Genomic DNA, 143053 nt, shown 5'->3' on the forward strand with positions numbered 1-143053 from the left:
TTCATGTTTAGTTTGTATTTGTTGAAAAAAAGTAAGAATGGTAGAAAAAAGAAACCAAACACCACTGTTGTGCCTCTATTTGCATTGCCAAGGATGCTGTGGGCTCTGGCTTTTTCACCCGGTCCAGAGGGACCCAGATCCAATTTATCCCACCCACACCCTCATGGAAGATTCATGTCTGCCCAGGTTTTCCTCACACCCTGTCCTCACAGGAAAAGGCTGGTGGAGGCTGCTGGGTGGCCTTGATCACACACACAGACAAAACCTGTGCTGGATCTCACCCATCAAGGGGCACTGGTGTCTTGTTCTCACATCCCTCCTTCCTAGTTCTGCTGTTTCTCCTTCTAAAAAAAAAACAGGACTTGAACACATTAAAAAAAAAAGTTTTGGGTTGCATGGGTAGCTCAGTCTGTTAAGCATCAACTTCAGCTCACTTCACGATCTCATGGTTTGTGAATTCAAGCCCCGCATCCGGCTCTGTGCTGACGACTCAGAGCCTGGAGCCTCCTTCAGATTCTGTGTCTCCCTCTCTCTCCGCCCCTCCCCCACTCAAGCTCTGTCTCTCTGTTTCTCTCTCTCTCTCTCCCTCTCTCTCTCTCTTGAAAAAACAAACATTAATTTTTTTAATTTAAATAAAGTTTTAAGAAACTTAAACATGTAGAAATTTTACGCAGTTACAGAATTTATAGAGATTTCTCACTAAAATAGATTTGAGTCTCTCTTAATTTACCTTCAACTTAATATTTATCCAATTTTGTTGTGAAGCTGAGTCTTGAAAGCTAGAATGTTTTTGAAGAGAAATGCATCTCACCTAAACATTTCAAGACATATTGAGATTCTTGATGAAAGCCATAATAAGGAATATGAAATTTGTTACCTGAGGCTTGGCTGTTGAGCTGAATTTTGTGCTGGTATTTTTTTAAGTCATAAGTAAGTGGTAAGTTTTCCATTTTTTTTATTATCCTCTTCCCTGTAGTAGTGGGCATGCACGTGAAGTTTGTGTTTCTTAGAATGGCTGGTTAAAAAAAAAAAGATTTCTGGATATAAATTGACTAAGTCAGTAACTAAGTGTTATAGACTATGTTTTATAGCACATAACACACCGTATCCTCTCTAATATGAGATGACTGTGTGACAAGGTCTATGTGAGGTGAGTGGAGATTTTATTTATGCATTTGGGAAGCAAACCTTCATGTACTATCTTGTCATTACTAATTGAAGTGCAGTCTTGTCATATCTAACTTGTTAATAGCTTCATATGTTCATTCTGTTTCTCCTTATTCATACTGTTTATCTTTAAGACTGGTGTTCAAGACTAGAGAAGTCATGGGGTGTTTGTTTTGTTTTAGTGAACAATTCTGGATTTACTAAAAGAGGAAGTCTGAAAGTGCTGATTAAGCAGTTTGATATTATTATGTTTATAAGCCAGAGTCTAAAAAATTTGCTGTGGATCTTTTTCCTGCAGAAAATTATGTAACCAAGTCACAAAGTTGTTGTTGTTGTTGTTGTTGTTGTTGTTGTGTGTGCATGTGCACACACCTGGTAAGTCTACCACGTGGTAACTACTTCATTTGCCCAGACTAAGAATTTAAAATATATTTGAGTTCTAGAATTTATTTTAAGCTTGTGGCAGAATAGAAAAAAAAATGTTAGCCTGACTGATACTTTTGAAAAAAATTAAATTATAGAAAACTTTGGCTATAACTTGTGAATAACCTAGAAATCGTTATCTATAAGTGGATAATAAACAGATGCATCAAAAAACAAATTAGTTCTTCCTCTGAGGTTTAGGTTTTCAGCTGGGGGTGATTTGCTTCCAGAGAACATTTGGAAATATGTGGAGGAGGTTTTTGATTGTCATAATGACTGGGACAGCCCCAGGCATTTAGTGAGTACAAGGCCAGAGATGCCAAATAATCCTCAATGCATACAAGACATTCTGACTCAATGAAGAACTCTCACATCATAATGCCAACAGCACCCCTGATGGTGTCCCTATTCTTAATAGGTTTGACATATGGAAAATATTAGAAACTGGACTGGATAATCTTCTTCTTCTTCTTCTTCTTCTTCTTCTTCTTCTTCTTCTTCTTCTTCTTTTGTGTGTGTGTGTGTGTGTGTGTGTGTTTGTGTGTGTGTGTGTGTGTGCCAATATAGACTCAGGCCAATGAAATGGACTAATTAGTAAACAGAAATTTCTTTTTCCTAAAATTGTAGCTAACACCCACTGTAAGCAATTAGTAATTTAGATTCTCAATGTTTGTGCCAAGGGGTTTGATGGTTTTATGTAAGGTGGTAACATACTGGAAACAGTTTAAATTTTACTGTAGCAAAATAGTGCTAGTATCTCAGAAAGCAAAAGATTTCTTGTAATTTCAAGTGCTCAAAATTGGGACAGCTGGAGATTTAATAGCTTTGGACTTGAAAATAGGATTTAAAACTAAAGTTGAACCTGTTAACAGCCTAGACATCATTGTTTACACTGATGATGGAATAAACATAAGAAACTCTGGAAATCTATATAAATACCAAGGAACAGGATAAAATAAGCTAGGTATTTAGTTCAGCCTTGGACAATTAAACCTTTTTATCCTTTGTTTTTTTCCATCAAGAAGAGCTATGGTGGGATTCATATCTTTTTTTAAAATTTCATCAAATGTTTAACTTAATAATTTTTAAGTTGAGGAAGTTAATTTTTTCAAGTCCATTAGAGCAATATCCCCTAAAGGCAACACCAACTTATTACATTCTTTTTTTCAAGTTTTTAGGATGTAATTTCTCAGCTGTGATAATGACCCAGAGTCCAGTTCTTTATTACAGAACTAAAACCCATGAACATCTTGGTTAATCTCCTTGTATGTGTGTAGATGTGGTTACTTTCATGCAACAAGTCTCTAGCTTTAAAACCTGTTTAATATGAAAAGATCCCTTGTGAGCTTTCCAAAAATTTGTATAATCTTCTGTGATATGGCTGGGTTTTAGTTGTGTATTTCTCTGTTTTCAACTTTTTGAGTTATTGCTGGAAATCAAAGTAGATAATAGTTTTTAAAAATTACAGTTTACCCTTGAACAACATGGAGTTAGATGCCAAACCCCCACGCAGTCAAAAATCTGTATATAACTTTTGATTCCCCAAAAACTTAACGACTCATGGCCTACTGTTGACCTTTGACCGGAAGCCCTACTAATAACATCAATAGTCAATTAACATGTATGTTGCATGTTATATATATGTTATATTCTTGCAACAAAGTAAACTAGAGAAAAGAAAATTATATTAAGAAAATTGTAAGAGAAAAATCTCCGAAAAACTTGACAATATATTTATTGAAAAAAATGTGTGTATAAGTGGCCCATGCAGTTCAAACCCATGTTGTTCAAGGTCAACTGCATTTGAGTTTTGACTAACTTCAGGCTATTACATTACAGTTGGTTGAACTGCACTTTAGTTCTGTTAGGAAACTCTTTGACATTATCTTAAATAATTTTCACAAAAACCATCTAGGCTCAGTGCTATTATTCCCAAACTACAGCAACAGGCATTTAAATAATTGGGTCCCAAGGTCTAACGTTTGGAAAAGAGCCTTGTAGTCTGAAGCTCTTTCTGTGATAGTATATAAGCTTGCTATTTTCATTTAAATGTGACTGACTCATGTTTTAGCTAATAAACACATTAAATAAAACCATGAAACTACTGGGGCACCTGGGTGGGTCAATTGATTGAGCATCCAGCTTGGGCTCAGGTCATGATCTTGAGTTCAAGCCCCGTGACAAGACTGTGCTGACAACTCGAAGCCTGGAGCCTGCTTCAGATTCTGTGTCTTCCCCTCTCTCTGCACCTCTCTCTCTCTCTCTGTCTCTCTCAAAAATAAATAAACATACAAAAAACCTAAAAGACAAACAAACAAAAAATCACGAAAGTACTACAATGCTGAAATTTGAATCTAAAAAAAAAATTTGAATAAGGGTTAGAATCCTTTCTCATTCCATATAGAATAAATAAATTTATAAAATTTGACTTTATGGTTCTCCTTTGGGTCCTGAGGCTCTGCAAGACAATGTAAAAATAATCGTTTTCAAATTTGTTTTCTTTCTTTTCATCCTTCTTTCATTTCTTTTCATAATACATTAATAAGAATTTAAATCAAGATTTGAATGATACTACAAATATGTTATAAAGTGATCAGGAGAATTAAAGTAATTTAATTTTTTGCTTGTGAGAATCATCCCTGGTGTTGTTCTTCACTTTTTAGAAGTCATATCAAGTTTTGTGATTTGGTAGAAACACAGTGATTTACAGAAAAAATATGTTAACATCTATGGTAAAATATTTTCAGTTTTAAATCTGGTGAAAAAGTTTCTAGACTTTTTTTAGACACAGTTTTTGTGCTTGTTTATTTTTTTTAAGTCATTGTATCTGTCAAAAACCAGAAAAGATTAAATGATAAAAAAAAAAAAAAGAAAAACTGGCATAAAAATAGGGGACTTTCAGTTTTGCTGAAAAAATAAGCAGAGTAATGCAGGGTAGTTGGAGGTTGAAATGAGGGTAATTGTTTTATTTTGGTTTGTTTTTGAAATTGGAGAAATGGGAGCATGGATATATGTCTATGGGAACCATTAACAAAATGAAGGGAGATCTGTCAGAGGAAAATTCCTGATTCAGTCAGGAGCAGACAGGATCTGGGACACTTAATTCCACTACAGAGTTCGAAGAGACAATATGGAATACATCTCAGACTTATTCCATCTGAGGAGAGAGAACGTGTGAAAGTGTGGGCATCTTTCTACCAAATCCCCAACTGTCCAAGGCTGAGGGCTACTCCAGCAGCATTAACTCCCTGGCATTTCTGGCTTGACTTTTGCATAGGCTGAAACTTCCCAGGGTCATTAACGAGCCTCAGGTAGGGAGTAGCGGAGATTTCATTAAGCAGGCTTCAGTGTGTAGGGGTGAGCTAAGGGGATATGGCAGGTCACCCATTGCTATTGCTACCCCCACACTCTAGACAGCAGACACACTAAATACTAACAGTCATGTCTAGTTCAGTAACCAGTTGCATTGTTCCCAGAAGAGCTTTATAAATCAGGAACTTAAAACACATCAGCCAAATTCAAGACCTTCTATTTTAAAAGCCTAAAGCGTTATTATGAAGCCCTCTACAAGCTTACAAAGGCCAAGAACAAAAAATTTCTTTAACATAAGTGAATAGTTATTTGTAATATCTGTAATGTCACAAACTAAGAGAAAAACAAGGCACCCGTAAATCATAAGATGGGAGTGTCAACATGAAAATTATTCAACCCATTTATTTTTGCAAATGACACTAAGTTTGGTTAATTGTTTGCCTGAAGACTGACCCATTTCCTGCTCCATTACTCTTTGATACATTATAGTCAAAGATCCATCCTTATGTTGGTGAAATAAGTTGCACTTGAAACAAGCCCAGTTGTGGCCTTAACACTTTCTTTATCTGTTGTCCTTAATAAAACCAGGCTCTCTTTTAATCTTTCACCAGTGGTAGCTGCTGCTTACCAAGTGTACCAGAAGGTCAAGAAATAGAAGTTGGTGTTCTTTCCTGCACTCCCACCCCGTCTCTTCTTCTAGACCGTAAGTCTTGCCTTTCTTCTAAAATTCTATCTTCTTCTGTGGATTAGTTCAACCTCCAATCCCACTCTCTTTCTCACCTCCCAAGGGAAACCTTCCTGATTCCAGACTCTGCCCCTGCACTGCCAACCTGTATCTTGCCTTCATTACACTGTTAATATTTGTGATTATAATAAAATTACAAATTTATCTATACATACTTACTATTAGTACTTTAGATGGCCCTCTAAATTCTAGTAATTTACATTAAGTTTTTAAATTTGATTCTTGTGGTGACTACATTTATTCCACGTTTACAAATGAAGACAGTGAGTCTTGGTAAGGTTAAGAAATTTGTCAATATCACACAGTTAGAAGGCTGTGAGCCCATCCATGGTCCACTCAAGCCGACCAACTTCAGAACTTGCTCTTCTACCCACACTGCTTCACTGCCTCCATAGTATTTTAACTTGTTTTTTCATTATTGTTTATTGTTTATCTTCTTAAAAGACTCTAAGCTTTTGAAAGAAGGGGTCATATGTACATTGTCACCTACCTAGGTCCTAGACTCATGCCTAACACAAAACAAGTGTCTGATTCACATTTGCCAAATAAATGAATAAATAAACCAGTTACTACCCAATCCTGCATTGCTAAATAACTAAAGGGATGGTTGATAGGTTGGTGATGGGTCAGTGGTTTTATTTTTCTATGATAAAATCAAGTATATTGACTAAAACAGACTCGCAAAAAATTAACTACTTCATACTAATCCATAGCACATACATGTAGATTATGTTTAAAAATTGCCATAGGCAAGTAAACATCTCGGTTTAGATGGATTGGAAAAAGGCTAGTTTCAATTAATGAAGTATCCTTAAAGGAATGGAATTTTATTCCCCAAATGTATATTGCAATAAACCAAGGAAATAAGATTTGCTTAATGGATATAAATAAATAAATGGCTTTTCAAAAAAAAATTTTTTTTAAGTACCAACACACAAGCCCAATATTATGCTAAGTGTTATGAAGAATATACAAGGAGAAGATCTAAACTGTTCTTAAGTACTTTACAATCTGGTTTGATACATGAGACATAATGAGCAGACCAAGAAAATGTCTAATCAATGGCATTTTCTGTGACGCAGATTATAGCCTTATAGATACTCTAATCTGGAACTTGGCCTATGGGCTGGAGAGGTGAGGAAAGTTTAGAGTACGAGATGGGATTTGGCTGAGAGCATATAGGTTTTTCATGAGTGGGTTGAAGAGATTTTAGGACAAGGGCAGGGGAGGATGGAGAAATGAGCAGACAAGTGGAAAGTTGACGAGTATAACAGAAAGGCAAGTTGCTTGCCATGAGAACAGTTTGTGGTAGGAAAGAATTACAACACTCTGTTAAAAACCAGCTGGCTGATGGAAAAGGGTGATTATCAAGCTGAGCATTTAGACTCAACATAAGAGAGTTATTGTGGATTAAGAGCAAGAGTGTGGATATGATAAACAGAGGGTACTAGGAAACAACGCCAACATAACTTTTAGAAGGGGCTGAAAGTAGAGAGATCAGCTAGGAGACTATCATAGTTACTTAAACATGAGGTGGAAGGAGCCTGGATTCTAGATAAGACAGGAGGAATCAGAAGGAATAAAGAGATATAAGAAAGCCCATGAAGGCAGAGTTGAAAGGGCCTGTTCTGTTGACTGGGCATATAGGTCTGGGGAAAGGAAGAAATAAATGGTGACCTCAAGGCTGTAAATCAGGAGAACTGAAAGCTCAGATTTAGAAACACTGCTCTGGGAATGCCTGAAACCATAAACATGAGATTTCTGAAGGCTTTTGTAAACACGAGAAAGAAACTTAATGTAAAAACCTTAGCTAGAAATGTATTTGGGAGTGAAACACAATTTAGAAGTTATTTTAAGAAATAGATTACGGAAAGATTTTTAAGATAATAGAGAGGTTTTTGAAAATTTTCTTAAAATAAGAAACGGTCTCCTTACAAGGGTGTACTGACTATAGTGGAATTGGTATTTTTACCTGGTAGAACTCAGATGTACCTCAAAAATGTAACTTTGTTTTCTGTGAGTTCTTCTTGCCTTCCTGACCCTAACTCAATGACTGAAGACAAATATTTTGAACTTTCAAATTAATATTATTATTCAAGGTAAATATTCAGTCAGCTCAAAATTTAAATTCCTATCAGTTTTATCTTTTGGTCTGTCATAGGGTTTCTTTTCTACCTTCTCTGTTTTCAGATTCATCCAAACACTCATAGAGGTGGTGGGATGGGGCCTCGAATCCACAGACTGTCATTTCACGCCACGTTGGCTGCCACGGTAATGGGCTTTGTCCTAATGACTTGCTCAGCATCTACAACTGGCATTCATTTTGAACGAGTCTTTCTATTTGGTCTTTAGAGGCTTTATGCTGACACCCACCATGAAACATGTGTTCCTTGCCATAGCATCTAATCAAGGCCTTTCCTGTTCTATCAGAGTTTTCTCAATAGGCACACAAGAGCTGAGGATATGACAAATAGGCTTCCCACAATTAGGAAAATTATCCCTGGTCCATTTACTTCCTGCAATATTCCTGCTTTCTTGTTGGCCTGCCATATTGTTTGTGACACCATTCTGAATTCAGGGCTTCTCTGAAAGCTTTATAATCGTTTCCATCTATGTCCAAGGTATCATAGTTCAAAGTCCAATACTTATTTGGACTCACAATTTGGTTGGATATATTTTGCTGCACCCTAGGTTTCAACTCTGGGAGACAGAGTGTGTTACCAAGATGTAATGGTATACTAGAGCCAACTTATATATACCAGCTCATGAAAGTTTAGGAATGCTGCCAGCTAGTTGTTAAAACAAGACTTTATTTTAAATTAAATTATATGAATTTAGGTTTAAATTAATTAAAAACAAAAGCAATAAATACTCCAAATCATCACATCCTTATCATCTTAATACATTTTTACTAACTTTATCAGCATTTTAGTAGTAAAATAGACTTTAATAATACTTATGCCCTTGAGGTTATTTATGTATATTTTCTCTTTCTACCTCTGTACTCAATAATATCCGATTGGTAGCTTGAAATTGTCCATAACATGAGTATTTACACCACAGAAATTGGAAGATGCTACAATTATTAAACATTTACCAGCACACCACTCATGAGCGTAGCTCATGACTCATCTCTTGCCCATTATTTCCTTAAATTTTTCATCTCCTCTTCTTCTTTTCAGTGGTCTACAGGCTTTATTGCTATGGTTTCATGTGTGACAAAACTTGTCTTTGCATCCTCCTCTTTTACTAGGTCAAAAAATGCAACAATGGCATTTATTATTTATTAATAAAGAAGGGCAGCAGAGAGACTGGACTTTAAAAAATATATATTGTCCTTATTGCTTGAGTACTAACTTGCTTTCCAAATGTCTTTCTAATAAATAAAAGGACAGATCTCAGCCAAGACTCCAAATCATCCCAAACTCCTAATTAATAGGGTTCCATTAGTGAGGATTTATTATAGCAACAAGTAGTAATAAATTGTCTGTCTTGAGTTCTGAATAATTCACAGTTGCAAATGTACTTCCATATTTTACTACCTTGACATTTCTCATAACTTTCTTAGTTTCTGATGGTAGTAAAGCTGATTTAACTAGTAATTAATGAACAGGAGTAATTGTGTGCCCTTGGCATCTTTAACAAATGGAGTCACCTTAGCATGGCAGTATAAAAGCAGAGGATTTTCTGTGCTTCTGTTTCCACAAATGGTACAGAGGAGGTAGAGGATTGCTTCATTAGTCACCAATAATCATTTATAAAATTGGAGAAACCACAGACTAATGAATGTTTCAGCTTCTTCTAGCTCCTACATTCAGCTAGAAGGAGCTAGAAGAAGCTGAAACATTCATTAGTTGCTAGCCCAATTAAGCTATAGATTAAATCTCTATTTTTCTCACTCTGTTGATTAAATGGCCACTTTGCCAGATAGAATTTAAACGAACAAGCATTTGGGAAGTATATTTATTTCTAAATTCTCTGATGAAGTGATTCTAGTTCCCGAGTAATGCAACATTTTCCAAACAAAAGAAACTTAGAATAACAAAGTTTCACTTATTGGGAGAATGCTAGAATTTTCCCTGAACATTAAGGGAAAGTGCCATTTCTATTATTGAGACAAGGAATCTATGTACTCTGGGGGTGTTTCTATATTGATGCCTTGCAATTATATAGTGCTTTTTACTTTTATTCTTCAAAAGAAATAATGCAAAGTTCATCTGGGAAGATCATTCTTGAGATAGAGCATTACGTAGGTAGTACTGTTCACCTCGTTTTGCAAACTCTGAGTTCTAAAACCTTCACTCAAATGGTTAGCAGGGTCTACCCATCCAGGTATCACATATAGCAATACTTGAAGGTATTAATTTAATCTCAAGAATTTATCAAGAAAGCAAATATTTGTGGAAATGATTGAAGCAATATTCAGTAGTGATAATGTTGCCATATGTATATTATACCAAAAAGAGAAAAACAAATAAATTTAATGAAAGAATTAACTAACCTGGAAAAACATACATTGATAAGATTCTCATAACGCCTGCTGATAACCCAGGATAGTTAGAAAAAATGATCTCATGTCATCTGGGTTTGTCTCATGGTGATTTTCTTTCCAATCTTCTAAGATGGGAGAGATTGTTTTCTTCTCATCCCTTATTAATAACTGCAATTATTTCTTTTTGCTCATGCACTTACTTAGAAGCAACTGAGTGTTTATTACATTTCTGCAGATGTTTGCCACCCGCTAAAGTGCTCTACAAAAAGCTAATTGCCTACTTTTCTGTAATGGAAATAGCTGCATCTTGTTTTAGCTCTATGTTGTTTTCTTACCTAATTGCTCTATGATACTTATCCCTCTGCCATGATGTAAACATTCTATGTGTGAAGAGCTTCTCCATTTATGTGGTCAATAGAAAGTGTTACATCTTCCCTAGAGATATGAGGTAAACATGGCTCTTTCATATCACTTATGGTCCCAATGGTCTTTTTGTAGACAATCCATCAAGCAACAATGGTAGCAACAGTTTAATGCATCCTTGTTTAACTATTTCATGTTCTGTATCTTTTATGCCACAATTTCCTTGCATATCAGTGGGGCTCATTTTCTTTTGACAATTCTCCAAATGAGTAGTTAAGGCGATTATCATTTCCTTATTTTACAGATGAGGAAACTGAGCCCTATAAATATTAACTGATATGTCCAAGGTCAAATAGTTGGTGACTGAGCTAGTATTAGAAGACAGTCTTCCTATGGAGAAATGTATATGATATGTCATCAAACGAATTTTTAAAATACAGAAAATGGGAAAATACACATAGAGATTACATGCAGAATAGAATATTAATTGAAAGCATACACATATATGCACACAAAAAAGAAATACTGCTCAAAAAGCATATTTCATACATATCAAATAGTCCATAATAGATAACATGTTTACAGAGAGAAGTAGACGTGGTCCTTGCAACACTAGAACTAATAATCTAGTGAAAGAGACAAGTGCCAATCAAATAAATACAGAAATAAATCTATACTAACACATTGTGAAAAGTGTAAACAACAACAACAACAAAAAATACAAGGTGCTATGAATAGCATCTAATTTAATATAAATATAAATTTAATATAAATGGTTAATATAAATGGGTTTAATATAACTGAAAAAGTTAAATGAGGTAGAAAACAGAAAGATGACTAGGAATTAGCCAGGTGAAGATGGTGGAAGATTTTTTAATTTTTTTTTTTTACTTTTCTGACTTTCCAAATTTCTACAAAACAGAGGTATTACTTTACCAATCAGAAACTATGCATATGTGAGCTTTGATTCTCTCTCTTTGGCAGAGTATTTCCTATCAAAACAAACCTCCTAGAAAAGCAACTCTAAATGTTGAAATTAAAAAGAGAATAGGGGCACCTGGGTGGCTCAGTCTGTCAAGCGTCAGACTCTTGACTTTGGCTCAGGTCAAGATCTCATGGTTCATGAGTTTGAGCCCCACATCAGGCTCTACGTTGGCAGAGGGAAGTCTGCTTGGGATTCTGTATCCCTCTCTCTCTGCCCCTCCCTCGATTGCTCTCTCTCTGTCAAAACTAAGCAAACCTTAATTTTAAAAGAAAAAAAAAAGAATAATCAGGGCAAGAAATACTTTAACAATGAAGAAACCTGAGAAAAGGAAAATCCGCTGCAGTAAGAGAAATTCTCTACTACTTTTCCTTCTAAGGAATTTTCTGATATATAAGTGCTGCAGGCCAGAGTCCTAATGAAAAGCAGCAGATCAGAGCTTTTTTCTACTTCACAGTGCTCGGGAGACAAAAGTTAGTAGGATGTTGAAGAGAGCCAGAACTCAAGAGATGGGTAAAGCTGTTGGGAGGTTTTAAAGCACTTCTCAATAGTAACCAATAGAACAGGCAACTCAGTAAAGATATCGAAGATTTGAAGGTTGCTTTTAATAAATTTGATCTAATTAAAATAGATAAAAGATTACAAAACTTCTTTATACACACTTTTCAAGTACATGTGAAACATTTACCATATATTGGTAAATGATCATATGTTGAGTCATAATGCAAGTCTCAATGGTTTAAAGGGATGGAGATATATAAATATAATCCCAAACAGTAGTGGAATTTAGCTATGCATATGTATTCTGAAATATTTGGAAGCAGTGTGCCTGGGTGGCTCAATTGGTTAGGTGAGTGACTCTTGATTTTGGCTGTGTTGTGAACCCAGGGTCGTGGGATCAAGGTCTGCCTCTCTCTCCCACTCCCCCACCTTCTTTTTCTCTAAAATTAAAACATATATATGTTTTTTTAAACTATATATATATATATATATATATATATATATATATATCACAGTTACATAGTTATGTATAACTATACACATACACACACACACACACACACACACACACACACACACATATGTATCTCACAGTAAAATCTTGGATTGCAAGTAATTTGTTCTGCGAGTATTCCACAAGACAAGCGAACATTTCTAATAAATGTTAATAAACAAGTGATGTCTTGCAATACGAGTAGCATGTGATGCCAAATGTCACATGATCACACCTGAGCCAATGGTTCTTCTCTCTCTCTCTCTCTCTCTCTCCCTGAGGGATTGTGGGTGACTGTCTCCTATGCTCAGATGCTGGGCCTCAGGCCGTGGTGTTTGACAGAAATCAGTGATATTTCAGAACATTGGAAGGTGCCCACAACTGGCATTAGTGTATTTTTTGTCACTTGAAAGCACCTATGAACAGTCCTTTGCTTTTCCATACAAGAGTAAGCTTAGGAATGCTTTGCTTCATTCTAGGTCAAGCTGCCTGCAGACACAGACCCTTTCCTCTGCTGCTTTATTGCCAGGTACATTAAATACACTATATAGAAAGATTTTATTAATTCTGCACTGTAGTCAACATGCATGCGAGCATATACAATAGCCGCCATGCAGGAAAATATTGAAGAAGAAAGGTGGTAAGAAGGAGATGATTACTGTGGAAGTTAAGAAAGAAATCATCGAGAAGTACGAACAAGGTATGCGAGTGGCCAAAATTGCAAGATTTTATAAGAAGTCTATGTCTTCATCTCATCTGCAGAGGAGGAGGAGAAAAAGGCAGGGGAATACCTCACTTCAAATGAGATTAGGGAGATATGTAATATGGGAAACGGTGCAAAATGTTGTAGAAAAGCACCACCCAAATAAGGCTATAACAATGCAAGCAATGAATCTGGTAAATAATAATGCAATGTCTCATTTCCATGAAATCCTCAAAAGGAGGCAAAAGTAAGTGTCATTGGATAGGTTTCTTGTTTAAAGTTGTACAAAAAGAAAAAGATTCTATTGAACCAATAGATAGCAGTGATTCCATTAGTGAAGTCGTCCTACAAAATGACCCTCCTCTCTCTTGTCTCCCCCACACTGGTTGTGAAGGGTTTCAAACGTAAGTGCAGGTTAATTTGTTTATTTTTCTCTATATTTTGTATTTTTTTATGATTTTGTATTATATTACAGTATTGTAAATCATTTTTATATGAATATTTTTGGGTTGTAAAACGACTCATCTGAGTTTTCCATTATTTCTTATGGGGAAATTTACTTTGACATACAAGTGCTTTGGATTACAAGCATGTTTCTGGAACAAATTATGATGGCAAACCAAGGTTTTATTGTATATATATTTGGAAGCAGAGGGCATGCATAGGCAATGGTTGGGGAGGAGCAAGAACTTGGCAGCAAGCTGGGAGACTAGGAGCCAGGGACCCGGGAACCCCTGGGGCACCTGATGTGAGCACCATGGGGAGAAACCTGGCACCAGGGTCTCCAAGAAGTTGAGCCCTAACTGCAAGCTCAGCATGTACTTAGGCAAGTGGGACTTTGCAGACCACCCTGGACAAAGTGATGATGTGGTGCTTATGGACCCTGACTACTTGAAGGACCAAAAAATGTTTGTGACCCTCACCGATGCCTTCCGCTATGACTGTGAGGACCTGGATATAATACCCCAGAATCTTCCCTGCTTTGTCACACTGTAGCCAGACCCAGAGGACACAAGGAAGGCTTGTGGGGAAGACTTTGAGATTCGAGCCTCTGTGCTAAGTCACTAGAAAAGGAAAAGCCACAGAAGGAACTTGGTGTGTCTGGTGATCCAAAAGGTGCAATTTCCACCAAAGAAACCAGGCACTCAGATTTCAGTAGAAACCACACTTCACTTTATGTCTGACTGCTCCCTGCACCTGAGGCTTCCCTGGATGAAGAGCTATACAACCAAGGGGAGCCCCTCAACATCAACGTCCCTGTCACCAATTCCACCAAGACTGTCAAGAAGACCAAAGTCTCTGTAAGACAGCACGCCAACATCTGCCTCTCAGCACTGCCCAGTACAAGTGTCCTGTGGCTCAGATTGAGCAAGATGACCAGGTGTCACCCGGTTCCACCTTCGGAAGGTGTATATCACACCACTGCTCAGCAACAACTGGAAGAAGCGCGGTCTTGGCCTGGATGGGAAGCTCAAGCACAAGGACACCAAACTGGATTCCAGCACCATCGTGAAGGAGGGTGCCAAAGAGGAGGTGCTGGGAATCCTGGGGTTCTACAGGGTCAGGGTGAAGCTAGTGGTGTCTCGTGGTGGGGATGTCTCCATTGATGTGTCTTTTGTTCTTATGCACCCTAAGCCCCATGAGCACATCACCCTCCCTGGGCCCCAGACAGCCGCGCCTGAAGCTGATGCCCCTGTGGACACCAACCTCATTGAATTTGAAACCAACTATGCCACAGACGATGACATCGTGTTTGAGGACTTTGCCCAGCAGCCACGGAAGGGGATGAAAGACGAGGACCAGTTCTGCTAGAAGGGAGCTGCAAGGAGGGGGTGGCTGGTGCAGGGAGAAGGAGGGTCCCAGGCTCTCTGCCCTCCCTCCACTCAGCAGCTTCCTCAGCTATCCTTCTCCCCACCTCCCTCCCTTACCAGTTTCAGCCAGACACTCTTTGAACCCATTTTTTGTTGAGAATGGATATTACTTTTTTGACTCTGGCTATGTTTCTCCAACCCCACCATGGGTGGCAAGTCATGTTGAAATCTGTATTTTTTGGAGGGGGATGCTGAAAAGGGGAGTGACCGTAGGCAAAGTGGGGAGAAAGAACTCTCACATTCAACACCCCCCCAACACCCCTGCCATCACTCTTCCTCCCTTTTCCTTCAACAGGAAAGGCTGAGGTGGGATGTAGGGGGAGAGGGTGAGGTCAGTTCTTTGTTTCTAAGCATAAAGAAGAAAATAAACCCTTTAATAGGGAAAAAATTATAAAATATTTGGAACAAGTAATACACTTCTAGATTACCTATGGTTCAAAGACATAATATTAATGGAAGTTAGAAAAGGGGAGGAGCCAAGATGGCGGAAGAGCATGGAAGCTTTTTGTGTGTCTCGTGTCCATGAAGTGCAGCCAGACCAACACTAAACCATCCTACACACCTAGAAAACCGATTGGAAGATTAACACAACAATCTGCACAACCTGAACCACAGAATTCAGCAGGTACACGACACGAAGAGCTGAACTTGGGGAGCAAGAAGCCCCGAAAGGTAGGGAACACCTTTTGCGGGCAGTGAGAGGACAGAGACTGGGGAGGGGGGAGCATACGGGAAAAGCACCCCTCCCCCAAAGGAGCTGGAGAGAAAGTGGAAAATTCGAAACAGCTGCAGGGACTAAACTAAAAAGGGAAAAAGGAGAAAGGAGAGGGTTTAAATTCCATTAAGACTGTAAACAAGGGGAGCGCAAAGGCTGCAACTCCGCAGCTCCATACCTGGTGGTGCTCTGGTGGGAAAGGTGAATCCCCAGGAGCTGAGTGGGGTCCAGGAGGTTCTCAGGCCACACGGGGAAAAGCGGTTCCACTGCTGGAAGGACATTTGGTAGAGACTGTTGAAGCCACCTGGTCCCAGCAGAGCCTGGAAGGCAGCCACATTCGCTGGTGCTGGGGCAAGGTTGTTGAGGGTGAAGTCTGGTGCCAGATGTGTGTTGCAATTTTCCATGGTCCCTGAAATGCTGAGGCTACACTGTCTCACGATTTTTTTGGGGGGTGGGCTGGCATCTGGCCACAGTCTCGGGGCACTGGGAACAGCAGGGTCCAGCAGGCGTCCTGGGTGCAGCCGACATTCGGCCATTGCTCATTCGGCCATTGTTCGGTGAGACCCTCCCGCAGAGGGGCAGAGTGGGTCAAAGCTGCAGTCCTTCGGAAGTAAGGGGCCAGGGAAAACAGCTGCATCTGAGACAAAACTTGGGAGAGAGGTACTGCCTGGGGCCTGGTCACGGAGAGTGGAAAAGCGGAGAGTGGAAGAGAGCTGAAGACGGAGGACCGGTGCACAATTGCTGATCTGGAAGAACAGACTGGGTGGCTGGGTGGTGCCATTTTTCACTGCTCCCGCGCATGCGCATGTGCACCGATGAGCACCGCAGCAATCCACCCCAGTAGGCTAGCAGCGCCATCTAGTGGAGAGTGGAGCTGTTACAACGAGCCCCGCCCAATTGGGCCAACTTCGCTCTTCAAGAACACAAACCTCACCGCCGGCTTAATGTATGGACTATAAAGAGTTACATGGACTGACCTCTAGGAGAAAACGAAGCAATTTCAGTCCTACTTCAATCAGTTAGCAGGTTCATTATTCAATTTTTTTTCTCTCTCTCTTTATCCTTTTTCTCTTTTACAATTCTTTTCTTTTTCTTGAATACAGAAAGAAAAAACTCATTTTTATTTTCAATTTTTATTAAAAATATCTGTCTTTAATTTTTATTACTATATTTTTTACTTTGTGTAAATTTTTTCAAATTCTACTTTATTTGAAAAAAATACTTTATATGATCTACTTCCATCATTTTATTTTAGTCTACTTCAGTGTACTCACTTTTCCAAATTTTCTTTTTTATTTCTTTTTCTTTTTTCTCTTTTTCATTTCTTTTCTTTTTCTTGAATGCAGAAAGAGAAAACTTCGTTTTTACTTTAATTTTCTTTTAAAAATATTTTATTTAATTTTTATTACTATATTTTTTGCTTTTATGTAAATTTTTTCAAATTCTATGTTACTCCCATCATTTTATTTCAGTCTACTACAGTGTATTCACTTTTTCAAATTTTCAAACAATTTCTTTTTTGTCTTTTCTTTATTCTTTTTTTATCTTTTTTCTTTTTCGTTTCTTTTCTTTTTTCTTAAATACAGAAAACAAAAAAATCATATTTCTTTCTAATTTTTATTAAAAATATTTTTCTATAATTTTTTCTACTATGTTCTCTACTTTTGTGTATTTTAGTCTACTTTAGTGTGTGTATTTTTTCAAAATCTCAAACGATTTCCTTTTTGTTTTCTCTCCCCCCCCTTTTTTTTTTGTTCATTTGTTTCTCTAATCTGTCAAACCACTTTCTACACCCAGAGCAAAACACACCTAGGATCTAGCATCATCTATTCTATTTTTCTGTGTGTGTTTTTAATTTTTAATTTTGATATTTTTTAATTTTAATTTTTTTAATTTCAATTTTTCTACCTCATTAATTCCTTTTCTCCCTTCAAAATGACAGAACAAAGGTATTCACACCAAAAGAAAGAGGATGAAGAAATGACAGCCAGGGATTTAACCAACACACAGACACAAGCAAGATGTCGGAACCAGAATTTAGAATCATGATAATAAGAATACTAGCTGGAGTTGAAAATAGATTAGAATCCCTTCCTGCAGAGATGAAAGAAGTAAAAAATAGCGAGAATGAAATTAAAAATGCTACAACTGAGCTGCAATCACGGATGGATGCAGTGGCGGCAAGGATGGACAAGGCAGAACAGAGAATCAGCGATATAGAGGACAAACTTATAGAGAATAACGAAGCAGAAAAAAAGAGGGAGATTAAGGCAAAAGAGCACGATTTAAGAATTAGAGAAATCAGTGACTCATTAAAAAGGAACAACATCAGAATCATAGGGGTCCCAGAGGAGGAAGAGAGAAATAGGGGTAGAAGGGTTATGTGAGAAAATCATAGGGGAAAACTTTCCTAACCTGGGGAAAAAGACAGACATCAAAATCCAGGAAGCACAGAGGACCCCCATTAGATTCAACAAAAACCGACCATCAACAAGGCATATCATAGTCAAATTCACAAATACTCAAGCAAGGAGAAAATCAGGAAAGCAGCAAGGGAAAAAAAGTCCCTAACCTACAAGGGAAGACAGATCAGGTTTGCAGCAGACCTATCCACAGAAACTTGGCTGGCCAGAAAGGAGTGGCAGGATGTATTCAGTGTGCTGAATCAGAAAAATATTCAGCCAAGAATTCTTTATCCAGCAAGGCTGCCATTCAAAATAGAAGGAAAGATAAAAAGTTTCCCAAACAAAAATTAAAGGAGTTTGTGACTACTAAAGAAATTTTAAGGGGGACTCTCTGAGGAGAGAAAAGAGGAAAATATATATACATATATATATTTGTATGTATATGTATATATGTATATATATGTATATATTTGTATATGTATGTCTATATGTATATATGTGTATATATATGTACATATATGTATCAAAAGCAACAAAATATTAGAAAGGACCAGAGATCACCACCAGAAACTACCTCTACAAGCATCATAATGGCAATAAATTCATATCTTTCAGTACTCACTCTAAACATCAATGGACTCAATGCTCCAATCAAAAGACATAGGGTAACAGAATGGATAAGAAAACAAGACCCATCTATATGCTGTTTACAAGAGGCCCACTTTAGACCTAAAGAAACCTACAGATTGAAAATAGGGGGATGGAGAACCAGCTATCATGCTAATGGTCAACAAAAGAAAGCCAGAGTAGCCATACTTATATCAGACAATCCAGACTTTAAAATAAAGACTGTATCAAGAGATGCAGAAGGGCATTATATGATAATCAAGGGGTCTATAGACCAAGAAGACCTAACAATTGTAAACATTTATGCGCCAAATGTGGCGGCACCCAAATGTATAAATCAATTAATCACAAACATAAAGTAACTCATCAATAGTAATACCATAATAGTAGGAGACTTCAACACCCCACTTAGAGCAATGGACAGATCATCTAATCAAAAAATCAATAAGGAAACAATGGCTTTGAATGACACACTGGACTAGATGGACTTAACAAATACATTCAGAACATTTCATCCTAAAGCAGCAGAATATACATTCTTCTCCAGTGCACATGGAACCTTCTCCAGAATAGACCATATACTGGGACACAAATCAGCCCTAAGTAAATACAAAAAGATCGACATCATACTGTGCATATTTTCAGACCACAACGCTATGAAACTCGAAATCAACCACAAGAAAAAATTTGGAAAGGTAACAAATACTTGGAGACTGAAGAACATCCTACTAAAGAATGAATGGGCTAACCAAGCAGTTAAAGAAGAAATTAAAAAGTATATGGAAGTCAATGAAAATGATAACACCACAACCCAAAACCTCTGGGATACAGCAAAGCCGGTCATAAGAGGAAAGTATATAGAAATCCAGGCCTTCCTAAAGAAGGAAGAAAGATCCCAGATATACAACCTAACCTTACACCTTAAGGAGCTGGAAAACGAACAGCAAATAAAACCCAAAACCAGCAGAAGACAGGAAATAATAAAGATTAGAGCAGAAATTAATGCTATAAAAACCAAAAAAACAGTGGAACAGATCAATGAAACCAGAAGCTTGTTATTTGAAAGAATTAACAAAATTGATAAACCACTAGCCAGTTTGATCAAAAAGAAAAAGGAAAGGACCCAAATAAGTAAAATCAAGAATGAAAGAGGAGAAATCACAACCAACACAACAGAAATAAGAATAATAACAAGAGAATATTATGAGCAATTATATGCCAATTAAATGGGCAATCTGGAAGAAATGGACAAATCCCTAGAAACACATACACTACCAAAACTGAAACAGGAAGAAATAGAAAATTTGAACAGACCCAGAACCAGTAAGGATATCGAATTAGTAATAAAAAATCTGCCAAAAAACCAAAAAGCCAGGGCTAGATGGCTTTCCAGGGGAATTCTACCAAACATTTAAGGAAGAGTTAACACCTATTCTCTTGAAGCTGTTCCAAAAAATATAAATGGAAGGAAAACTTCCAAACTCTTTCTATGAAGCCAGCATTACCCTGATTCCAAAACCAGACAGAGACCCCACTAAAAAGGAGAACTATAAACCAATTTCCCTGATGAACATGGATGCAAAAATCCTCAGCAAGATATTAGCCAACCGGATCCAACAATACATTAAAAAAATTATTCACCACGACCAAGTGGGATTTATTCCTGGGATGCAGGGCTGGTTCAATATACGAATAACAATTAAAATGATTCATCACATCAATAAAAGAAAGGACAAGAACCATACAATCCTCTCAATAGATGCAGAGAAAGCATTTGACAAAACAGCATCTTTTCTTGTAAAAAAACCCTCAAGAAAGTAGGGATAGAAGGATCATACCTCAAGATGATAGAAGCCATATATGAGTGACCCAACGCTAATATCATCCTCAGTGGGGAAAAACTGAGAGCTTTCCCCCTAAGGTCAGGAACAAGACAGGGATGTCCACTCTCGCCACTGTTATTTAACTTAGTATTGGAAGTCTTAGCCTCTGCAATCAGACAACACAAAGAAATAAAAGGCAACCGAATTGGCCAGGAGGAGGTCAAACTTTCACTCTTCGCAGATGACATGATACTCTATATGGAAAACCCAAAAGATTCCACCAAAAAACTGCTAGAATTGATCCATGAATTCAGCAAAGTTGCAGGATATAAAATCAATGCACAGAAATCGGTTGCATTCCTATACACCAACAATGAAGCGACAGAAAGAGAAATCAAGGAATCAATCCCATTTACAGTTGCACAAAAAACCATAAAATATCTAGGAATAAATCTAACCAAAGAGGTGAAAAATCTATGCACTGAAAACTATAGAAAGCTTATGAAAGAAATGGAAAAAACACAAAGAAATGGAAAAAGAATCCATGCTCCTGGATAGGAAGAACAAATATTGTTAAAACGTTGATACTACCCAAAGCAAACTACATATTCAATGCAATCCCTATCAAAGTAACACCAGCATTCTTCACAGAGCTAGAACAAATAATCCTAAAATTTGTATGGAACCAGTTAAGACCCCGAATAGTCAAAGCAATCTTGAAAAAGAAAACCAAAGTAGGAGGCATCACAACCCCAGACTTCAAGCTATACTACAAAGCTGTAATCATCAAGACAGTATGGTACTGACACAAGAACAGACACTCAGATAAATGGAACAGAATAGAGAACCCAGAAATGGACCCACAAACGTATGGCCAACTCATCTTTGACAAAGCAGGAATGAATATCCAATGGAATAAAGACTGTCTCTTCAGCAAGTGGTGCTGGGAAAACTGGACAGCAACATGCAGAAGAATGAACCTGGACCACTTTCTTACACCATACATAAAAATAAACTCAAAACGGATGAAAGACCTCAATGTAAGACAGGAAGCCATCAAAATCCTCAAGGAGAAAGCAGGCAAAAACCTCTTTGCCACAGCAACTTCTTACTTTGATCTTGGCCACAGCAACTTCTTACTTAACACATCTCTGGAGGCAAGGGAAACAAAAGCAAAAATGAACTACTGGGAACTCATCAAAATAAAAAGCTTCTGCACAGCGAAGGAAACAGTTAGCAAAACTAAAAGGCAACTGACAGAATGGGAGAAGATATTTGCAAATGACGTGTCACCTAAGGGGTTAGTATCCAAAATCTATAAAGAACTTATCAAACTCAACACCCAAAAACCAAATAATCCAGTGAAGAAACAGGCAAAAGACATGAATAGACATTTCTCCAAGGAAGATATCCAGATTGGCCAACTGACACATGAAAAATGCTCAACATCACTCATGATCAGGGAAATACAAATGAAAACCACAATGAGATACCACCTTACACCTGTCAGAATGGCTAACATTAACAACTCAGGCAACAACAGATGTTGGCGAGGATGCAGAGAAAGAGGATCTCTTTTGCATTGTTGGTGGCCGTGCAAGCTGGTGCAGCCACTCTGGAAAACAGTATGGAGGTTTCTCAAAAAACTAAAAATAGAACTATCCTACAGACCCAGCAATTGCACTATTAGGCATTTATCCAAAGGATACAGGTGTGCTGTTTTGAAGGGACACATGCACCCCCATGTTTATAGCAGCACTATCAACAATAGCCGAACTATGGAAAGAGCCCAAATGTCCATCAATGGATCAATGGATAAAGAAAATGTGGTATATGTATACAATGGAGTATTACTTGGCAATCAAAAAGAATGAAATCTTGCCATTTGCAACTGCATGGATGGAACTGGAGGGTATGATGCTAAGTGAAATTAGTCAGAGAAAGACAAAAATCATATGACTTCATTCATATGAGGACTTTAAGCGACAAAACAGATGAACATAAGGGAAGGGAAACAAAAATAATGTAAAAACAGGGAGGGGAACAAAACAAAACAGTCTCATAAATATGGAGAACAAACTTACAGTTGCTGGAGGGGTTGTGGGAGGGGGCATGGGCTAAATGGGTAAGGGGCATTAAGGAATCTACTGAAATTATTGCTTCACTATATAGTAACCAATTTGGATGTAAATTTTGAAAAATAAAAAATAAAGTTAAAAAAAGGAATTAGAAAATATTTAATTTGAAAATGAAATGCAACACACAAATCTTATAGAATAAAGTGAAATCAGTTTTCAAAGGGAAATTTAAAAACCTTAAAATGTGTGTTAAGAGGGAAAAGGCTGAAGACAAATGACATGTTTACTAAATATTTAAAAAACTAAACCTACATGAAAAGAAAGTGATAAAGTTAGGAGTAGAAATTAATAAAACAGAAAACAAACATGACTAAAGAGAAAATCAATAGACCAAAAATTAGATCTTTGAAAAGACTAATAAAATTGAGAAACCTTAAGGCACAGAGAGAATAATTATTAGTAATAACAATTTTAATATGAAGAATAATAAAGAAGACATCACTAAAGAGGCTACAGAATCTAAAAATACCTTAGAAGCATACTTTGAGAAACGTTATGCCCCAAAAAAAGAAGAAAAAAAAGAAATGGACAAATTCCTAGAGAAAGAAGCTTAGCAAAAATGACATAATTAAAGACATAGATAACCTATAAGTCTTATTTCTGTTAGATTCATTGTACACGGTATTAAATCCTTTACTCCTCAAACACTCAGAACCATATTGGACTTACCGGTAAATATTTTAAAATCATATCAATCTTAAACAAACTCTTCCACAATATAGGAAAAGAGCTAACAACTTGTTTAATCTGGCCAATCCAATCTTAACACTAAACTTTGACAAATATGTTTCAAGAATATTAGTACAGGCTAATATTTCTCATGAAAATAGAGACAAAAACCCTAAATATATACCAGCCAATCAAATCCAGGTATTCCCCAAATGCACCAATTCTCAAAATGCAATGGTGACTTGAGATTCAAAAATCAATTGATGTTATCTCCAGATGTGATCCTGTCAGACAAACCCCAAATGATGAATATTCTAAAAGTAGGTGGTCTTTATTCTTCAAAATTGTCAATGCCACTAATGACAACGAAAATTTAGGAATCTGTCCTTGTATTAAGAGAGACAGTTGAGGGTGCCTGGTTGGCTCAGTTGGCTAAGCATCTGACTCTTGGTTTCAGCTCAGATCATGATCTCTCAGTTTGTGGGATCAAGCCCTGTGTCTGGCTCCATGCTGACAGTGTGGAGCCTTCCCAGGATTCTCTGTCACTCCCTCTTTCTCTGTCCCTCCCCCACTCTCTCTCTCTCTCTCAAAATAAGCTTAAAAAAAAAACAGAAAGAAAGAGAGACAATGATGGCTAAAGGAAACATGGGATCCTGGGCTGGACTCTGTAATAGAGAGGAAAATAAAAAAATCATGCTTCAAAACTTGGTTTAGAGAAAGAGCAGATTGGATAAACTGTGAAATTCTTCTACTGGGATTTATCTTTGTTTTCTTTCGTATATCTAAGCCTGAAACAACACTGTTTTTATTCAAACAGACTGCTTTACACTCTCCTATGAGAAACGATAGGGCCAATGGAATCACTCAGGAAGTCAATTAGGCATATTCCATGGTGTCAGTAAAAGGTATTTCGAGATCTCTTTTCCTATGATACCTATCATTTTCCTATGATACCTATAAAGGTATCATGTCCACAGCATTTTGAGGGTCTTGCTTAGTGATCTACCCCTGGGATTGCTCACCCACCAGCCTATTTTGTAATTGTTGCCCCCCACCGATTTCCTCTATTATTGCTGGAAAGCAGAGCAGAAACAGTACTTTTATTCAAGCAGTTTCATTCAACCATCTAGCCCTTGTAGAATAATGAAATCATCACAGTTTTGTAACTAATTCTCTGCTCCTCTCTTTGTTTTCCTGCCTCCTCTGACATATATCTCCCCAGTGCCCAGTTGGGTAACAACACCTATTCATCCCTAAATGTCAGCTATAGGAGAAACCATAAAACCAAAGCATTTGTGTATTATAATAGTACCCGAGGTAATTTCAGCTTCAGGCTGAATACAAATCTTTTCCTCACATCCTCTTGAATTGTATTCTTTATATCTGTGATCAAAACAGATTGGGAAGCTTAATTGACAGTAGAAATTCAAATGGATTGATGGATGTTAAAAAATTTTACGATGGGGGAGGAGGATAGGGAAAGTGTTTGGTTAAATGAATATGGCTAAAAGATTCTATTTATTCCCATCTAGGAAGCTCCAAGAATTTCTATTGAACATAGCAATTGGCCATATAAACTTATTTCATCAATCTCCTGTTATGACAGGAAAGAAATAAAATGTTGTAAATCCAAAAGGACAAGAAGAACAGAGGAGATGTCAGCAGACGTAATATTTCAATAATTTTTGGAAACAAAGCAAATGGAAGAATGGTAGGTGACTCAGAATGGAGCAAGCTTACGTGCTAAAAGGCACACAGAGTGAGTACCAAAAAGGAGTCCCTTTTTAACCTGCAGAGCCCTGTGGAGGCAAAGGACTTGGAGGCATCAGGTTACCTCGCTCAAGACAAGCAAGTACCTCCCCATCTTCTTCCAGCAGAAGACACTAGGCTTGGAAAATCAAACCTTACACAAAGATCAAGGATAAGAAATGACAAAATTGTCGATGGACATAAACAAGCAATTATTTTCCTTGTAATTTATTTACAATACATGTTGGTTTAAATCAGTTTCACCACTTTTTTTTTCATTATCATTCCCTAAGAAACTTCTTCCACTTCTTTTTCCCTAATTGCTCATCCCCCAATGAGATTTTGACACCCATGATATATTGTATACCTGCTTATATATTGTATGCATATATGTACTTTAAACATAAAAACAAAAAATACAAAGTTTACTTTTTGCTCAATGCAGATTTTAGAATGACTACTTTTAAAAGTTAAAAGTTGAAATATTAAAAAGCTATTGTCATGTAACAGCTTCATGATTATTGCTCAGTAAATTTTAATGTAACTTATTTAGTTCTATAAATTGTAATCTATAAAATGAATATGCAAATTGGAAACATAATACACAGTTATAAGAGATTTTTAAACTATTCTTGTTTTTTTTTTTTGGTAATTTACAGTTGACCCTTGAACAATGCAAGGGTTAAGAGTGTCGATTCCCTGCACTGTAAAAAATCGACATGTAACTTTTGATTCCCTTAAAATTAACTAATAGCCTACCATTGACCAGAAACTCTACCAACAACATAAACATTTGATTAACAGATATTTTGTATATGTATCATATGCTATATTCTTACAGTAAAGTAAGCTAGAGAAAGGAAAATGTTATTAAGATCATAAGGAAGAGAAAATACATGTATAGTATTGTACTATACTTGTCAAAAGAAAATTTGCGTGTAAGTGGACTCAGGTAGTTCAAACCTATGTTGTTCAAGAGTTAGCTGTAATTTAAAAATTAAATTGCTTAAGGGGCGCTTGGGTAGCTCAGTTGGTTGAGTGTCTGACTTTGGTTCAGGTCATGATCTTACAGTTTGTGAGCTCGAGCCCCACCTCAAGCTCACTGCTGTCAGCGCAGAGCCCGCTTTGAATCCTCTGTCACCCCTCCCCTCTTGTGTTCTCTCAAAAATAAACATTTTTTAAATTAAATTACTTAAAAATTATACTAGTGGACCAAACTCTTAATTTTTGCTTGATATGGGTAAATAACTTTTAAATAGCTGCCAGATATTCATTTGGATATTGTCAACATTTTCTTTCTTTTCAGCACTTGATGTGACATTGAATAACTTGTAGAATTCAATAATAAAATATAAATTATTTTTATTTCATTCTCAAAGCCTAATTCACACATAAAAACGCTGAGGTCAAACATAAATAACATCTAACGAATATGCCTTCTCTTGCAATATGCATCAAGACAGACGAAGCAATCGAAGAAAAGAAGTCATCTGCTCATCATGGATTTAGCACTAATCTTGTAAACATTCTGTGTATCTTCCATAAACTTAATGTCAGTGGTGCTTGCAAGATACCCAAGAGACCCAATAAAAGAAGTTAAATTCTAAGGAATAATGTTCTATTGGTAAGGCTAACCTTTACAAGGCCACAGACAATTGTAATATCTAAGAATTTTTCACCACCCCCCAACAATCAATTTTCATCCTCTTGAGGGCAATGTTACCCCTCTTGTGAATGCATAGTTTACAGCACAAACTATAACAGCAGTGTATTATGGAGTTTACATGAAAGCCATAGCAAAGAGATCTGGAAGGGGGATAAATGGAGTTATACGGGTACCAGTAGTAAGAAATACAAAGATAAAAAACAAAGCACACAAAACAAAAAAGAGAAGAAAGAAAAGAAAAACAATCCAGCTCTAATTTGAAAGTGACTGGTCCTGGAGAGAAGATGAGAGAGTAGGAAAGGGTAAAGTAGTGATGATGTTTTGTTGCCTTAAAACTTTGAGTTCTGTTTTTTTAAACAATATAAATAGATGTCCTTAATAAAATAAAGGAAATACTTTAATTAAATGTTAAATTAAACTGCCAAGATTATTTATTAGATCCTTGCTCTTGCTTTTAGATCTAGTTTATAAAAAGGTTTTTCTGATTACATTCAAAATATTACAAGTCTATTAAAGGAAAATAAGCATAACAGAATGGTTTGGGGGTGGATATGGGAATGCTAATAGCTAATTGCTAATGTACCCAGAGACTGAGATTCTTCTTATTAATAATAGTCTGCCTGCATTAAAAATGAGGGCTGTACAGATCAGACACATGAAAATGTGCTCAGCATCACCCATCATCAGGGAAATGCAAATCAAAACCACAATGAGATATCAACTCACACCTGTCAGAATGGCTAAAATCAACAACACAAGAAACAAAGGTGCTGGTGAGGAGGTGGAGAAAGGGGAACACTCTTGCACTGTCAGTGGGAATGCAAAACTGGTGCAGCCGCTCTGGAAAACAGTATGGAGGCTCTTCAAAAAATTGAAAAGAGAACTACCCTATGATCCAGCAATTCCACTACTGGTTATAAATCTAAAGGAAGCAAAAACAGAATCTTGAAGAGACATTTCCCCCACGTTCTTTGCAGCATCATTCACAATAACCAACCTATGGAAACAACCAGTGTCCATCAACAGATAAGTGGATAAAGAAGTGGTGTGTGTGTGTGTGTGTGTGTGTGTGTAATGAAATATTAGCCACTAGAGAAAAGGAAATCCTGTCATTTGTGATAATGTGGATGAGACTTGCTGGCATTATGCTAAATGAAATAAGCCAAATAAAGACAAATATGGTATAATATCACTTATATGTGGAGTAGGAAAAAAAAAAATCAACCCCTTAGAGAGTAGAAAAATGCTTGCCAGGTGTTATTGAAAGGGAACAGGTGTACCTTATGGAATGCAAGGGCAGAAAATATAGCTGAGCCTCATGACAGACAACATTTATACTCTGTAGGCATATTTCTTCAACTCCCCACTTCATTCTTCTTTGTCTCTGCAGAGGTATTTTCTGCCTCTCTTTGCATATGGCTTAAATAAGGTTCACATTATGTCTAACTGCAGTTCCAATTCCTAACCTTGGCACATAAAATCCAATTGACTCATGCCTCATGCTGGCCCATCAACCCTGCCCAAGAGGCAGACTCATGAGACCTACAGCAGGATTAGATTTTCCTGCTGACAAGGAAAATCTTTCCTGAGACAAGGCTGTACAGATTTTCTCTAATAAAGCATAGGGACAAGAGAAAATAGAAGCAGAGAGAATGACCCACAATTTTTTTTAGAAGAAACGGTATTTTACAAATATTAAAGAAATGCTGCTAAAAAGCTATATAATTTGCTCATTTGGTTTGTTTTCTCTCTCTCTTCTGCCCAATAGATGATGAACTCCATGAAAGCAGGATTTTTTTTTTCCTTGTCTTAGTCACTGTCCAATGCCTAGAACAGTGCCTTACGGTAAATTTTTCGTGAATGAGTGAACAAAAGGCTTTAAATAATGATAACAGCGATGATTATAATAAATGTGAACTGAAGAAAAGAGTGCATGCACAAGAGAGGCTATAATTTCTGAGATAAATTTCTTATAATTTTCAGTATTTTTCAGAATTCATTTTTTCCAGCCAACTATTTGTATCTTTTAACTAAAGTTCTTGAAATTAACAAACTTATTCATTTTTTGCTCTTTAAGTCTCAACATAATGTTTGGTGTATAACAGGTGCTCAGTGAATATGTATTGATCAGAATGGGTGAGTAGATACTGTTGCTCTTATGGCACTAAGAAAAGTGCTTTGCAAGCCATGAGATGCCACCCAAATATCAAATTGTTATTGTCAGCATAGTGGACCTTTAGGCTGAATGTTTACATGACCCTGAATTCATATTTGAAACCTAATCCCCAATGTGATGCTATTTGGAGGTGGGGATTTGGGAGGTGATGAGGTTGTAAGAGTGGAGCCCAATGAATGGGATGAGTGCCTTAAAAAGATAAAAAAGATTCTAGACAGTTCTTTTGCACCTTCTACCATATGAAACTGTAACATGAAACAGCCAGGAAGTGGGTCCTCACCAGATACCGAATCTGCCGGCACCTTGATCTTGGACTTCCAAGCCTCCAGAACTGTGAGGAATAAATCTCTGTTGTTGATAAGCCACTCAGTCCATGGCATTTTGTTTCAGCAGCCAGAACGGATTAAGACAAGAAAATTCGGTAATAGTGTTCAAGATGCATGGGATAGCTGTATGTCATGGAACCAACTAGGAAACTGATTCAACAGTTTGGACAAGACCTATTTGACCTCAGTCAAATCTTGAGAAAAATATGTAAATATCTATTGTAAGATGTACCAGAAGCCAACAGTAAATTGAAAGACGGTCATTCAGTTTGACAATAGTTCTTGTAGGCCCATTGTATTTGTAACTCATGTTGCAAAGAGTGACATTAATGAAGAATAGCACTTAAGTAATTAAATATAGTCCTTTTAGACTACCCCGGAAATAATTTTAGTAGGAAAGGAAAAGAAAAGAGCATGGTAGCCTGAGGTCCAAGGCACACTTCTACTTCCTCCACTTGAGAGTTTTGATCTTTGATTCTCCGGGTGAAATAATTCAATTTGTAATTTTACTTTACTCACACACTGACTGACAAAGTACACTCTGAAGGGCCTGTGAAATAGATGGGGTCATTAGCCTTAACTCTAATAAGAAATTATAGTATTTTTCCTGTAATGATAAGTTGGCATGTGAATGCTTAGCATATGAAAAAGCCTTCAGATAGTCAGCAGCCTCCACTGTTCATTATCTTATGTTTGGGGTTATTTTCTTGGCAGAAAACACCATTTGGCTGTGAATCCGTCATCATTAAGAGAGGAATAAAGATTTTTAAAAGAATACATATTCTCCTTCTGGAAAAATTATAATTGCTCCATTTTAACATTCCACGTCCTGGCTCTAATTTCCTTCAACACCCTTCTGTTCCTTTACAAGTAAAGGCGTTCTCTCCTGGTCAGTCTACACATTTAAGCTCACCAGCAACTTTCTGCATTATACAGATACAGAGCATTTTATTGAAAAATGTATTCCATGTCACCAGCCAACACTTTAGAAGGCCTGCAGTTGCTGAAACAGTTCGGCTGGCGGATTTCACAGCATGCTTTGTTTCTCAGCAGCATGTGTCCAGATACTGTTTAGAGAGCACTCGTATTCGTGCCAGAGGCGTACCTGAGCGTAATTGCACACATTCAATTCCTAGCTCTGGGACAATCACCTGTTCGTCTTACATAGAAGACTATTTCTACTTCTACTTCTCAAAGCCAACTGGACACTGTGGTTCTATTGATCAGACCAGAAATCTCTCCCTCTGGGTTTCAGGGTTCAGAACACTTTTTCTGTAAAGGGACAGACTCATTTCTCTGCCCTTCTCGTAGCCCATATTACTTAACAACCCTACTTCGGCTGGTCCTTTTGGCTTCTGACTTTCTAGGTTGTGACTGCTAGCATTTGCCCTTTGCTCCAAATACCGTGACCATGGGAAAAACATATTTCATTTTAGGGCCTCATAGAACCAACTAGAGAAAGAAGTGTACATAAATGGTGTATTATTACCATATATTTTTTTCTCCTATTTATCTTATCAGATACTCAAGGGTGAAACTCCTACCACCCCCAAAGTGCCTTCAATGCTGGTCTATTGTTTTCCTTCTTAGCCTGAAATTTCAATCTTTAAAGTCTCAAAATGGTACAAGAGAAAGACAACAGACTGTGAATCTGAGACCTGTACTCTGGTTCTGACTTACTCTGGTCTTGGGTAAGTTACTACCATGCATGTTAAAACATGTTACTTTGGAGCAGTTGTCTCCTGCTTTACTTCAAAGAGTCTTTAGACCTGCTCAGATAATCATTTCCCACTACATGGTGAAAATATAAGTTGTTTGAGGAGTATTTGTTTTAGCTGTTTTCCATATTTGGGATATAATTAATATTTTTTAAAGTTTTCCACTGTTTTGAAAAAGTTTGAAAAATACTTAGTTTCAAAAGAAGAAAGAATTTCAATGAAGTCCTGTGATTTGCTCAAGATCACATAGTTGTTGCAGAATCAAGAGCGAAACGTAAGTCTCCACATTCTCAATCCCCACAGTTTTCTTTTTCCATTGCACTACTTTGCTGTGCTTCACCTTAGCATAATATTCCTATTAGCCAATCTCAAGCTATATTGTGAACCTCTCTGGAAGCATAATCATCATTAGATGGAAAGAGCACACTTGCCATTGCTATTTTAAATCTTCCCAGATTAAATTTGTATTTGCTTTTGCTGGTTGACGGAGATGCTTTTTCTATCATAAACATTTCTATAATAAACTGTATCCAGCAATCTCACTAAATTCATTTATTAATTTTAATGTGTCTGTAGATTCTTTGGGATTTTTCTATCTACACAAGTAATACCAGAGGATCTCCAGTACAGTATTGAGAAGTGGTGATAGCAGGCATCCTTCTCTCTTTTCTGAACAAAGGAAGAAACTCTGCAATATTTTTCCATTAACTATGATGTTAGCTACAAGTTTTTTGTAGACTCCTTTGTCAGAATAAGAAATTTATTTTCTGTTTCTAATTTGATGAAAGTTTTAATCGAGCATAATTGTTGAGTTTTTTTTAACTTTGAATTGTAGTGTAGTTGACATATAAGATGTTAATTTCAGATGTACAACATAGCAGTTCAACAATTACACGCATGAAATCCTCACCACGATAAGTTTAGTTATCATCTGTCACCATACAAAGTCGTTAAGTTTTAATAAATTCTTTTCTTCATTTATCAAATGGTTATAAGATTCTCGGGTTCTGTTTTGTTTACTTTATTCTGTCTCACACCATTTATAAAAATACAGTATAACTACAGAGGATTAAAAGACTACTCACAAAATCTAAAACTGCAAGAGTGACGAAAATTTAGGAATGTACCTGTGACTTCAGATTTCTTAAACCAAATAATTTCTGTAGCAAAAGAAAAATTATCCAAAACAAAAGCTATGAGGACAGAATCACCAAATTAGATTACCTTAAAATTAAGATTTTTTTTCTCTTCAAACACACGATCAATAAAACTAACACATACGTGACAAACTGAGAAGAGATCCTTAAAATTTTTTACATCATCAGTATATAGGAAATCAAGCAACAAAAGAAAAGAAGCACAATAGAAAAATAATCAGGGAATATTAATTGTTAATTCACAGATAGGAAACCAGAAGGTCCAGTGAGAACACAGGGATGCTGAAATTCACTATTGAAATTCACTGCTTAACCAACCACAAGACATCACATTACACATGTCAGATGTAACATCAAATGCTAGGGAGACCCTGCTAGTGAGAAACCCTCCTAAGCTGCTGCTAAGAGTGTAAATGTGTAGAGTTTTTCCAAAGAGCAACCTGGGTGCTTTTAGGAATTTTCTCACTAATTCACAATGAAAATTACCTTGTGCTTATAGTTGAAGGGAGTCAAAGTGAACAAAAGTAGGCGCTGAGAGAATGGATAAGTAAAATGTGGTTGATACAATGAATGTCAAAGTGAACAAAACTAGGCACTGAGAGAGTGTATAAGAAAAATGTGGTTGATATAATGAATGTCTATGCTCCAACAGATTTACCTTGAATAAGGCTCAGAAGCATAATGGTGAATGAAGAAAGTAAGAAACCAAATAAAACATTTAGCAAAGCACCATTTCTGTAAATTACAAAAATATACGTGGAAAAATGAGACTGTATTTTTGAAGGATACACATATATCTAAATAATCCTATGTAAGAACAGGCATCAAATACATTAACACATGTAACTAATCTAGGAAAAGAAATGAAACAAGATCCTTGGGAGAAAATACTGAAATAAATAAAAGAAGATCTTGCACAGACCAGTAATGATATGGCTCTATAAACTGTGGAATGTGATCTATTCTGTGTATTTGAATCTTTAAAAAATATGTGATGTCACTTACAAAATTACAAAGTTATATATGTACACATATTCCTGTGCATGTGTATACTTACAAAGAGAGAGGCACACACACATATACATATAATATGACTGGGAGTATTTACTCCAAGTATTGGAGTAAATACTGGTTATTAAAAATGATTTTGTCTGGTTATTAAAAATGATTTTAATTTTCCTCTTCACATTTTTCCATATTTTCTAAATCTTCCTCAATAAATATTCTATAATCAGAAAAAAATAAGAATCAATACATATTTTAATTAACTGGACACATTCCTAAAGGGAAGACAATTTTAAGCAATGTATTCTAAAGGGGTTTTCAAAAGTGGAGTCAGAGATTTTTTTTCTGTTACAATATCCCTTGAGTGGGAAAATCATTGAAAATTCAGGACCCTGTGTAATATCTCACACAGAGTTTCAGTATTACTGCTGAAGTAATCATTTGCAAAGTCCAGAGTTTCCACAGTGTGTTTATTTTAACAACATGTTGGATCTCTGGGTTAGGACCTTATGTTAGCTAGCAATAGGAGGGAGGAAGCTTGTTTGGATTATCATATAAACCCTTTTTGTTTTGAGAAAGTCCCTATTATTTTTTCAGCCATTTGCAAATAAGCTCTCTGGACACCACAGACTCTGTTTACAGGTGAGTGATATAATGATTTCATTTGTAATCTTAATATTTCAGAGTTATGGATCATGTTTCCAACAAATGTACCCTTTCATGCGTGAAAATACATAACTCAGATTATAGCCACTTATTTGCCTTTCTACCTAGTTTAAATCTCAAAAGAACTAAAACATCATGTCTCTTAAAGAACTTCCAGAGAACTACCTTGTTGAGATCAAGTTTTTTCTATGAGTTACACTAGAGTTAAAAGTAAAGCAAACATACCCTTTAGTCAAAAGATGAGTCATACTCCTGGACACCCAGCCTATCCTAGCAATGGTACATATCATTTTTTGAGCCTCTGGGGAATGACAGAAGAACGAAATATGAAATAAAGAGATTCAAGAAATTTACAAGGAGATGGAAAGGAAGAACCTGCAGCTGGGGGCAAACTAGAACATCCTTTGAACTGTCAGGTAAGATATGCTGAACTGCCTTACAGATAGATCGTTCATGTGAGGCGTGTACATCAGAAGGTGACAGGTCAGAATAAGATGGACTTCACTCTACACTAGAATTCTCTAAATGCTCACAAAGCTGTCTTCAATGGTTCAGTGGGATCACTGACTTTTAGAGTACAAGGGAGGTGGCAATTATAAGAAACTAGAGACTTGGTACTCTCCCACCATGGCACCACAGAAGATTTTTTCTATTTTCCTCTATTCGCTGAACATTCTTTTGTTCCATGTCTCTATGAAAATGGTATGGTAATGGGTAAAATGCCCACATATAATTTTAGATGTTTCAAAATGCCCAGAGATGTTGGAAATTCATAAATAAGGAAACATTTGATATTTTATGCTGGGTCATGGTAATAACAAAATTAGAGAAATAATTATCTTTATTTGAATGAAAATTAATCCTTTTAACATGAAAAAATTTTTCCTCATAACAATAAAATGTTATCAAATGAGAAGATACCAGTTAGTTCTTTTATTAGCATCTCCTCAAATCAGATGCTTTGACATTACCATCTTAATTTATAGCATTTTCCAAATTGCCTCAGAACAGTTATACCCAGAGAAGAGATCAGAATAATTTTATAAGGATTCTGTTCTTGCGATTTTTGATATTAGTTGGAATAAAGTCCATCTTTGCTTTTCAAGTTTTTGGAAGTTGAAACAGATACTTTCTGCTGAGAACTGAGAACTGGTAGTCTCTTGTAATTCAACTTCCCCCAATCATCTACATGTTAATTCAACAAAATGCTTTAAAATTTTGTTTTCTCTGCAATTGAAGGAACTATTCTGGAAGAAAACCATTTCTTCAAAATGTATGAGAGAAGTAAATAAATAAACAACAACAATAAAACCCTCTTCTGTTTAGGCTTCCTTGTTGATCCAGTTCCTATATGAGAAGATCCCAGTTTGGCTATGAGAGGGTAGAGTGGTGGTCAGTCTAGTGGTTGGTTAACAGGGAAACCTCACATTCTTTAGGAGTCTAAGCTCTCAAGGATCCTGAAGCCAGTGAAAAAATACCCAATCTGGAGTTTGGGTCTGATGTTTAAGACTCATTCTATTCCGTCTAATCATAAGCTAAATTCTGTCTGGACACTCTTTGTCCCAATGTCCTATGGTTCCGGGCTGCCCAGGAAAATTAAGAAAGATAGGTTACTAACCAGGGAACCAAAATCAGCAGGCAAGTGTAGCAATCTTTAATTTTTGCAATTCAAATAGCCTAGGGAAGTAGTAGCTTATAGATAAGTAGCAGCTTATCTATGAGTTACATTTAAAAAGCTTGGATGAAAAGCATAGGAAGAATGTTCAGTTTCTGTCTACCTTCCCCAGACAGTGATAATGTATTCTGTTCTTTGTGTCTCACTCAATGCTGAGCAGTACACAATGGATACTCAAATGTATGTCAATTCCATTTTAAATTGAAGGACATTCTGTCACGTGTCAATAGTTTTGGTTGCTTTTATGGTAGCTTTTTTCTCTGAGCTTGTAGGAGAGTTCAAAAATCTCACTGGTTTATTAAGAAGAAGTGCTCTAATATTTGAGCATATTGAAGAAATAATTATTACATCTGATCCCAAACTCTTAGTTTGAATGAAGATTTACAAAATGATGAACCCATTTTTTTTTGGCCGAAGTATCCTCTTATCACAACTAAGAAATGTAAGATATTAAAATACATTAAAAAATACATTAAAAATACATTAAAAATACATTAAAAAATACATTAAAATATAATCAGAAACTTACCCTCTGAAACATTTGAGGTGGCCATATTTCAGTAGGGCAATTTGGCAATACTTATTAATATTTTAAGTTTCACATGATTTGACTAAGTCACCTACTGCTAGGAACACACCCATTGGTCCCATGCATATACTACAAAAGTATATATACTAAGATACAATATGAAGGTGTTTATGGCAGTGTAGGTGTAAACTAAATGCCTAAAATTAGGATAATAGTTAAATCCAATGTAATACACCCATATTGGTATAAAACTATGCAACCATTAAAAAGATGAAGTAGATATGCATCTATCAATATAGAAAGATAGTCAAAGTGTATTATGAAGTGAAAACAGCAAAGTACAGAGTAATATACATCACATGTCCTATTTATGTGCATATATTTAAAGAACATGCATATGTATATGTGTAAGGTAATGTACAGAAGAATTTTTCTTCCATTGGATACCTATAAAAAGATAAAACAATGATTATGTGTGGGGACTGATTCTGGCTACAGGTAAAAGAGAAATCTGGCCTTGTATTTTTATTTCTTGCCTGTTTAAAAATTTCAAATATAAGCATGTGTTTTTTTTATTTTTTGAAAGTCAGCAGAAATTTTCTGGTTGATTATATTATAAACCATCTTAATTTTCTTCTTCATACATTTTGATACAATTTAAATTTTTTTTAATGTTTCTTTATATCAGAGACAGAGAGAGAGAGAGAGAGAGAGAGAGAGAGAGAGAATGAGTGGGGGAGGAGCAGAGAGAGGGAGACACAGAATCTGAAGCAGGCTTCAGGCTCCGAGCTGTCAGCATAGAGCCCGACATGGGGCTTGAACTCGCAAACTGAGAGATCATGACCTGAGCTGAAGTCAGACGCTCAACCGACTGAGCCACCCAGGTGCCCCACATTTTGATACAATTCAGAACTTAATAAATGTTATCAGATAAATAAGAGGTGGACTAACCAAATAAATTACAAGTTCTTTAAAAGAAATCCAAATCTCAAAAGGTGTAATTTTTTATTTCAGTGAACTGTTATAACAAACTAGAGGTAAAGCAGTTATGCTACAAACCATCACTCGTGAAAACAATGGAAGACAATTAGACAAGCTCATTTCTAAAATCTATGAAATATCCTTAATTTGACAGAAAATTTAAGGACAGTTATTACAAAATGGCTGTAATTATGGACTCACATTATTATATTCCTATTTCATAAAAACCAATTTCTAAACTGTTTCCCAGACTCCATTCAAAAATATTTACTCATTAAATGCTATGCTTGCTCTCATTCTTCTTAATGCTGAAATGAATAAAACAGACAAAAGAGATCAACCACCATGCTGTTTGCACTCTAAGGAGGAAGGAAAGGGGCACCTGGGTGGCTCAGTTGGTTAAGCAGCCAACTGTTGATTTTGCCTCAGGTCATGATCTCACAGTTCATGAGTTCGAGCCCTACATAGGGCACTGACAGAACTGAGCCTGCTTGGGATTCTCTCTCCCTCTCTTTCAGCCCCTCCTCTATTCACTCACCCTCTTTTTCTCTCAAAATAAACAAATAAACATTTTAAAAAAGAAGAAGGAAAAGGGGAAGAGGAGATATTTATTTAAACTTCAGTAATTTATGTATCAGGAGGGGATGTATAACAAAGAAAAACAAAGCAGTGAAGGAGGGTAGGAAACACTGGTGGAAAATTGCAATTTCAAATAAAATGTTCAGAGATCTGGTTTTATTTGTAGGATGAAAAGTAACTAAAGTCATATTTTTAATTTTTTTTAATATGAATAGCCTTATTTAATATCAAAACATATTTTTGGTCTTCACATGATCCTCGCTTCTACTTAAGAGCCCCTAATTTTGAAAAATGCATAAACAATAGCTATAATTAAATTTGTTGCACTCTTAAATGTTATTACTAACTTGAAAAGCTAATTTTTATTGAGTGATGATTCCATGCCAAGGATTGTCCTAAGCACTTTACATAAATTTTCTTACTGAATTCTAGCAAAAACCTTATGAACAAGGGAGAGTATTATTGCTATTTTACAGATAACGAAACTGAGACACAGAGAAATTAGATGAATGCCATTTTACCTCTTTAAATGAAAGTTACAGCAGCATTTTCTATATATACTTAATCATGTTGCATGTTTTGTGAGAGATACTAAGATCAACATAGCTAGGGGCGCCTGGGTGATTCAGTCAGTTGGACGTCCAACTTCAGCTCAGGTCATGATCTCCCAGTTCACGGGTTCGAGCCCCGCATCAGGCTCTGTGCCAAGAGCTCAGAGCCTGGAGCCTGCTTGGGATTCTGTGTCTCCCTCTCTCTGCCCCTCCCTCGCTTGTGCTCTCTCTCTCTCAAAAATAAATAAACATTTTTTTTCAAAAGAAAAAAAGATCAAAATAACAACACTGGGAGCAGAAGTGAGTGATTTTGCAAATTCCTTTCAATAGCTCACAGATCGTCAAGGCTCCACAGCACACAGAGGGGAACCACTGGTCAAAGTTTTCTCTGGCATTCAGTTACATCTGGAAAAACCCTCTTGTGGCCGGGGTGGTAGAGTTCAAAGCAACTAGATGTTCCAGTTACACAATCATTAATGTGATTAGAAGTTCAGTGAAAGGGTGCACCTTATCCAAGAATGAGGAGTCTTCGGCTCTTAGTTGCCATGTAGTCTCAACATTATTGTACCTCCTTAAGCCCCAGTTCATTATCCAGAAAATGAGGGGGTTTAACCTGGAGATTTCAAAGATCCATTTCAGCTCTAACTTCTGTGACTCCATAGGTAGAGACAGTTAAACATTGAACTCTCTTTAGCAGGTTTCTAGGATACCAAGAAATTAGAGCTTCCAGAAAAATGCTCCAAACTCCTCCCCCAGTCCAGAAAAGTATGAAAACTTGCCACGTAATTGAGGGTACTGCCCACACAAAATTCCATTTGGGAATGAAGTGTAATACAAATGTATATACTGCAACACTTTGTCTTATAGCCTGTCACTAACAGCTCAGAGAAACTTACTAGTACTGGGAGTTGTAACTATGGGAATATCCACTCTAAAAATATAAGTAGGATCTTAAAAAAGAAAGTAGGATTCGTAGTCATGAGCATGGGAATTTATAGGTGTAAACTTGCGTTAAGGGGGGCGGGGAGGTGCAAATAATTTCTAAGATCATAGCTGAGTCTGTAACTGAGAGTGACTTGTAAAGTTTTACCCCCAACAACTGTTTGATATGTATTTTATCATTCCCCTTCAGGGCTTAGAGGTTTCAAGGCATGGCCAGACACTCCATCTTGTATTTCATCCTCCTGAGTGCTCTGATTGACAAGTGCCAACCCTGTTTCTGTGATCATTACCCATGGAGTCAGTGGTCCAGCTGCTCAAAAACCTGCAATTCTGGAACCCAGAGCAGACAGAGGTGGGTGCGAGCTATGACGATTGACTTTGTGCCATGGGAAACCTCACAGACAGACTTAGCAATATCAAAAGTGCCACACCAAGCAATGAGGAAGAAAAAAGCATATCTCAAAGTAAGAAATCATGGGATTCGATTTGGATGGAATTTGAGGTCTTTTCCACATACGGTTGAAAGGAAGTCTACATTTGTTCTCTCCATAAAATCAAGGAGCTTCGAAGAAATTTAATTAAGAATGTGTGCAATATTTTCTGTTGACTATTTAACTTGCTAAGAATCTCTACTGAAGCCTTTTTTCAATCAGTGTATAGCTCCACTTGCCTACAGTTAGTGAGTTAATTATAGAGAATTTTCTACTCATTAAACTGAGTCTAACAGGACCTCAATTGAGCAGCGCTATTAGCTATTAGCTTGATTGTCAGCAAGTAGAAGAAGGCAGGAAAACCGTGTTTAATTGAAAACATTTAATAATTCAGTGTTCTCACCGATTCAGACTACTTAGCCCCCACAGTTTCTTTAAAACTGTTCAATGCTTCTGTTCCATGAAGATGCTCACATGACTAGGGAAGAAAGGTATATATTTAATGTGCTTTAATCATTATAGGTTTTTAGAGACCTATTTTACAAAACTATTTTTGCATGCGCAGTATGAGTCTCATTAAAATCACCAACTGACTCCCCCAATAAACCATCCACTAAGTAGGTTAAAGCTTTAATAGTCCTTCACTCAAGAGTCCCTCAGTAGCTCTCCACTAGCTACCAAATAAGCACAACAATACACCCGGCTCTTCTCTACCAGCACCACCCGGGCCCATCCACTGACTCCTCCATGGATGCTTCCTGTTCTTCCACCTGTAATCTTGGCATGTGCCTTTCCCCCCGCATACCCTGCCCTTTGATGCCTGGAGGCATCACATGAATTTTTCAAGATTTATCTCTCCTATTATTTTTCTCTTTGGGTCTTTGGCCTCACAGCACTCTGACTCTGTCTCAATCATTATACTTATTACACTGTGTTGTCATAATGTAAGGAATTTGCAGCAACTTTCTTCTTTCTTTTCTTTCCTATCCAGTCCCTTCAGAGACTTCCATGACAGCCAGCTTCATGGATGTGTTTCCTATGCAGTCACACAGGACCACACTTAGAAGGGCTCCATGCTTGGCTTAATGCGCTGCCGTTGCTATCTCAAAATTCCTAATAATGTTTTAACAAGAGGCCCCTCATTTTCATTTTGCACTGGGCCCCAAAAATTATGTATCCAGTCCTGAATGCCGTTAAGTGGTAAGAACTGCATGGATGCCAACCTGCCTGACTTTCCAAAACAATTTCTTTCCTTTTATTCATCGTGGTCAATGCTCAGTGGTATTTTTCTTATGGGGATGGAACCACAGTGAATATACTCATTCTAAGCAGATCTTTTCTCACTATTACAGAAAAATCGTAGTTGATCAGTACTATCTGGATAACTTTTGTGACCAGGTTTGCACTAAGCTGGAGACTAGAGAATGTAACCTGCAACGTTGTCCCATCAACTGCCTCCTGGGAGATTATGGACCATGGTCAGCCTGTGACCCTTGTGTCGAAAAACAGGTAGGTGACCCATGGGCACCTTCAGGAAATCTGAATCACAATAAAAGATTTGGATGACCTGACAGGATCAACAATCACAGAAATACTCAATTTCCTCAGTTTCTGAAAATACACCATTCCAGCTTCCATTGAGGGAAAATTCCATTTAGCAATCTTTCAAAGGAAATTCTGCCCCCAGTATTGATATTGTTCTTATTGAGCTCTGGATTCCACTGCCTGTTCCCTCTGAGAGCTCAGAAAGCAAAAGCAGGTGCTAGAAAATGGGGATTTCAGTCCAAAATTTAAAATCAGACAAATGAGGGACATTAGATACACCCACGTGGCTCCATCGGTTAAGCATCTGACTCTTGATTTCAGTTCAGGTCATGATCCCAGGGTCATGGGATCAAGCCCCAAGTCAGGCTCTATGCTGAGCATGAAGACTGGAGCCTACTTAAGATTCTCTCTCTCCCTCTCTCTCTCTCTCTCTCTCTCTCTCTCTCCCCCTGTCTTGCACATGAATTCTCTCTCTCTCTCTTAAAAAAAAATGAGAGACATTAATCAAAAGACTGACTCGTGGCCCCGCTTCTAATTTCCCTCTCCCCATGGGAAAGTCCCTCAATTTGTTTATTGTTTCCAGCTGCAGTATTTACTCACTTCAGCTCATTCATGTAAGGGCATTGGCCCACAGAAACCCCAATCAGAGTGGGTGCTCAGTAGTCACACATTTGGGAAGAAAAAGGAACTCATTTGTGGAGCACCCACTGTCTGAGGGAAACTGTTCTAGGCCCTTGTTCACACATGAGACTGTACTTTCCTACCCATTTTACAGATGAGGAAGTTAGAGCTCATTAGGAAATAAGTAATTTTCCCAAGAATATGCCTCTGATGAGTAGAGACACTATATTTTGGAGCTGAATTTTTCTGACTTCAAAGTCAGTACTTTTTGATCTTGTCATGTGTCTATTCTTCCCTGACTCCCTGTTTTATTACTCACCATTTAAAATCCTTTAAAATGTGGAGAATATGTCAACCTTGTTTTCCATGTTGACTTCCTTATGCAAAAAACAAAAACAAAGACAAAAACCCCAAATCCCTTCACATTGATCACTTCACACTACCTTTGAGATATAAAAATGCTATTGTTACTCCCTGGAAGATTTACTGCGTGTGAGACACTCAGTAAATATCTGTGCATTTGATTTTGATATAATTTATTCTCATATGATTTCAGAGTTAGAAGTCTTAGAAATCTTTGGTCCTGCTTTCCCATTTTACAGTTTGGAAAACTGAGGCCCAGAGAGGTGATGACTTTCCTAAGGGCATGCAATAATGGAACTGGAAAATTCATTACTTAATTTAGGAAACATCACTAGAGGAAGAATATATATAGGCTTTGACCCTGACTCAGAGTTCCTCACCTTTCTCTCCTTTCCTTTCAGTTTAGGGTTAGATCCATCTTGCGCCCCAGTCAGTTTGGAGGACAACCATGTACTGAGCCCCTGGTGACTTTCCAACCATGCATTCCATCTAAGCTCTGCAAAATTGAAGAGGTTGACTGCAAGAATAAATTCCGCTGTGACAGTGGTAATGTACTATAAAAAAGGTTCAGGGGCGCCTGGGTGGCGCAGTCGGTTAAGTGTCCGACTTCAGCCAGGTCACGATCTCGCGGTCCGTGAGTTCGAGCCCCGCGTCAGGCTCTGGGCTGATGGCTCGGAGCCTGGAGCCTGTTTCGGATTCTGTGTCTCCCTCTCTCTCTGCCCCTCCCCTGTTCATGCTCTGTCTCTCTCTGTCCCAAAAATAAATAAAAAACGTTGAAAAAGAAATTTTACAAAAAAAAAGGTTCAGTCTCCACTAAAAATGACTTGACTAAATAGTCATTCCAATTGACTACCAGTAAAAGCCATGATAGAGAAGTCTAACCATATTTTAAGTATGGCAAGACAGGGGAGTTATGGTACCAATTGCCAAGCTATTCATGTATGAAATTATAGCTTTCAAGTTATAATCACTTTGACCATGTACATGATCCATTTACTCTTCAAGTACTGATGCCCAGGTCCCTACACTGTGATAAAGCAGGATGAAGAGAGGAGGAGGAAAAGGAAGAGAAAGTAGATACTTGTAAAACTCAGCTATTAATAAGCACAAATCCATAATCAGAATAAGCAGCTGAAAAGAATTACAGATATAAAAGATCTTCAATATAGTTTATTAAGAGAAGAATATTAAGATATATCAGGGGGATGACTACAGATGATGTGACAGATTTTCTTGGGTGGTCCATTGAAAGGCTCCAAAGGTAATTCCAAAAGGAAGATTGAAAATGATTTATTTATTTATTTTTTTATTATATATTGAAAATGATTTAAATGGTGGCAACACTCCCATCAAGTCCATTACTCATTCAGATATTTCAGTTTCATTAGATTAGATTTCAAATCTTGAATATATTACTTAATCATATGTATCCTCAATAATTAACAGCTCTTCAACACCACCATTTTGAACACTTTAAATCTGATTTCTGTGAACTTTTTCAGTTAAGGTCCAGACAGTAAATATTTTAGGCTTTTTGGCCATACATTTTTTGTTGCAACTACTCAACTCTGACATTGTAGCATAAAGCTGCCATAGACCATATATAAACAAATGGTCATGGCTGTGTTCCAATCAAATTTTATTTACAAAAACAGGCAGCAGGTGAGTTTTAGCCCATCAGCCATAATTCACTCACCTCTTATCTAAATAGTCAATTTGACATAAAAATTGGAATTCAGATGAATAAAACCCATATAATTTTTGTGTACTCTGGTACACAATGACAAGTAAAGTATTTATAACTTAAAGAGCAGATTTCAAATTCCATACAAAATTGACCCAGACCTTAGATCTAACATTTTCCTCCTCTTGCTCCTTGCTTACTGCCTTCAGCTTTGCTGGCCTCTTCAAAAGTTGGACAAGAATGCTGGCATCAGGATTTTTCTTCTGTGCCATCCCCCCACCCCCGACACCCGCCAAAACCTGGGATATGAGGATGGCACATGGGTAGGAAGACACACTTCACGGCTACATGCATAAGGTCATGTCACTAGTTGACAAAAGAGGGAATATGGAAAAAATCTTGATGGCAATGACTGAGCAGAATACGGACTTAGGTATTAAATCCAGAATATTAAGGTAAAGATTTAGAACTGAGGTGCAACTATTCGAAGCTTGAAGGGTAGTTTTGGAACAAATTACCGGAAAGAACTCCTTTCTTCCATGGATGTTAAATCTATGAAATTTACTACAAAAGGGCTTTGTTTAGGTCAAAATATTCACAAGTTTGAGAAGGCTTTAGATACATCCATGAGCCACCTATTCATAATAAGTGATTTCAGGAAAGCTAGTGGGGTAAGGACAGGTGATCAACAGTACACCCACAGCAAATGATAAAAATGTACTATTAACATGCACGTGCCATGTTTGGTAAGCTGCTCCAACCCTGAGCTCTCTTAGTAACCCCTGAGCTGCTGTCCAGATGCCTTCACCAGGAATCCCTAGATCTTCCCATGATCCAGCCACTAAGTGGCTAATCCCTGGCACAGATGTGGTTGGCATCCATTTTGATTGGGTGGTACCATGGCCTATTGGTTGTTAAATATTCCACCGAAGATTATATACTACTTTGCTCTTCTAAAACCATATGCTAATGCCACTCTCAAAGAGAATAAAAGATTAGATGGACCATTATTTGACTCAATAGGATGTTTGGCTTCAATTAACAAAGAACTGTTTATTCTAAAGAGAGTTTCCCCATAAGAGGCTCCTAAAAACTGAGAACAAACTGAGGGTTTATGGGGGGAGGGAGGGAGGGGTGGGTGGGTGATGGATACTGAGGAGGGCACCTGTTGGGATGAGCACTGGGTGTTGTATGGAAACCAATTTGACAATAAATCTCATAATAAAAAAATGAAAATAAAAAAGAATAGCCAAATTAAAAAAATAATAAAAAATAAAAAATACTTTTAATAAAAAAATAAACATTTAAATAAAAATAAATTAATTTAAAAAAATAGAGTTTCCCTCTTCCCTTTCTTCTCTCATGATTGCTGTTCAGAGTTCTCCAAGACTAAATATATGATTTCAATGCATACATGGATCTTTGAGAATTACCCATGAGGCTAATAATCCCCATGCACTATGCCAACTCCTCTGTCAAAATCCTAATTTTAAGCATAAACACTAGAGAGTTTATAGCTCATTATGCACATAACATACCACTGCAGTAACACAAATCAGTTCAAGTAAATAAGAAAAATATGTACGGTTTCTAAATGATGCACAGCTCTAGGTGCAAGTTTATATACGCATGCATTGGCTAAAGCACGCTGACTTCTGCAAATCCTGCACTATATCAAACTGCCCTTCGCCGTTCCCATTCCTTTCCTGGTATGAGACATATTTATGGCTCACAGTATCTCTCCCATTGTGCTTCCTATCCCATTGAGTCTCTGTGGCCTGGAACCATTCTCAGCTGTGTACTATCAGATCTATATCGCTCGCACCACCCACCCCTAAATATCGCTCAAAAGATGTCCTCTTGCTTTCATCCCTACCCTTGCTAATAGCTCCTCTTCAGTATCCCCAGAAGAACCAAATGGCTAGGTTTTCTTATATTCAAACAGATCTAGTACCCTACTCACAAAGCTAGGCTAATGAGAACTATATCCTGCAGGTATATCCCTACCTCTACCTGATAAAATGGGATTTCCTTCTCCTTTTACTGTAACCAAATCGAAAATTAGCTTTTGCTCAATTTCACTCAATTACAAGTGCGAAGCTCAAAACTTTTAAAAAATGTAATATTTGGGTTTTGTTTCCTTTGGACAAAGCATCTCTATTTCAAACTAAATTATACATTCTGTTCTGCCCTGAAAAAAGCAAACAAACAAAACACCAGAGATGTGCTATTTTAAAAACGGAGTATCTTTCGGGTTATATCTTGGGATTCACAGAAATTCAATTTTCTCAAAGTATTCAGTCTTGTGTGACTATGGTGCTCATAACAATAATTGTTTCTAATCATAGTCCAGATACAATGTAAAATGTTGAATAATCAAAGAACGAGACTTAATTACTTTCATTTTTCTCTACCTTCTTAGTGAAGATTATTTACCGAAAGAGTTGAAACTGAGTGCTTTCTGGGTAACTCTCTAGTAATAAAAAAATTAAATTCAACAGAATATCCAATTTCCCCAAAGCATTTCAGTTAGTCAAAATAGTCATGCATAGCTGCAGGAAGATGCTCATCACAACTTAAAGTAATTAACCAGATCATCTTGAGTAAAACATTTAATTTAATCTTGTTATCAGTGAGACCTGTACATAATTGTACAGACGCCAGAATCCCCGATTCTATGCCAAAGGCTAAGGGACAGGAGAGGGGCTGTCATTGTACATAAGGCATTTCAATTTCTGTAATATATACATATACATGGAGTCCAAGGATCCTTATGATATTCGGCAAATTTTAAAAGGAAGATAACTATCTAAGTACATGGGGTTTGTACTATTTTGTAAATTCACTCACTTAATCTGCTACCTAACACTGTAGTACCTAAGCATTTAACTTATTCAAAAACTGAGATATAATAAATTTTATGTTCTTGAACATAAGATTTTAAAAAAATCACGCAGCATGACTCTAATGTGTCTGGCTTCTCTCACTCAACGTAAAAATGTAGAGATACAGTGATATTATCGTGTGTATATATTAAATTATAGGGTTTTTTAAAAATAAAAACAGTGACCTTGATTTTGTTCTGAATCAAAACAGAAGTCTGAACTTACTGTTGATTTTCTCCTACAGAACATGATCTCTACAGCAAGTTCACTGTAATGAGAATGGGATCCAGCACTACCTCCCTTATTTAAGACAATTAGCCCAATGGTGACTAAGTAATTCTAGGGTGACCCTGTAACCCTAAAAAAAAATAAGGGAAAATAGCAGCTTAGCATCTATTTCCATATTTCCTAAATCTGTATCAAAAATAATGAAAACTTTCCCTCACAACTCTCCCTTGAAACTTAAAGCACTCACTCATTTAAGATCAATGGATATTTTCTCAAATAATCGTTTGTTGTTAATGTTGTTTGCTTTTCCTGACTAGGCCGCTGCATTGCCAACAGGTTACAGTGCAATGGAGAAAATGACTGTGGAGACAATTCGGATGAAAGGGATTGTGGAAGAGTAAAATCACGGTGCCCACACAAGCAACCCATCCCCAGCGTACAGTTGATGGGCACTGGGTATGTAATGTCTTTTTATCATTTAAGGGAGTAAAGTCATCTCTGAATGAATGCTCTGGAAGTAGCAATGAAAACAATGAGAAACGAGAAACATGATTGTCCACCTTCTTCATCAACCTCTCATGACTCCTACCAGCCCTGTCTCCAATGCTTGGCTTCTGGCTCAGGCAGTATGTGGACATGGTCCTCACTCCCAGGGAGCAAAAGAATTTAGCATTTTCACAATTAGTCTGTACCAGGCAATGCCACAGGCTCTTCATCAACATTGTTTCCATTCTCATATATCCTTCAGACAGGTCTGGAGTGAATCAGGCAAACTGGTAGGATGCCAGCCATTCTGGAAAATACTAAGGTAGATTCCTGGGGCTAGGTCTTGAATGGGTGAGTAACCAATCAGAAATGCACAGTTTCCTCATCTGTATGTTGGATGACTACAAGCTGATTTGAAGTTCTGTCCTAAGAAGTACTAATTAGATGGGACACCTGGGTGGCTCAGTCAAGCGTCCAACTTCGGCTCAGGTCATGATCTCACATGTGAGTTCAAGACCCAAATCACATGTGAGTTCAAGACCCAAATCAGGCTCTGTGCTAACAGCTCAGAGTCTGGAGCCTGCTTCAGATTCTGTGTCTCATTCTCTCTCTGCCCCTCCCCTACTTGTGCTCTGTCTCTCTCTGTCTCTCAAAAATAAATAAAACAAAAGAACAAAAAAAAAGAAGAAGTCCTAATTAGAGTTGATTTAAGTGAGAGTGTGTCAATACCATCTTATCGATGTGCAGAAATGGTTTTCTTCTTTTCCTATCCTTGGAAGAAAACCTTAGCCAAAAACTCCCACTGATAATGGAGAAAGAGGGTATCAGAAAAGTATGCTTGTGACTGTCTTGAAACTCAAAACACTCAGGAAGGAAAACCAGTCCGCAAGCATGAGAGGCAAGCCCCGAGCCAATAATGGGAGACAAAGTCAGAAGGAAAGGAGTGAGGCAAACATAAAAAAAGAAAGGTGATTTATAAACACAAACAAACAAACAAACAATGGTAAGAAAAGAGGGTAAGAGGTGAACCGAACATGGCTAAGGCACCCAAACTTCCTCTCACATGAACTATGTGATGCACTGATAGGTCAGGACAGTTTAAAGGTGGAATCAAACCTGCATAGTCACCTGTCCTACTTGCTCACCTTATAAACTAGGAAACTGAGACTCAGGAAGGTGAGATAAAATGCCCAAGTCTACCAGCTAGTAAATGCTGACACAAGAATTAAAATCCAGATTTCAAAACCCAGGTTATTCCCACCATTACATTCTGATTTAGGACAATATCCACCTTAGAAATGAGAACATACTGGAAGAAATGTCAGTAGACCGGGCAAACCTCCTTCCAGTCTTTGAATAGTACTCAGCAATTCTAACATTCCTATTTTAGGTCATGAGGACATTGGAGGCTTGGCAAGGAATTCTAAATCCATTGGACCGAGCCAATGTCTCAGAATACTTTGGGAAATATAAGACAATGAAAACAGAACTAAACCTTAGTTGGAAGTATAAGGAAAATCAGTAAAGATAATCTCCTGTACTCTCTTTTTCCCATCAATTTTGGGCCAGAAAGCAAATAGTTTGCTATAGGCTTTTATTGCTTTGTATTAGACTCTTAAGTCTTCAGTTATGCAGCCAGACTTGTATAATATGAAACCTGGAGGCACCAAAGACAAACAGCAGTAGTTGCAAATACAACCTTATTTGAGTAGAATGAAAACCAGAAGCCAAATTCAAGGATAGAAGTAAAATGGGGAGCAACTACTAGCCTGGAAGTAAAGGGATCCAGGTTCTAGAACTAGTTCTGCATTAACTCATTACATTGTAATGAAGTTATTGAATATTTCTGGGTTGTTGTGTGCATTGGATGACTACAAACTGGTTTGAGGTTCTGTCCTTAGAATTCCTAATTAGAGTTAATTTCAGTGAGAGTGTTTCAATAGCATTTTCTTATCAATGTATAAAAATGGTTTCCTTCTTTTCCTTTCCCTGGAAGAAAGCCTCAGCCAAAAACTCCCACTGATAATCACATTTTTTAATGTTCTGATTGATGAGGGGTGACATTACAAATTCACCTCTTGCTCAGTTGGTCTAGACTCTAGAGTTACAGATAGGGAGGACCACATGCTATGTGTACTTTGGCAAAAGGACCATGCGGCCCTCTGCCAACCAGAGCTGTTGTCCCAAGGTTTCTCAGAAATGAGCAAAACCTGCTGCTCGGGGACAGCCAGTCCTCTCCTTGCCTCTCCAGGGACTGAGAATTTTGAGAGCTGCTTACTGGAATCTCTTTCTAATCTGCTGGCCTTAGAATCTCTGCCCCCTCTCTAACACATTCCCACCCCAAAACAGTAGCCTCCTAGGTAGCCATACCTCTTCTTTTTATGTTTGTTTGTTTGTTTGTTTGTTTGTTTATTTGAGAGAGAGACAGACAGATAGAGTGTGAGTGGGGGAGGGGCAGAGAGAGAGGAGGACACAGAATTCAAGCTCTGAGCTGTCAACACAGAGTCTGATGTGGGGCTCAAACCCATGAACCACAAGATCATGACCTGAACCAAAATTGAACGCTTAACTGACTGAGCCACCCAGGCACCCCAGCCATACTTCTTTTGAAGTAGCATCTCCCCAAGAAAGAATTTAACAAGACATATCAACATTCCTACATTGCCAGCAGCAGTTACCAGGTATTAAACCTGAAGCAAGAATCAGGCAATAACAGCATACTATTTGTTTTTTCTTAGCCTCAGTCTAGGTACAAATACATACACACACACACACACACACACACACACACACACAGGTACACACATGCATATTTACATTATGTGTGTATATATAATTTTTAATTAAATTTTAAAAGTTACAAAATATGACACATAACGCCAAACTAGATAAAAACACTTTAAAAACTTAAAATATGAAAGAGTATGGTGTATTTGAAACACCAAAATATTTAAAGCCAAGTCAAATACCGCAGAAGGAGGAGAATGAATGAAAGTGAAAATTGCTACATAGTTGAATTAACTCCTAAAAGATTCCTCAGGATGGCCCTCATAGAACCAACCTTCATCAAACTATCTTTGGGCTCTCTGCTGCCTTTATAGATTCCTCATGACCTGGAGCCATTTTTCTCAAGCCCTTCCTTGTTTGTGACAAATTCTTAAGTACATTGTATGAAACAGTATAAGGTCTGATACCATCTGCCTAAAGATAGTGTCAAATCCCACAGGTTAATGGCTTGGTCCCACAAGACCACCCCCCTCAGATGCTAATCATAAGTTCTAATTGTCACCTATGATTCTGACACCTAGGAGGTTTTCGGGACTCCCTCCTCTTTGATTAATTTGCTAGAATGGCTCATGGAACTCAGTAAAACAATTTACTTACTATTGTTAAAAAACAAAATTCAACTGAGTAAGTGAAGATCTAATTGGCTTCATTCAATGATTCATGAATCAGGCAGCATCCCATCCAGCAGATAGAAAGGAGCTCTGAGGAGCTATACAAAATGGAAGACTTTTGTGGGCAGAAGGAGATGGAGCAAGGAAGTTTTTGCAAAGAGGGGATCATTTCAGGCAAGGTCACTTTCCTATGAGGGAAGGCAGGGGTCCATCAGGCAGATTAGTTCACTAGTGCTGACCAGGTAATTCCACATTGCTGGTTTAAGGCCACATTCCTAGGAAGGTAATTGAGAACTGCAATAAGATTAGGCATTCGGTCTTGGTTTGCTGACATGAAGCTTAGCCCAAGTGACTCCGTTTTGTTGTTTCTTTTTTTTTTTAACACTGTTTACAAGTTTATGATAAAAACGATATGAAAAACAATACAGATGAACCTCCAGTTGGAAGAGATGAGTAAGGCAAGGTATATGGGAAGAGGCATGGAGCTTCCATGCCCCCACCAGGGAGGCCACTCTCACAGCACTTCCATGTGTACCAACTGAGAAGCAATCTGAACCCCATACTTGTGAGATTTTTATGTAGGCATGATCCATCATTGACTCCATTTCCAGCCCCTCTCCCCTCTCAAGAGCTGGGAGATAAGGCTGGATATTCCAAGCTTCTAAAATGGCTTGGTCTTTCTGGTGACCAGCCCCTACTCAGGAGCCTACCAAAAGTCACCTCATTACAACAAAGACACTCTTATCATCCAGGAAATTCTAGGGGATTTAGGAGCCCTGTGTCAGAAACTAGGATCAAAGACCAAATATTAGGGGGTGCCTGGGTGGCTCAGTTGGTTAAGCGTCCAACTTTGGCTCAAGTCATGATCTCACGGTCTAGGAGTTCAAGCCCTGCACCGGCTCTGTGCTGACAGCCCAGAGCCCGGGGCCTGCTTCAGATTCTGCATCTCTCTCTCTCTCTCTCTGTCCTTCCTCTGCTTGCACTCTGTCTCTCTCTCAAAAATAAATAAACGTTTAAAAAAAAAACCCAAAAACCAAATATTAGAACAAAAGATGCTCTCACTGCTCTTATCACTTAGGAAGCCCCAGGAGCTAGGGGCACAGATCATTACATATATTTTTCTATTATCTCATCATATGTAATCCAGCATTATCAAACTTTTTGACACAAAACTTATTTTCACAGAATACACATTAATATCTATAAGAATTTATAAATATATTAGCATCTTCTTTTGGTAGTTCTATTTAATTTTTTTTTTAACTCAAGTTAATTAACATACAGTGTGGCATTGGTTTCAGGAGTAGAACCCAGTGATGCATCTTTTACATATGACACCCAGTGCTCATCCCAACAGGTGCCCTAATTAATGCCCATCACCCATTCCCCCCGCCCCATAAACCCTCAGTTTATTCTCTGTATTTAAGAGTCTCTTCTGGTTTGCCTCCTCTGTTTTTATCTTATTTTTCCTTCCCTTCTTCTATGTTCATCTGTTTTGTTTCTTAAATTCCACGTATGAGTGAAATAATACATTTGTCTTTCTCTGACTGACTTATATTGATTAGCATAATACACTCTAGTTCCATCCACATTGTTGCAAATGGCAGGATTTCATTCTTTTTGATCGCCAACTAACACTCCATTGTATATATATATATACCACATCTGCTTTATCCATTCATTAGTCGATGGACATTTCGGCTCTTTCCATAATTTGGCCATTGTTGATAGTGCTGCTAGAAATATTAGAGTGCATGTGCCCCTTTGAATCAGCATTTTTGTATCCTTTGGGTAAACACCTAGTAGTGCAATTGCTGGGTTGTAGGGAAGTTCTATTTTTAGTGTTTTGAGGACACTCCATACTGTTTTCCACAGTGCCTACATGCATTTGTATTCTCACTAACAGTGCAAAAGGGTTCTCCTTTCTCCCCATCCTCACCAACATCTGTTGTTTCCTGAGTTGTTAATTTTAGCCACTCTGACAGGTGTGAAGTGTTATCTCATTGTGGTTTTGATTTGTATTTCTCTGATAATAAGTGATGTTGAGCATCTTTTCATGTGTCTATTAACCATCTGGATGTCTTCTTTGGCAAAGTGTCTATTCATGTCTTCTACCCATTTCTTCACCAAATTATTTGCTTTTTTAATGTTGAGTTTGAAAAGTTCTTTATAGATTTTGGATACTAACACTTTATCTGATATATCATTTGCAAATATCTTCTCCCATTCTGTCGGTTGCCTTTAGTTTTATTGATTGTTTCCTTCACTGTGCAGAACTTTTTTATCTTGATGAGGTCTGAATAGTTAATTTTTGTTTTTAGGAAATCCAGTGGCATCTTAGGGAAGTTTTTCATCTACCACAAAACAATTTCTTAAATTTTTATAATTTACTAAATACTTGATTTGTGCTAATATCCTTGAGTTCCCTCATTTGTAAAATAGGGGAAATAATTATATCTACATCACATGATTATCACAACTATTAAATAAATATAATAGTGACATTAAATATAGATCAAATAGTGCATGACATGTCTACTATATACATACAGATATACATACATACATATAATAAATACATATGTATATTTACATATACTATATATTTACATATACTATATATATGTATATATATGTAAGTATACATATATAGTAAATACATGTGTAAAATATACATATAGTAAATACATACATGGGAATAAATAAATGTAAGCATTTGTTGAATAAATTTTAAATATTATTACAGGTATTAAAAAACAATATTACAATTTTATTAAAATATTGTCATTAATGTTTAATTACTAGCTCTCTGTAAGAATTCCTTTACTGTATCATACTGAAGGAAGTGAACTGAGAATGGCATTAGTTATGTAATAATTTATTTTATAATCTGCTTCCAAAGTTTGCACCGGTTTTATAAGTCATAAAATAAAATAAACCTAATTTTTTTTTCATGCTAAAAGCCCAGAATAATTAAGTGAGTGGAATAGGGAGGAATCTAACTGAGCCAGAGGGGCTGAGTTTTGGCTTCCAGCAATTTCTGGATGCCTCACCATAAACGAAAAAAAAAAAAAAAAAAAAAAAAAAAAAAGACCGGGGGGGGTGCTTTTCTTCAAGTCATTTGTCATGAGTCAAAAATGTCTAAGAAAGGAATTTCTTTCATATAAGCACAGTAAATTTTAAAGATTGCTCTACATGTATGGAATTCTTGAAAATTACTTTGTTTCCAGGTTTCATTTTCTAGCAGGAGAGCCCAGAGGAGAAGTCCTTGATAACTCTTTCACTGGAGGAATATGTAAAGCTGTCAAAAGCAGTAGAGCAAGTAATCCATACCGTGTTCCAGCCAATTTGGAAAATGTCAACTTTGAGGTATGACAGCCTATCATGGCGGCACCCCGGTGCCGATGGTGATGATAAGCAAAATTTCCAATGAAAAATTACTGATGAATGAAGGGACAGAATACAAAGGTAATGAACATTTTAAATCACCTATTCCGGTTGATGTTTAATCCTTCCACAACTCAGTGAGGTCAGTGTTATTATCATCAATTTACAGATGAGAAAACTAATGTAACTAATTTGCCCATAGGAAACAGCCGGTAAGTAGTGGATTAGAGATTCAAGCCCAGGCTTCCCAAACTGCAGAGTCCACGCTTTCTCTGGTAAACATTTAGATGTACCATATCCCACACAGATAAATGATTTGCTTTATTCAGAATTTCCTCCCACCAAAGCTACTTCTCTCAGGTAACCACAACACTCAGACATGTAAGAGTGCCTGTCTTCTTAAAATATCAAGATGAAGCTAAGTGTAACAGGGGTAGTTCGTATCTTTCTTCCTATTTTACTAGTTGATTTGTTTTTCTGTTTTCCTAAGTGTAATGAGTGATATGCTACATACTCGCAGAATCTAGCCCAGTGCCTTATACATAGGCCCTCTACATTTGTTGAACTAAACAGTCTATTTCTTAAAAAAAGAAAAAAGTGTAGGGGTGCCTGGGTGGTTCAGTTGGTTAAGTGTCCGACTCTTGGTTTTGGCTCAGGTAATGATCTCATGGCTTCATGAGTTCCAGCCCCACATTGGACTCTGTGCTGGCAGTGTGCAGCCTGCTTAGGATTCTCTCTCTCTCTCTCTCTCTCTCTCTCTCTCTGCCCCTCCCCTACTTGTGCTCTCTCTGTCTCTCTCAAAATAAATAAATAAATAAATAAACTTTTAAAAAAGGACAAAAATTTTTTCAATTCATTTATTTTGAGAGAGAGAGCAAGCATGCACATGTGTGTGAGAGCAGAAGGGGGGGAGAGAGAGAGGGAGATTGGGAGTCTCAAGCAGGCTCCACACTGTCAGTACAGAACCCAATCAGGGGCTGGATCTCACAAACCATGAGATTATGACCTGAGCCGAAATCAACAGCCAGATGCTTAACCAACTGAACCATCCAGGTACCCCATCAATAACCTATTTCTTTTAATTTATAATAAGAGCAGAGGAAAGATGTGATTTTAATGGTAACATCCATGCATACAAATTTGACATGTTTGAGAGAATTTCAGGGAGTCTAATGATTTCTGAGACTACTTTATGGATAGTGTGATTTCAGCAAAAGTCATTCAATTCTTCCTTTAGAAAACCTTTTACATATAACAAATACCAGTAGTTTTCCAATTTGATCAGCTTAATTTAAAGCCATCTAATATATATTAGTGGGCATAGGAAATGTCCTTGGGGACTAACTGCCAAATTCAAATACCTTTTGGGAGACTGACCCCAAAAAGTCCAATCTCTGCCTGCAGATAGAAGTGACATGGGTAACAAGTGACATGTGACCAGGTAAAGAAACTCCCCATTATCTCCCCACATACCCAGAAGATGCTAATTCCAGGGGGTCCACCACCACCAAGGGAGGTGGAAAAGGTCTTGCTGGTATGATAAATAGGAAGTCAGACTAGATACCATTCCAAAGAAATAGTAATTCGGTCAATAATAACATTATTCTTAAGATGTATTGTATTGAGGGATGCTTGGGTGGCTCAGTCGGTTAAACATCTGACTCTTGGATTTGGCTCAGGTCATGATCTCACAGTTTTGTGAGTTCAAGCCCTGCGTCAGGCTCTGTACCTCTGTCCCTCTCCTCTCTGCACCTACCCTACTTGCGCTGTCTCTATCTCTCCTCAAAATAAATAAACTTTAAAAAAATGTATTGTATTGAATAAGCTTTAGAGACAGAGCTAAAACCCAAACGTTTACATATAATACTGTTACACTGAACCTAAACAATCAATCCATATGGTTACTTTTAAATACAGTGATCCCTCCCACCCAAAACTTAGGTATTCTCAGCAAGCATCTATTTCATGCACTTTTACAAGTAACATGTTAAACTCAGCTCATGAGATGAGGGCAAATTTGTTATCTAAACTTTTCATACTTGATAGTTTTGAAGGTGTTTGCTTGTACTGTCTTACTCAATTCCCGTAACAACCTTCCCAGAAAAGTAAAAGATTGTTTATATCTATCTTACTAATAGGAGATCAAAGTTAGATAACTTTCTCAGAATTATGCAACAAGTAAATGGCACGGCTCTTAGTGCAGTGCTGCTGAAGCTAGATGAGCCCTTGACCATAACAGCAAGAAAGACATTAACAACTGTGCAATGCATGCCAGGTTTGAGTACCTTTCAAAACTACCATTTAAAAGGTATCACCTGTGAGGTTCATGAATGATGTATCAGAGCCAGCTCTTCCAGCTTAAAAGAGCCAATCCTTAAATTGTTGGGAACTTCGGAAGCCAATTGGTAAACGTAGCCATGACTGAATATTAGATATATAATCTTACAATTAAATAAAAGTATTAAAAACATAGGTGATAATTACCCAAAATTTATCAATTCTCCATTATTTTGTTACATTTTACCATCGATGCTCTTGAGGTTACTTACATCTATTGAATCTATGTTACAAAAATGCTATATAATAATTTGCTGCTGTGCATCTCTTTCTGAGTTTGAGTTAAGGGGCATCACACAGGCAGCTGGGATCAGCTATGATAGGAAAACAAAAGGCAAGTGCTGTAGTAAATCACAGGTTTTCCCCTTGCCAGAGAGCTGGTTTTTAAACATTCACCAGCAGACCACTGGATCCACCCACATAACTTGGTAACCCAAGTCTGGATGGCTAGTTACATCGGGTAATACAGCCTGAAAATCCTCATCCAGAATAAAATAGATTCATTTCATTGTCAATGTAGATCTAAAACTTGTCGAACTTCAAGAAGCTACCTGAGTTGATCTCTAACTATATGTTGTTGAGTCTTAGGTACTATTCAACTGCTGACGAAGGTCATGGTGATATTTCTTCAAACAAAAGTTTGGGAATAACCAGAGTCAAGGTCACAAGAGAGTGGTGGACTTTTTACTGGTCCCTGTATTACTTCGTTCATGCTGTTAGCAGATAGCTGTGCAAATGTAAGCTGTATCTTATTGAGAACAACAGAGGAGGAGAAATTCAGCAGGCATCTGACTTCCCTTCTCCCATAGTATTGGAGTTCATGAAGACAGGTGAAACAACAGGTTGGCTGGTACACAAAGAGGCTCGTGAAAGGAAGGGAAGGGAAAGCTTTGGCTAGGAAGTCAGAATAGGAGTCCATAGGAAGAATTCTTCCCCTCAGGATCTCCCAGCTGCCAAGTGAAGGGCTCTGTCACCATAACATCCCTGCATCAGTCCGCAGAGTTGCACCACTTACTCAGGAATCCTCCTTTTTCTAGGCGGTGCTGTGTGCTAAGCATTTGCTGTCAACAGCAAACTGCAGAGTATGGTTACCGCTAGACTTTGATTCTTAACAATACACTGGCCTACCTAGACAGGCCCCTTGCTGCATCCCAAAGCCTAAAAATTTTCATAGCTCTGCAGTCCCTCAAATCCTCCCCAAATCCCATGTGAAATTCACAACTTCAGGTTCTGTCTCTGACCCTCATAGCACAGGAAGTCAGTTGCCACTGGTCTCCATTCCTCCAGTCCCTCTTATCCCCTTCTGCTCCTCCTTACAAACCCATCTCCTTTCTTCAAACACAAAAGTAAGTGTCAACACACATAAATTCCTAGGTCATCAGCCCACTGGACCCACAGTGAGGATGGATGGGCTCAGCAATGTATGTAATTATATGTAAATGAGGGGGTACCTGGGTGGCTCAGACGGTTAAGCATTCGACTTCAGCTCAGGTCACGACCTCACGGTTCGTGAGTTTGAGCCCCGCATCAGGCTTTCTGCTATCAGCACAGAGCTTTCGATCCTCTGTCTCCCTCTCTCTCTGCCCCTCCTTCACTTGTTCTCTCTCTCTCTCTTTCTCTCAAAAATAAATAAATAAACTTTAAAAAATATCTTTAAAAAATAATAATGTGTAAATGAAGATTAAAACCTTGTTGACAGAATTTGGTTAACATCTCTTCCTGGGAAAATCTATCCTTTCAAAAGTTGCCTTGGCTTTGCAAGTTCCCTTTCATGGAAGAGCATCCCCATCCTCTCTCCCTCTCTCCCCCTGTCACCCCCACATCTACTTGGTCAACAATTTCTGTGAACTTACTTCCTAAATATCTTTCAAATGCCCTACTTTCTTTCCACCCAGCCACCACCCCATGGACCTGGCCATTATCCTGTCTCACTTGACTTCCTCTAACAGTTATTTACAACTGCTCTCCTTGCCTCCACTTTAGTTAACTATAGTTAACCTGATCTCTGCAAAAACACAGATGTCACAGTAACACTCCCAATTTTTCATTCATTCCATTAATAGTTTTAAAGAACCTATTATATGCAAAATCTTGCCTTTACAAGTCAATTCAAATACTTTCTCAGGGCATTCAAGGCCCAGCCCCAGGTTTCCAGTTCAGTCTAATTTTTCAGCCCTGCTCACCCATGGGTAGATTTTCTCTGAGCTGCTGCCCAGGATATCTGAGCCCCCTTCCTTACATGCAAATATCTTTTCCTTTAAGCAGATACATCTTTTTGTGTATAAGAGCTAATTCATTTGACAATAAATTTCATATTTTAAAAAAAAAGAGCTAATTCATAAAACAAAATATTTGTAGTCTGAGTTTTTTTAGAGAAATGGTAAAGAAATGTCAGCAGCTATATTTAAATAGAATTGTATCGCTTCATTGCTAACTGAAGGGCTTCATTTTGGGGCCCTTTAAAGGCTAACTTGCATGCCCTGTAGTATCTGAAAGTCACATTGAACTTTTGTGTGTATCTTACTATTGAGCAAGATTCTTTTGCAACTGGGTTATTTTGTCTTTCCTCCACTAATTGTACAAGCTCTTTGATTGTGACATGTGGTTTGCCTCACAGTGCATTTTAATTTTGAATATTTTAAAACAAGAAATTTTTCCATTGCAAACCAGACAGGCATCTTTAACATAAAGTACTCTTCAATCAATTTATTTTGCAACTTCTTTTTTTTTTTTTAATTCATCCATCGTCCCTTTTTGCCAGCATAATCATAACAGGGATTTAACTTGTACTGGGAAAATACCCTGCTCCACTCCTACTTTAAGTCAAGTCCCACTGGCTTTTTTTTCCCTCCTCTTTCCAGACCCAGTCAGTGAAGGATTATAACCCTCCACCATGCAGAACCAATCAAGTATTTGTCCTCTGTCCCATAGACATAGCCAGTAGAGTGCTGATGCCCAACATCTAAATAAGTCTAAGTGGGTGGGGATGCAACCAGAGCAAGGAAGGACAGGATCTGTGCTCCCATCTGCTAGGCCTCAGTTTTCTGGAAGATACCTTCAGTTAGATTGCAAAGAGGCTGAAAGTCACAGGCAGACCAGAAATAGCCCTCTTTTTTTTTATCATGCTGCTAAATATCATTTTAGGAGTTGTTTCCTTGACAAAGACTTTCCTGGTGTGGCCCCTCTGGGTTCAATGATTATTTAGGACAACCTCTTTTGGAGCACATCACTTCCCACACTGGATTAAGTGTCTGTGCTTGTTTGTCTTTCTAACTAAACTATTGACTCATGGAGGGCAGGAACTAATTTTTCTTTTATTTCTAGCAAAATGGGTTCTCAACAAATATTTATTGAATGCATAAAGGAATGAAGCATCATTGCCTGAGATCTTAACAAGTAGTTCTAATATTTCCTAAGTTTCATCCCATTTCATATGGATTTTTCTCCAGGTGCAAACTGAAGAAGATGATTTAGAAACCGATTTCTACAAGGACTTAGTTCCTCTTACAAAAAATGAAAATAAACAAGCTGCATTCCAGGGCGAAGAGAAAAAAAGCTTTCATGTACCAATTTTTTATTCCTCAAAGAAAACTCAAAGCACCACCCATAATTCTGCCTTCAAACAAGCCATTCAAGCCTCCCACAAAAAGGTAATAAAAATGGTTCCCAATCTTTTTATTCTTTTCTGAAAGTTAACACTAAGTCCAGCAATCATGCAATGAGAAGGGGAGAGTTTTTGATATCAAATTGGCAAGATTTCGAACACAAATTTAAATAGATTTAGTTTGTTGATAAATCCCATTTCAAAAGTTATAGAAGTGATATGTATAATGTTGCATACATTTGGCTGTGTTTATGGTTGTGTTCTGTTTAAGTTTTCTTTGTCTTACTGTTTTAGGTGTATTTTTTGTAAGCTACATGTAACAGAACTTTAGTTTTTTAACATAATCTGACAATTAGAACTTTGCTAGGGAAATTCTGCCTTCTTTGATTTAACAAACTCACTGAAATACTTGATCATGTTTCTTCCATCTTTAATTTTTCATACTCATTTTACTTTGTTGCTGTTTCCTATTTCTCTACTATGGCTGTCTTTGTCACATTTCTGGTTACCCCTTTTGGTCATTTTGGAAGTTCTACTAGAACATTTGGAAGTTCTCTCTTTTTTAGAGAGAGTGCAAATGAGGAGGGACATAGAGAGGGGAACAGAGGATCCAAGGTGGGCTCTCCGCTAACAGCAGAGAGCCCGATGCAGGGCTCAAACCCACGAACTGTGAGATCATGACCTGAACTGAAGTTGGATGCTTAACCAACTGAGCCACCCAGGTGCCCCTAAACTTTTTAAATTCTGCTTGTGATGACCTTTGTCTAGTTAACAAGCATAATTAAGCCTATGTTTTTTCTTTCATCACATGAAGTAATATCTACAGCCCCCAAAAGGTATTTTACTTCCCCACACCCCTTTCCCACTATCTCCTTCAGAATGGGTCTATGTTCTGCTCCCTACCAATATCATTACAGGCCTCCAAAACCTCAATTTTACTGAGGTAGTTCAAAACCTTTGTGTTCCAAGCTATTTGCTAGGATTGTTTTGTGTTCAGTTTTATATTACATATGTTCATTTGTATTTTATCCTGACTCTTGTTTAGTCTATTTTAAAGATTCCTCACATAACACGTATAAATTCCAAGTTCATAGTCTGTATTTTATATCTGTGTAATATTTTATATACGTACGTGTGTGTGTGTGTGTGTGTGTGTGTGTGTCTGTACATTTACTCCCTAAGTCCTTATATATCTAAAAAGCCTACATTTTCCCTGAGCAATAAAGATAAGGAATATCTTGGCCAAATATAGGAATCTTGAATCATAGTCTTCTTTTCTTGGTAGTTAGTGGATGTTATTCCACTATCTTCTACTTTTTGTTGTTGCATAGGAAAAATCACATGCATAACTGGTTGTCTTTCTTTTATTTTCTCTGTCTGGAAATTTATAATTTTTATTGTTGTTGTTTATAATTTAGGTTGTATCTGAGTATTAGACTTCTTCCATTAATCTTTCCAGGAACTAACAAAGTTCTTTCAATATGTAAAGGTATATCTTCATCCAGTAATCTTTCTTTCTCCCTTCCTTTTTCTTTTATTATTTGTATATTAAAACTCCTGGACTTGTTTTCCAGCTCTTAAGCGATTTAGGAGATAGATTTCTATTAGACATTTTTAAACATTTACAAAGTTCTTTTAAAATAGTATCTGTTCCTGGGGTGCCTGGGGTGGCCAAGTTGGTTAAATGTCTGACTCTTGATTTCAGCTTAGGCTGTGATCTCACAGTTCTTGAGTTCAAGCCCTGTGTCTGACTCTGCACTGACAATGCTGAGCCTGTTTGGGATTCTCTCTGCCCCTCCCCAACATGCTTGCTCTCTCTCTCTCTCTCTCTCTCAAAATAAATAAATGAACTTAAAAAAAAATAAAATAGTCTCTGTTCCTCCCCAAACCACCACTCAGTGGTATTTGCTCCTTCCAAAGAGATGAATGGAAAGACTGAGCCCTGAATCATAGAGTGTGAAGGGGCAGTGAAAAGAGGAACCATAACTGGAACAAAGGGGAACAGCAGCTGGAGGGCATCATTTTATGGCTCCTCCTGCCCTTACCATAGTGCCTCTCACACATTTATTTATTCATCCATATATATATATATATATATATATATATATATATATATATATAATAACCCCATTTATAGATAATTTTCCTAGGCTAATTTCATTTATCTTGAAAAGAACCCTAAGGGGGGATCAGAGTAGATATTTTCAAGAACATTTTACAGATGAGTACATGAAGTCCATATATTTATTCTGAAGTCAAGAAATATTTATCAAATATCTACCATGTGCCAAGTACTACACTAAAACTCAAGAAGCTGAGTGGCTCCTGTGATGTCACAGTGAGTAAATGCCAGAGTCGGGCATTGAAATCAGCTTGTCTGATTTTTGCCCACTGTTCATATCCACTACATTATACCTCAAGCTATCTGCTTATTCATTCATTCTGTTATTCATAATTTCAACAAACTATGAAAAGAGTAGAGTTCTGGTGATATGAACACATAAAAGAAAAAAAGAGGGAATAAAATGATTCCTTTTATAACATATCGTTAGTTCACTTTATTTTTTTTTTAATTTTTTTTAACGTTTATTTATTTTTGAGACAGAGAGAGACAGAGCATGAATGGGGGAGGGTCAGAGAGAGAGGGAGACACAGCATCGGAAGCAGGCTCCAGGCTCTGAGCTGTCAGCACAGAGCCTGATGCAGGGCTCGAACTCATGGACTGCAAGATAATGACCTGAGCCGAAGTCGGACGCTTAACCGACTGAGCCACCCAGGTGCCCCTCGTTAGTTCACTTTAGAATGGGCTATAGGTAGCATAGTGTCTCTCAAACTTACCAAATTATATTCTTTTTTCTTTTGAATTTTTATTTTAATTCCAGTTAACACAGTGTTATATTAGTTTTAGGTGTACAATATAGAGATTGAACAATTCCATACAATACCCGGTGCTCATCAGACAAGTGCACTCCTTAATCCCCATCCCTTTTAACCCATCCCCCCACTCACTTCCCCTCTGGTACCATCAGTTTGTTCTGTATAACTAAACGTCTGTTTTTTTTATTTGTCTCTCTCTTTTTCCCCCCTAGTTCATTTGTTTCGTTTCTTAAATTCCACATATGAGTGAAATCATCTGGTATTTGTCTTTCTCTGACTTACTTCACTTAGCATAATACTCTGGCTGTATCCGTGTGATTGTAAATGGCAAGATTTCATTCTTTCTTATGGCTGACTAATGCAAATTATATTCTTAAGACAAGTTAGTATTGGGGCGCCTGGGTGGCTCAGTCAGTTGAGCGTCCGACTTCGGCTCAGGTCATGATCTCACTGTTCGTGAGTTCAGGCCCTGCATCGGCCTCTGTGCTGACAGCTAGGAGCCTGGAGCCTGCTTCCGATTCTGTGTCTCCCTCTCTCTCTGCCTCTCCCCCACTTGTGTTCTGTCTCTCTCTGCCTCTCAAAAATAAAGAAAACTAATTTAAAAAATTTACAAAAAAGACAAGTTAGTATCAGAATTATTAGGAAGTAAAAATATATATCCCATGGCCCTTCTCTTAATATACTGATTCAGAATATCTGGGATTGGGCATGTGATTCTGGTTTTCTTTTTTTAAGCCCCCAGCTCATTCTGATATAGCCAAGATTGGAAACAACTGCTTAAAAATATAGTCCAAAATGAGAAGGAAAATGGACATGTAGAAAGAGACATAGATATATACATCAGTCTCAACATTAAGATTTGCTTGACAGAATTGGTTTATAAATGTTTCAGCCATGCTAGAGAAAACTTGTAAAACCCTTATCTGTGGATAAACAGATGTTATTTGATCCTCTAAGAGTCTGCCCCAAATTGGGAACATTTTAGGCTATTCACAGTAGCAGCTGGAACTTTTGAAACTGCTAATATTCACCCATTTTTGACCTACAAAATTGTCAACTTCATCGGGTTCTACCCAGTATCTTTGATTAGATCGCAACAGAATAAGGAAATCCTGGGTTAAGTAGAAAACGCTACTGATGGGGCGCCTGGGTGGCTCAGTCGGTTAAACGTCCGACTTCGGCTCAGGTCATGGTCTCACGGTCCGTGAGTTCGAGCCCCGCGTCGGGCTCTGTGCTGACAGCTCAGAGCCTGGAGCCTGTTTCGGATTCTGTGTCTCTCTCTCTCTGACCCTCCCCCACTCATGCTCTGTCTCTCTCTGTCTCAAAAATAAATAAACGTTAAAAAAGAAAAAAAAAAAAGAAAACACTACTGCAACGTCTCTTAGTCTTCAAATAGTGAAAACAAGGTACCACAAACTTGAAAAATCAATCCACTCCCTCCAGTGGAGCTTAATGCTTTATTTATTCATTTCATCAATCACAGATCTAACTAAACATTTGTTAGGCAGGTAATCTGTTTCAAAGTCAAAATACCAGGTGTCTCAGTAAGATTCAGTGCTTTTCTGAATTACTTTATGAAGTTGAACCCACAAAAAGATGGTAAAAATAAAGCAAGATCTCACAGAATGTTGAGACAGATCATACATTTTTTATTTTTTAAATATTTTTTAGAGTTTATTTATTTATTTTGAGAGAGATAGAAAGAGAGGCAGCGAGAGAGAGGGAGAAAGAGAATCCTAAACAGGCTCCATGTTGTCAGCACAGAGCCCGACACAGGGCTCGAACCCACGATCTGTGAGATCATGACCTGAGCCAAAACCAAGGGTTGGGACACTTAATGACTGAGCCATCCAGGCATCCAGATCATACATAGTTAATAACCTACTGTCATGTAATGGGTTAGCCTAAAATAGCCCCATTTTAACCATGCTGCATTTGATAAATGCTTGGCTTGTGCTGAGTTGAGTTACCAAAGTTTCACTTGTATGTTTATAATTTAGTTGGTAGAGCAACCTGGAAATTTTGAACCACCCATACCAATGTCCATGTCTGAATAGGTATTTCAGATACTCTGGAAGTGAGTGTGCTTCTTACTAAAAGCATAAGTTCCCTCCAACTTTCTAAAGGCATGGTTCTGTGACAAAATTCAAGTATTAAACTTAAAAATAGAATTGATGGACAATGAAAATGTAAGCCCCTCAAAGGGATGCACTTTGTCTACCTTGCCCATTTCTGTGTCCACAGCATCTGAGGTAGCTGAGCAATAAATGTGTTAAAAGGCAAAAAGGGAGGGCGAGGGGTGGAAAGGGGTAGGAGAGAAGCAAAGGGAAAGACAGAGGGAGGGGAGTGAATGGTGACTCTTCTTCAATACTTGTGATTATTTCTTTTCTTTTGTGTTAGCAGACATTTTATGCCATAATTATAGCACACAGGAAAACAGCGATTTAATAATTTACAGCTACGATAAAGTTCTTTTGCTGAAATATGCTCCTCTCTCTGCTCCTATTACTCAAATACTACAATTTGCTAAAATTGAGAAATAGATAAATTATATAATTTTTTTAAGAACAGCATACATGGGTACACTCATAAAACCCAGGGGATATGTAGAACAATAATTTAATAGAATGAGATTTGGGTATAATACCAACCACCAAATCATAAATTAACCCAACATAAAAAGAAATGAATAAAAAAACTCTCAAACAAATATTTCTGTTGATGGGTGGAAGAGAGAGAATATAAATAATTTTGTTTAATCTTAACCCTGAGTAATTTTGAATCACAGCGTCTTAGAGTTGAAAGGGGTGTGCTATGTCATCTGGTGGATAACTGTCATTTATATACCAGGTGACATTTCACAGACAACCGGGGCCTAGAAAATGCAAATGCCAGTTAGTGACAAAGTTGTGACTTGAATCTCAATTGCGTAACTTCCAATTAAAAATATATGCAATCCTTTTTCGACGTGTTGCATCAGCAAGTCTTTCTAAATAAAAACTCAGTAGGGACACAGCTACGATTGACAAGCAAGAGTGAAAGATTTACTTTTCTGATAATTGATTGATCTCTTTTTGGTATGCCTTTGGTATGCCTATTGATCTCTTTTGATAAGCCTACCAAACCTATGCCTCAGTCACAGTTTACATGACTGAGATCATCTTACCTGTTCAGCGCTTTGGACGTCGCAGGAAAAAGTTGTGGAAAATAAAATGAAAATTATGTTTTTGTGTGTGAGATCATGCCATAGAGAGTTAAAGTTATCATGTTATGGTTGGAAGGCAGCTAGTGATAAATAGATGACATTTAAAGGCTTGACACTTCAAGCTTTTATTACGTTTAATCATCTTGTTTTCTTTCTTGTTTTTCCTCTTTTCTCCTCTTCCTTTTAGGATTCTAGTTTTACTAGGGTCCATAAGGTGATAAAAGTCTCAAACTTCACAATGAAAACTAAAGATCTGCAGCTTTCTGATGTCTTTTTGAAAGCACTTAACCACCTGCCTCTAGAATACAACTTTGCTTTGTATAGTCGGATATTTGATGACTTCGGGACTCACTATTTCACCTCTGGCTCCCTGGGCGGCGTGTATGACCTCCTCTACCAGTTTAGCGTCGAGGAACTGAAGAACTCAGGTAGACCTTCTGCCGGCCTCCCTTTTTTTTAAACCTGATTCGAATGCGTGCAATTCATTTTCCTCTTATTCTATTAATTCTTCTTTATTAACTTTTAGACTCCACTGTACTTCCAAAATGATAGGAAGAACAACCAAAAGGTACACACTCAAATAAATAAAAATATAAAATTAGGACCCCCCCCAAAAAAAGAAAAAATATACTTAACCTCTCTCATTGGGCATTAGATTTGTCTCTGAGTTTCCTGACATGTGGGAACATCATAAGCTACACAGTAGTGGTAACCTAAAAGAGAGATACATGCTATTACCTCAAGAAAAATGAGATTTGTCCTGAAACTAAGCTCCAAAAGATAATTTACTTACAGCAATTTTATAGGAGATAATAATTTTATAGAATAATAATTATAGCAAATTTTCTAACAGTCTTTTTCTTTTAATAATGTTTTAAGTAAAAGCCAAGGGCATTAAGATAAAAGAACAATTAAGAACTTGACAAGGGACTAAATTAATGTGGGCTAGATATGCACCTACCAGTGATAAAATTGAAACCAGATGAGAAGCACTTATTTTGAAGAAAGTTGGCAAATTTTTATTTTGGGATATAATCAGGGATATTTTTCTGCTTATATGTAAAATAACAATAAAAACCTTGGTTTATAGATAAGCCTTGGTTTCTTAAGTGTTAGCTTAAATTGCCACTATTAATTATTATTATAGCTTAAACACCATTGGATAAATTCATTTTCAGACTCCTTCATGAAATGACACAGGGCCTTTGTGATGATTCTATCATGTGTCTCTTGAGAACATGGTTAGGAAACTGTAACCAGAACTCAACTGACCAATTACCCCATGTAAATAAGAATTCTATGATCATGTAACTTTTATATAGAAGAAATCAGGAATTCATTTAAAGAGACATCAGGCCAACTCTGGGGCCAACAGAGTGTCAATCCCTTTGTTCTTACATCTCATGATGGCAAATACTAATGTTTAATGTGGCTGCCCTGAGTTATTCCAAACTTTGAGTGACCAGATATCCCTCATGATCTGCTTCCTAAGAGAGAAGAGGGCATAAATGTCTTTGAGAAGGACTTTCAGTAAGAGGATCTAAAAAAATTACTATCTGACAGAGTTACTGAAATCCAAAAGATTTATGCTGTGATGGGCTTTTCACATTGCCTGACCCTTATGTTTCATTTCAGTTATCCTTTCCACAGGAGTGATGTTTGTATGATGAATTTGATATCTTCTCCCATGAGAACACCAGCAACATTAATGCTGAGCAAAAGTGCTTGGGGAAAATCTCTGGCCCTTGATTGGTTTCATCTCACCCCTGGGATGAAATTATTCTGGTCACTTGCTGCTATAGCCCAGAAAATAATTTCTCATTTGATCAGCTGTACTTATCATGCATTCAAAGCAAAGCCTCTAAGGGCTCAGAGATCAGGTCAATTAAATAACTATGTGAATCTTTAATCAACCATCCAGCATTTTAATAGTTGAAGACCCCTGACCAAAATGAAGTGATGAGCTACACTTTCCTACTGAAACATTCTCACCTTCTGTGTCTTTCTCTATAAATAGAGGTAGAGGCTAACAAACAGGAACACATAATAAGGGAAAGAAAGGAAGTTTGAGATGTAATAGGAAACTGGAGATATATGACCGTAAATACCTATGTACTCATATACAAACTATATATATATATATATATATATATATATATATATATATATATACATATATATATGTATACACACACACGCATATATATATACACACACGCACACACATATATATGACATATATAGTACTTAAAGGGTATATATATGTATATTTGATTAAACATATTTCTATATTCTTATATGTAATATATATTCTTATATTCAATGAGTATATATTTCTCTGAGTCACAAAAATAATACCGATGCACAGTTTTAATTATGGCTAAAATGAAGCACGCCCAGACAGAAACAAATCTCAATAAAATGGAATTCCTTGGTGGGTATGCTCACCTGTTTTTGCCTGCTCTCTAAATGAATATATATTCTGGCCTCCTCCTCTCTTTTTCCATTTCTTTTCCCTTTGCGTAGCCATAACATGAAACTAGAGTATAGGCTTGGTTTTTATTTGCTTTATTCAGTAAGAATTGTATCCCTTGTCATTAATTTCAAAAGTATGACCTGAATATTTCATAGTACCTTCTCTCCCTCAAGAGGAGTAAAGCAAAATTAAATTGCTTTTTATTTGCATCCTTCATATATTCCTCTATTGTTCAATGTCCCATAGTCAATTTAAAACCTGAAGAAAAGTTGACATTGCTTCAGTGTGCTAGGTGAAAAAAAAATTCAGAAATACAGTAAGAACATTAAAGAATTAAAATATCATAATATGCAAGATGGTAATTTAAACTCCTTTTGTTGAGAAGTCATTTCCTACTCTGAACTGGGAAGAAAACAATTACTGGCCCCACCATTTACCCGTATGACATTTTCAAGTAACACTGTTGACCTTTGCCCAGAATAGCTGAGGACATTTCTGAAATGCTTGTCCCTACGCAACATCAGAGGGACGCTTGGGTTTGAGAGGTCAAGTGCTACAACATCCAGCAATTGGATAGAGGTCAGGCAGCAAGCTACAGGTTATACAGCAGAAGACAGGCTTATCCAGAAATTCACTGATAAAGCCTTCATATTTTAATCGCTGCATGACCAACGAATGCCATGGCTCATAAGAAGGATTCACCATTCAAATCTTCGAAGATTCTCCATTAGCCCTCAGAAAATGAAATTAACTAAGTTGATAGTTAATTAATTATGTTATAGTTAATGAATTGGACACAGAAAATTTAATTTTCATTTATAAATAATAAAAACTTAATGAAAAAATTCAAAAAGGGTAGGAGCTCTACAACATAAATGCATTAAATTCCTAACATGGTCTAACCATTATACTGATCTACTTGTTAGAACAATACTACCAGGAGAAAATGACTCATATTTATTCAGCTTGACCAAAAAAGAAAAACGGACTTTTTGTTTGTTTGTTTGTTTGTTTGTTTATTAGAGTTAAAGATGCAAGGTAAACATCAAGACTTCAAACTAAGAATTTTTCACTGCCAACTTATAACGCATCCCTTCAAATGTGTCAAACTATTGAAAAAACTATGAAGTAGACAGACCCCATCCACTTCCACCCCATCCCCGTCTACCTGGCCTCATTTCTCAGTCATCTGTGCCTTTAGGATTCAATTTCAGAATCGCACCTAAACTGTGCCTCAAGCTCTAAAAATATTCCTCTGCCGATTATGATCTACAACCCTGAACATCAGTATTTGATGAACTACTTTGCTTTAAGGTGCTTAAGAGCTGATCCTAACAGTTGTATCTCTTGTGTGTTCATGTTTTGTGAGGCAATTTTTAACTAAATATCAAAAACCTGAATTCTTGTGTCAGCTATACTTTAGTTGAAATAAATTATGTTAAAAACAAAAACCAAAATCTGGAATCTAATTTTGGTATTTCAGGTAGCAGGTCAGGAGGCTTAGGAAGCTCTTCAGAAAGAGGAGATGTTGATTCTTTTCAAATTACCCCAGATGGGCAGCACCAACTCAGTCTACAAATAGCCAGACCTATTTCCCTGCACTGTGTCCCACTTGATCCCTGACACAGCATAGATTTTGAAGCCATTGAGAACATAGACAGGGATTGTGGTGGGAAAGTGTGACTCAGATGCCAAAATCTTCAACAAATGATGCTTGCAAGTTTGGTAAAAGACAAGAACAAAGAGGACTGAAGGTATGAGCACTGAACAGCCTGAGCTTCCAGGCATCAGGGTTTTGACAAGACTTTTAAACCTGGAGACTCATCCTATGGAGGCGCTGGGAAGCTAGGAAGATATCAACCCCCACTTCCCAAGGCTGGGGATGAGGCAGCATTCATCTCCCTTGGAGACATCAGGAGAAACGTTGAGTACAGGCTGGAATGGTGATGAGGAGAGAGAGAAAATAGTCAGTGAGGACACTGAGAAGAATTCATAGGTCAGGAAGTCAGAATTTCTGAGTTTTGGAGGTACAGGTGGAGTGAGCAGCTGACCCAGGGAGACAGGCATGAGAACGAGTGTTCAGCGAAGGAGAGATGACAAAAAAGATTTCCATTTTAGGTGACAATGGGGCAAAAAAGTGAGGTGGACTCAGGCCTCACAGAAACAGTTGTGGCCCAGAAAGAAGGCCTGACCGGGGCACCGCACAGAACGTGTGTTCATCTCTTGATCTTCAGGACTATACAGTGGCTGTGGCCAGTGGGACAGGTGATCTTTGAGGCTCACTGTGTGTAGGCAACAGGGAGAAGCCAACATGATCCCCATGGGATGGGCCACAGTCACCTTATATGTACTTCTTAGGGCCAGGGTTGAAGGGAGAGACAGCAGGGACTCATAAACACTTCCTCTGTTCAGGATCATCCCAGGGCCTAAAAAGGACTGAATCTGTAGGTGAAGGTGTGAATTATCGAGTTTATAGGAACTGGGGAAGGATTCGCAGTGGTGCATTCTCGTGATGTTTTGTTTGCACTCCATTTCCTAGGTTTAACAGAGGAAGAAATCCGAAACTGTGTCCGGATTGAAACAAAGAAACGCAGGTTAGGTTTTAAGAAAAAAAAAGTGGAACATCGGTGCACCACGAACAAGATGTCAGAGAAATATGAAGGTAAGAGCTCTCTCTCTTAGCGGTTTACCTCATGTGTCCTGCAGCTGCCCTGATGGGAGTACCATGCTATACTTTGAGGGCGCTATGTTTTTAAGTCTATTTATTGAAAGGGAGAGAGAAAGAGAGAGAGAGAGAATGAAAAAGGGAGAGGCAGAGAGACAGAGAGAGAGAATCCCAAGAAGGCTCCACACTGTCAGCACAGAGCCCAATGTAGGGCTCGATCCCAAAAACTGTGAGATCATGGCCTGAGCTGAGATCAAGAGTCCCACGCTTAACCCACTGAACCACCCAGGTTCCCCTTGCTTGTGCAAATGTTTTTAACTTTCATTTATTTCATATATCTACCTCAAAGCCCTCTGTGTGGTAGGGGGAGGGTGCAAACAAAATATCATTAGCACTACTTAAAAGGGAAATAAAGTTTTCTTGATCTTTTTTAAAAATTTTTTTAATGTTTATTTTTGACAGAGGGAGAGACAGAGCATGAGTGGGGGAGGGGCAGAGATAGAGGGAGACACAGAATCTGAAGCAGGCTCCAGGCTCCGAGCTGTAAGCACAGAGCCTGACGCAGGGCTTGAACTCACGGACCGCGAGATCGTGACCTGAGCCGAAGTCATGACCTGAGCTGAAGTCAACGCTCAACCAACTAAGCCACCCAGGCACCCCAAGTGTTGTTCTTGATCTTATATTTAGGTTGTTTACTTTAACATTTATTGGTTCTTCCCATGGGCTGAACTCAGTATTAGGCATTGTGAGGTAGAAATAATTCAGCCATTCCTATAAAGGAGCTTACAAAGTAACTATACATATAAACAACCATTAAAAATACAGAATGATAAGCGTCTAAGAGAGGTATGTAAATAAGGCTCCAGAAACCAAGCCAGAAACCTGAGTGTTGCTTTAATTTCTCCCTCTTTCTGGCCTTCACATCCAATAAGTAATCACTCTACATCCTTAATATTTTTCCCATTCACACCCATCCGTTCATTATTTCCAACCTGGATTTCCACAGAAGCCTCCTGACTGGTCCCCGTGCCTCTACTGTGGCCTTTCGCCAATGTATTCTACACATTTCTTGTGACAAGAAATTCTTCCAAGGCAAATCTTATCATGAAACTCTCATGCCTTAATCATGGTTTCATATAGCCTTAAAGATAAATTCCAGTCTCTCTCTCTCTGCCTAGCTGAACTATATAGTCTCCTAAATAAGTCATGCTCTCTCTTGTGCCTTGCCGTTATTTAGAGCTCCTTCCTCTGCGTAAAGTTCTCTTGTTCCCTGACTTGGCCTAACTGATTGCTATTCATTCTGCTAAGAACAAAGGGAAGCAAAATCACAGAAACTCCCAAAATATGAAGCTTATATTCTCTTGGGGAGACAAAGAACAAATAAAAATAAAATATTTACTGTAATAATAAATAGGCAACTTTGAATATCAGATTATATAGATGGTCTACATGTACATGCCCATGTTAAGCATAAGCAGAATGAGAAGGATTTGTTTGACAACTAGGCATTCATATTATAGCAAAAAAAAAAAAGGGGGGGGGGGAAGAGAGCATGCAAAACAGACAAATAACCTAGAAATATAAACCAAAGAATGGATATAGAGTCTATACCAGTTTTTCATGCAATAAAATAATTTAATGAGATTGTGAATTCAGTAAATCAAGTGCTCAGAGACAAAAAGATTATAAGAATTAATTGAAAAGGCAGATCTCAAAGCTAAGGTACAAAGACAAACAAACATTGAGAAACATTACCATGATAGTTATAAATAAATTAGATACTGCAAGGACAAAATATAATTGTCTGAAAATAAAATCAGGAAAGTTAATCACATGTAGGAAAGATTTAAAATAATTCATAATAAATACAGAGGAAAAATAGACATTAATAGTTATTAAGAAAAATCTAATGGAAATGGAAGGACAAATATAATTTAATCAGTGGGAATTCATGTTCCTGAAATAGAGATCCCAAGAAATTAAACAGGAAAGCTGTTAAAAAAAAAAAAAAAAACAAAAAAAAACTATAAACAAACATATCCCTGAAATAAAGGAAGAAATTTGTTTTGATTATATGAATCAGAAATACTGTTTAAATACACAACTTCAAGACAAATTCTAGTTAATTTGCTAATTACCAAGATTTTAAAAATGAATTTTTCAAGTACCTTGGCCAAAAGAGCAAATCTCCCACAGATCAACAAAAGAACACAATCTGTCTGGCCTCAGACTTCGCCATAACTAAATTCAATACTGTAAGACAATAATGTCCACAAATTTCTGAGAGAGGAAAAAATAATAATTTCATATATATGGGTAACAGGAAGACATCTCAAAACATGAGAGAATTCTGAGAATATGCATTCTTGAGTACTTGCTAAAACAAACAAACAAACAAAAACAAAAACAAAAAGGGAAAAAAATGCTTAATTTAAAAATCCATCCAACAAAGAGATGAGAAAATGTCAAAGATGGACCCACGGTTTTCAGCTTGTAGGAATAAGGTGAGGACACTGCCAAATCAGAGACTATTCCAATGGGCTCCAAACTGGCTTATCAATTATCCATCACTGTCCACATGACACATTGCTAATACTCCTGAATTGTGCCAACTCCCCAACTCAAAAGTAAAAGTTTTACATCCAGATCCTCTGTTTTGCTGCTCTTCCCCTACCTGAACCATCAACTTGAACTCAAGTGGATGTCCATATGAACTGTCTCCAGAACATGGCACATCCATCCCTCATTCTAGGTCTTTGCCCATGCTGGGAGCACATTTCCCCCTACCGTGTCTTAGCTTTGCCTCAAAGTCCTTTCACCGTACCCCCCTCCCTAATTGCCTAAGATCACAGAATTCTTTCACTTCCCTGAAAACAGGAATCATTCATTGTTGGACCACTCAGTGACACTTAACAAAACTGTTTTATTGGTCTTTTTGTTTACCTTTCTTTCCCTTTCCTCCCCTCCCTTCTTAACTTCTTTCCTTCCTTCTTTCCTTCATTCCATTTCTCCTTTTCTTCCTTCGTTTTTTAATTTCTCTATAGTTCTGCTAGTATTTTTATGTACCTATTTTGTCTCCTCATAGAGAGTCTAAGTCCTTCAAATACAAAAGGCATATCGTGCATTTCTCTCAGTCTTTAGTGCCTGGTATATAGCAGATTCTCCACAAATATGTGTTGATCGTGATGACAATTTGCCGAAAATCAAAGCACATTTGAGAGTTAAGTACACATAGTGCCTGGGTGGCTCAGATGTTAAGCATCTGACTTCAGCTCAGGTCATGATCGATCTCATGGTTTGCGAGCTCAAGCCCTGCTTTGGGTAGACACAAGCCCTGCTTTGGGTGAGTCCCACTTCTCTCTCTCTCTCTCTCTCTCTCTCTTTCTCTTTGACCCTCACTCACTTGTGTTCTCTCTCTCTCTCTCAAAAAAAAAAAGAGTAAAGCACACACAAAAACATAATTTGTCTATTCCAAAACCTGAGCTCATCTGATTAAATCACTGGACTCCAAACTTTTTAAATCTGTAATCATCTCATTAATTTTTTCACTATATATCCCTAATATACTTACTAAAAGAATACTAAAAAATTTTATATATTTATCTAAAAATATATTAGGCACACAAAATATATACAAATGTAGAAAAGAGAAAATGTTAAAAGATAGCCTATATGAAATAAACAATGTATTTCATTGTCTCGCTCACATTGAGCGATGAATGAATGTAATGATGAATCAATGTTTCATTAAAAACTCCTTGATGGGGCGCCTGGGTGGCTCAGTCGGTTAAGCGTCCGACTTCAGCTCAGGTCACAATCTCGCGGTCCGTGGGTTTGAGCCCCGCATCGGGCTCTGGGCTGATGGCTCGGAGCCTGGAGCCTGCTTCCGATTCTGTGTCTCCCTCTCTCTCTGCCCCTCCCCCATTCATTCTCTGTCTCTCTCTGTCTCAAAAATAAATAAAGGTTAAAAAAAAATTAAAAAAAAAAACTCCTTGAAATTTTTGATATGTTTTGGGCAGCTTTGGTGTCACTCTCATATTGTAGCTTATGAGAAGCTTGTATAAGAAATATCTGTTCTTCCATGGAGTGCCTGGGTGGCTCAGTCTGTTAAGCGTCTGACTTCAGCTCATGTCATGATTTCACAGTTTGTGAGTTTGAGCCCCGCATTGGGCTCTGTGCTGACAGCTCAGAGCCTGGAGCCTTCTTCAGATTCTGTGTCTGCCCCTCTCTCTGCCCCTCCTCCACTCATGCTCTGTCTCCATCTCTCAAAAATGAATAAATGTTAAAAAAAAAAAGTTTTTTAAAAGAAATATCTGTTCTTCCTTCTACTAGTTGTTTTGTTTATGTTTGGAAGATTGGTATCATCTTCAATCTGCATTTTCCTCCTGGAATCTTTTTAAAAATTGTTTAATGTTCATTTATTTTTGGAGAGGAAGACAGAGTGTGAGCAGGGGAGGGACAGGGAGAGGGGGGAGGCACAGAATCCAAAGCAGGCTCCAGGCTTTTAGTTGTCAGCACAGAGCACAACACGGGGCTCAAACTCACAAACCACGAGATCATGACCTGAGCCTAAGTCAGAGACTTAACCGACTGAGTCACCCAGGTGCCCCTCTTCCTGGAATCTGTTTAAATCACTTGTTCGCTTATAACAGTTAGTTCTGTTCAGACTAGTAGTAAACGGACTTAATGCTCACTCCTTCTTCAGGATGCTATGTTTATCATATTTAACACTTAACTAATGTCAATCCATTCATGAACTACATGGTATCAATCCAAATGTGAACTAGCTTGTCGGAGCTACTGTCAATCCGTATATAATATATTGGCAGATGCTAATTTCTCTCTATATTTATATGAAAAATAAATACAAAAATCTCTAAAATGTTCTTCTCATGTCCCTGTGTTATCTTATGCAACCTTTGAAAAGGATCATATTATTTTCTTCACAGAAAGAGTATTTCACCCATTGTTCTGATCATTCTAGACTCTTTTTTTATTTTTTTATTTTGAGAAAGACAGAGACAGTGCAAGTGGGGGAGGGGCAGAGAGAGAGAGGAGAGAGAGAATCCCAAGCAGGCTCCTGATGTGGGGCTTGAAACTAAGAAGCCGAAAGATCATGACCTGAGCCAAAACCAAGAGTCAGACGCTTAGCTGACTGCCCCACCCAGGCACCCCTAGAATTTCTCAACAGTGGAAGCATAGCTAATCCTTACTGGTACTTCACAATAAACACCAAATTAATGCCATTAACTGTCACCCATATCACCGGCCTCCTTTTCATTTGCTTTTATTTCTCCCTACACCTTCCTATTCCTCAGATCCTACCCTTATTAAAGACCCCATTAGTTCACAGGACTTGTTTTTGAAAATTTGTGTAAAAGATCTGTGTTGTGTACATTAAATATCATTGCTTCTAAAGAAACACTGTGCCAGCTCTTAATTTGAGGTTTAACTTTTTCTTTCTCGTTGGTTAGTTGTGCTTTTGCACCTGTCTCTAAGCTTAAAAGCATTCTATCAACTTTTAATGTAATTGGAAGTCTCCTGATTGGATATCAGAAACCATGTGACTTATGTTATTCTGAAGGCCCAAGACATATGCTAATATAAGTCAAACGTGGGAGGTTTGGCATCAAAGGGCAGGGAGCAGAGTAGTCTGCACCTGGGCAGGTTAGTACGTCAGCTTCCCACCCCTACCCCACTCCCAGTAACTCTACGTGTGTTCCAGGCTAAATTACTTCTAGCTTCAATGTCTGTGTTTATAACAATACCTACTTCTCAACATTGTTGTGAGAATTACTTAAGACAATATGTGCACAGTGCCTGCAATATACAAGTTGCTTCATAAATGGTAACGGCTAACATTGTTATCCTTTCTATTGTTAAACTCCCGGTAGGGCTGAGGAGTGTTCTCTTGCTTTTCACTAGCTTTTTTTTTTTTAAGTTTATTTATTTACTTGTGGGGGGGGGGCGGGGGGAACGAGAGAGAGAGAGACAGAGAGAGAGACAGAGAACGAGCAGGGGAGGGGCAGAGTTCAAAAGGGAGGAGAGAATCCCAAGCAGACTCTGCCTGGAGCCCAACGCAGGGCTCAAACTCACGAACGTGAGACCATGACCTGAGCCCAAACCAAGAGTCAGGTGCTCAACTGACTGAACCACCCAGGTGCCCTTTCACCAGCTTATTTAGTGGAGCCGCATGACTATCATCTACTTCTGCTCCTGTGCAAATAGACTTTTCTTTAAAGTTTGAATCTGCAGTAAAATTAAATGAGTAATTTCCTCGAAACACCTTGCAGGCTCGGTTTTGCAGGGAGCAGAGAAATGCATCTCCCTGATTCGAGGTGGGAGAAGTGAGTACGCAGCCAAGTTGGTGTGGGAGAGAGGGAACTCCAGTCCTGACGAGAAGGTATTTGCTGAGTGGTTAGAATCTGTGAAGGAAAATCCTGCTGTGATTGACTTTGAGGTAAGAGTAAAAAATATTATGGGTAAGAAAGCTAAAGTAGTCCGCTAGCAAATCATGCACCACACAATTCCTTTTCCATTTTCCTCACAGATGATAAAGGAAATGTCTTTCTTTCGTATACGTGCACAATGTACTTTTTAAAAAACGTTAGATTACACGTCGATTGCTTTTGCTTTTGAAACGAGCATCCTCCAGTACGGTATTTAGAATTCCTAGCACATATAAAATACCAGGAAGGGGAATTTGGTGAATGCAATTGTTCAAACTTGCCTTAAGTAGCGCCTTCAGCTCCCCGAGTATACAATCAATCTGCTTTGTGTACTTTTCTTGCAGCTTTTTATTCAATGAGCACTCCTAAGTCTTCATTTATAGCTCTGTGGGATAAATGGGATCTTAGATCCACTTGGCTTTCTGTTTCTATCACCGTGGATTACAATGACCTGTCTTATATTTGCTGTGATTACATGAAAAGGTGACTTTTATTATGTAGGGAATACTTTGCCCACATATCAGTCACATGCCATTTAGAACCAGTTTTGACTAAAACACAAGCACAGTTTTTAAAGCCCTCAAAAAAGCTGTTCTGCTCATTTCATTTAAATGGGGATAAAGGAGTTCAATCGTTATGAAAGTAAAATAATTTACCCGCAAAGTGAAGATACTTTGAGCTCTATAGGCTATGGTGGGAAAGTGAGATCTGGCCGCCAGGCTGGGCAGCTGTGAGTTATCCGCTGCACAAGATAGTCATTCCTTTGAGGTTTTAAAATGTTAATAAAATGAGCTCTGATTTTGTGTTAGCTCCATTATTCGTTACTGTAATTCTTCCATTCATCCCATGGCCGAGTTCATTTCTCCTGCTCCATATTTTGTCATGGGGTTCTGCCAAACGCCAATCCTGTCCCTGGCAAACAAGAACACAGAAAGCCTCTCCTCACCCTCTCTGGATTTTTCTGCTTGAATCAAACCTAATGAGGTTTCAACAGAGCATTCATGAGCTGCCCAACTCGCGGTCACCTCTCTCAGAGCCTTGATGCATGCAATTGGTGCTTCCTAAATAATGTGACGTAATGTGACAACACTGCCTGTGAGGCTTCCTTCATAATAGGATTCCAGGGAAAGTGAGCTCCAGAGACATTGCATCAGGGACAAGAGAAGCCAGAGAGCTTCTGGCTTCTAACCCCGCAGAGAGCTGCTCTACCCACTAGAGAAGGGAAAGAAAAGGATCCCCTACCCTCACAGAGAGGGTTTTTCTCCGCTGGTTCAACAGGCAGATGTGCTATATTCTACAATAATCCCTTGAAGTGTAGGATTTTCCAGACCTTTCCTCTCAGTCCGTGAGAGCTGAGCAGGGATGGCAACATGTGCCACAGGGATGTGATGAACTGGACCTCCTCTCTACCTTCTGCCCTTAGCTTGCTCCCATCACCGACTTGGTGAGAAACACCCCCTGTGCGGTGACAAGACGGAACAACCTCAGGAAAGCTTTTCGAGAATACGCAGCCAAGTTTGACCCTTGCCGGTGTGCTCCATGCCCTAATAATGGCCGCCCCACACTCTCAGGGACCGAATGTCTGTGTGTGTGCCAGAGCGGCACGTACGGAGAGAACTGTGAGAGACGCTCCCCGGATTATAAATCCAGTAAGTATCACATAACATACGGGGGGGTAGGCCCCTTTTCTCCTCCGAAAGGTATTCTAGGTTGGTCAAATAAAACCAAATGTCAATTAACAGCTTCCACCTTATCCAAACTCGCAAGGAAGGTAAGTTTGCAAAAAGTTAGAGTTTGACTTTAGTCCAACAGCCCTGGTATGACCAAGTCTTGGCTGTAGCCTACCAGCTGTGTAACTTTGGGAAAGCCCCCTAGCCCCTCAATGCCCCAATCCATTCATCCATAAAATGGGGGCAATGCCAGCATGTACCTGAAGATTTTATACATGTACATACACATATATTGATATTTATATATTTATATTTATATTGCAGCACAATGCCTATAATATAAAATAAAATAACAAACTATACTATAAAATAAAATATGTGATACTGCTGTTATAACAGTAGAATGTTATAAGGTAGAGTGACAATGGCTTTGTAACAAGCGGTAAATTAAGCCAACAACCAAAGTTTTCATTCAGGACTAAGTTTGGCCATCTCTAATGCTCCTTAGCAAGGGGAGGTGTCATGGGGGTGAGAATATATTCTATGACCTTTAAAAAAGTAATCTGATACATATTCTGTTCAGAAGAAGTTCATATGTATACGTATCTGTATGCATATACACATGTGTGTGATACGGTGCTGATAGTTGAAAATGATTCATCATTGTTGCCATTTCATTCAGGCTGTGGGAAGAGGAAAGGGAAATCAGGCAAGGTGTCAGGCCCTCTCATAGGTAGTTTCCTTTCATCCTCATGATAACCCTGTGATATTCCTCAAAGAATCACACAGCTAAAAAGTGAGGGGACCGAGTTGGCCTGGCCTCACAGCCCCGGTTCTCTCAGCCTCGCCTGGATGGATGGATGGGTTTCCTGTGTTCCAGATGCGGTGGATGGGAATTGGAGCTGCTGGTCTCCCTGGAGCACATGCGATGCTACTTATAAGAGATCGAGAACCCGGCAGTGCAACAACCCTGCCCCCCAGCAAGGAGGGAAACCCTGTGAGGGGGAAAGACGGCAAGAGGAACACTGCACATTTTCCATCATGGAGAACACGTAAGGCTGGGTGCCGGGGAAGGTGTATTTTCCTACTGCTAAGTAAAGAAATAAGCAGTGTTTTACCTATTCCAACACAGTGTATTAGCAAGGTATTCGTGGATCTGGCGTACCCATTTCTCTCCAATGCTTTCTTTACAAATATGCGTGCACCTTCACATATACATATGCACACGTATTTATTTTTCCCTTTTAGTGGACAGCCATGTATCAGCGATGACGAAGAAGTGAAAGAAGTAGACCTCCCTGAGACAGAATCAGATTCTGGGTGTCCTCAGCCAGTGCCTCCGGAAAATGGATTTATCCGGGTAAGCATCCTGACCTCCACTTCAAGTTTGGAGTTCAAAAAATAGAACTTATGGGGCTCCTGGGTGGTTCAGTTGGTTAAGCATCTGACTCTTGATTTCATCACGGGTCACGATCTCACGGTTTGTGAATTTGAGCCTCGCATTGGGCTCTCCACTCTCAGTGCAGAGCCCTTTTTGGATCCTCTGTCTCCCTCTCTCTCTGCCCGCCCCCCCCCCCCCAACCCCGGCTTGCACTCTCTCTCACTCTCTCAAAAATGAATCATTTTTTGGCTTCCAATGATCCCCACTTTCTGGTATTTGTGCCCTTGTGTAATCCTCTCCCCTTGAGTGTGAGCTGGACCTAACGATTTATTTCTAATGAAAAGTTTATGGGGAAAGTGATGGAAGGTCACTTCTAAGAGTCTGCTACAAAAGCCTGTGACTTCCTTCTTGTTTGTAGCCTTTCTTTGCATTTTTCTTTCATTCTTCCTCTGATGAAGCAGGCTGCTCTGTTGTGAGCTACCCTATTGAGAAGCCCATGTGGCCTGAGGTTGGCCTCTGGCTAATAACCAGCAAGGAAATAAGACTTTCTCAACAACCCTTGAGAAACTGAATCCTGCCAACAACCATATGAGTGAGCTTGAAAGTGAACCCTTACCCAGATGGTCCTTCAGATGAGACCATAGCCACATTGACAGCTTCATTACATACTTATGAGAGACTCTGAAGCAGAAGGCCTAGCTAAATCATGCTCAGATTCCTGACCCACAAAAGTTACAATGTATATTGTTTTAAGTCACTAAGATTGGAGGTAATTTTTACATAACAGTAAATAATTAATACAGTAAAAAAAAATGAATCATTTTTAAAAATTCCAAAAAATAGAACTTAAAAAGTATGTGTTTTCTTTTATCTAGGGTTATTGTTCTCAGTTTAATCATCTTCTGTTGACTTAAAAATGAATACTTAGAAACACTCTACCACTCCTCCGTCTTGAATTCCCTGGAGAGGTCTCCATACTTGGTTGTTAGACCAAAGGACAGCAGTTTCCCTGGCACCACTAATTCCTAAACTCATGGTCCACTTATGTGAATGGAAAGTGGAACGTGACCACAATATATAGGTTCGGATGACCTGTAAGAAATGTACAAATAAGATCTGACTGTTTATTCCTGAATCTGAGGGGAGTAATTCTCTACCTAACACACGTTTTCAGAGAGACAAACTAGTCACAGGAGATGTGGAGTCTATAATGCCTTAGGTTAGAAACCTGTAGAATTCTTAAGCAGTCAATACAGTTTTAATGCCTTTTAATTTTATCTTTATTACTGAGCTACAATGTTTGTATGATTAAAAATAACTAAATATATTTTTCAGAAAGGTCTGTGGCTTTAGATATAAATTAGAAACATGTAATATTTAAAATTGATCACAGAAGGCATGTTCCCTAATTAATTTTGACTTTAAAAAAAATTGTTTTAGCTTTCTTCAACTCAGTAAAGCCTTTAAATTAATCTTTTTCCAACTGTATCATATTTATGATCAAAGATCAATAATCTTCAATTCTCCAATGCCAGCAAACAAATATCCATGGAGTACAGTCTGGGCTAATATACCTGCCGCATTCATTTGTCTTCTGTTGATTTTAAGTGGAGGAAATATTTGGGAGTGAGGCAATGTCAATTAGTCTTTAGAAAAAGTGCACTGGAGGGCTTGTTAAAACACAGGTTGCTGGGTGTCACGCCTAGAGTTTCTTGATTCAATAGGTCTGGGGCAGGGCCCAAAACTGCCATATCTAACGAGTTCCCAGGAAATGCTGATGCTGCTAGTTCCAGAACCACACTTTGGGAATGAATCTTTTAAAACAGGAGTCAGCAAACTAAGGCCCACAGCCGCAATTTGGCCTGCCATCTGTTTCCTGTTCTGTTTTTTTTCTCTTTTCTTTTTTTAAACAAAGTTTCATTGGAATACAACCACACTTGTTTATTTACATAGGTCTATAGTGGCAACAATGTCAGAGGTGAGTAGTTGCAACAAACAAAACAGGCTGCAATTGACTTTGGAGGCCCTTTATAGACAAAATTTGCTATTCCCTGGCCTAGAACATAATCCTCAAAATTCCATTTTGTCAGATCCAGATACCCACATACTTTTTGCCTTCTTTTTTCTAGCTGCTTGCAAAAACTGTTAAAATGATCAACATTCTAATTTTAAAAATCACACAAAGGCTTTAAACAGTGATTCATTGTTCTAATGACTCTTTTTATAAAATTAGATTGTATGTTTCCATTCCCAGGAATAAATTCACCTTTTGTTCTGTTTTGCTCTTTATTACAGACCTCGTCTCTACTGTCAGTAGTTTTTACTCAAAAGTAATACAATTCAAAGGAAAGGAGAAAACCTTGAGGGATATCTAGAAGCAGAAATTGAGAGGACTCTGTCTCTGAGCAGATACAGGAGTTAAGGAATGGAAAGAATCCAGGATGACCCTGAGGTGTTGAAAGGTATCATCCCTGGCATTGATAATGGGCTGGTTTCTATTTTAATTCTAGAATGAAAAGAAACTGTATGCAGTTGGGGAAGAAGTTGAAATTTCATGCTTTTCTGGCTTCGTGGCTGTTGGATATCAGTACTTCAGATGCTTACCAGACAGGACCTGGAGGCAGGGAGATGTGGAATGCCGCCGTGAGTACTGGCCAAACTTTTTGTGCGACTGCTCTGAAGAATAAACGTGCCCCATATAGCTAGTATATCATACTATTTTTTTTTTAGTAGCTCTGGTGAAAAGGTTTAGTGTGCAGAAAATAGGATTCATCTGCTCACATTCTGTTCCAAAATATCTTCATATTTCCCTTCTCATGCCCCTGTGTATTGGCCTCATAGACCCAGGACTACAAAGCATGCACTTGCAAAGAAATCCAGGAAGTCCTCTAACTACATCTAACCACAGGCATCTGCCTTGCCTGATGTACAAATTAATGCAAATGAAGGAGTCCCAGGAAGACGATACTCCTATTCTTTGTGCATCAGAAATGCGATTTTATGTGAAATGCAGTTTTCTCTTTGGAGCCCATCCACATCCTTTCCTGAGGAAGAGGGGAGGAGTGTGTAAGCTCCACACATACCCATTTGTAAGCTATAGTAAAGTCAAAACAAAATTCACATAAGGCTCAAAAAGGGACCCCCAAAGAGTTATTAGGGAGAGTTGAAACCAGCCTCCATCAGAACGTCTGCCTCTGTGCCATCCACAATGTGGTGACTTCCTCTTGGGAGGACCTGCTAGGGAGAAGAGGGGGGGAAATACTTTTCGGAAAAAGTCCCAATAATGCAATGAAAGTCGGAAGTGTCTGGATCCACTTCCTTAGCAAGGGCACCTCGGATAATTGAACGAACGGGGGCATCTCGGCGGAGGACTCTCTCGGGAAGCCTGGATCCTCCACCCACCCCAACCCCCACTTTTCTGATTGAAACATGGCATTAAAGCAGCACCAATGCAGTAAATCCCACTAAAATCACCTCTTGCTTACATTTGTTGAGTGTTCTGCTCCACCAAGGACATCTGACATGTTTCTCTGCCTGCAGGGACACAGTGCCTCAAGCCAGTTGTGCAGGAAGTTCTGACCATCTCGCCATTTCAGAGATTATATGCAATCGGTGAATCCATTGAGCTAACCTGTCCCAAAGGCTTTGTCGTTGCTGGGCCTTCACAGTACACATGCAGCGGGGATTCCTGGACACCACCCATTTCAAACTCGCTCACCTGTGAAAAAAGTGAGTGTCACCAGGGTCTGCTGAGATGGTGCCCCCCCAAAACTGGTAGTAGCATAGCACCCACAGGGGTGCTATTTCTTGAGGATGTGTTGGGAGAAGAAAGCAGAAGTTTCCACTCACAGGCTAGGTTTTCTATTTCAACCTGTGTCATGATGAGATCAGGCAGCAGATAACAAGTTATTGGTCAAGCAGATATCTTCAAATTTTAGAAAGCAAGGTCGATTTTCTTTTCCAATACAATGTTTCAATATTTTGAGGGAGTGCAAGCTCGGCCATCCAACAAAATCAGAATTAATGGTAAACTGAAAATTTGGCTAAAGTGGAGGGCCATAAAAAAGTAGTGCACACTACTTTTTAATTATTTTATTTTATTTTATTTTATTTTGAGAGCATTTTATTTTAACTTAAAACACAGAAATGCATGATTATCCACCCATTTTCTGACATAGGACCAAGCTCTTATTTTCTTTTTATTTCTTTTTTATTTTTTTAATGTTTATTTATTCTTGAGAGAGCAAGAACAGAGCACAAGCACGGGAGGGGCAGGAGAGAGAGGGAGACACAGAATCTGAAGCAGGCTCCAGGCTCTGAGCTGTCAGCACAGAGCCCGATGCGGGGCTTGAACTCACCAACTGCAAGATCATGACCTAAGCCAAAGATGGACGCTTAACCAACTGAGCCACCCAGGCACCCCCCAAGCTCTTATTTTCTAGTCTTCTGATTTCAGCTCCAAGACTTCTTCCTCAAATAAAGCAAATACATGACTCACCACCTATGTTATTCCCTATCAGTTCCTCTAAAATCATGTTTAATTGCAGGTGGGGCGCTTCTTTAAAAAACACCTCCAGTTAGGTTCCTTCCCCCAATTCTGATGTCACTGAGCTGGGGAGGGCCTAGTATTTGGCGTTTGTTTAAGATTTCTTCTAGCTAACCCAAATGCATGCAGAGTTGAGAACTGTTGTCTTGAAGAGAGGTAAAACGTTAAAGTCACTTTTGAAACAAATTGACTAGAGAAGGATTTTAAATTTATGTATATACATAAATTTTATATATGAAATATATGTATTTCGTAATCTTTTACAGTAGTCACATCCCCGGTGAACTCAAAGCAAAATTTTTGCAAATCATTTTTAATTGTTCAAAATTCCCAACTTTTTATTTAAAAAAGTTTATCACTTGATACAGTTCATTAACTTACACAATCACAATGACAATTGGCCTAAATGGATTTGGAAACAAACAACACTGATAAGCCTGTAGCTGCAGAAGTGTCACGCTTTGGAAGACAGTGTTGCCAAAAGAGATTGCAAGAGGCCCTAGGTCTCTTGGTCTCTGGGCCAGAAGGAATCGGAGGATAGAACAGACACCGCGGATAGGTGGTACAAGCAGGAAAGTTTATTAAAGCAAAAGGATACTCGTAGAAGAAGACCAGGTAGGCTCCAGGGAGCAAATGCCCCAAATTTCTTCTGTTTACAAGCTTTTATTATATTTTGAGTAATTAGGGGAGGAATATTCACTGAGGTAAGCAGCATGCTTTTTTCAGGAATCCAGGTTCCACCCCTTTCCTTTCCTTTTTTGGATTGATCACAACTGTCATGGTGATTTTAGGGGCAGAGACCTTTCAGAACTGCAATGCAAATGATATAATGAGGGAAATGTCCGGGTGGCTGGGTGGCTCAGTCCGGTTAAGTGTGGACTTTCGGCTCAGGTCATGATTTCGCCTTCCAGGAGTTCTGAGCTGTCAGCACCGAGCCTGGAGCCTGCTTTGGATTCTTTGTCCACCCCCTTCCCCCCCACCCTCCCCCCCCCACCTTTGCCCCTCATGTTCTTTCATGCTCTGTCTCTCAAAAATAAATAAATGTTAAAAATTTTTTTTTAATATAATGAGGGAAATGTCTTCTGAGGATATAACAAAGCCTCACCTAGCTGTTGGTGGGGGATTTTCCTATTGCAACGAGTGGCCTCCCACCCCCCCCCCCTTTAATGCAACTAAGGGGTGCCTTTCTGCTTTGTCCCTCCTCATTACTATCTAACTGCCTCCTCTAACAAGAGGAACCCATAAACTTGGAAGTCAGGCAATTACCATGGAGGGACTGGGGAACCTAGCCTGGCAATTCAGTTATTTGGAAGACAGTTGAGGGCATCTACTAATTCATATCTTCCAAATTTTTCAATTGTTCAAATAATGTCTCATTTTTATTCAGAGGGTCCTTGAAGATATATGTGAAATCAGCTATGATTAGGCCCATTTTGCTTACATAAAAGCAGAAGGTAGTGAGGGACTAAATTAAACCCGAGGTCAGGCAGTTTGAGTCAACAGGAATTGAGCTACAGTTGAACTCATTCCCCAAGCTCTTTGCCATGTGGCCTTCTTTATCCTCTTCTAGGCTATTATAATGCATGAAGAAAAGGGGGAAAGCTAACTTATTAAATAAACTTAAAATTACTGATAAAGAGGTATCATGGGCGGCACCTAAGTGGTTCAGTCGGTGGAACCTCTGACTCTTGATTTCGGCTCAGGTCATGGTCTCACAGTTGTGAGATCAAGCCCCACTTTGGCCTCTGGGCTCACAGCACAGATCCTACTTGGGATTCTCTCTCTCTCTCTGCTCCTCCCCTGTTTGGTCTCTCTCCCTCTCTCTCAAAATAAATAAGTAAACTTAAAAAAAAAGAGAGAGATCATGGAAGTTTGTGAGAACTTGAGGTTGATATTGTGGCTTGATTTCACTCAACTCCTGATCATATATATCAGAGGGAACTACAGGCTTCAGAAGGTTAAGATCTCCGGGTATCTTCAGAAGCATCTTCTCTATACAGCACTGTCCACACACACACACATACACGCCCATGACTCTGTGTTTGGGAAAGAAATTGAGATTATAATCTAATCTGAGAAAGAATGAAATGTTCTACATCTAGATAAAGTAAATAAATATCCTGTCTTGTGTATTTTCTCTCCAACAACATTGGCAAAAAGATCAATGAGGGAAGTCAGAAAGAGAGAGAAAATCATCAATAAAACTGGGCGCTCTTTCCTCTCAATGTGTGGAGAGCTGTGAGATAAAGAGGCTTTCAGGCCATCCCTGGTTAGGAAAAGGGTTTTAATTCTTTCAGTGTAAAAAAGGATTTTTGCTTCCTTAGGAATTGACATGGTAGGTGCCTCTACAGTTACTTTTTCTTCCTCTGAGAAATTGACACCTCCAGAAGTTCCCCTTGACCCCAGCACTCCAAAGATCACACACAGCGTTCTCATTTCCATGTCATTCACAAACTGTTCCAGGCGGTGTGGGCAGCTGAGAGCCAGTTCTGACTTCAACCTGACATGCTGAGGGAGCAAAGACTCCTTGCCTGAGATCAGTGGCAACTTCAAATCAGTAATGGCAAATACTAGGAAGCTGAATCTCTTTGGAAACAATGTATAGCTAGGGGTCCTTCCCTGACCTAAGTGTGGATTTATTTACAAAGGGCAAAGAGGTATAGCTCTACAACAAAGCAAAGAAAAACAATCCCATGTCAATGGAATGCTTAGTATCTGAGGCCTTACCAGCCACTATACATCTCCATGTTCATGAAGGTTAAGGGCCAAATTTCATCAGAGGTTCCTGTGAGAGAATGATCATAGGAAACAGAAATAGCAGCAAAAAAGGAAAACCTACCAATTTTTATAATCTTTGTTTTTGCCTCTAACATAAACCTCCTTCCCTTACCAAACCTTCTGCCTTGTAGGCTAAAAGGAGTAACCATGAAGGGACACCTGGGTGGCTTAGTTGGTTAAGCATCCTACTCTTGATGCTGGCTCAGGTTGCGATCTCCACAATGGACCTGGACCCTGCTTGGGATTCTCTCTCTCTCTTTCTCTCTCTCTCTCTCTCTCTCTGCATCTCCCTGCTCACTCTCTCTCTCTCTCTCTCTCTCTCTCTCAAAATAAATAAACATTAAAAAAAAGGAAAGCACCCTTGAGCTTGGTCTCCTGTTCTGCCATCTAATGTGGCAGGATATCTAGATATAGCTGCCTACTGCCATCCTTTGACAATTACTTGCTTCCAGAAGCCATTGTGGTTCTGTGGATGCCCGATCAGATTCAGTCCTGGGAAGTCTGTTTCACACAACAGCTCACCTGTGGTTTCAATGATTCCACGTAGAATAATAACAAATTTAAATCATTAGCACAGACTTCTCCACTGAGTTAAACCCAAAAAGTCACATTAGTATGTATCTATTTTGATCTAGTTTGTTTGAGTGACTTAAAGACACCATAAATTTAACACATGCAGAGAGAAACTCTTGAGTCATTACCCCCCTCCCTAAAACTAAACGTCTTATAATATTTTCTATTACAGTTAAGGCACCAATGTCTATTATCTAATGCAAACTAAAAACCTAGAAACCATACTTTGCAGCTCTCATAACTTACCCACAATAGGCAATTTTATCTGTCTATTCTGATAAATATGTCACAAGTTTACCTACTTGTCTCCATTTCCAACTCAACATTTTGATCCAAATTACCATCCTCTTTCACCTGCTCTACTATAATAACCTCATAGACTGTCTACCCATAGCCTTCTTGGCCACCATATCTCTTCAAATCCATTCTCTGCATACATAGGCCACAATTCATTTCTTTTTCAGAATCCGGGCCTGAGTTTGTCATATGACCCCTGACTTATACCACCAAAGACTTTTCATTGTTTATAAAATAAAGGCAAACGTCTTTCAAAAACTCTATAAGACCCTGCACAGCCTGGTACACACTCACCTCTCTGGCCTCATCTTGTTCCATGCTCTTGTTTTTCTGCATTTCAACTGCATTGGCCTTCTTTCAGTTCCAGGAAAATCACATGTTGTCTCTCTTTGTAGAACTTCCATGCCTGATGTTTCCTTTGCTGTGAACACATTCCCTTTCTTCTTTCCATTTTGCCATTCTGAACCTTCCTCACTACGTCAGTTTTCCTGATTATATGCTTTCTCTTTAATAATGCTAATAATATGAGCAATTCTATTTGTATTGGTGTGTTTGATTAATGTCAGTCTGCCCTCACAAAACTATAAGCTCTGTGAGCATAGAATCTGGGTGAAATTTTAGTCAGTCCACTATTTCCAGAACATAACACAGTGCTGAAAATATTGTAGTTGCCCAGTCAATATTTGAAGAACAAATGAACAGAAATTTCACAAATTCCATTTTCTTCAGTTCTCTGTACTTAACAGCAATTTTAGGTTGGAAAATGACAGCTCATGAGAGCTAGAAAAGACCTTTAGATGGAATATTTCGTGACAACATATTTAGAAAAGGCAAAATGAGTGCTCTAACTACAGATAAATGAGAACTTTTCACCACTGCCTTTCTACTAAATCCAAATGTATCGCTTGGAAGTCATGCTGTGCACTGTCCTTTACCTCTTTTCTTTTGTTTCAGATGTTTTGACAAAATTAAAGGGTCATTGCCAACCAGGACAAAAACAGTTGGGATCTGAATGCATTTGCATGTCTCCAGAAGAAGACTGTAGGTGAGAGATACTCTATGGACTGTATTTGGAAATTGGGAAAACCAGTCTCGTGTAACCAGTTTGATAGAGGAGCTGAGCTTCTTGAAGCACAAACACGAAACATATTAATTTTTCACATAACTGATACCCCCTGTGCTCTGTTGATTTCTTCCCCACTGGGTAGCAAGCTTTCTTAATTATCTCTCAGCCCCGTTCCCTAAGTTTGCATGGCATTTGTTTATCAAGACAGTTTTAGTTTTGTTTATGAAGACTCATTCCTGTCCATAATTGGTTTCAGACTCAATTATCTCAAAGCCTTCCTCTTCCCCCTAACCACAGGGCAAGGTTGTGACTCCAAAAACTTAGAATAGAGAAAGTGGTATAAACATGGACTTCATGCATATATACTCCCCTTTGTCAGTTTATTTTTCATGCTGGGGTAGAGAGCACGAAGAAAAAAAATGAAAAATCCTGTGACCGCTATGACTAGATAGCTATCTCCTCTTTGTTGTTATAACTGCCTTTTCTTTCCCTTTCTTTTCTTTTCTCTTTTTCTTTTCTTTTCTTTTCTTTTCTTTTCTTTTCTTTTCTTTTCTTTTCTTTTTTTTAAAGTAATCTCTACTTCAATGTGGAGCTCTAACTCACAATCCCAAGATCAAGAGTTGCATTCTCCACTGACTTAGCCAGCCAGGTGCCCCTGCCTTTCCTTTAAATGAATACACTGAGGAGAGTTGAGGGTGCTTCTTTTTTTTTTTTTTTTAATGTTTATTTATTTTGAGAGAGTGTCTGTGAAAGGGAGAAGGGCAGAGAGAGAGAGAGAGAAATTGAGGATCCAAAGCAGGCTCTGTGCTGACAGCAGAGAGCTGGATATGGGGCTTGAACCCACAAATTGTCAGATCATAACCTGAGCCAAAGTCAGATGCTTAGCTGACGGAGCCACACAAGTGCCCCAAGCATCCTTCTTTTTTTAAAATTTTTTTTAACGTTTTATTTATTTTTGAGACAGAGAGAGACAGAGCATGAATGGGGGAGGGTCAGAGAGAGAGGGAGACACAGAATCTGAAGCAGGCTCCAGGCTCTGAGCCATCAGCCCAGAGCCCGACGCGGGGCTCGAACTCACGGACCGTGAGATCGTGACCTGAGCTGAAGTCGGACGCTTAACCGACTGAGCCACCCAGGTGCCCCAACATCCTTCTTAATTTAATGGCTTTCAGTCAGATTTAATCCAAAACAGTGTTAGATAAAGATAAAATTTTGTTTCTCCATCTCACAAAATAAATGCAGAGGTTGCCAACCTAGGGCTCGTATGGTAACTCTCGTTGCAGATAGGACCGAGGCTCCTTCCTGCTCTTGTTCCACCATCCTTAAATTGTGTCATGGTCCAAGATTGCTGTGCAGGACTAGGAAGGGAGAAGACCAAAAATGGACATTTTCTCTGTTTTTAAGGAGAATTCTCAGAAGGCCCATCACTCACTTTCATCTCATTAACCTTTTCTTATTCGTATGGCCACACACACCTTTGACTGGATGCATAGACATTTTGAATAAAATTAGAGTTATATTACTGAGGAGAAGAAAGACTGAATGTCGGGAAGGGAAGCCAGCAGACTGTGCCCAGTTGTTATCCTTCACCTTTAACACCAATTAGCTCCCATGTTCCTCTGTGCTGCAGGTGAACAAACACTTATAGGGACTGATTTATTTATTTATTTATTTATTTATTTATTTATTTATTTATTAACACTATAGGGTCTTTTCCTGTATAATTCTACAAACATCATTCAACCCAGGGGTGGTCCTATCTACCCCCCTCCCCCACCTCAATCCTCACCAGGGTGATCCATCATGTAGCTTCTTGCTGCTGGAGTCCCCTCATCCAACAGACGGCCTTCCGGGGAGTACCTGCAGCATTCATATTGCCCATTTAATGCAGAAGAAACTTCCTTCTTTGTCTTTCCAATACCAAGTCATGAGAATGCAGACTGTCCTCTGGAACTGTCTGAATTTCAGCTCTCCCCTACCTCTCTAGACTCTTTCTGTAGTCCTCTGTTCTCTTCTATACAGCATCGAAGGTGTTTGTGGGACTGGCTAGCCCCACAGTTTAAGTTCTCTGAACACAGAGAGTGGCCTTTTTCTTCTCAGCTCTAGCACCTGGAGATAATTTTGCACACTGATGCCCTGATTGCTAACTCGAAGATTGACATCTGAGAAGAAACTCAAATTTAGAGTAAACCAGCCCTTGTCCTCTCAACAAAAGGACTGTAGCTGCTGATTACCTCCTAGCAGCAAGACCTAGCATCTACTTAGGGAGATTAAGCAAGTTACCCAAGGAATGATATCAAAACTGATGTACTTAATCAAAGTATACAAACACACTTGCAAAGCTATGTAATGATAGAAGACTCTGGTGCTGCAAATTAATGAATGTTAGAGAATTCTGAGGAGGTCCAGACTACATGGGCTAAGTTGATCAGGGCTACCTTCAAAGTGTGGTCAGGAACTAAACTGGACACAGACAGGCATAGAAGAGAGACAATACAATGCTGACTGAGCAGGGCATCAGATGCCAGCAAAGGAAAGGTAATCTTATAATTTTAGAAAATGATCAATATAACTGCCAGGTAATATGGATTAAGAAGGAAAGGAAAATAATTCTAGAAAGGAAAGTTAGTTGGAGTCAAATTATGGAGGATCTTGATTACCAGAATTTAAGAATTCAGACTTTGATTTGAAGACAGTTGGGAGTAACACCAAGATTAAGATGAAATTCTAGTGGCTTAGTTGGCTAAGCATCCAACTTTAGCTCAGGTCATGATCTCCTGGTTCGTGAGTTTGAGCTCTGTGTCGGGCTCTGTGCTGACAGCTCAGAGCCTGGAGCCTGCTTCAAATTCTGTGTCTCCCTCACTCTCTGCCATTCTCTTGTTCATGCTCTGTCTCTCTCAAAAATAAATAAACATTAAAAGAAAAAAAGATGAAATTCTAGAAAGATGAATCCCAGAGCACACAAGATGAAAGAAGAGAAGGTGGGGGCATGGGGCAGATGGGGAGGCGGGTCGTCAGAAAACTGGCTGGAAAGATTACATATTATATTGGCTACATGCCATCTCCTTTTTTCTAGTCTTCATATATAAATGCGCTCTTTCCTCTCTTGGGCAGCCATTATTCTGAAGATCTCTGTGTGTTTGATACAGACACCAACCATTACTTTACTTCACCTGCTTGTACGTTTTTGGCTCAGAAATGTTTAAATAATCAGCAACTCCATTTTCTACATATTGGTTCCTGCCAAGAAGGTCCACAGTTAGAATGGGGTCTTGAAAGAGCAAAACTCTCATCCAACAGCACAAAGAAAGAATCCTGTGGCTATGACACCTGCTACGACTGGGAAAAGTGTTCGGGTAAGCCCTGGTGGTGACCACGCACTGGAAATGCTCTCTCTTAGCCTTCATCTCAACTAGTTAATCTTATTTGCATTTATATACTCTCTCTTCTCTCTCTCTCTCTCTCACACACACACACACACAAAACCTTTCCTTAATCAAAAATAATTCCTTTACACTGTTTTATAAAAACATTTTATAAAATTTTTTTATTTAAATACAAAAATATAACCCACTATTAGAAATAACTACCTTAGTAGTTTTAGTGTGAATCTTCCCAATTATTGTTCTATGCATATACAATCATATATGCATATATGCATATACAATCATATATGCATACAATCATATATACATATATGCATGCAAAAAGTTTATGTATTTTGAGAGAGATGGAGAGCAAGCAGGGGAAGGACAGAGAGAGAGGGAGACAGAATCCCAAGCAGGCTCCGCACTGTCAGCAGAGTCTGCTTGGGATTCTGTCTCCCTCTCTCTCAAAATTGTCTAAATTTTCCTCTGGCATTTGAGACTGGCTAGGGCAACATAGCTAGAGCCTAGAGCCTAGACTGAGTTCCTCATGGATAATAATTGCCAGAAACATCTTCAAATTTTTTTAAGTCCTCCTGCAGTGCCAGCCTCCAAGGCTGGCAGTGTTAATCAGGCAGGGCTCTCTGAGCCCAGTCAGGGTTTCTCGTGGGTTTGGGCACTGTTTCTCCCAGGTGGAACATTCTCCAACCTTCTACTGCTTCCCTCTCACCATGCATGGGGTCAACCAGATGTTCCAAGGTGCTCTGGGACTCATGCCTGCAGTCATCCATGGCTCCGAGCTAGACTCTCATTCCCAGAAAGTAGGGTATTTGCCAGGACTGCTTGAGATTGGCCTGCTAGTATGGTGCTAACACTCTAAGTCAGAGTTACTGTAATTGTTTATATAGAGAAGCATCCCATAAAAAAAAATTCCCCAGGGCCTTATACACAAGGGTGGCCCTGATTATATTACTTTTTTTTTTTTTTTAGGTATCATACTTCACATCTTATTTTCTATATTGCTGTTTTTCAATTAATATATCATGAAACTATTTTCATGTCATCATATATTATTCTGCTACATAATTTTCAATCTCTGCAAAAGTCCATGTGGACATTCTATAACTTACTTAACTAATCTTCTGTTAAGTGTTCATATTTTTCCCAATATTTTCCTATTATAAGCAGTGCTATAATAGACAAATTGATCACAGATAAATCTATAATCTTAGATTCTTTCCTCAGGATATACCTTAGAAAATGAAATGTATTGGTAAACATTATTTTCACATAGAAAGTCTTTGTTGGCACAGTGTATCAACTTGCTTTCCAGAAATGTTTCTACCATATTATATTCCTGTCTACAATGTATAAGAAAGACTACCACCCATACCTTCATCGAAACTTTGAGTTATTACTTCTTTATCTTTCTGCCAACTTGATACTTAAGAAGGGGCATTACATTTCTATTTTCTGTAAGCGAATTGGCTATGGGCATTTTTGTTTGTGAATTGGAAGCGGAAACTTCACAGCAGTGAGTACATTTTCTCTAAGATGAAGTTTGACCCTGAAACAGTTCAGCTAAGCTTTATATAATACATAGATATGTGCCAAAGATTAGGATTTAGCAGAACTCAAGTATGCAGCTAGATTTCCTTTGTGACACATCCTCAAAGAACTATCTTAGATTGAGACATAAAGTATATAATGGAAACTTGTTGAATTGTTACATTAAATTTTTGCTAAAACCACTTTACCTTTGCAAAAATAAACACAAAAACTTCAATGTTCCCCTTGGCTCTTCAATTCAGTCCTGGAAAAGGAGAGAGGTCTTATTACCCAAATCCACTTCCTTCCTGATCCACTTAACTCTGATTATCAAGATCCAGCTCCCCTGGGAGGTGGCAGTATTGAATTCATGACAGAGGGTAGACACAGGTGGCATTGTCCATAGGCCACCTGAGGGTGGCCACTCGGGAGGTCAATGTCTGAGACTTCTGACCTTCGTGCCATATCTGAACAAGGCAAGTCCACATAAGAGACAGCATGCCAGGGTCTGATATATATATTGCCTAATTCTGATCAGTATTAAATCACCTTGTGGCTAAATGCTACCATTCATTTTTAAATGCCAGACCAACACCATTACCCAGCTGACATCTCAGAAATAATGAGGTATTAGCGGATGTGATTAGTGTTAGCTTCTGTCCTTCCATTTTTATCATGGAGAAAAGATCTTCATGGAACTCCGTATTGCAATGATTTTTTTTTTTTTTGCTCTTTTTCCACAAATTATTCTTTTTAAATGTGTCTGAGTAACAAATAATCTCTGGCTTGCAATTTCATCAAAATCTGTCTTTACTATTGGCTCTCTGCTGTACAGATATCTAAATCCACAGCTGCCAGGAGTCTACATTTGTCTAAAACAAGAACACTAAAAAGTTTGAATACTTAACCAATATTGCTCAAGTGACCAGAATGTCTTGGGGCAGTCAGACTAATCCATGAACACTTTATAATAAGATATTTCAGTCATTTAAAATATTCTTTGATCCTACACACAATCAGAATACTGAAAGCATTCCCACCCCCTAAAGATAAGGTCTGCCTGTGCCAGTCTTCTCTAATTGGTGAGCAAAAGTCAACGTCATAGAGAATTCTGTTCAGTAGCACTATAGAACAGAATCAACGTACAAACCTCAGCATTTATGACTAAAGAGAAAGCTAAAAATGTATTTTATACCTAACCCACATATGGCAAGTTGGGATATTATTAATTTTCAGTTGCATTGAATGTCACCTCGGTTAAACTGTTACTGACGACATTGTGTACTTTGCTACTCTTTTCCTTCTCTATCTAAAATGAGAGAAAAAGTTTAAAAATGGAACTTCAAAATAACATCAAGTTCCCATTTGAAAAGTTAGAACACAAATGGCTTCATAAGGAGTCTATTTCTATGCATATTGAATGTTTCGCCTAAATTTCAAAAATATCCACCATCAACTAATAGAAGGGGGAAATTTATTCAGCACACATCCATTTAGTATCCAAGATGCACAAGTCACTGTATATAATATGAGGAGGACTCTAAAGACAAACGAGCTTTATACCTTCCAGTTGTTCACAGTACTTGGAGGAGTAACTTTTCATGATAATTGGATGAATAACTTTGATGAGAGCCAGCATGATATAAGAACACGTAAGAGAGAGAGAGAAATCTTCTGGCCTGGAAGGGTTTCATAAATATGGTAGCATGAGAATTGAGTGATGCAGGATGCATTAGTGTAGGTGGTGGGAAGGGCTTTATGGTGCTGGCAGTCTAAAAATGATCTTGCTAAGAGCATTTAAGCCACACCATACTAAAAGAATAATGACCATGGCTTTTCCACAAGCCTGGGGAACTGACATCCTTTCCAAAGGTGGAGCAGTCTCCTGTCCTTCACTAAACCCTATTGTTTACAACAATCGGCAAGGCCCTCCACAATGAGACTCTTTTCTAACTGGTTGACACAGGGCTTACAAGGGAATGCATGCTTTTTCATGAAATGTTTTCTACCAAAGATAGGCTATCTATGTGCCTCTGCGTATCTCCCCACTCCCTTTCCCTATTTTCTCCCATTGGTTGAGACACATGGGAAAGAACTGATACCCACCTAAAAGAAGCTACTTCTGAATGACATCATTGCTGATTCTCAGCCTAACTCAGATATTTTGGCAGCATGAGTTACCCCAGATCTATCAAAATACTTCTTTTTGATTGCTTATACCTACACCCCAAATTCAGAATTGAAATCAATTGATGAAGCAGAATGAATTGAGCACCTCGTTAAGAGCTAAGTGAGACATCTAGATGAACGAGCGCTCAAACAAAGCACTTATAACTGTCTTGGGAGAAAGACATATATGAAAAGCTAACTAACAAGAAAGTATAAAAATACCAGATAGAGTACTAACAAATTTACACTATTGAAGTCTAGTTAAAACTTTAGTTAAAGTTCAGTTGTTGTGGGGGTAAGTGGGTATGAAATACTTCATGGAGGAGGTGAGCCTGTAGAAACTGGGCATGTGGGAGAAAGTAAAAAAGACCACATCACTGTAGCAAAAGAAGGGGATAGCATGGGCAAGAGGGCAAAAACTGGAACACTGTTAAAGTCTCATTTGGGAAGCAGAAAGAGAGTTACTCTAAGTGGAATTGAAAAAGCAGAAAAGACAATGTTGCAAAAGGACTTTGAGGGCAAACTGTAGAGGATCTTGAACTTTAATTAAAACATGCATGTATAGAAATGAGCCTATATCCCCCCCTACTCAAAATTTATTTAATATTCTTGACTTTGGTAAGTTTATCCCAAGTGATCATTTTAAAACAATTTCATGAATGAAAGATCTACATGAATTATGAAGTGACTGGGTGATTTTGAAACCAGGCCTCCTAAAAGAATCACCAACCTGGAAATATTCTAGAAAGAAGTCAATAGCTGTGGTATAGAGTTATGTTAAAGAATTAAGGCCTATTCGTGATTGAAAACCTGCCTCTACCACTTACTAATTGTGGAACCATGGGCTGATCAATTAAACTCTCTGGGATTACTAACAAGCTCATTTGTAGAATTAGTTTGATAACATATAGTTCATATGTTTGAGAATTAAATGAAATAAAACATGCAAAGCACTTGGCTTCTTATGTGGTTTCATAGTACATTCTCAATAGAAGGTGGTACCAACGAGAAAATAACAGAGAAGACCGTCTGTAGATGTTGTAGAAATAGATTTGACAGGATATAGTGACAGATTAGATGTGGTCAGTGAGTGAGAGCAAGGTGTCAGAGGTAGCCCAGCTCCTGAATCTTACTGGCTGACTCGTGGATTCTGTTCTCTCACATCCAGATCACTCCATTTGACCACAGTTGGGTCTTTTGGGCCATTGCCTTTGTTCTAGCTTTCTGATACATTGCCACCAAAGTGCCTGCTCCTCTGGGGACAAATTAGGTAAAATCAAACCCTGAAGTCCTGTGGTGAGTCACACTGTCTCCCTCTCATTTCAGCCGCCACTTCCGAATGTGTCTGCCTGTTGCCTCCCCAGTGCTTCAAGGGTGGAAACCAACTCTACTGCATCAGAATGGGATCATCGATGAGTGAGAAAACAGTGAACATCTGTGACATAGGAGCTATAAGATGTGCCAACAGGAAAGTGGAAATACTGTATCCTGGGAGGTGTTCAACCTAAAACAATCACTGAATAACAGATTTACTGTCCCAAAATAATCCCTACAAGAGGGCATTCTCCTACAAACAGCAGACTGGTGTGCCCAGAAGTTACTGACATAAATTCTTTTGTGTTACTTTCATATAATTCTTCTGCATGACTCTCCTGCCTTAGTCTTTCCTATCCAACCTCAGCCTATGATGTTTTCTGTAGCAACACCTCAGTAGTAACTTTCACATCGATCCAGTGAATTCTGTTCACGCTGCACTAAAACGATGGGACTTCTGAGGACCTTATGAAGCCTGTAGTATTAAGCATCCTCACAAGTACAATTAAGAACAAAAACCATAATTGTCTTCAATTATTCAATAAACATAAACCTACAACAACTTGGAAAACACATTCTTAAAACCCAACTTTCCTTCATGCATTCATTCAACAAATAATTCTGAATGTCTCCAATGTGCCACGGACTGTTTAGGACGCTGGGGAATCGGCAGTGAATAAAAGAGACAAAATCCCTTGCCTTCATGAAGCTTACATTCATGTGGAGACAGGCAAACAAAAAACAAAATAAACATATAAAATATATGGTATGTTTGATGGTAATGGTGGTAATTGCTATGGAAAAAATAATGTAAGGAAAGGTGAGTCCCATCATCTCATGCAAGGAGATACTCCATAGTAATAAGCATCACAATAGGGATGATTGGGAACAAGTGGAAATTGCCTTGTTTAAAGTAGTTGAAAAACTCCTGGAGTTCCATACTCTTAGGAAACAAGATTCTTCTTGCCTCAGCTAAAGTGCATTCCAAAGCTTTTAAATTGAAGTATGTGATGGATGGAAAATCATCAGAGAATTTTGAAGGAATAATTTTTAAGTTAAATTATATCCAAGTAGACATCCATTTCTCAGAGAAGTTAGACTGTCATTTTATTGGGGAAGAGGAGTGTCTTTGGAACAGCAATTCTCAAATATTGGTCTCAGAATCACCTGGAGTACTTGTTAATACACACGCTTGCAACCCACCCCCAATTTCTGGTTCAGTAGGTCTGGGGTGGGGCCAGAGAATTTCTAACAACTTTCCAGGTAGTACCACTAATGATCATTGGGAAGGTCACGTTTTGAAAACAGTTTAGAAATGGAGTCACCAACGTTCATTCTGTTTGATTTACTAACTGATCTCCAAACCTTAGCCAGCCAATCTCCAAGCCCCTGAGTGGAAGGATATTTCCTTCCTCTAAAACTCAATGGGGTTCCCACCTAGTGGAAGGGGGACGTGAGCCACAGCCACCTGCAGCACCCTCATTAGACCTTATACATTAAATGTCACTCCTCTTCCATCTCATTCGTCATAAGATGTTGGCAACATCTAAAACATCTTGCAATATCAAACAGAGGTATGAGGAAGGAACGACCCAGCAATTGCACTACTAGGTATTTATCCAAGGGATACAGGTATGCTGTTTCAAAGGGGCACCCAGATGTTTATAGCAGCACTATCGACAATAGCCAAAGTATGGAAAGAGCCTGAACGTCCATCGATGGATGAATGGATAAAGAAGAGGTGGTATATATGGAGTATTACTCGGCAATCAAAAAGGATGAAATCTTGCCATTTGCAACTACGAGGATGGAACTAGAGGGTATTGCTAAGTGAAATTAGTCAGAGAATGACAAATATCATACGACTTCACTCATATGAGTACTTTAAGACACAGAACAGATGAACATAAGGGAAGGGAAGCAAAAATAATATAAAAACAGGGAGGGGGGCAAAAAAGAGACTCTTAAATATGGAGAACAAACAGAGGGTTACTGGAGGGATTGTGGGAGGGGGGATGGGCTAAATGGGTAAGGGGCATTAAGGAATCTACTCCTGAAATCATTGTTGCACTATATGCTAACTAGCTTAGATGTAAATTTAAAAAGTTAACTTAAATTTAATTTAATTAAAAAAAAAGAAGTATGAGGAAGGAAAAAAAAAAAACTAGGACAGACAAAATTTTCCTAGTGTAACAGCAATTGAGTGGGAATTTTTCTCTTCCCACAATCAGTAACCTATCTTCCCCAGTCACGCCACCCCCTCCCATCTCACAAAATTGGTGCAGGCCATCTCGTCAGCATCATGCCTTCAGAGCTCCCAAGAGTCCAAACTGAGGGCAAAGAGGTATTAAATACTCCCATGTTCCAAGGAGAGCCACTACTGAATCAAGAGCATTTCCTCAGGAATCAGTTGGAGCTGCTCTCCCCAGCTCTCACACCTGTCCCACACCGTTCTGAGGGGAGAGGAGGACCTGGGACCAGGGGACCAGGGGAGGAGGGAGGGAGGCCATGGGAATCGGCAGCCTAGTGAATACAGTTTTCATAGAGAGAGTCCTACTCCTCCCCTGAGACCTTTTAGAACTTTTCCCCTCCTGAATGAGGAGGTGGAGGATGCAGAAAGTATCCACTGAAGCCAGGCATCTGAAGCCCTGCGAGAATCATTTGTAGGGTGTGGGGCACCAGCAGCAAGGACAGAGAGCTGCCCAGTGGGATACTGTGAGTCTTAGAACTGAAGCCTGTGAGCAGGTTGCAGGAGGACTCCCGGGCAGGTGTGGATCCTGATGAGGGCAGGTGTGGAGGGGATTCTCCCTTCCTGTGCATGAAACCACCTCCTGCCTAGAGAGTGCTAAAGGCAGGATGCTGATGAGAGTGGCCCTCACCATTTTGGGTGAGGGGGTGTTCTTTAGTGTTGTTTAGTGTTCCTTGGCTTGTGCGTTTCCACCTCTATCAGGACATGGCTGTCTTCATTGTCTTCCTTCGGTGCATGTCTGTCTGCCCAAATGTGTATTGTCTTATGAGCACAGCAGTCATGTTAGATTAGGCCCACTCTAATGATCTCATCTTAATTGGATTACAGCTGCAAAGACCCCATTTCTAAATATGGTCACATTTGCAGTGACCAGAGGTTCGGACTTCAACGTATCTTTTTTTGTGGAAACAATTTAACCCATAGCACTGTGACTGGGGAAAACAAAGTTTCCTGTTTACACCCTATAATATAATCAAGTGTTTATACCAGATATTATATTCATATTGCTTGATTAAAATCAGTCATGTTTGCTTTGAAGTATGTTACTCTTTTACTTGTAACAATCTTCCTTTTTAATGGTGATTAGTTGTTCTTTTTACCACTTTAGTTACCTTTGTTTCAAAGGATTTTTTGAGTGCAATAAAGTTTGCATTAGGCTAATTTGCATACCATTTACCAGTAGAATTTTTCACACACATATTAATATTAATATAGCAATTGTAGAAAAAGTGTTAAGAGCTAGAGATTAAATTGTCATCATGAAGCAGAGAACAAAACTGAAACATATTAAATACCTGGAATTTGGATCTAGAATGTTCAACACTGTCCTAGAAGATTAAATAAACTCATGATCAAAGGTAAAGGCTTATCCTCTTAGGCTATTAGAGATGAATACTAAGCATTCATGCTTGTAGTTTCAGTAACTGGAAACAGTTCAGGTCCTTTTCTATATATATGGATTTTAATTTTTGTTGGTTCTGCAAGAAATTGACAAAATAAATTGGACCTCAGTTTAAAGAACTTTGTAAATTAACATGCTATCTCTCTCAGATGTCCTGAAAGCAAAATTCTAAGACTGTTATTTTTAAAACTCCATTCCTCTGGTGAGGTGACATTCAAGCTTAACTAAAGATTTCCTCTTTTTGACAGTCCTCAGTAAAGTTCACTAAATTTAAGAATATGTTACTGTTTTTTTCTCTTTCTATAAAAGCCTCCCACAATGAAAATTCCTTAGTTTTAAAGATTGAGCTCTTCTGTTCTTTCCAGAAGAACGCACCCACCAGCTAGACCTCATCTACATACCCTTGCTAAATTCTAATTCTGGATAAGAAGAATCTGACAGATAATGATGCCTCTGGTTGGTGTTGGGCACCAAATACCCTGAAGTTTGGTTTAACTGGATTCTAAATGGCTAGCTGTCTCTAAGGTCACCTTCATTCTTTTGGAATATGTTGTGTGCGGAATCAATGAGGCATCGAGCTTCTAACCCCACAAATGGCCTGCAAAATTATAGTTGTACCCATGTCATTTTATGAAAGTGAGACGGGTCACTGCTACCCTATTAGTCTTCCTGACAACTTGTGGCCATACAGCTTCAGTGGCACTTGTCAAATGTCAGTTGGTACAGGTATGTGTCACTGATCAAAGGACTCCCATGGACAGATGCACTGAAAGTCATGCTTACAAAGCTTTATATAGAAAGATCTTCATAACAACATTATTGGTAATAGCAAAAAATGACAGAGCCTAAATGTCAAATAATAAATTATGCCTTTCCCCCCATATGATGGAACAGTAAGAAACCACAGAAAAGTATGTTTTCTAAAAGACTTTAAAGGACATAATAAAAAGTGAGAAACCAGGCTACAGTGCTACACATGATTCCAGCTATGTAAATTGTGTATGTATAAATGTCTTTAAAAACAATCATTAGGAGAACAAACCTCTGGAATTTGCAGTTATTTTTATTGTCTTGTTTATATTTTTCTGAATTTTCTGGATTTTTTTATAATCAGCATGCATATTCTTTTATAATTGGGTATGAACATCATTCTAAAAATTTTCTCTTCTACTTAGGTGAAAAGATAGTTAATTCCATTTGGATGGACATATTGGTGGCAAATCGGCTTTGGAGTTTAAGCCGGTCCCACTGGTCTGGACTTGCCCACGTGAGACGGGTGAGTTTCAGCCAGACGTGTGAGCCTCACGTGCATGCATTCATTCATTCACAAGCATTTTCTCAGTACCTGCTAAGTCACAGGAGTTAGGTCCATAATCATGAAGAGATTTTGGAGGTACTCACAGTAGACTGGGAAGATTTTAAAGGTATATTTAAACCAGTATTATACAAAAGAGAAAGCAATGAGTTAGTTCTAAAAAACTACAGGTGTAGAAAACATCTTTAGGGAATAAAAAAAAAACTGGACAGTTAATAAAATAAAGTCAAGCCTCACTTCTCACAGTTGGAGTCATTGAGTGCCTACTTGAACTTGGGCAAACCTCTAAGACTCAGTTTCCATGGGAAAATGGGGACAATACCAGTCAACTCACTCTAGTTTATACACATATATACACGTACACACACACATAAAGCAACTACCAAAGAGCCTAGAATGAAATGTGTATTCAACTACTTGGGTGATATAATAGTTGTTATTATTATTAGTTAATAATTACTATTATTAATAATAAAATATTATTATTAAACACCAATGGAAAAGAGTGGCTGGACTTCACCTTTTATTTCCTATCACATGAGGCATATTGCCAGTCTTGCCATGAAGCCTGATTTATTAAAGAGCCATGGACTTAGAGCGCTCAGAAAGGAGAAACAGCTGTCTGACTAGGCTGATGACAAGTGCATGTTCACAGTGCTCATGAGGGCATGACTCCCATAATCAGCACCAGAAATAAAGGTTTTAAGTTCTCTTCAGAATGAATCATGCTTCATGCCAAATCAATGGAGATGGCCTGCTGTTTGCAGCTGAAAACCTAACAATCTATGATATCAAAGCAATGTGAACAGAAGACCCAGGAATAGAAAGTGAAGAGGAAATTAGACTGGGTAGCTGGAAGTACACTCCAAGGATTACTTAGCTTGATCCACCCCCCTAGCATGCAGTGACATGGTAGATTTGGGAAAAGGTTACATTTTACCTAAAATGTGACCCTTACCATGATCACATTTTAGGTAAAATGTAAAATCTATTGAAAGGAGCTCTACACACTGGTACATCTCTGCAGTTGTCAAAATTACCGCTCACCAGTGTTGCTGGCTCTCCATTTCTCGAGGACCTTGTAGGATCGTGGCATTGGGGTACCATGTAATTGATTCTGACCAGTGAAATGTGACCAGAAGTACTTGTATAGCTTTTGGACAAAACATGTAATTGCTGGCATCCCAGAACTCCCCTTTCCCTGTGACACATTTGAAATGGTGGGTGCTCCATCAGCCTGAGTCCCTGAGTCATTAACATGAGCAAAGTCTTCTATACTTCATCAAACTTCTATGGGTATGTGGCATGAGCAAAATATAAACCTATGTGAGGCTGAGGGAGGGGGGTATTTGTTACATCATTACCTAACCTACTTGTCTGACATTAACTGTGACAAATGACATGATGACATTAGAAGCTGATCTCTTTTTGTTTTCACTCCTATGTGGATCCTGAGAAACTTAACAGAAGACCATGGGGGAGGGGAAGGAAAGAGAAAAATGGTTAGAGAGGGAGGGAGCCAAAACATAAGAGACTCCTAAAAACTGAAAACAAACTGAGGATTTATGGGGGGTGGGAGGGAGGGGAGGGTGGGTGATGGGTATTGAGGAGGGCACCTGTTGGGATGAGCACTGGGTGTTGTATGGAAACCAGTTTGACCATAAATTTCATAATAAAAAAAAAAAAGAAGCTGACCTCTTTCACTGCCCCCCTGCCCCCAAACTGCATTCCAGAACACTCAGTTTTCTATGGGGCCATAGATGGTAAATAGGAATTGCTATGGTTTAGACATGGCCTGTGATTACTATTGTGCTTGGGGAAAAATACAGAAACAAACTAAAATTTGGAAAGGGGAGTGACTATATTTAGTTCTTAAATACATTCTTCATTGCATCCTTCATTTTATAGAGAAATGTGTTAGTAGAAAAAGTTGCAAAGAAAATCTATTCTTACATAGAGAGTTTACCTGCTAGGACTAAGAAGAAATGTAAGGAAATATAAAAATGGTGAACACTCTTATAGAAAATTTCTTAATATATTTGGGAAAATTTTTAGAATCTTAAAAATGTTAATTAGTTTTTTGAAACATTTACTATTTTAAAGTGCTTTTCAAAGTTAATTAAATCCACTTTATATTTCTTGATTACCAAATCATTCCTATTTTATTTCACATCAATTGCTTATCAAAACTGCATTCTAAATAATTTCAAGCATTTACTAAAGATGCAGATAGACAAAAAAAGGATCCTTCATTCCAATTTCCAAAGCTTGGATGTAACATAAAATCTAACTAGTAGAGTGTAGCAGGTATTTATTGTCCCTCCCCTCCCCCCCAAAAAAATCTATTCAGTCCCCTGCCAATGGCCAGTATTTCAGAAAAGGATGGTTTCAGTCTCAACACCAGAACCAAAAAGTATACAACAATTTGTTTAGGTCAGTCAATGGGGTTCCATTTCCCAACCTGTGTGGTTTAGACATGTGCAGGTATTGCAAGGCTGATGAATGAGAGGTGAGGAGCATCTTATGCAGGGTTTCACAGAAGGAATTTCTCATTCTTCAGGAGTTCACAGGAAGAGATGGTCTCTTCTGAATGTTGCCAGGTCTGAACATGATGTCCGGAACTACTGTAGCCATCTTGCCACCATGAGTGGATTTCCATTTGTGGTCTAGGCCAACATGTGGAAGAGTTTCTAGTAGAGACCTAGAAAGAACCATTTGTGGACCCTTTGCGACATCACTGAGCCACTGAATTACCTAACTCAGGAGTGTCCATGTTTGTGGTCTTCTTGTTATAAAATAATACATTTTCTTTACTGTTTAAGCTATTTTGTGATTTGGGTTCTCTGCTCCTTATAGCCAAACGTATCCTGATCCAGAAATTAATCATGTTCTTGGGTTTTGTACTTTTGTGATATCGATAGATTGGTAGCATAGGTTTTTATTTCAAAATGATTAATACCCGTTTGTTTGTTTGTTTGTTTGTTTGTTTGTCTTTAAAGGGAGAGTTTCCTCTCTTGGTTGAATATACTTATTGTGTATCTAACAAAGGAAAGATGAACATTCAGAAATGGAACCTAGTAAGGCAACAATTTAAGTTCAAAAATGAATCTATTCATTATTTCTTGGAAAGCCAAAGTCATGTCTGAAGTTTCCCAAGTAACCAACAATTAATTGTAGACTCAGTGTCATGTTTAATTGTCTGAAGGGAAAGGGAGACCTAAAGCTTTCTAAGCCACTAGTAGGTGCCAGACTCATCACATAACTATTTTTACTTAGTCCTCACAGAAACTCTTAAGAGACATAGGTGCTGTTGGCCTCATTTAGAGATGAAGAAATTAAGGGGCATCTGGGTGGCTCAGTCGGTTGAATGTCCGACATCAGCTCAGGTCATGGTCTCACGGTTCGTGAGTTCGAGCCCCGTGTCGGGCTCTGTGCTGACAGCTCAGTGCCTGGAGCCTGCTTCAGATTCTGTGTCTCCTTCTCTTTCTGCTCCTCCCTTGCTCACACTCTGTCTCTCTCTCAGAAATAAATAAAGATTAAAAAAAATTAGAGATGAAGAAATTAAGGATCAGAAACCAGAGTTACTTGCCAAATTTCATACACCTCGTAAAAGGCAGGCAGAAGTCAAACCTGGCCAGACTAACTCAAGAACTCAGGAGCAGACTGAACTATATCAAGGCCAGATTTATTTATTTTTTAATTACACAGTGGTTACTGTTGTGATTATAAAGAAGGCTGCCCGGGTGCCTGGGTGGTTCAGTCGGTTAAACAGCCCACTTTGGCTCAGGCCATGATCTCACTGTTCATGAGTTCGAGTCCCACGTAGGGCTCTGTGCTGACAGCTCAGAGCCTGGAGCCAGCTTTGGATTCTGTGTCTCTTGCTCTCTCTGCCGCTCCCCCACTCATGTTCTGCCTCTCAATACTGAATAAAAGTTAAAAAATTTTAAAATAAATAAAGAAAGAAAGATGGCTGCAAATCATCTGACATTCTTCCATTGAGATGTCAGTTCTAATTTCATACCCTTGAATTCTGGCAGGCTTCCGACCGCTGCCACTAACGAAGTAGAGCAAAAGCATGATGTGACTTCTGAGACTGTCCAAAAACAGGTCTTTATTCACTTGCTCTTAGTGCCCTGACCTGCTATGGTAGAAGTCAATGATGCTCTGGCCACTCCACTGTGAGGAAACCTAAGACACATGAAGAGTCCATGTGTAGGGACCCTGGGCAACAGAACAACTTAGCCCAGATGTTGAGACATCCCAGTCCAGACACCAGACATGTGAATGACGAATGTTGAACCTTCCCATGTGAGGTTTCAGACAGCATGAAACAGACGGAAACCATCTCCCACTGCAAATTCCTGATCCACAGAAGCCATAAGTAATACACCATGTTACACTATGAAGTTGGGACTAGTTTGTTATACAGCAATAGACAACTGGAATAGTTTTGCAAGACAATGTCTTTATTCTCAGGAAATATACACTGAAGCATGTAGGAATAAAGTAATGACACTTCCTTCAGATAGTGGAGACGTCATTGAAATAATAAAGGATCCCCTGGTAGTGATTCCCAAATCTGGGAGTCATCAAAATCATTTGGAAAGATTTTTTAAAATATTGACTCTCAGATATTGTAATAACATTGTATGGTGACCTAGGTATACTTGTGGTGAGCACAACATAATGTATAGAGGTGTCAAATTACTATGTTGTGAACCTAAAACTAATATAACATTGTATGTCAACTGTTCTCAAATGTTTAAAAATTTTAATAAAATAAAATATTGATTCCTAAGTCCCACCCAGACCTACTAAACTAGAGTCTTCAGAACTTAGATAATAGCACACACTCAATAAAAACCCAATCAGGAAAATTGTTTCAGACCTGAGCTGAGGCAAGCAATTGAAATCAGGAATCATATACTGCCCACTCTGAGTCCTTGCACACAGGCCCTAGTCCTGACCCCATCCCTCACCCCTTTCCTTCTATCCACTTGAAGGCCTCTGTTCCCAGGCTTGTGCCCGTATGATCAGACCATATGGCTACCCATACCTTTTTCGAAAGGTTTGCTCCTTGAGACACCATGCCCAAGTCCTCCAGCTTGGTTGACTGTGCTTTAGCCATAAACTCAGGAATTGCAGAAATCCACACCCACTTGTTCAGTGAAGTGTTTCATTCCTACCCATTATCTCTAGACTGTTCCCTGTCTAAAATAGTGAGAAATGGAAGATAAACAAGGACAGAAAATGGCAGAAAGAAAAACGAGGGTACTGTGACAGACTGGGGTGAAAGAGCAAAGAATATGCCATGTTAAAGGGTAGGCGATTGATCCTACAATCCCAGAGATGGTGCCATGGTCACCTGTCACCAAAGTCACCTCAGGTAGTATCACTCAGAGTGTCTGTGAATTATTCACTGTGGTTTCCAAGGAGATAAGGAGCTCGCACCAGAGTGTAAATCAACAAATTGCCTCCTTCATCCATAAAGTCTCGCCACAACAACAAAAAAAGTAGGCTGAACTAAGCAGGGTAATTAGTGATAAAGTTCATACACATTCTGTCATAGGCTCCTTGTCCATCCGGAAATCAGTTCCCAGAAGGCATTTTAAGTATTCCTGACGTAGGGTGCTTGTCTAAATAACAACCACAGAAGCAGCAGTAATAATATACTTAACATTCACTAAGCATTTACTGTATGCTTAAGCATTGTGTCTAAAGGCTACGATAAGCTTTACTAATTATGTCTACTAAAATTGATCACAATATACATGAAGAAAGGAGCTATGTTCAAAATTTTCTTGGTATACCTCAAAGTAACTGGCACAGAGCTATTTACACAAGTGATCAAAATATATTTAATTGTTTAAAGTAAAAGCATAAGAGAAATAAAGAAAATACTGGATTAGAAATATAAATATGGGAGTCATCTACCAAGGACACAAAATCTATGTAAGTAAATAATTTCCCTAAGAGAATAAAGCCGATTTTCTTTTTTGAATTATTCATTCACTAATTCATTTCAGTATTTATTTATTCATTCAATTGAGAGCTTACTAAAAGCACTATTAGGGACAAACATGATTCTGATTCTCATGGAGCATAAATTATTATGGAAGAGACAAAAAATAAATTATTAATTACTAATAAATAAGTTATTACAGACTGCAATGAGAACTAACTAAAGAGCTGGAAGAAGCTGGAGGACATGTGAAGTCTCAGGGAGAAAGTAGCAGCGGAGGCGCCTGGGTGGCTCCGTCGGTTGAATATTCGACTCTTGATTTTGGCCCAGGTCATGATCCCAGGGTCGTGGGGTCAAGCCCCGTGTCAGGCTCTACACTGAGCTTGGAGCCTAGTTGGGATTCTCACTCTCTCTGCCCCTCCCCCACTCGTGCGTGTGCACATGTGTGTGTTTGTGTGTGTGTGTGTTCTCTTAAAGAAAGAAAGAAAGAAAGAAAGAGAAAGAAAGAAAGAAAGAAAAGCATTTAAAAAAGAAAGTAGCAGACAGTGAGAATAGCCCATGTAAAGACCCTGAGGTGAGAGTCTGGAGCTTCTCTGAAAAATAAAGCTAGTTTGCCTTTAGGCAGGTGGGAGGCCAATGTGCTGCTGAAAACAAGAGGAAAAACAAACAGATTTAAAAATCATATATTGAGGCATAATAGGGCTGTAGCAGCAACAAGGACTAAGGGGGATAACATTTCAGAGAAGGAAACTTACAGAGGTGAGCTGAGGTTCTGCCTCTGCCCCTGGCGGCACCTGATCCTGGCCATCAGCTGGATAGAAGCCAAGAATCAGGGCTAGGCCCAGGCAGGGGCCACTGCTGGGGGAAGGAGAAACCAGTGGGCTCTTTAGGTTGTGCAGGATGCTGCTGACAAAACTAGAGAAGTGATTGGACTCAAGCACTTAGCCACTTCCTCTCTCAAAGCATTGACTGGGCTGGTTGTAGAAAACAGAGACAGAAGTAGCGAGATTCAAGATATATTTTGGAGGTAGAATCATCAGGACTTGCTGATATTTTGAATGGAATTGAGCAGAGAAAGATACAAAAGATGACCCTCAGGTTCTGATGAGCAAAACTGGGTAGAATGATAGGAGAATAGGTTAGGGAGTCAGGGCAAGTGTCACTGAAGTTAGAAGGTTTTCCTGAGATTACCAACTCATTAGGAGCAAAATGAGGACTAGAATGCAAGTCTCCTGATTCTTATCCCACTATTCCCTCCATACCAAGTTAACTTTTCCTTTAGGAATTTCTGTCAGTAGTATTACTTCTGTCTGTATTACACACACTTTGCACAGACATATTTTGTGTTTAGAAGCTCAGTTTTCAGGAGTAGTCAAGTATTAATTTTGAGGCTTTAAACACGGGTGACAAAATGCAGATGCCTTCAAAGCCAGCAAACAAAAGAGGGGTGAAGAGCAAGTTTTATGATCATACAGAATGGGAGGGAGGGCTCTTTTGATGTACCCACAGGGCTCATCACCCCTAAAGAAATTCAAATTTGTTTTTAAAAATATTTTAATCACCTGCCAATTAGAACACATTTATATGCAGTGTTCCAACTCCTGCTAATTAGATGCAAATATGTTTGCTAATACCCATTAAAAAGAAACACCCCGCCCAAAATGGAGTCACTTCTCTTATGCTAATAACTTCCTTGTCCTATACCACTTCTGTCTACAAAGCCTCCCATTTTGTACAGCACTTTTATCTGTTAGATGGGATGCTGCCTGATTCATGAATCTTTGAACAAAGCCAATTAGATCTTTAAATTTACTTGTTGAATTTTTGTTCTTTAATGCACCTTATTTTGCCTTTGAGTATAATCAAAAGATAAGTAAATCCTGTTCAAGGACTCTACTCTTGTTCAGCCACTTAGTGGAAATGGCAACATGTTTCTCATTGTACAAATATTTGTATGTAAAATAGAAGTCAAAATCTTATTCCATAAACAAGGAAAAAAAAGGCTAACAGAAGGCTATTCCTAAACCAATGGTGACAATATATTGTGATCCAGGGATTATGGTTAATCTAACATTTTACAACTAAAATCCAAATAAATTAATTGGATTATCTTGGCTGATACGTTTATTGTTCCCTTGAGATACATGCCTCAACCTCATCACCTAAGGAACAGATAACAGAAAGAGGAAGAAAAGGATGATCACAAAATAGAAGCTGCCAGTGATGTACAAACATATGGGTATTCAACAAAAAACCAATGGGAAAAAAATGTGACATAAAAAGAACTATTCTGTACCTGTTTCCTAAAATTTCTTAATGCTTAAAGAAAATATTTATTTTGCTTATGTTTCAGTTGGGAAGCCATTCAACTTAAATGTTTCTTGCCAGTTTTGGAATTTATAAATGCATTAATATAGAAGCAAATTTGGCAGGATATCAGTATAGTGTGCTTTTGATAAAATGCCTGAATGTGTTTTATATGCTTAATTTTTGAAAATGTACTTAATGAAAGGATAAAAACCCAATCCATTATGTAACCCACAAAACAAAAAATTAAGTAACAATGAAATCTCTTGAAAGCATATGACCCACAAGACAATCAAGGGTAACATCTCAGAATTTTTACTATCACTTTTTTATTTGTGGTTTTCATAATATTTTATTTGTTTGTTTGTTTGTTTGTTTATGGCTCTCAAGATATCTGTTGTGACTTAGTTAATTTATTTACTTCCCTACTTCTTAATAAAAGTGGACAATTTGGTTGATCTATTTTTTTTCCCATTTTGTTATAAACAATAGCTTTAATGAGACTGTGAATATGGCTGTTTCCTTCCATCCACTTACAAAAATATATGAATGAAAATCAAAAATATTCTTGTGCATGTAGAAAATCAATTATTGACTTTGCAACAGTTCATATGAAAATATCTGAGGGTTTTAGATGATGACAAGCTTAATGTGAGCAGACACTGTAATAATTACTCCATTTCTACCGTTACTATTGCTACCCTTGATAATAATAGTTCATTGTAATCAAGGTAGTATTTATAAGATTACCCATTAAATTAAAAACTTTGTTATAGCTCATAGTAATGATAAATTATTTGCATATATTTTTAAAGTTATGTTTGTGCTTAAAATGGTCTTATCTGGCTATTCATGAACCAGAAAGAGAACCAAGTCTGGGTTAGGACCACAGACCTATATCGAGCTTCAGGATGGAACCAGAACAAACATCTAGATCAATTTTTAGGTGGCTGATTAGAAACATCTGCCACATACATTTTAGACAAATAGGGTCTAAATGAATTCAGAGATGAGCAGGGATTTCTTGCCATGAACAAAATCTTTCTTGATTTCTTGCCATGAACAAAATCTTTCTTTAAAAAGCTCATCCCATGTAGAGAGACCAGCTGCATTTGAGATCCCAAACTTAGGTTGAGCCAACCTGGTTTAGGAAGTAAACCTTTGATATTCTCCCAGCATAATAGGCCCATGTTACCAAAATAATGTCTCATTCCACAGTGAGGATTCCAATATACTGGGTAAAGCCAACTGTTAAATACTAACACAGAGATATGTACGTGGCAAAAGACAAAGAGAAAACACATACAAATGCAAGCACCCATACACATAAAACCTACACAAGAGAAATTTTCAAATAAAAATTTCAAAGCACATGAGAAAAATAAATATCATAAAGCTCAAGAAATAGGAGGCATTACTCTAAAATAATGCCAAATATGAAAACATTCTTCTAAGGACTTTAAAATATCCATAAAGATGAGGAGGAAGGGGAAGCAGAGAAGGAGGAAAAGGAGGTGGAAGAGGAAGAGGAGGGTAGTAATATTAGTAACAATGTCAACAACAAAATAATAGCTGCTAAGATTGAGTACTTCTGTCACTATTTTAAAGTGGACAGATTCATTTACAACATATCAATGAGGAAAATAAAGGGGAAAATTCCCATTTTTACCTGGACCCCATTAATCCACTAAAAGTTCTGCTCAACTTCTCAACCTCTTGATTTTAGAATCATCAAATATCTCAGGAGGAAAAAAACAAAAACAAAAACAAAACCAATGGTGCCAAATGCTGAACATTCTTCTGTGAACTTCCACTCTCTTCCCTGAGCCTTGCTCTCATGTCTATAAGGCAAAATCAATAAATAATTAGGTAGCAAAGACAGGAAGATGTGAATCAAGAGTAAATAGGGCCACAGGAAAACGTATAAAATGAAAAATACAACACTGAAACAAAAAAAGATAGAATGAGCATCTAACTGAGGACAGAATCGGCAAATTGGAGGACAGTAGTTAAGAATTTACCTAGAACAACATGTAGAACATAACAAAAGATAAGAACTTAGAAAATATTATGTGAGGAGAATAGATGAGAAGCTCCAACATATACCTAATAATTGTTCCAAAATTAAAGAATAGAGAACACGGCTAATAATTTTCCTGAAATAAAGGAAGACAGGAATTATCAGAAAGGAAACTCATGGTACACAGCAGAACAAATCAAGAAAATAAGCCCACACCTATGAGTTTTACTGTGATAAGAGTGATATTTCCAGAGTGGCACACTGCTCTGAATGTCTCATGTGGGAACTCTGCTCTTGGCAATGACAATGGGGTTTTATCAGACTAAACCTCCAACTGAGAACAGCTAGTACATCTGGATAATTTGTTAAGAAAATGTGCATAAAAGCATCAGAGAACTACCAAATGGAATGAGGATCTATGGTGCCCAGATCCAGGCAGAGGAGACAGGCACCAAGAAGTGAGCTCCTCCTTTTGGGGTAATGGCCAACTCTGAAAATGGCAGCTGAAAGGTTGAGAAACTGTGCAAAACTTTACACCAATTAGTGAAGTTACCACAAGTTGAGTTTCAGGACCACACAAAGAGGAGCCCTGAAAAGTACCCCAGGCTTGTGATTGAGCCTTTAAAGAGCTACATCCTAAGAATAATGCTGAATTAGACTGCATTATTTAGTCACTGCACGGTCAAGTGACTAAAGAGCAAAGGCAGAAAAAAATCTTGAATGTTGTTAAGAAAAAGAAAAAAAAAGCCTTCAAAGGAGCAACAAGTAATCTTAGAGTTGACTCCTAAACAGAAATAATGGGAGCCAGTGATCTGACAATCATATTTTCAAAGGACAGAAAGAAAACATTTGCTTATATAGATTTCTACAGCAAAAATACCTTTTGAAAATGAAGGTGATATAAAAATATTTTCCAAGAAACACAAACTGACAGGATTCAGCATTAGCAGACCTGAATTAAAAGAAAAAACAAAAGTTTTTCTTTAGCTACAAAGAACATGATTGAGGTGGGAAGGCTAATGTGTGGGCAAATGAATATGGACTCTGTAATCACTTGTGTGAGGATTTAAATAAAATATGGAGAAAACTTGGAAGAAAAAGACATGAAAACAACATTACATAATTTGAGAGGAGGATAAATGAAGTTAAAATGTTCTAAAGCCCTTGCAGGGTCTAAAGAGAGGTAAAAGCATTAATATATATTATACTATAATAACTTAAGGATACAGATTGTAATCTCTAAATCGATACTGACTAAATAATAGTAAAAAAATATATATAACTAACAAAGTAATGGGGGTGCAATGATTAAAACGATAATGTGAGAAGTTAAAAGGAACAAAAAATCAAGAATAAAGACAACTAAACTAAAGACAACAACAAGATCAATTTTAAAGCCTATCATTAATTACATTAGATAAAAAATAACCATGTTGTGTCAGTTTGGGTCCTCCAGGAAGCAGGCACCAAGAAGAAATGAGAGGTACTGAAGATTTAGTGGCAAAAATAAAAGGGGAGAGGAAATTAGAGGATGCAGAGAGAATCTGCTCACAGTACTGATCTGACACCTGTGAAAAAATAAAAGGACGGAAGGAGAATGCAGAGGAAGATCCGCTGAGGAAGTCTCAGCCAAGCTGATATGGGCCCAGAGCAGACTGCCCATTCCATGAGTCACGTATCGGACAGAACAGGCATGGCTCTTGTACCCCTGTCACACTTACCCGTGGCTGGGAGCAGCTCAGGTAAAGGATGATCTTAGGCTAAATGCAGTGACCGAACCCAAAGTAGTTGGGGGCTGTCTGCTAACTACATTCCTTCCAGCAGTTTCTAAAGACAGATTTGAGCAACGTACCCCTGAGATGCCGCAGTCCACCTTTCGTGGACTATATAGATCCACATTTCCATACATGGTCAAAGAGCAGCTTCTATGGGCCTCTTTTCCTGAGGTAAACATGGAAGGGGGACCAAGTGCAGCCTCTGTCATTACTGTGAATCTGGGACCACGCCCGGTGCTAACTGCCTCCCTCCTTCACCATCCATCTCAACCCCCCCCCCCCCCCCCCCGCCTCAGCCATCATCTGAAGGCTTTAGTGCTTACCTCCTAATATCAGCCATTCCTGAGAGGCCTGAGGCCCTGGCGATCAGACACTCCTCAACAGGTAAATGTATTAATGTATATTGTACTTCAATGACTTACGGATGGAGTCACTGTTTGCCCACTCACAAATATAATGGGGTAAGGGAGTAAAAAATGGACCCACTTGGATCACTTGCATCCTACACATATTTCTCCTGCCCCCATCATATGAGACCAGTCCCACCTAATCTATCTCGGATGCATCATTTTGAGATCTACAGTCTCAGTTCCGGATGTGCCATTTCCATCTTATGACTGACTTCCACTGGCCCCCTCTGGCTTTAGACACTGCAGATCTCACAGAACCCAGACCATAGTAGGAAATGAGGGATGTTCAGTCCCTTGGTACCCATGGTCAAGTCTTCTATCAGGACTCAGTGACTCTACAGGAGCTGTTTCTCAAAAAGTGTATAATTCTCACCAAAGGCCTGAATTATAATTCTTCCACTGGGGCTTGCCAATTCCATAATGAACACTTTTTTCACCCCAGACATTTCAAGGACATAGTGTTGGCTGGATCATATGGCCTGAGGGGCAAGAATGTCCGTGTCAAAATTGGTAGGTTTCCATGTTACTGTATATGGGCTGAAGCACAATTCCTAGGTATCGAATACGCTGCCTCCAGGAGGCAGGAAGACCGTCAGGCATTGCACAGCAATTTGTCTTTTACGTTGGATACTCTAACATATCCCTGACTGCATCATCTACAAATCTTACTGAGGTGTCAGAACCCTGAATCCATATATTTCTCTTTCTCCCTCTGGAGTACCAAGGTCTCTCGCATGCCAGGTACCTCTCGCTACTCTTGGCCAAGTGGCATCACATCATCAGTGTAATGGATTAGTGTGGTGTTCTATCAAAATCCAGATGGTCCAGGTGGTCAAGATCTCTGAAGTTTGTTATGGCCGAAGATGGGAGAGTCAACATAGCTCTGAGGAAAACTTGGAATGAATTGTTGTCTACGTGGATGCAAATTTTTTTATTTTATTGAGAATGGAAGGGAACACATACCAAATGAAGGGCCACACAGTATATACCAGCAACATTATTACTCTTCTTTCCCAGAGGTACCATGTCTGGTTGGCAGCTGCAATTAGGACAGCTACTTGAATGAGAGTGAAGAAGTCTACATTCACAAGCATCCATCAGGTTTCTACAAGGGCCAGGCTGGCTAATTAGAGGGATATAATAGGAACCACTACCCATGGATTTTTTTAGATCGTTAAGTTTGACACTAATATCCACACCCCATTCCCCAGGATTGTTTTATATTTAATATCTTATCTGGGATTTAACATAATTTCAGAGTCTCACATTTGTCCTTCCCCACCATTGTAGCTCTTAACCCACAGGCCAAAATCTCAATGTGAAGATTACTCCAGCTGCCAAGTGAGTCAACTCCAATTATACACTCAGTGACAAGGAAAAGACCTATTGTAGGGAGGGCTTTGGCTAGGACTCCAGTTATTACCCAGCACTTGTGTGTCTCTACTGTAACAGAGGATTCCAGTGAGGCTCCATGTTAACTCAGACCCTGTGTCCTATAATACTCAAAATATTTTGATGTTCTTATTTCCCCAGAACACAGTAATTCAAGTAAATTGCTGTCAGTACCATTGGGGAAGGACTAGAGGTTTTTTGTTTTTTCTTTTTTAAAGTTTATTTATTTATTTTTGAGAGAGAGAAAGAGCACAAGCAGGGAAGGGGCAGAGAGAGAGGAAAACAGAGAATCCAGAGCAAGCTCCAGGCTCTGAGCTCTCAGCACAGAGCCCAACATGGCGCCCAAACCCACGAACCATGAATTGCAAGATCGTGACCTGAGCCAAAGTCAGACGCTTAACCAACTGAGCCACCCAAGTGCCCCTAGAGGTATTTTTACAGTATATATTTGCTTTGACATTATAAGGTCCTTCCTTTCACCACCATCCTGTGAATTTGGATCTGAAAATTGGCACAGCAATGAAAAATCGGCTGAGCAAGGGATAATGATGACATTTTATTGGCCAACTGTCCCCAACCTCTTGTTCTTATATTCTTGTCCTCCTCTGAAGTTGGATGTAAAAAGCACTCTCATTGGCTGCCCTTCTCTGCCATAATTGGTGGTGTTAATGAATGGAGTGTCCCAGGTAATACAGTGGGTCTGCTGACCTCATATAATATATCCACTCCAAGACACTCACGTCCCTCATCCTTTTCGTTTTCTTTACAAACCGCCTCAGCAACTCAAGCATCTCCATTTCATTCAGCGTGGGCTACTACTTTCTCCAGGCTTCTAACAAACACCCCAGCAGTTAAATTGCCCCATTCCCTGGGATCCTTGCCAGGGTGTTAAATTCTACGTTTGAGAAAGCGCCCCTAAATCGCTCAGTTCTTACTTCTGCCATCTTAACATTCCAACCACTAGATCAAATACCCTAAGGAATAACCCTTTAAAACTTAAAAAAAAAAAAAAATAATAACAGATACAAACTAAAATATTTACAACTAAAATGGTATGCTGTGATTTTCCTTAAATACTCAAACAGAAAAATGAGATAAAATGTGTGTGTGGAGAGTGCTAGATACAATTAGAATGCCAGAATGTTGATAAGAACTGAAGCTGGGGTTGCCTGGCTGGTTCAGTCAGTGGAATATGTGACTCTCGATCTCGGGGTTGCAAGTTCGAGCCCCACACTGAGTGTAGAGATTACTTAAAAATAAAATCTTTAAAAAAATAAATAAAAGGAAGAACTGAAGCTGGTTGATAGACTCACAAGGGTATGTGTGTGGTCCCTATTAAATTTCTCTTCTTTGTGTGTACATTTGAAAATTTCAATTAAAAGGTAAACAACAAAAAGAAATCAGAGAACTTCAGATCTTTTATTTTCTTCTGGACTTTCAAGGTGACAACGGTTTTGGATTTTTTATGGAAGGTAGAGAGGAATGTTTAAATGTAATGGGGTTGGACAATGTGAGAGAAAGAGAAAGCAAAAGAAGAGAAGAGGAGGAGGCAGAGAAAGAGGGGGCAAGAAGGAAAGAGGGAGTCTTATGTCTGATACGGCTGGTGGAGATCCAGACCTTAACTGTCACCTAAACACCATCCATCCAACATTTCCTTTTGGACACAGCTGCAGTGTCTGGAAATCATGGGGCTTGGCCAGGCGCTGTGTGAGAGATCTCTTCTAAATCCCTTCGGTGGCTACATGGCCTTCGATAGATGAGAGACTGGTGTTCTGAAATGCCCAACAGCCTCAAGCCTATTGCCTTCGAGGTACTGTGCCCCTGTTGAAGGTGTGGAATAACTCCCTCGCATAAGGGATTCCAATACATAGTCAGGGGTGAGAACCACTGATAAAGGTATATGTAGGCCCTGCCCTTCACAGGGAGGCTGCATTGAATCATGATTAGGAGCAGGTTTCTTTCTCTCTTTTTTTTTTTTTTTTGTCAGACAGGCTTGTGTTTGGATGCAGTCCTGCTGTTCTGGTCATGTAACTGCTCTGGGTCTCACTCTTCTTAGTTGTGAAATGGAAACAGCTATACCCACCTCATAAAGGTGTGAGGAGTGAATATAATACAATTCACTATTGTTTGGGAAGCATCTAGTGTGCTGCTTCCCAGACAAGTGTCCTTGGAGGTAGATACTACTTTATAAAAGGTTTTTGAAGCCAAGAAAGCCTTCACATCCCAGAGAAATAAATCTCTAATTGTGAAACAGCATCACAGATGAGTAGGGGAGATCTTTTGGGATTTTCCTAGGAAGTCTCAGCTTATACAGGAGGAGACTCTCATTCACATGGTTGTGAGTCTGACATCCCCCTCTTACCACATCTGCCTGTATAAGATTACAGAAAGGGGCATTCATATATGTATGAGAAAATGCAAATCAAGATCACAATGAAAAACAAACAGACCTCATATTGTTAGGAAAAATTAAATCTGGCAATACTGATTATAAGGGAATAGCTGTCATTGGATCATCTATATGTTGCTGATGGGGTATAATTATGACACCAAGGGAAACACTGTGGAATCATATTGTATAGTTGGGCAGCCAGATACCCTTCTATCTAGCAATCCCACTTCTAAGTGTGTAACCAGGAGAAACTCTTGCACATTTTACCTGAGGACACGGGAAAGCTCATGTCATCTCTAGATTGCAATAGCAAAAAAAATTAGAAACATCCAGAATGCCAAAAAAAAAAAAACCGTCTTATTGCATTGTAGAAAATTTGGATAATATGAGCAAAACTAAAGAAGAAAATATAATTACATCATCTACAGTATTTTTCATATATATATATATATATATATATATATATATATATATATATACAACTAAATAGAATAATACTATACATATAGTTTTATATTCTATCCATTTGAGTTCACATATGGGCTGATACTAAGCTGGGATGTTTACTCTAATGATTTCAGTTACTAAATTATGGAAATATTTCCATAGTAGTTAGAAATGGTTGCTGCCCCAAGCCTTCTATATACGCCTCCTGAATTTGCCTTGGCTTCCACATCTGGGGCCATTAGACTCCCTCACACTTCAGAAACTGGAGGAATATGTCTGACACTGCCAGAGGCTTCCAGAACTCTATACCAGCTTAGTGGTCTGCATCCAATTGTACATATTAGCACTTGTGTCATACCAGTTAAATTATTCTATTGTGCCATGACATTCATTTTTAAAATTATTATAATGTCTATGTTGTAAATATGCCATAATTTATTCAAATATCTCCTTCTTATTGAAAAATTGTGGTTTTAAATTTTTTTTTTATTTTGTAAGTACCACTGTGATGAGAACTTTGTTTTATTGCTTATTTATGAAATTATAACTAGGTCACACAAGGATGAATACCACTAAAGCCCTTGGTATATGCTGCCTAATCTTGGTAACTTTTTAAACATGGCATTGGGTTGACTTGAAATAAATACACAAGAACCTCAAAGACCAAAAGGTCCTGAAGATGTAAAGGCACTCTAGAATAAGGGTTTTCATGACAGCTTAAAGACAGAGGTACGGCGCTGAAATTAAAAGAAATTTCTCATGTATTGCTTCATTTGATACTCAAAACAACTCTGCAGAAGAGGTAGGACAGATTAGTAACTTGTCCAAAACCAGTCATTAATTTATATACATATATATATATGCCTGTGAACCCACATGCACTCCCCTTATCCATAGCTTTCAATTTTATATAATATTGTATATGCACATTAATTAATAAAAATCCTTTTTAAGTGGATGTTGCTGAAATTTTACTCTCATCTTTGTGCTTAACTTTGATATTACAAAAAAAGCCGCTAAGAGCTCATTCTGACTTTCACCAGATAATGGCTATATACTCCTTAAAATCTATTCCATATTCATAAACATACTCTAATGGCTGGTGAGTTTAAACAAAATGTCATGGATAATTTTCATCTCTAATATAATAATAAAAGTGATTGTATCTCTCCTACTCAGCTTATAGGAATTAAAAATTTCAGTGCCTTAAGAAAGGAAAATATGATAAATACGCTTAATGATCTTAGTAGAGTGGATATACATCCTCAGTTATTTTTTTTTCACTTTGAGTAGAACTTTCATTTGAGATCATCCTTCCATTCTGCCTCAAAAACACAAACTGGCATCCTTTCCTAGACAAAGCCTATATTAACACTAAAAGCATTCCTTCTAGAAAATGGTATTTATTTGTTGTTTGAGGGGAATTTGATGCAGCCCTTGACAATTCTGCCATGACAACAAATTTGTTTCCATCCAGTTCTGTAGTGTCAATTTGCTTTCAAACATATCACCTCATGCACTCTCAGCATGTAGCATCTCTCTGTTATTTTAGACTTCAATCTGCTTCAGGCACAGAGAACTCCGTGGTGTGTCTGTAATTCATGTTTATTTTTAGAGTTATGCGACTTTCATTAGAAATCACAAATCTATCTTAACCCAGTTTGTCTTGTTCTGACAAAAAAAAAAAAAAATGATCATACCAGGACAGTTTCAATGAGCAGACTTTGAAAAATAATTGAAGGAACTTTCCTGGGGAGGTATGATGATGGTGGACTATATCTCTCTCTGTATCTCTGTATCTGTATCTGTATCTCTCATGCAAGATTAAAAGAACCCTTCAAGGTATTTGATTTATGCCACCAAACAATATCAAGTAAGCGTTTCTTTAAAGATAGAGATTATAAAATGCTTCTGATAAATAAACCACAGCTCCATAAAACAAAATGAAAAGATATTTGAAAGAAAGCCTGTTTGAAAAGAAAGGGATTAACATTCATTAAGTGCCCACCAGATTCCAAGTACTTTCTGCAACATTAAGTAGGTATTGTTACTATCCCCCATTTTAGAGTTGACAAAATTGACCAAATAAAGAGCAGAGCCAAGATGTGAATCCAAGTCTGTTTAAATTTCAAAACCATTGATTTTTGTAGTGCATGTTTTGAATGAGCGTATGCTCAAGCTTTTAGTGGTAGGTTGCATTAGTGTTCCCAGCTCTTCACTGCTTCCTGCATACCCTTTGCCATGTAACTTTCTAAGGCCCTCTCACTGAAGGCAGAGTATCCCCCACATCCCAAGTCTAGTCTCAACCATGTGACTGGCTTTAGCCAATGGGATATTAATAGACATAATACAAGCAGGGGGTTGAAAGCATTTGCTTGATTGGGCTTGGCCTCTTTCACTCCACCAGCACCATGAGAAAGACTCACTGAGGGGAGTCTAGGGGATGAGAAACCCCCAAAACAAATCTACCCAGCCTGGATCAGCTGAACTCAGCAAGCTGCAGGCACATGAGGAGTATAGCCAAAAATAGCAGAACTGCCCATTCATGCCCTGCCTAATTCAGCTACCCTTAGCCAATCCACAGATCTGTGCAAGTAAGTCCTGCTTGCTTTAAACCACTGAGCTATGGGATGATTTGTTACACAACAGTTTTGTGGCAATAGCTGACCAATCTACCCCCCATAACCTGCCCCACAATGGAGCAGAGACGGTTGTGTTTTTCTTTTTAATCCTACAGGTTGCAAAATGTACAAAGGATTGAATATTGCTTCCGTACACAACGAAGGAAAAGCTTTTGGTCAATTAATCCTAGAAATATTCTGTAAGAGCTCTTGAAATATTAAAACGTCAGCCACAGTACACATTTAAGCAACATTTAAGTCCCAAGATCACCAGCTGGTTGACTTCACAGAATGTAATCACATTCCAGGAACAAAGGGGACATGCTTTTAAGAGACACAGGCAAGCCATCATTCTGCAAGAAGAGGACATATAAAAATTTCAATCTATAAAAATTACACTTTAAAATAACTGATAGAGGGGCACCTGGGTGGCTCCATCGGTTGGCTGAGCTTCTGACTTTGGCTCAGATCATGATCTCACAGTTCATGGGTTCAAGCCCCACAGCAGGCTCTGTCCTGACAGCTCAGAGCCTGGAGCCTGCTTCAGATTCTGTCTCCCTCTCTTCTGCCCATCCTCCACTCATGCTCTGTCCCTCTCTGTCTCAAAAATAAATAAACATTAAAAAATTTTTTTAAATAAAATAACTGATAGATGTGAAAAAAATGATAAAGTTTGATTAGTTTTTATCTTTTATTCCTACAATTTCATAGTCTCTCTCTTCCCCCAAAGCACTTACTTAATTGTCATTTACAGAAGAGAAAAAAAATGACAACATGAAAATAAACAGATCAGTTATAAGTGCATCTTCCCATTTTGCTTATTATTGACCTTGTTCTAACACTCAGGACATGATTCTCTTTCACATATTCTTTACTATCTGCGGTCCACTCATTAGAATAAGACTTTTTTACTATATAACAAACTTATACCCTTGCTTTGAGACTCAGCTCCAATTCTGGTTCTTCAATAAAAAGTTCCATAAACTATTCTCTCTTTCTATCCTAATGACTTGCCACTAGACAAATGATCTCTGTCCCACGGTTCTCTCCTGGCAATTTACTTGCACTTTAAAAAAATAGCCCCTTGGGGTGCCTGGGTGGCTCAGTCAGTTGAACATCCGATTCTTGGTTTCAGTTCAGGTCATGGGCTCAGGTCATAATCTCATGGCTTCCTGGGTTCAAGCCCCACATCAAGCTCTGCGTTGGTGGCACAGAGCCTGCTTGGGATTCTCTCTCTCTCCTCTCTCTCTGCCCCTCCCCACTCACGCTGTCTCTGTCTCTCTCAAAATAGATAAATAAACTTATTTATAAGTTAAATAAATAAGTAATAAGTAACCCCTTAACACCATCCAGTTGGATTTTGAGGTATTTTTGTGCATCTTGATCCATCTGCTAAGCAATAGGTCATCAACTGAACTGCATCCTAAGATCAGAGGGGTAAGGACCAGTAAAGAGGGCTGACAAATGGCAACTCTGGGGAGTGGAGATTCTAGCCAGCTGAAGAGAATCTGAAGAAAGAAAGCTGTACTCAGGTCCACCGACATTTTTCCAATAGGGGAACATACGCTCAGAGGTGATAGTCCAGTTTTTAAGATTCTTATATAAAATTTCCCAACCTTGTATGAAATCCTCCTTTTTAAATCCTGCTATGACAGAGATTTCATTATTGTTCGCAATTACATACCTGCTGCACAGAAGCAGAATATAATCCCCCGCCCCACCGAGGAAGGGCTTGGCTACGTGACTTGCGTCAATCAGCAACGGTTGCGCTCCATGTCTGACCAGAGCTTTCAATGCGTCACCGTAGCCTCTGACCCCAAAATGACAGATACATGGAGCAGACCCCAACCCTGACCTGCGACCTGAGGCGGAGCCACCCCAGCCGACCTGCAGATCCATAAGCAGGAAACATAGATGTTTGTTGTTGCTTGCCCCTGAGATTTCTGGGCTTGAATTTCATACAGCATTATTGTATCTGAAATTTGGATACAGCATTTGCCCACACATCTAAGGAAAAAATTAAAGCACAAAGCACGCTGATAACTAAGTTGGGCTCAGAGGCCTGTAGGTTTCAACCTTCATTACTGGGCATTTTTTGAGGAGCATTTGTAGAGAGTGTATTTCCATTTAAATTTCCTGTCCCCTATCAGGACAATATCTAGTATTGTCCATCATAGAATAAAAACAAACAAACAAACAAAAAACTAATTTCTTACTTGATAATAATCTCTTTTACATCAAAGCTCTTCTTTTTATTTATTTTTTAATGTTTATTTTTGAGAGACAAAGACAGAGCACAAGCAGGGGAGGGGCAGACAGAGAGGGAGACACAGAATCCAAAGTAGGCTCCAGGCTCCGAGCTGTCAGCACAGAGCCCAACGCGGGGCTGGAGCTCATGAACCGTGAGAACATGACCTGAGCCCAAGTCGGGTGCATAACCAACTGAGTCACCCAGGTGCCCCAAATCTCTTCTTTTTAAAAATAGAAACCTCTTGTCCAGATTATGGGGAGGTCAAGCTATAAAGCATGCTGAGTCATCACTAAAATACACTAACTCACATTTCCACATCCTGTTCCATATATAAACCTTACAAAAGTAGACAGGACCCTTAAGAGGAAATTTGAAAACACTACTCCCGGCACTGACAACTCTTGAGTATTCTGCAACAGACGAGAGCAGTCTCACATAGCAACAAGTGGATAGTTCAAAATTAGGTGCATCCTTAAATATGGATAATTAAAGATGTTATGCACAGAGTTTATTTCTCTCAATATAGGTTTTGTTTGGCCGTCCTGGTTGGTGCAACGGTTCACCGATATCTGTGACAAGCTCTTCTTACAATGCTCTTTTGTCATCCCTAGGTGATACCGTTGGCCTCAAGACAAACATAAGTCACCACCATACCCACGTTCCAGCTCCCTGGGAGGAGAAAGAAAACAAAAGTCAGCCTCCTTTCCTTCTAAGGCATGACCAAGAAATGGTACGTAGCACTGCTGATGCAAAATGAAAACCTTTCAGAATTTCCAAAAAAAAGGAAAAAAAAAGGAAGAGTTTTATTTAAGCCCATGTGAGAGCAGCTGTCCAGGATATACAATCTGGAGGAAGGAAAGAATACTACAGGGGCACCTGGGTGGCTCAGCTGGTTAAGCATCCAACTTCAGCTCAGGTCATGATCTTACAGTTCATGAGTTCAAGCCCCGCATCGGGCTCCGGCTCTGTGCTGACAGCTCAGAGTCTGGAGCCTGCTTCGTATTCTGTGTGTGTGTGTGTGTGTGTGTGTGTGTGTGTGTGTCTGCTCCTCCCCCACTCGTGCTCTGTCTCTGTCTCTCAAAAATAAATAAATGTTAAAAAAATTTAAAAAATACCTCAGAGAAGTAAAGTTTAATACATGGTTGTGTATGTTTTTTTGTTACATCAAGAGTTACAAATCATCGTGATAAAGGACATTTCATAAAATTACAAACTTTATCTTATGCTTTTAGTGTGGTCAAGGTTGTAGGCTTCAGAGTTGTGAGAACAGAATTTAGGGAGACTTTTACTCTTATCTTTAGTTTGAAATGTTCCTTTTAGGTCATTTGCTAATGAAGCAGAAAGTTTCGAATACTATAGAAGAGAATAGGTACTTAAGAGACAACTAAGAATGTCTGTAACACGAAGATAAAGAGGAAACATTTTGACAAGTTTGTAAACCCTGATCCACTTTAGTCATTGCATGTGAGTTTACAAGTAAATCAGTGTCTATGCACTCTTCTTTAATAAAAACTACTTTGGGGTCACCTGGGTGGCTCAGCCGATTGAGCCTCTGATTCTTGACGTGGGCTCAGGTTATGATCTCATGGTTCATGGGTTTGAGCCCTGCATCGGACTCTGCACTGATAGTGGGCAACCTACTTGGGATTCTCTGTCTCTCCCTCTCTCTCTTTCTGTCTCTCTCTCTCTCTCAAATAAATAAATACACATCTCAGAAAAATACCACTTTGCCCCCTTAATTCCATCAAGTAAATATTGAAGAAAGATATTTAAAGAAATAAATTTAAAACAAGACCATAATTTTAGACTGCCTGAAATGACCAAAGGATTTGATCTAGCCTTTTCCTTGCTTAGCATATGATTAATATTGGGCTAACTTCATTTTGAAATGAAAGGGTGTGAACTTCACAAATGATACTCAAGCAGATGATCTGTGTTTATTCACTAGGTGGTTAGTGGTTACCTATTTATTGAGGTGCCATGGCGAGGCACTCCGCTAAGCACGGAAGACACGCGTGGATAGCAAAGCACACATGCCCCTCGTCTTCATGGAGAGAAGACGGACATCAATCACACCATCACACAAATAGAAGCATGGTTACAAATGGATGAGAGTGAGATTAAAATTGATACAGAGTACCGGGCAGTACATTGGCCATGGGATATGGAGATGAACAAGTCCTTAGAGAACACAAAAAGCTTCTCCTTTCACACTCAAGCACCAATTCTATTTCTCTTTGTGTATCTTTTGCTTTGAGGAGAGACCAAAGGGATTCCCCAAGAATATGCTACCCAGAAAGGTAGCGTATTAGCTTCCGGGCACCACAGTTACACCTCTTAGGAGTACTGTGTTGATACAGCAATTGATTTTTACTGTAGTCTAGTTTTCTACCAAAAAATCTGTGTAGCCTGTGTGAATAATAGAAAACAGCTCAGGGATGTGCTTGTCTCAAACCATACTCTCTACTTCTCCCACAGAAGTCTTATTGAGTTGCCAACATGATAATTGATCTCATTAGAAGCATCCCAACAGTCAGTGCTCAGCAGAAATTGAGAAGGATGCTGGGAAATTGCCATTGCTGCACCAAAGCTGGGTCTAAATTAAAAGGAGCAGGTTTTCCCCGACAGGAGACTAAGGTACAAGATAAAGTTAACACCTCTGGATTATCTATTATTCAGGAGTTTTTAGAGAACTGTGATTTCTATTTTCATTATACACACAATTTCTTAAATTTTTGTTATTAATATGTTATGACTATGGCTTTTCCAAAACCCCTGCCTCCCGGGCTAATTGCCCCCTTCGTGCACTGCTGCGTCCTCCACGACATCCAGATGCTCCAGAAAAGCATTCGCTCAACTCTCATCTCTGCCTTTAAGCCCCCAGAAGCACCCTGAGCCTGTTCTACTCCTCAGTGTTCAGCAAAATAACACAATTTTTGAACACCCAATAATTCTACTCTCTAATACACAAGCATCTGCTGGTTTTAATAAGGAAAATAGCAAAGGGGATTATTCCTGAAGTCAGGCGATGTAAGTTGCTAAGTCTGTGGGAGACATGGTCTCTTCAACAGTAAAGTGTAGTTAAGAATAGCTGGCCTCCTTTACCTTGCGGAGCTTTGATGAGATGAAGGATATGAAAACATTCTGAAGATGACAACAAACATGCTGTAAGCCAAAGGCGACAGAATCGGAATGTCCCCTGAACACATGGGATGTAGGATGTTTTGAAGACCCTGAAAATCTTGCTGTCTTCCTAACTTTACTCCTCCTTCACTTCTCAATATAACTGTGTTTATCATGATACCAGAAATTTGCACTTCCACTGTTGTCCTTTTACAGTGAGTCTTGGGTCTCCGGAAGTCCCTCTGACAATGCATAGATCTACCTGGTGTTGGTAACAAATGAACCTCAAGGGCAAAGAGAGAAGGGTATCAGATTATTCCATTTTGGTCTTGCCAAATGGATGGGATATCCTAGAGGATGAAATGCAACATGAGTACATTTGGACTGACTAGAGAAAATTCAAGTTTGAACTGAAACAGAACTATTTATGGACTTGGGTGGAACACAGGAGGATAGAAATTAAAACTGGTTCCAAAAAGGAAATGTGGAGACAAGTACTATAGATGAATTTCATCTGCTGAACTGCATGACTTAAATCTAGACAATAAAAACCAAGTGTGGCTCTAAAAACTAATTATCTTTCTTTCTGCATCCCTTTCATTGCATCTTCTATGAGCCTCAGTTTCCTTATTTGTGAAATGAGAGTAGTAATGCTCACCTTACAGCTTTGTTGAAGGATTGGATACTAAAATAATGAAAAGCAATATGATGCAGTGTCTGGAATATAATAGGTGCTCAGTAAATATTTTCCTCCCCTGTACTACCTGTGAAAATTTACAATATAACGTTTTTATTAGGGGTGCAGAAGGAATAATTAGCATAAAGGAGAGAAAACAACATTTAAATTCTCCTTTTGGTGGGATTTTCCCTCCCTTCTTTGGGAATGAAAGGGCCTACAAACTAGTTCATGTCCATAGTTCATGTAACAAAGGAAAAAAAAAAGAAAGAAGAGAAGACACAAGAGACACTAAAAGTTGCATAGAAATATTCAAAGTTAGAAGGTGATGAGGCATGCATCCATGAAAGAATACAGAACTTTCAGGGCTATGCTGGAAGGAAGGAAGTGGATACAGGAAATCCATCCAACTGCTAGTGGAAGATTCCAGGGTATCAGACAAAAGGGATAAAGTGGTGTGTCCCATTTCAGTGTGCTAGGAGAAATTGCAGCTCTTGTCCTCAACCCACCCTCAATATTTAGGAATTTTGAAAGGGCAAGAGAAATGCAAAACAAAACAAATACTGCAGAGAGAAAAAGTCCTAATTTTTCAAATAGGGGAGGAAAGTGGAACCTGAGAACTATAATTTAATACCCCCCCCAAAATGTTTCAGACAGATTAGTAAATATATAATTAATAAGCTGTTGGAAAAGAAAGATATGATTGCCAGGAATCTGAACACCCTTCTGAAGCTCTCTGAGTAGCCTTGATTGATATGATTCTCAGACTCATTAAGAGTACCATAAAGGGTATGTTTTCATTTTAACTGAGGACTTAGCAAAAACCTTCTCAATAGTGTAGTCAAGAGAGAGCACTGTGTGATAGATACACATGGAAAAATCCCTAGAATTAAAAAAGAAAAAGAAAAAAAGAAAAATCTCTAGACTTATGGAGGATCAGTGTTCAAATAGCTGGTGTCTCAGTGTCAATAAGGACAGAATAATCTAGGGTCAGCTACAGATTTCAATCCCTGCTTGATCTTTCCTTCCCTGATATGTACCATCTCTAGAAACTGAGTCCCCAAATTCTCTCAATATTTAGGCTTGAACCAATTCCCTTTCCCAAGCCAATCTTGACAAAGCAAAATATACATCAAAAACCTCCCTAATCCAGAATAGGAGATCTTGGAATTAAGTAAGAATTCTAGTGCTACTCCCCAGAGCTCAGTTCCTTGGTCACAATCTCTGGGGGAAAAAATTATTTTACTCATTGTCTTAGTTCACGCTGTTATAAAAAAGTACAAAAGACTGGGTGGCTTATAGACAGAAGAAATTTATTTCTCACAATTCTGGAAGCTGAGAAGTCCAACATCAAGGTGCCAGCATAGTCAGTTTCTGGTAAGGACCTTCCTCCAGGTTGCAGACTGCCAACTTCTTGTTGGGTCCTCCTGCAACAGAAATAGGGAGATAGAGCTCTCTCCGAGTCTCTTTGATAAGGGCGCTAATCCCATCCATAAGGGCTCCACCCTTGTGACCTAATTATCTCCCAAAGACAACACTTCCTAATACCATCACATTGGGGATTAGGATTTCAACAAATATATTTCGGGAAGACACAAATATTCAGTTCATAACACTGGCATTCCCATCCCTCAAGGTCTTCTTCAAAGCCATTTAGACCCAGATCTGATGAACCAGGAGCAAATCTTGGGTGCCTGGGAAGTAATCCTCAAATTTTAGTTCTAGGCCCATCCCCTCCATACAGGTTACACTATAGATTTGTGTGATCCTAAGTCTGCATTAACTGTTATTTGACTTCATTCCTTCTAGTAGCTGGGTTTTGCACATTTAATTGAAGTTGTAAAGTTCCTGAGTTCCTGATGTGCTCCTTTTGGGGAAGGACACACTCATTTGTCCTACCTAATGACAAGGATCTCTCTCCCCATAGTATCATAGTGATGACTTGATCTATAATTGTCTGCCATGTGAAATCCCTAGATCTAGAACCCTGCTCACCTTCCTGAGCAAGTGAAAGCTTATTTTATTCGTTTCTTTAAAAAGATTTATCCTTCATCTCAGTAAATATGCCAATAAACATGCCTCTGGTCCTCTGATATTCTCTCTCTATTGGCTGGCCCTGTGTTACCAATTCTAAATATTTCTATGGCTGAGACCATCTAATTTACAGCCTCTGAACTAGTCAAAAACATATATCTTTAAAATTTATTTATTTAACATTTATTGAGCACCTAGTATATTCCTAGCACTATTCTAGAAACTAGAAGCAGAGAAATACAAACAAGTAAAAATCCCCTGCCCTCACTGAAAATAAGTATGTTTTATTTGAACTTTTTCTAAAATCTAGGAGGTAAAATCAATAAGTTAGAATACAAAGCAACCCAAATAAACTAGAACGATAAGCCAAAGCAAGTAAGACTAACTTTAGCAGAGTGATAACAATTTTCAATTGGCTTTAAAGACTCCTTTGCTCAAATATAAGTTGGGGAAGATCTGGTGTGTCGGCAATTCAAGTGAAAAGATATGTGCATTAATCTGTGAGTTAATTAGAGCATAGAAACCCAATATGGTAGAGCTATCTTTAAAAAAATCTGAATCTTAGGCTGAAGTAAGCACAGTTCAATGCACGGATTAGTATGGAATACTGTGATCAGTTATTGACAATATAGATGGCTTTTATTTTATTTTTTAATGTTTATTTCTTTGTTTTGAGAGAGAGAGAGAGAGAGAGAGAGAGAGAATCCCAACAGGCTCCCCACTGTCTTCGCAGAGCTCGATACAGGGCTTGATCCCACGAACCGTGAGATCATGATCTGAGCTGAAATCAAGAGTCAGATGCTCAACTGACTGAGCCACCCAGGCGCCCCAATATAGAAGGCTTTTAAACACTAGAAAGTATTCATAGGAATGTGAGAAAGATGGCAAGAGACCTGGAAGTCGAATTATTGGAAGAACTATTAAGAGATCATTTAAAGACTTTTTTCTAGAAAAGAGAAAAGCTGTGAGGTATAGAATGGGTCTGGAAATCTTTCCAAATATTTGAAGTACTATCATATGGATGTGAGAATAGAATTTTCCTACTACAAAAGACAGAACTGCACTCAAACATAGACTTTCCAAAACCAAAGAAATTGGCACATAAGGCTGGCCTTTTTAACAATTTGAGCTGTGTCGAAATAGAATAGTCTGTGTAAAAGTGGTAGAGTCCCTGTCACTGAAAGTTTTCCAGCAAAGGCCAAGTTGGCACCTGCTAAGAACTGGAAGTGGGGTGAGGAGGAGGGCAGGGGCGTCTATAGTAGAGAACATATTGCCCTGTACCACTATCTAACATCTCCTCCAATTTTAAGGTTCTGTCATCCATCCATTTTACCCCACCATGTACCAAAGGAAAGAGAGATATTCTAAGGCATTAAAAAATAGACAAGCCTGATACCCCTCCTGCAGTGGAAAAAGCTGTACCTAAAACAGTGCAGTCAGTACAAATTGAGACAAAATGGTCCTTGTGAAAATTGTTAATTCAATCGCTAAAATAAAACTGTCTAAGTGTGCATATGGTACTCATTTAATAAATCTTAAAAGTGACACTTCCTGACAGGCAAGGGAAATATTTAAGTGCCAACTTCAGAACCACAAATCTGTCTAAGTACTATAACTTGTAAATGAGATATTTTGCCAATATATAATGTAAATTAGATATACACACATGCACTTTTTAAAATATTCTTTCATGGGGCGCCTGGGTGGCTCAGTCAGTTAAGTGTCTGACTCTTGATCTTGGCTCAAGTCATGATCTCTTGGCTTGTGAGATCAACCCCACACAGTAGGCTCTGCACTGGCGGTACGGACCCTGCACGGGATTCTCTCTCCCTCTCTCTCTGTCCCTCCCCAACTTGCACTTTCTCCGCCCTCTCATAAATAAATAAATAAATAAATAAATAAATAAATAAATAAATAATATTTTTTCTTACAGTAAGTTTGCCTTTATAAGGCAACTGCTCATAGCTGATATTGTACGGTATTGTTGTTTTTAAGCATATTTCCTTTTCCTTAATACCATTGTTTTCCCCCACATCCATATTTTGTAAATAGGGGTAAATTTAATTAGTCTAATACAGCCCACATGTTGTTAAGTTATGGTAGGTAATAGCAGCTTTTGCTTCATGCTAACCTTAAAACCATATGCAATATAGTGATTGCTTGACCATTCAGATGACCAAAATATATTTGTCCTATACATCTGGTCTTCATCCAGGGTTCTTGGTTCATAGTTCCCAAAGTTCTCGGAATTTCCTAGGTGTTAAGAGTCATAAAGGTGACTTTTGCTATGTTAATGAGGTGACTTTTGAGAAGGCAGTTTGCCTGTAGAGCCAACCATGTGATTAGAGGGTTGGAACTCTCAGTCCCACCTCCAAAACCTCCAGGGAGGGGAGAGGGGCTAGAGATTGAGTTCAATCACCAGTGAGCAACCATGACTGTGTAATGAAACATTTACAGGGTTTGGAGAGCTTCTGGGTTGATGAACATATGGAGAGGCTGGGAGGATGGTGCGCCTGAAGAAGGCAAGGAAGCTCTGTGCTATTTTCCCATGCCTTGCCCTATGCATCTATTCGTCTGGCTGCCCCCGAGCCAAGTCCTTTTATAGAAACCAGTGATCTAGTAAGTAAATTGCTTCTCTGACTTCTGTGAGCCACTCTAGGAAACTGATGATACCTGAGGAGTTTGTGGAAACTTCTGGTCTATAGCCGATCTGTAGCCAACTGGTTGGAAGCACAGGTGATAACCTGGGCTTGCCACTGACATCTGAAGTTGGGGGTTGGGGGGAAGGTAGTGAGGTTTTGTGGGACTGAGCTCCTTACTTGTGAAATCTGATGCTATGTTTGGGTAGACAGTGTTAGAACTGAGTTGAATTCTTTGACTCTGCTAGTGTCTGAGAACTGCCTGCTGGTGTGGGGAAGCTCCCCACCCTCCCACACAAACCCCCACATCAGAACAAGAGACCATATTTAGTATTTATTTCATTCCACCAAAAGCAAATATGTTCTAAATAGTACAAGTAAACTATGCAGATTTTATTGACTGTTCGGTTAGGATATGGAAAAGATTTACATCATTCTTCATACAGATCAAATTTTTGAAATCCCAATTAAAATGTAGAGATTAAAAGAAACTTAAGAGGCATATCAACTAATTGCAATGGATATATCATAATTGGTTCATACTAAAACAGATGAACTCAAAAAAACTCAAAACTCCTCAAAAAAAAAGAGGAAATTGAACTCTGAATATTTGACAATATCAGGAAATTATTGTTAATTTTTAAGTATAATAGTGGTATTGTGCTAACTTTTTCTTCAAAGACTCTTGAACCCTTAGTTTTCAGAAAAACATTCTAAAATATTTGTGAATGAAATCATACACTGGGATTTGCTTCTAAACAATCTACAAATGGGGAAACAGAAGAGGATATAGAAGAAAGAGGTAATTCTGACTTGATAATTATTTAATCAGGTGACGAAAACACATGAGTATTAATTATACAATCATCTCTATTTTTACAAATATCTGATATTTTCCATATTTTTTAAATAAAAACAAATCTTATTTAGACTTTTATTTTCTCTCTGCAAAGTCCTTCTTCAACGACCACCAGCCAATTTTTCCTATTTTCCTACATTTTCTAACTCCTGTATTTTCTCAAGCAATTCAACTCTCAAACAGAAAAACAAAAGCCTTGAAACTAACCACGCCCAGCCCTTTAAAGAACACATTAAAGATTGTTAATTATGCTCAGAGTCTATCCCTTGAGATCTTGGGTTCATGCCAAAACATCTGTTTAATTATCTAGTCTAATTGCAGTTCTTCTTGTATATCATTACACTGGAATTTTTTAAAGAAAGAAAATGTATTACCATAAGTTTCATCATCTTAACAGCATTAAAATTCATGAGCGTGTGCGTGCACATGTGCATGCATGTACGCACAGGTTTATCTCTGCCTTTGTGTGTGCTCAAGAGGCACAAAAGCATAAATAATTGAAGGTGGAAATTAATGATTTTGAGAACTTCTAAAATAAATTAAATAATGAACAAATAATAATGGAGTAAACCTAACAGATTAGGACAATGATATGAGGTATCATCTCCATTTGAACTTATCTTTTATACCCTAATTTTACCATTTTGACTCTATTTTTATACGCTATTCATGATTTACATAAAACCAACTGACAAACACAGATGGAAAATGTTATCTAACAAAGGAAATAAATGGCTATATCTGGCTCCCTCACAGACCTCTAGTCATATTTAGGTTTACCATGTACCCTTAAATGTTTGGAACATAATGGGATTTTTGTTCTGGCAGACACTCTGGACTATCTATCTAAAAGATCCTCATAACTCCTTTCTTCCCTGTGTTCCTCTATTGAGAGGCATAGAAGCTAAAATAACATGATTTCCCAGGCTCTGTTGCAGTGAAAAATGGCCATGTGACCAAATTGTTACCAAGAAAATGTGAATGGAATTCACTGTGAATGTCTTCTCTTCCCAAATTTAAAATATAAAGTTTTAAATGGAGAAAGGTTTGTACTTTTCTACCTTCTTCATTTCTGGAATGCCAACATGAGGTGCAGAAGTATAGCAAGGCCATCTTGCAACTAAGAGGTCAAAAACACATGCTAAAGATAGTAAAGCAGCAAAAGAAAGAGCCTCGATCCAGAACAACACTGCTAAACTGCTGTTTTATCTCTGGCTTCCTTTCTTCAGATGGATTTTTATATAAGAACAACAAAACATTGTATATTTAAGCCACTGTCAAGAGTGTTTTCCAGGTTTCTGTTTTGTTTGTTTGTTTGTTTGTTTTGCAAGGAAACATATTCCTAATTTACACACTAGTGTTCCTAGGAGCAAAACAGGTGGCAGCTGTTCACAATACAGAAACGACACAAATATATGTAAGAATGTGGGCAGACTTCTGCTTCTGGCAAAGATGATGAAGTGACAGGGACTGGATTTACCTTTCCACCTAAAACAAGTAAAAGAACAGACATAAGAAACAGTTTTCAGACCTGAGCACCTGTTAGTGCAGGACATTGATCTCTGAGAGAGGAGGAAAATCTGGAGTTAGTCCCAGTGATTGTCCAACGTTACTTCTGGAAAAAGTTTCTAAGCTCCAAAACAAGGTAGAGGAAACCAGGGAGAGCCTGGAGGTCTGTCTGATGGAAGATATGGAGCTAAGAGTCCAGGCAGGGCAAAGTGGATAGAGTGAGTATGGCACCGGGAAGGAAGGAGCTGCAATGGAGAAAGCTCCGGAGAGCTGCAGAGCGTTCACCTCTGGTCTGCAGCAGAGGAGTGAATAAGGGTTACACGTGGGGAGAACTAAGACTGGGGAACAAACCATGCCAAAGGAATGGAAGTAATGACCCCAAAGCTCACACAGGCCTAGGAATAGCTTATATTTTCAGCCAGCCAGAGTGCGAAGCTTCATAACTCACAAGACAACAGAAGAATATCACCTGAGTGGTAGGGCCAAATTTGCCCTTCATTAAGGTTGTCTGGTCCTTATACCTTACAAGACATAAAAGAAACCGTGGAAAGGGTCAAACTGTTCCCCTGTAACTTAGCTGTGTCACAGAACAAAGCTTAAAAATATTTGACACCCAACAAAAAATAATTTACAATGTCTCACATCCAATGAAAAATATTCAAAGAAGCAGGAAAATATAACCAATAAGAGGAATAAAAAGAATCAATGAATAGAAACAGACTTAGAAGTTACATGCTTTAGGTGGTAAACCACAAAGAAAAGTTTATTTGCTTTTGTAAAATAATATACCACCAAGGCACAGTGAAGATATAAGGAATACTATTTTATGAGATATAATACAGAACAGAAAAATGCTTAAGAGGTAATTAACATGTAGGTAATTAACAATTGAGTAATTAATAATTAGATTGATTATATCATCAGCATGATTATTTCATAGAGTTCAGGAAGAACACTTTCTCTTAAACTCAGAAACCATGCTCTTAAGACCACGATAAACTTAATGCTGCTGGAATGATTTGGTCTGGTTAGTCTATTTTTTAGTTAGGTCATAAAAACAACAAAAGCGAGAACAACCCAAAACAAAATAACAGATAGTAATAACTTAATGAAAACTCAGTGCAACATCTTCCCCTTGCATTTCCTTTTTCAACTAACCATTGTACAGAAGATAGAAACTTAGAGATTGCAACTTCATTGCTAAACATCTCCAATATTTATACCTACTTTTCTGGTTTAGTAATTACAAAATGCTGACATGGGCTCTGGATTCATCTTCTTGGACTTCTCTGTGCACTATGGAAGCAGATGGAGAATTATATAACACTAGGACCAGCCAGGAAGGTCAAGTTTTGTTTTTCAATTCTTGATCCAGTTTATGATCTTATGATTTGCCTCCTTTCCAACAAAAATCCCAGTTCATATCTGAGTGCTACTGGTAACCAGAAATTGTATTATTTGAAACTTACCTAATTTTTTACCACCACTTCTTGACTAAAATGTTTTTGAATAGTTTCATTTAATAAGTTTTTTAAAACTTATTGAACGTCCACCAACTAATGAAAGGTTAAAGAAGATGTGGGGTGTGTGGGTGCGTGTGTGTGTGTGGGTGGGTGGGTGTGTGTGTGTGGGTGTGGGTGTGGGTGTGTGGGTGTGTGTAATGGAATATTACTCAGCACTCAAAAATAATGAAATCTTGCCATTTGCAATAATGTGGATGGAACTAGACTGTATTATGCTAAGTGAAATAAGTCAGAGAAAGACAAATATTATATGATTTCACTTATATGTGGAATTTAAGAAACAGAACAGATGAACATAGGGGAAGGGAAAGAAAAATAAGATAAAAACATAGAGGGAGGCAAACCAAAAGAGACAAATACAGAGAACAAACTTAGGGCTGCTGGAGGGGAGGTTGGTGAGGGGATGGGCTAAATGGGTGATGGGCATTAAGGAGAGCACTTGTTGGGATGAGCACTGGGTATTATATGTAATGGATGAATTGCTAAATTCTACTCCTGAAACCAATACTATATTATATGTTAACTAACTTGAATTTAAATAAAATCTTGGAGAAAAAAAAAAAAGAAAAGAAAAGAAACCCAACTCCAATGCAGCTATGAGGGTCAGGGTCAGGAGGAACAGTTTTGATAGCACTACTTTATTTTTTTTAATTTTGAATATTAATTTTTAATAATGTATGATAGTTAACCAGTTTATAAAAGTTGATTTGTGATGATTGATTTGATTTTCAATATGAAAATAGGTTGGATAAAAATTGCATATAGAAAAGGCTAGGACCACTGGCCTATGTACTTTTTTTTTAATATGAAATTTATTGTCAAATTTGTTTCCATACAACACCCAGTGCTCGTCCCAACAGGTGCCCTCCTCAATGCCCATCACCCACTTTCCCCTCTCCCCCAACCCCCATCAACCCTCAGTTTGTTCTCAGTATTTAAGAGTCTCTTATGGTTTGGCTCCCTCCCTCTCTAACTTTTTTTTTTTCCTTCCCCTCCCGCATGGTCTTCTGTTAAGTTTCTCAGGATCCACATACGAGTAAAAATATATGGCATCTGTCTTTCTCTGCCTGACTTATTTCACTTAGCATAATACTCACCAGTTCCATCCATGTTGCTACAAATGGCCAGATTTCATTCTTTCTCATTGCCAAGTGGTATTCCATTGTATATATAATGGAATATATATATATATATATATATATATATATATATATATATATATAAAATGGAATATATATATATATATTCTTTATATATAATGTAATATACAATATATATACACAATATATCCATTGTATATATAATGGAATATATATATATTCTTTATCCATTTGTCAGTTGATGGACAGTTAGGCTATTTCCATAATTTGGCTATTGTTGAAAGTGCTGCTATAAACATTGGGGTACCAGTGCCCCTATGCATCAGCACTCCTGTATCCCTTGGGTAAATTCCTAGCAGTGCTATTGCTGGGTCATAGGGTAGGTCTGTTTTTAATGTTTTGAGGAACCTCCACACTGTTTTCCAGAGCGGCTGCACCAGTTTGCATTCCCACCAACAGTGCAAGAGGGTTCCCATTTCTCCACATCCTCTCCAGCATCTATAGTCTCCTGATTTGTTCATTTTAGCCACTCTGACTGGCGTGAGGTGATATCTCAGTGTGGTTTTGATTTGTATTTCCCCGATGAGGAGTGATGTTGAGCATCTTTTCATGTTGATAGCACTACTTTAAAGAAAAAACAAAACTTTTATTGTTAAATAAAAGAATTAGTAAACAAACAAAAAAACCTCATTGAACATGGGGGATTCTGAAAATCTCTAAGTGTAACACGAAAATATTCACATTTTTAAGGCACATCTAGAATCCATTGAAATCACCAAAATCATGAGTTAGAAATGCATTGTTAATCTTATAAAAGTAATCAAAACAGAGATGTGTTTCTTTCTTTAAAAAAAAAAACAGTAAAAGATTTTTCTTTCTAAATGTGAGACATTCAGCTGGAGGTGATAAAATTGTCTTTTAATCCTTAAAAATATAATACCGATGGCTGTTTCTTCTAAGAGTTGTTACTTAGGCAGTTATGTGGCCCAAGTAACTTATTATGAAAAGCTGAGCGAATGAAAGTATCCTACTTTCAATTATCTAGCAGCCATTAAAACTGAATTCTTCATTCAAAAAGATGTTCTCATAACATGACCTGAGCATACAAGAGGTAACTGACCGTTAAAACCTAGACCTTCTAAAAGCTCTGGGAAAGGCTGAATGAACTCTAGGTCACAGAAAGCAAATTCCCTCAGATGCCAGGCTGCTAAGCAAGGTCTTCCAGAGGTAAAGGACCCCCATTGATTCTCTCACTACTCAATTTATGAAGTCAGTCTATGTTCCTCTCCTGGCACCTGTTGGTAACAAAGCTAGAAATGCCTAATATGAGAGGTATTTGCGAAACAATTTGCTAGAAAATTACTCGCCTGCAAGACCTTCAGTTATGTATCACTTAAGAATGAAACCATTTTATAAATCCATTTGACAATTTCCTTCCCTATCTTCAATTCTTAACTCCTTCTGAATTCCTGAAAGGATGACTATAAAACCATATTTTCAGTTTAAAAATGCATCATGCATAGTAAAGCACAGAAAAGCAGCTGCTGTTTAAACATGCTTCAGATTAGCAATTCATGGCTAATATCTCTTAAGGATTATTAATCAAGAAGCATTAAATGAGGCTCAGTCATTATATTAGGCTGTGAGGTATAGTCACATGTCTTACCATGCTGTCCCCAGTGATGGCTAGCTTGCATTCAGTCCCTGGAAACTTCTCTGACCTCCTCCCTACATCACTAACTGCTGCTATAAATTCAAGGTAGAAAGAAGTCTCCATGCTGGGTTTATGTGGTGCAGAATGTAAGAAATTCCCAATCCACAGAAGGCCCCAATTAAAAAAAAAGTCACTTGTAAATTTGTTGTTTAGTAATTAAAAACATTGTACATTGTTTTGGTATTACCAAGAAAGTGAAAACAAAGTTGCTTCATGCACAAAATGATCCTTAGGTCAACTAATCTGATCCTTTCATTTTTTTGCAGTTGGGAACTCAAACTCAGTCTAGAGAGGCTGATTTTTTTCATAGTAATACAACCAGGTAGTTTGAATCAAAACTTAGACACACATGAAGTTTGTGAACTCCAAGTCTAGTCCAAGTCTAATGCTGTTTCTTCTTTTCCCTTTTATTTCATACATGAACCCTTCTCTGGGAAAAAAAAAAAAAAAAAGGAGAGAGAGAGAAAGAAAGAAAAAGGGAAGAAAGAAAGAATGAACTTTGAATATATATTTTGTGATAAAGACATACGCAAACATTGTATATTTGCTCTGAAAACAATAACAGCCTAAATCTCGGTTTAAAAAAATAGAAAAAGCAAGAAAATGCTATCATGTTCACTATTCATGCTGAAGAAGTTAGAGGATCTGCTGTCTTCTACTTAGAGAAGGACAAAGAGAAAAAGATTTCTCTGCGTTTAGAGGACTCATCTCTACTTTCAAAGACCACCTCAAATGTTACCCCTGTCCTCTGTGCAAAGAATTCATAACTCGTTCTTTGTTTACTCCTCAGTCATAACAATCACTACTCTGCCTCATTGTTTCAGTTAGTTGTATCAGCAGACTGGCTTCTCCCCATGGAACATGAATTCCTTGAGGTTAACATGGCCTCTTTCATCATGGTCTGTCCGAGCAGCTCTATCATAGTGTTTCTTGCCTAAGAAGTAGTCAGTAAATGTGTTTCAAATGGAACTCAGCTGAATTATGCTGAAAATTATCCTTTTATTGTTACTGTTTACAACAAGTAGAAAAAGCAGAGTAAGAGAGACCAGAAAAGGGGGGTGGAGAGAAAATGACATGAGAGAATGGAAAGGAAGGAGGAAGAAGAGGAAGGAAAAGAAAGAAGCAAATGAGAGACTGCTAAAAAAGCAGGGCAACATTTAGCCCTGTATAAAATTACCATCTAATATTTCTTACCTTTCTATACACCAGGTGTAAGCAATTAGGCTTATGTTTTAAAACTGCAAAAAAAAAAAAAAAAAAGCAGAGCCTAATTCCATTTTAAATATATTTTATAAAATCTAATTCTTCATTTAAAGAATAAAAGGATTCATGTCAACATTCAAATGAATTGTATTCCAAAATAAAACCATTAAAACCACAAAAATGTAAATTTCTATAAATTTTGATATTGGATAGATTGATTGATAGATACCCTCCCATAGTTTTATATTTCACCTTTACTGCCTTATTAATATTCCTGCTGATAATACCTCATTTGGGCATAGTAGTTCTGGGATTGGGTACTCTCACTTGTCAAGTTAAACTGCAAGGGAATGGTTATCATATACCCAGGGAGACTCCTCAGTTCTTTCTTCTTAAACTTCTTCTTAAATTCAGTTCTTTAGTAAGCTGAATTTAAACTTCCTTGCAAACATATATTCAGAAACAATACTTCATTTGTTAGCACACGCCATCCTATTAGCTTTGAGAGTTAGTGTTTAGCATGCTTCCAGGGCTTCAGAGAAATCAAACCCATACTGTGTTAACCTGGTGTAAAAAGAAAAACAGGAAATAATGGGGAAATGAAACGAGATGGCCCAGAAAAATGGAACAAAAATGACAGTAAATTTGTTGTTTTGAAGTTTGACTTTTTAAAAATCTATCTGCAATGTTACTATATGAAAAGAGAGATCAATGGGTAAATTTGCTATATCTGAAAGAATAGTTAGCAAAAAGATGTGTTTTGATTGCCCTGATGAATAAATTACAAAGTCAATATAAATCAATCATCTCCTAACCTCCCTAATCTCTATGAAATCAAGGAAATCTTGATATACAGACATTCAGAAAAATTATTTGCCACCATTCACAAAATGAGTAAGAAATTGATTATAACAATTACCTAAATAGCTCACTTTCTTATTATTGATTCTATTGTACGTTGTTCTTTAAGATTCTAAGAGCACATAATTTGCAACGTCTTTATTTCCCTACAAGATGTTAAGAGTTTCAGGCTACTTCAGTACCTCTCTGACCTACCAATTCTCAGCCTATTCTTCAAGGTTGAGCAAATCACGGCACTGGGGATGAGCAGTAGTCTTCTTGCCCATTCACAACAAACACCCTTCAAATAACTGCTAAATTTTCAATTATCCCCTAGTGGGTGATTGGGCAATGATCTTAGGCAGTGCTTCTCAGACTATAGTGAGCTCAAGAATCACTAGGGGTGTTCATTAAAAATACAGATTTCTGCCCCTCATTATAATTGTCCTGGGAATGGACATTTTAAGTAAGGACACCAGAGGATTCCTGTTACTAGGCACTTATGGACACAATCTGGGAAGTAGTGACGCTGACTTGGGAAGCTCTAGATGTTCTTAACTAGCAGCTTGCTGAGGCTCTTTATAATAAATACAATGCAAAATAATCTGTAAAAAGAATAATGCATTCAAAGATTTAGTTGGAAGCATTTGACTTAGGAGTCTGAAATAAACTTCACCAATAAAGGAAAAATAACTGAAAAGCAGCAGCAGATGAGAATTGTCATGTGCTCCTTTCCAAGGCCCCTTTCACATCCAGACCTATAGACAGCTAGTACCCCCTTACCTAACACCGGC

The 143053-nt window shown here is 38.3% G+C and overlaps 1 protein-coding gene, 1 long non-coding RNA gene and 1 pseudogene across 3 annotated transcripts; 2 read left to right on the top strand and 1 right to left on the bottom strand.

Moving 5' to 3' along the window:
• Positions 1 to 7867: 7867 nt before the first annotated feature.
• On the top strand, positions 7868 to 14993 carry LOC122198456 (annotated as a pseudogene).
• Positions 14994 to 34223: 19230 nt separating this feature from the next.
• On the top strand, positions 34224 to 99059 carry C6 (complement C6). Of its 2 annotated transcripts, XM_042907897.1 has the most exons (18): positions 34224 to 34308; positions 39340 to 39501; positions 40933 to 41089; positions 42511 to 42655; positions 47224 to 47362; positions 54021 to 54159; positions 59964 to 60164; positions 66388 to 66628; positions 71216 to 71338; positions 77635 to 77801; positions 79214 to 79439; positions 80341 to 80512; positions 80709 to 80820; positions 83352 to 83484; positions 84382 to 84570; positions 89990 to 90080; positions 93216 to 93457; positions 98510 to 99059. In XM_042907897.1, exons 2-18 carry the CDS (start codon positions 39359 to 39361, stop codon positions 98689 to 98691), a joined length of 2802 nt encoding a protein of 933 aa, XP_042763831.1. In that variant the 5' UTR covers positions 34224 to 34308; positions 39340 to 39358; the 3' UTR covers positions 98692 to 99059. The 2 variants fall into 2 exon arrangements, with proteins under 2 accessions (XP_042763831.1, XP_042763842.1); XM_042907908.1 differs by lacking the exon at positions 34224 to 34308 and having other exon boundaries at positions 39256 to 39501.
• Positions 84483 to 98534, bottom strand: LOC122201908. The gene is made up of 3 exons (XR_006194372.1): positions 98317 to 98534; positions 95224 to 95279; positions 84483 to 84559 (listed from the first exon to the last, which is right to left on the bottom strand). It is a non-coding gene; the product is annotated as an uncharacterized LOC122201908 (long non-coding RNA).
• Positions 99060 to 143053: the final 43994 nt, after the last annotated feature.

The sequence above is a fragment of the Panthera leo genome, chromosome A1 (assembly GCF_018350215.1).
Source record: "Panthera leo isolate Ple1 chromosome A1, P.leo_Ple1_pat1.1, whole genome shotgun sequence".
In the NCBI taxonomy this organism is placed as follows: Eukaryota; Metazoa; Chordata; class Mammalia; order Carnivora; family Felidae; genus Panthera; species Panthera leo.

Bases quoted from the DNA above. Each gene is read 5' to 3' on its own strand.
- C6 (XM_042907897.1), top strand. From the start codon at position 39,359: ATGGCCAGACACTCCATCTTGTATTTCATCCTCCTGAGTGCTCTGATT. The intron at 66,629-71,215 runs GTAGACCTTCTG...TCCATTTCCTAG, and splicing joins CGAGGAACTGAAGAACTCAG to GTTTAACAGAGGAAGAAATC. The intron at 80,821-83,351 runs GTAAGCATCCTG...TTTTAATTCTAG, and splicing joins CGGAAAATGGATTTATCCGG to AATGAAAAGAAACTGTATGC.